This window comes from Convolutriloba macropyga, chromosome 15, assembly GCF_964194025.1.
Source record: "Convolutriloba macropyga chromosome 15, txConMacr16.3, whole genome shotgun sequence".
Taxonomy (NCBI): domain Eukaryota; kingdom Metazoa; phylum Xenacoelomorpha; order Acoela; family Convolutidae; genus Convolutriloba; species Convolutriloba macropyga.
The window spans coordinates 10,827,491-10,960,070 of NC_134482.1; the positions used below are offsets into that span (position 1 = coordinate 10,827,491).

Consider the following 132,580-nt stretch of genomic DNA (forward strand, 5'->3'; position numbering starts at 1 on the left):
GTGAAAAAAGAAAAATTGTTGAATTAACCCCATTATTTGATTTCATTAGCTTCAACAACCTAAATGGTGTCTAGAAAACACAAAACCCACGCCCAAAATGTTGTTCAATTGCGGAAAACACCACTCAGCCATAAAATTTGAGAAAAGATTTGTTTTTCCGCATTCATTATTGAAGAACAGTTCTAAAGAACATTTCGAATGACTGTGACTAGCCATTCCTGAGAAGCACGTCTTAACAGCAACAGATTATGCCAATATTCACTCATTTTGGTCAAAAATTGAATGAGAAATTTGAAAAACAAAAAAAAACAAAACATTAAATTCCTTTCTCAATGTGATAGTTTCACAAGTTCTTTCCTCCAACTTTTTGATCAGGCCGATTTGGGAAACCAACCAAAAACTGCAAGCAAGAAGGGTTCAGTGCTAACAAAATGCGACCACTTCCCTTTCATTTGGTCCAGTACTTTAGAAGATATTAACAAAATACTGTTCTGTACCCCATTTTTTGGGGATAAAATCGAAGCCCATGATTTCCAGAACCGACGTAAAACAACGTGAAACAGCGTTCCCGGCGTATTTGTGGGTGTAATTCTGGTTCACTTTGACGCTCTGGGCCACTGCAAACCTTCATGGTGAGGTGGGAAAAAATGTCCCACCTCACCATGAAGTTTATGATTATTCGTGTGTTTTGACATAAAACAACAGCCAAAGAAATTTGATGAAGTCGTGAAAAAGAAAAATTGTAGAATTAAAACCTTTATTTGATTTCATTAGCTTCAACAACTCAAATGGTGTCTAGAAAACACAAAACACACGCCCAAAATGTTGTTCAATTGCGGAAAGCACCACTCAGCCATAAAATTTGAGAAAAGATTTGTTTTTCCGCATTCATTATTGAATAACAGTTCTAAAGAACATTTCGAGTGACTGTGACTAGCCATTCCTGAGAAGCACGTCTTAACAGCAACAGATTATGCTAATATTCACTCATTTTGGTCAAAAATTGAATGAGAAGTTTGAAAAAAACAAAACATTAAATTCCTTTCTCAATGTGATAGTTTCACAAATTCTTTCCTCCAACTTTTTGATTAGGGCGACTTGAGAAACCAATGAACACTGCCAGCCAGGAGGGATTAGGGCCACAAAAAACGCGAGCATTCCCGTCCAATTTAGTATGGCAGTTTTGGAGAAATCATTGATGACATGAAGCGTACCCCGATTTTTGGGCTATGGTGAGAGCCCAATTTCTCGCAAAATCGCGCAAAACGACTAAAAATGGCGCCACGTAGATAATTCTGAACGTAATTCAGGTCCACTCCGTAAATACTGAACACCCAAAACCTCTATTGCGAGTTGGGTAAAAATTCCCACCTTGCCCTAAAGGCCAGGGTGTTTTGTGTGTTTTGATTAAAAAAAAGAACTCAAACAAGAATTTCATGAATTCGCAAAAAGTTAAAAACACTTTTATAGAAAAAACTTCATTCCACACAACGAGGAGCTCCCTTCGACTAAACTCCTCCCCTATCGAGGAGTAGCTCGCATAGCGACTCGCCTGTTTTGTTGTATCAGAAAATTGATGTCCACGAATATGACAAAATTCAGTACTCTTTTCAAGTTTGAACATCTTTAAGTTTTTGCCCCGTTAGATTTTGGGAAACAACTACCTAGAGCAGTCAAGAAAAATTCAATATCAACAAATTAGGACTATATTTGTTCTGTCTGGTAGATTAGTTTAAGAGAAATCAACAAACATACGAACTGTACTCCTATTTTTGGGATATCAAAAGAAACAATTTTCTCACAAAGTTGAAAGCAGCTAGACCCGACTCCTTAAACGTAAATCTGGAGGCATTTACGGTCAACTAATTTACTTAGCTTTTGAACACCAAAACCCATTATCGCTATGTTGAAAAAAATCCCAGCTTGCCATGAAGGCTTTTTGGGTTTTTTATTAAAAAAACAACAGGAGCAAGAAATTCCTGTAAAGCCTACAATTGAAAAACTGAAAAAAAAGCGAATTGCACCCAATTTTAGGTTTAAATAGCGTCATGCGCACTCTGGGAGACCAAATAGCACGATATATTTGTAACATTAACATCCAAAATAGTTAAACTTTTAAGGTAATGCATTAAATCGGCGGGATTTTCATTTTTTTTGATATTTTAGAAAAAAATATCATTTAATGAGCCCAATAAATAGAAGAACTCATTTGCTCAAGCTTGTGCAGCTATTTCAATAGGGAAGAGAACCCTGAATTTGCCCTTTGGGTTCTCGTTAGTTGCATGGGAATAAGTAGAACTCTCAAAATAAATCCAAATTTTTTTTCGAGTGGACAGCCAACTTTCGCAAATTCATGTAAAACAGTTTTATAGAAGAAACTTTATTCCACTAACTGCGAAACTTCCTTCCACTAAACTCCACACCTTTCTAGGAGTAGCTCGCATAGCGACTCGCCTGCTTTGTTTTACCAGAAAATTGATATCCACGAATATGACAAAATTCAGTACTCTTTTCAAGTTTGAACATCTTTAACTTTTTGCCCCGACATATATTGGGAAACAACTACCTAGAGCAGTCAAGACTAATTCAATATCAACAACTTAGGACTATGTTTGTTCTGTCTGGTAGACTGGTTTAAGAGAAATCAACAAACATACGAACTGTGCTCCTATTTTTGGGATATTAAGAGAAACAATTTTCTCACAGAGTTGAATACAGCTACACACGACTCCTTAAACGTAAACCTGGAAACATTTACGGTCAACTTTTTTATTTAGCTTTTGAACACCAAAACCCACTATCGTTATGTTGGAAAAAATCCCAGCTCGCCATGAATGTTTGTTGGGTTTTTTTATTAAAAAACAACAGGAGCAACTCAAAAACTCATCGTTTGGTTGACTCTCGTGTGTTTTTTACTAAAAGAGCGCTGTACTTGTTACAACTGGAGTCGTTAACTCATTTAAAAATAAATTTTTTTTCTTTTATGAAACTTGTATGATTACCGGGAAATCATACAAATCATATATGACCTTGTATGATTACCGGGAAAAATGCAACTCAAAAACTCATCATTTTGCTGACTCTCGTGTGTTTTTTACTAAAAGAGCGTTGTACTTGTTACGACTGGAGTCGTTAACTCATTTAAAAATAAATTTTTTTTCTTTTATGAAACTTGTATGATTACCGGGAAATCATACAAATCATATATGACCTTGTATGATTACCGGGAAAAATGCAACTCAAAAACTCACCATTTTGTTGACTCTCGAGTGTTTTTTTACTAAAAAAGCGTTGTACTTGTTACGACTGGAGTCGTTAACTCATTTACAATTAAAGTTTTTTTCTTTTATGAAACTTGTATGATTACCGGGAAATCATACAAATCATATATGACCTTGTATGATTACCGGGAAAAATGAATATCAAAAACTCATCGCTGGGTTAGTCTGGTGTATTTCTTACCGAATGAGCGCTATAGCTGTTACGATTAGAGTGGTTTAACACTATTTTTGTTTTTTGTATGAAACTTGTATGATTACCGGGAAATCATACAAATCATATATGACCTTGTATGATTACCGGGGATCATATATGACCTTGTATGAAATCAAGGAAAGTTGTATGATGGGCAACCCGGGTGCAGGCTAGATTTTTTTTACAATTTTTGTTGAAGCAAAGCTTGTTCGCTGTTTTAAAGAAATTTATTTCGCTCGTTGTAGCCATTTTTTCTTGATCTTCGTTGAGAAGTCCCAAAAGTTACTGTAATGCTTAGTAATTGCTCTCGAATGAAGTTCGAAGAAATTATTGTAAACGTGTGCGTTTCTTATACAAAAATTATGCGTAACCGTTTAGAATTTTTTCTATTTCTGTTCTCAAGTGACTTCACGCTTCAATTTTTGATCTTTAGAAATTAATTCTGTTGTTGAAATAAAACTGATTGTGAGAGAAGAACGTGTAAGTCTGTGTACCTCAGGAGTTAATGTTCGCAAATCTCACCCGGGAATTCGCGGGTTCGACCCCCTCCCTTGTCAGAAAATTTGCTATAAAAGTTTCTCTAGTCTATCTTACCCTATAAATTGTTTGCCTCGACAGTCGTTCGAGCGCAATCCGTTCGACGTGAAATTTTTTATGTTCAAGATTGATGTCTCATTGTTAAGTGACGGGCTTTGCTTCAATTGGGCTGCGCCCCATTTCAAATAGACCTTGTTTTTTAACGTTTTCGCACAGGCAGAATGATTTTTCTATCTGTAACTTTAACCGATCACAAGTTCCAATGTTGTATAATTTACTAACATCATAATATCTAACATAGATTCCATATAGATATGCTATCTGAAGATAGTAATCAAGAGTTTTGTAATCTTAATACGAAGAGACGTCGAGAAGCTACCGCGGGTAGTGGAGACAATTGGAATTACTTTCAATGAAAGAGTAGCTCATTTAAATCATCATAACTAAATTCTCTAATAGTTTTTTTTAATTGGGTGAGTTTTAATTGTTCTAATTGCATTTTATTATTTGGAGATGGAAAGGTATGCTGAAAGAGTTGAATTGTTCGCTTAATATTTTGATTACTGACGATTGAAAGTTGTTTCAATGTTGGCATTTTTGAGCTTAAGTTTAGTGTTCGGTTTTTTTGTGCTTAATATTGATCGTGTGTTTTTTAACGTTCGTTGAATTATTTCCACGCTGTAATTTAAATGAAATTTGGTTCAAAAACACGAATTAGTACGCGTGAAGCAAAAATTCCATATCAGATCTTAACTGGAGGTAGATTAGGAAATCACTTTTGTGGTCTTTGGAAAGCAATTTTTACAGCCAGTTTTACTTAGTTTTTTTCAATTTTTTGTCGTTTTTCAACAATGTTTTGCTTATGTTTAGGTGTTTCGAGGTCGTGTTTTGGTGTTTGTGAATAAGTGTTTGAATTATTGTAAATCAGGATTTCTCGTGTTATGCTTTGTTTCGTCGTCAAAATTTCGTTACGATCTGTGAGGTCGTCTTTCACATTTATTCGGTGAGCTTTCTGCTCATTCTGTGGAATATTTATTTGGTCACACATGACTTCCCTGACTCTCAAAATGAGATTGGTCATTTGTGAACTGAGGATAACTCAATCTTGTTGGGGGTTTTCTCGAGGCAGATTTTAGAAACAATGCATAAGTTGGACAAATTCCTTTAAATCAAATAAGGAAATATCAGGAAATGATAAACAGAAATTATGTGTTTGTTAGAGCTTTTAAGCTGTCGTAAAAATTTTTGGTCAAGGTGAATAAAACCCTTGAGAAAAACCTTCAGTAGGTATCTGTTTTTGCAAGGCCGTACCTTTTAACAAAATTTAGTTCTAATTTTTGTGACTCAACATCAGTTGTGTACTTCATCATTGGTCCAGCCGAGTTTCATCGACGATAGAAATCATTACCATTTTTAAGAGGACTTAAATTGGTTGGTCCTTAACAGCTCTTTCGTTATCGATGGTTTTAATCATCTGCGAATTTCTATTGTGGACAGCTTTGCTCATTTAAGTTAATTAGCATTAAACTTGGTCCAGTAAGCAGCTGCTTTTTAGACATTGTTTATAAATCAAAATAAATACAAATTACATCTAAATTATACGCATGTACCGCTATCGTTACTATGTTCTTCGTTCTTTTAGTCTGTGTTAGCTGCTTTTTTATAAGGAGTGACAGATCTTACAAAAGCTGTATTGTTATATCTGGCTATTAACTTAAATAATTACTTAGAAATTTAACTAAGCTACAATTGGCTGCATTTAATCCCAAAAGTTATTAGCAAATATTAAGTTAAATATCGAAGAAAGGAATAAATTTCTATTGTTAAATGAATTCTATTGTTTTTGATCAAAGAAATCGGTAATCGAGGTAATTTAATCTTGGCCGAGTTTGTTTTCCGAGAACAAGAAATGTGTCATAGATAAAGAGCCCGGCTGCCAAAAATGGGCTTTGATGTATGATGTTGTAATCACAGATTGCAAAGACTATGGCTAACTTGTGTTTACAATAATCTCCTTACTAATTTCAGTTGTGTTGTTTGATAACAATTCTAACCGCCACCACTTAATTTGCCACCCCTCTCCCTCTGTTGAGTTGTCACACGCACGAGCAGTCATCAAACACCTGTACACAAAGGATTGCCGCTTACTCACAACGTCTCGCTTTCAAATCTACACAACACATACGGCTTAATTGTCGCAGTCAATCTGTTCTCGTTCAGTTGGTCTTTATGGACCGGAGTGTTGAGTTCTTAACTTGCTAAGTTATTGTGGCCATTATTAAACAAGTGCGTGTTAAATGTATATACAAAGTGATCAAGACTTCCAGTATTTCTCCCTGCAACAGCTGACGAGACACAGTATCTCAGGTCAACAACACAACGACCTACAAAACAGGAATAGTTCGCATGATACATCACAACATAGCTCCTCATCACTCAGCAGCAGACCCAAGAAAAGTAAGCTGAAGAACTTCCTGTTTGGGGGGTCGGGGAGTTCGAGTACGGGTTATGGTTCCCATGGAGATATCAACTCCTCCCGAAACATGAATCGCGGATTCCCGGGTTCTCCCAGCAGATCGAAACGACCCCTAAAATGCCCGATTCTTCAGGCCCCGGATTACCTCCTAGACCCGCATATATTTATCGAAAGCTATGTTGAAGTGGAATCGCAATACCTGGGAATCCTGAAAGACGTTCAAAGGAATTTTCCAATGAGTTCGCGGCAAACAGTGCTTACGACAATCGACAGAGCTAAACAGCGTGGTCAGTTACCGTACACGTACCAACCCTGTGATGACGTCATCATAAGCTTGTCAATTCATAATATCAAAATTCTCAGACGCGACTCAGAAACGTTGCTATTGAGAGTATTTTTGCATGAAATTGACTCAATAGGCATGGCTTCAGATTGTGCGGTTACGTATGTTCTCCTGAAAGTTATTCCATCAACACATGCTGCTAAGCGATCTTCGGACTGTCGTTTAGTCGTGCTTAAGTTCGTCAGTTCGGCTCAAGCTGACGAAACTTGTGCTTTGTTCAAACAGCTTTTCGCCACACTTTTCAGTGAATCAGCGGTTCGAGCACTCACACCTCCGATGAAATCTCCTCAATTCCTGAACGGCTCCTCAAACCAAAACACGCCAATGGAAAACTCGCCAGCTTTCCAAATGTTAGCGCCAGATTCCTCCAGAAATTCCTCAATTGCACTGGAAACCTCGGTTGCAAGTGGCCCAGAAATTGCCCGATTTTCACGCCCAACTAGTATCCTAATGCCAGACATACCCAAAAGTAGCTCCTTGTTCTACGACTCGCCACCCCAGTTTTCGCATTACTCACCCGTCCCGAGACCAGACTATTTCAGTCCTCAGTTAAGGGTAGCGTACATGAATCGAAACTCGCCCAACATATTCTCATCACCTCAACAATATCACCATCAACGGGCATTTTCGGACGCCCCGCATCGTGACAATGCTTTGCAATCTAGACTAAATGCCTCATCAACCCCAAGACGTGAAAGTAGTTTCATAATGAACCAAAACGGAACGTCGTCCGTCCAATCAGATCGCAAATTTCTAGAAGACATTCACAAAATTCTGACCCCAGACGAAGTCAAACAGTTTAATTCGATTATTTACGCGTATTTATTTGACAACGGTTCGATCGACTTGTTTATCCAGAATTTAGGAGCCTTGTTGGGTGCTGAACGGATGCACATTATGAGCCAGTTAGGGAAGTTTCTGCCGGTGCTGAAGGAATCTAATCAGCTGCATGCCTTGTTAAGCGAACAGGTTTGTACGGGAATTCCTAGCTTTCATAGATCTTAATTAGTCTTTCAGTTTAATAATCGATTTCATAGAGTACAAATATTTGTACATACATTGAGACTGTAATGGCAGGATCAACAACATGATCAAGAATGACATGCAGAAGCCCTCCAACGCTTGTGTGATGCTGCCCTCTATAAATTTTAAAGATTTTTGAGCAAGTACTGAACTTCTGAGTCAGTTATTCAGACTCAACTGAATTTACACAAAAAGCAACAGAAATTGTATCTAGAATTTTCGGGGTAGTATTTACAGTACTAATTCTGCCCCCACCCCACCCCCTCTTCGGTTATTGGCTAGTCCCAATTTTTGTTAGCCTATGAAAGCCATTATCAGTGCAAAACAGACAAGCATTGGTTCCGTCACATATGGTAATGAAAACTTTTGTTCTTTTTGGGAGTTTCGAATTTTTTGTTCCGACCCCTCTTGAGGGGGGGGGGGGGGAGGAACTATATACTCAACTGGGTTTTTTTTGTTCAGTCAATTTTGGCCGATCGATATATTCATCGTAGAGAGTTGAGACTGGTATCATTAGAGAGCTTGTCCAGCGTAGAATATGGAATTAAAAAGATTTTTTTGATTTTCGTTTTTAACAGGGAGATATCGAGGTTTAAACTTTCGAGAAAATAGAGTGAATTCCGTTGATTTCATTCATCTTTTTTTGGAATTTTTGACGAAAATTTCGCCAATTTTGATAAAATTTAATAAAATTTTTCATGAAAATGTTGTTGATTTTACGTTTAAACACAAATTACATTGTCGGCTATTTTCATTGATTTTTTTGTCACAAATTCCGGCTAAAAATTTCACAAAATTCAGACTTTTTCATCAAAAACAGCACGAAATAATTTTCTTTAGTCCACTCTGATTAAATTTGCAGGAAGTGCACACCCAAACAGCACTAACACAATCTTTGTAGACTGAAAAGGGGGCTAATTCCACTTCAACTTCCGTTGAGAGTCCTCTGTAAATAAAACTTTGCCGTTTTTTGCTAACTTTATTCGTTGATTATCAAAAACGCAGCATTTACTTTTGATTTTTTAACAACAAAATATCTAAGTCAATGACATTCCAAAAATCTAAATATTCCTCATGTACAATCAACATTAGCAGGACTAGTTCTGTACCATTCTTGGACCGTTACCAGCCAAAAATAATAGATTGTCAACAGTCGGTTTTTTATTAAAAAAATTCGATCTTTTTTATATTGATTAAATAACATAACATTTCAAATCAGAGCTAACTAGTGATAGTTCCTATTGGCTTCCTAATTAGCTTGCACATAATTTATCTAGTTGATTGCTTGAAAGCTTATAGTCGTTTTGACTTTCAAAATATTTGATTTTTAAATAAAAATTGGCTTATTGAACTTTGCCTTCATTTTCCTCTTACTTTGGTCAAGTTGTAGCTTAGTGTCAGCAATCAAAGAGTGCTGCTTCTTTCTTCTGAGTTCAAATTTAGTCTTTATTGCGGTTTTGCGCCTTAAGTTATGGTGTTCTGGCTGTGATACCACTAGATTTCACAAGTTTTTTTTTTAGATTTTTAGGTATTTGCACATTTTTCATGTTTTCTAATTTTGTCAAATTATCACGTTGTTGTCAATTCATATATCACATTTTTCGCGTTGAAAATAAAACACAATTGATAACTTTTAGATCTTTAAAGATATAGATTGTGGTTCTTTACCGCTTCGACAATACTTTTTTGAAGAATTTAATTGAATTTTTTAATTTTGTTTTTAACTGTCGTTTTTACTTTGTCTTTTTAGTCGTATTCAATTTCCTGTACAATGACCCGGTTTGATTGGTTTTTCCGGGATGAGTAGATGGGCCGATGTTCTAAAATTAGAAGATAGATAATGGCTTTCATGACAATTGTTTTCCAAAATGAAAAAAAAAAACATTTCAACTTCGCAATTTTGTTCCTTTTATTATCTGTTTGTTACCTGGTCTCGTTAATTACAGGTTAACGACGACATTATTGTTTCAAGGGAAGGTGTCAAAAGGGATCAGTGTCACAAACTCTAGTGTTTTTGAAGAAGTCGATATGAATTTACTGTCTTCGACACGGGTTTTTCACACAAAAAAGTAAATTAATTTTTGATTTTTGTCATATTTGACGTTCTTTTTGTAGACGTAAGACATGTTCTGGATAATTTCAGGTCTTGAGGGCTTCCTTTGGAAGAATAAACTAACCTATTAAATTTTGTAATGAATGGCTTTCATGTCTTTGGAAATAAATTTTTTTCGATAAAAACAAGTTTTACATAATCTTGCATTTTGTCTTTTTGGTCTAATTGTTGCCTAGTTTCATTAATGAGATGTCAAACAATACATTTCAAGGGAAAGTGTCAAACGGTATGGGATTGGTGTCACAAAACCTATTGTTTTAAGAGAATTCGTTATGACTTTACTGGCTTCCACACGGGTTTTTCACAAAAAAAGAAGGATTTTTTTATTTTTGTCATATTTGACGTTCTTTTTGTAGACGTAAGAAATATTCTGGATACCTGCAGGTCTCAAGCGCTTCCTTTGGAAGAATGGACGAACCTATTCAACCTTTTCATTTTGTATTTAATGGTTTTCATGTCTTTGGAAATAATTTTTTTTTTCGAAAAAAAACAAGTAATACATAATTTTGCTTTTTTTTCTGTCTAATTGTTGCTTATTTTCGTTAATGAGCGGCCACATAATACATTATCGGTGTTAAACGAAGATGCAATCGAACATTTTTTGGGGGCAAAAGTATGGCTCTACGGCTTCCAAAGCATTTTCTGGCAAGTTTTCGTTGATTTTTTGTTTGTTGTCTGTTTGTTTTTTTTGTAACTGCATAAAAAATTGAAGAAGCATTGGTAATTGCAAACCTATGGGATATTATAGTTGATTCCTAATGGTTTTCATTACTTTGAAATTAATTTTTTTTTTAAAAAAATTCGGCGAATTTTCTAACTTTAAAGTTTGTTCTTTTTTGTCTCATTGTTACCAAGCTTTATTATGAACTGGTGAATAACCATTTTTTTTCTGGTGAATTACCAGCTGATTGTTTATTTTCAGTTTTATCTGACGCTATTTTGACTTTGTTATTAAGTTTTGTTTTTTAAAATGGGAATAAATTTTTTGAATGTTTGTTGCTGTTGTTTGATTTTGCCGTTCGTCTTCGCTCGCTTTCTTAATATCGGCATATCTCATCAATCTTATGCATCATTTTTTACTCCACTGAGTTATTTGCTCTGGAGGCTATCTTTTCGTTCATACACCAGTTTTTTGTTTGAAAAATACTTGAAATTTTTGTGTTTTTCTGTCTGTTCCTCATTTGGTAGACAATAATGCCAAAATTGGGGATGAGCGGGGTCGGAACTTTATGTGCGATCGCACATTACCGAGCCGCCTTGTTTACTTCTATATTTAGAAATCGATTTTGGGAAAAGGTTATGTCCCTATATATAGATCTATTCTACTTTGTTTCCCAGCTTTACATAGTAACGTGACTTACAATAACTCAAAGTTTGTAAATAAGAGTCATAAATCGAAGGAGGAGGAGGAGGAGGAGGGGGGGGGGGGGGGTCACATTTTAGTAAACTTGATAGTATCACAGCTCAAATTATTGAACACTGCAGGTGTCGAACATGGAGGGGGATGTTTCCCCGAGGGAAGGAGGAAGAGGGGATGGGAGAGGCACTGACGGTGAGGTCAGAAGTGGAAATGAGAGTTCGTCTTTGTCATCTCACAGTCTCAATCTAAATGAACAGACGCCTAGTGGTCAGGTGCGTATGTAAATATCAAACATTTCAGACCTCATATATAAAATAAAAGTGGGGAAATAGGCATTTGTTAATTGATACGATAAAAAAATTAGGGTTGTTCCGTAATTTGATCCCTCGAACTAGCTGGTAGTCCACTACTAGTAACTTTAATTCTTACGGTCCCGGCTGAGACTTTTTGCAATTTTTTTACTTTTTAGCTTTCTATAACAAAACTTTGAAAAGCAAAGTGTAAGGTAAAAACCATGTATAAGATATAAATAGAATTATTTGTAATGGACACGCCAGTCGTCTGAGAGTTATTTGTCCGAGAGCTATTGATACTTGGTTATGTTCTATAATATTGTACAATTTGTCGGCTCTAATAAAAGAAAATTTTGATTTGCATTTTTAGATAATTTTGCAGCTACTTGGCAATCAGAAGGCGCTCGAAAGAAGTTTTAAGTAATTACTGTAGTCGTGTACGCCTTTCATATAAATTTTTTCGCTTGACCGATTTGACTTTTCGAGTGAGCATTTTAAGCTTGGCTTGCATTATGCGTGATCTCAAATGCCTCACATAAAGAAGTTTTAGCAGCTTAACTTAATTAGTGGACGTTTCTACTAAAAGTGCTCCTGAAACTGCAAAAACTTTTCATTTTCCACTCTAAATCATCATCAAAATAAGCTGCAATAACATCATTTAAAGCCCTTGGTGATTTAATCGAGCCTCATATCGCCCAGCTGAAGCAGGCCACAATTAAATTGAGACGAAGTCTGTCATATCAAATTAATTCGTCGGAGTGTAGTTGGTTTATGTTAAGAAGGCGCGTTCACGTGGAAAAGAAAACTTGAATGAAAGAAAAACATTCCATAGAAAAGCAGTCTCAAAAATTGAACCAAAAAAGTGCAAAAATGCATTGCTCTTTTTTGGTGTTTTAATTCTTCAGAAACCTTGGGTAACTTAAAAAGTAGTTAGTAGAAAAAAGTGGCATAAAAAGGCTGTTAATTTTAGGTAGGATGGCTTTTTCTAGCCTAAAGGAAACGGTTCTACCTCTTCTTTCATTTCTTTGAACCCCCTATGATTTAACCCCGTATATAATTACCCCTCAGTCATTTAACACCGCAGTTTATTCACCTTCAAAATCGGTTTAACACCGAAATCTTACGTAGGACTTAAATAACACAAAAACAGACCTTCAAAAGTGAACAGCTAAAGTTTGTTTGAGATCGAAGAATAATGACGAGACGGCTTTAAAGCGCAATACCGTTGATCGAAAAAGAAAACTTGACACGTCTGACCTCTTTTATGTTGCACTTTGATTTCAATCAAAAAAGTTCAAAAACTGTCCTAGACTAGATGACGGAAGAACCCGTACTTTTTAAATGGAAAGATGCAAGCTATATTTTAAACCCTTCTTTCTGGGCAGTCATAAATGAGCAAATCAAAACAAAATTTAACCGTATTTTTAACAGATTTTTCAATAAGATCCAGGTTGATTTTTTTTGTAGCAGCTATGCTGTGCAAGTTTTATATCTAAGAGTGGTAAAGCTGTACCAATTAAGCGTCCCATCGTAGGGTTAGTGCCCGTAATTCCATAATGCTTCGAAGTAACTCCGTGAGGAGGCAAGGAGGGAGCCAACTCAAAAGGATTCAGATGGATTGCAAATTTAAATTAACACGAAAACACATTAAACACCAAAGCATTTCAAATACAAATGGCAATAGCTCTAAAAAATGATTGTCAGTTTTATCCCGCTAAATCTCCGTCAAGTTCTGCGCCTTTGCTTTCAAGCTCTCGTACTTGTTCTTCTTTAAGTAATTTTGTCCGGATGAGGTATTCAGAATGTTTAACTTTTGCACCGCAGAGTCTGTTTGCAAATTAGCCGACAGTTGCCAATTTCCCGGGTGGTATCCGCTGAACAAGGCTTGTATCCCATAATGCCTGCTCTTAACTGCATTAGTTGTTCATTCAGTTCCCTCTATGGCTAAGTATCTTTCAGTCCAGATTTACGGGGAATATAGGAGGACGGTTCAATAGTGAAAACTTGATATAATTTGATTGGAAATAAAATCAAAGCTCGTCTAGTTTTTCCATAACAAAGCTATCTAAGTGCTGTTGATCCAACACATTAGTTATTTCCTCGACAATCAATTCAGAAGATTTTTTCTATTTCCTCAGTTGTTGAGAAAGCTGGAGCAGGGATAATTTTAAGTGCCAGGGCAACTTCATGGTTTTCTGACACTAGCCTTTTTAATTCAAGTTCTCCAATTTTCCTAACAAAATTTTGGGTTAAATGGAAATGGCAGCCAGATAGCATTGAAGCTGGATTGTGGTTTCGGAAGGCATTATTTTGGGAAAGTTCCAGATCTAGCAGAACCTCATCGGGCTCACAATCGGGGGCAGAAGTTTCTAAAGCATCCAATAATTGGCTGCACGTTCTTCCCGTTTTGTTTGGAAGGATGGCATAGAGGCAAGCTGGAGCAATACAGAGATTATATATCTTCTAACACTATTAATTCTATCCTTTTTCTATTTCAGATGCTGGTTCTGAGCAGATTCCCTCAAATTCAAAACAATTGTTTGCAACTTTATTCTATTCTTCTAACTCTTCCAACTCCTTCATGCAACTCCTTCTTCAATTATTTTAGTAAGTCAATCTAATAAGCCAATCACAAGCCCTTTCTACAATCTAAATTTTCATTTTACCAATTCATAATTTCAACCAATACAAAAGTGTAATTCATATTAAATCTGGATTAGGAATTTGTATATGACAATATACATGATGGGTATAAAATTGGTAGAAGTTTCTAGGAGATAATTTAAACGTTCCATCCGCAAACCAAAACTTAGAACCTTTGAGAACCGATATCATATAGGGATAACCAAAAATTAAAATACGCTCGAGGTCAACTTTTCTCCTGTTATACTGCAAATAATCTTCAAAAGTATCGAGTATATCAAAAGGCCGGTCCGAAGGTTCTTGAATTAGCACGGTTTGCATATTCTTTCTTAAATGCTGCGATGTTTGTATTGAGTTGGTTTTGACTTAAGGCATACTGTGTCGAGAGAACGTCGGTTACTAGTAAAATTGCGGAAGCTACGGCTTCTACGGGCGTTAAGTTTTCATTCAGGGCTTTGATCTTTTTTTATAACTTTTCGTGTTGCCGGCTTTGCAATGGAAACATTATGATCCTGATCTCCGTTTACGCGAATAAATAAATAAATCTTGTTTAAACGCGGCACTTGTAGCTTTGATATTTCGAGCGATTACAGGTAGTGGTAAATTTAGTTCTTCTTTTAACATAAAACTCATGGCGTACTAAAAACAGTATTTCTTTGTTTTTGGAAGAAATGGTAAACTCAAAGTCGACAGTTATCATGCTGATTTCGAAATGCTATGAAACAAAAAATGTTCTCGGGTGCCATTCATTTTTCCATTGCTTACTTTATTGCCTTCGCCCCATTAGGTACTAGATGAGGTAACTAATTCGCTTATTGTTATAGCTTTGCCTCTAACTGTTGATTCGTTAGCTTTATCTCCCGGACAATTTTGAGCCATGAATTTAGAGATTAAAATTAAACCGCCCCTTTTTCACCCCGATTTTAATCCCTATTAATTAGACTAAATATAATTGATTGATACCTAATTATCATCAATTATAGGCAGCTTAGAATCGGGGTGAAACAAAAGAGGGCTCATATTATGAGTAGTTAAATGATGCAGGGGTGAAAAAATCTGTGTTGAAATATAGACGGGAAAAATAGGACACCAAAGGAAACATGTAAGATAAAAATTGATAAACAATTCGGAGAAGACAGACAAACTGAAAACTATGCGAAAGCAGTTTGCGAAAGAGTTGCCCAGATAGTCACTACAGCAATTGTTCCAAACAAGTTTACATTATAGCACTTGTTTCTTTTAACTCAAAAGCTAAACGAGAGAATCAAAACAAATTTTATTGAACAAGGACTAATGTCATTGCCTTCTCAATCTAATCAATTTTTTTTTATTATATTAATAAATTTTAAATAAATTTATTTCCTACCGTTTTTCTTTTTGTCATACGAAAGATTCTGGACAATCAATAATCTTAATTGCATCTATTAATATTTAATTGAATCTATTATCTGATTTCCGTCTATAGCCAACGGGATTTAATGACTCATTTAATTGTTTTTTTTTTGGGAAATGTTTTTGAACTTCCCGATTTTCGTTCTCCTTGTCGTCAACAAGTAACTTAGCCGCCTTATTGACAGATCAACATCCTGCTCCCAATATTTTTTGTCGTGTTATGAGCTCTATCTGATGTATTAAGAGCTTAAAAATGTGTTTCCATTAGATTTTTGTTAGTTTTCGATACTGTTCAAAATTTGTTTCTGTTTGTTTTCTTTTTCACAAAAGCCTTTCCAAAAGAAGACCAATTCAAAATCAAAGGAGACTAAAGCAAAGTTTCAAAACTTTTGTCAAATTAAATTTTTTAATGATTTTCAGTGTCTTATAGTTTTAATGGCTTCAACTCTGTGATTTCGATAAATTTTTTGTTAAATTTCGAGATCTGCCCTTATTCGTTGTTTTTTGTCGTCTTATGATTGATTCTCATTAATAACAAACACAAATGGCTTCATGAGCGTCTGCAAGGTAATCTGTTTTTGTTTTAAGTTGAAAGATTATGGTTGCAACTCTTCCAACTCCTTCATGCAACTCCTTCTTCAATTATTTTAAGTCAATCTAATAAGCCAATCACAAGCCTTTTCTACAATCTAAATATTCATTTTACCAATTCATAATTTCAACCAATACAAAAGTGTAATTCATATCAAATCTGGATTAGGAATTTGTATATGACAATATACATGATGGGTATAAAATTGGTAGAAGTTTCTAGGAGATAATTTAAACGTTCCATCCGCAAACCAAAACTTAGAACCTTTGAGAACCGATATCATATAGGGATAACCAAAAATTAAAATACGCTCGAGGTCAACTTTTCTCCTGTTATACTGCAAATAATCTTCAAAAGTATCGAGTATATCAAAAGGCCGGTCCGAAGGTTCTTGAATTAGCACGGTTTGCATATTCTTTCTTAAATGCTGCGATGTTTGTATTGAGTTGGTTTTGACTTAAGGCATACTGTGTCGAGAGAACGTCGGTTACTAGTAAAATTGCGGAAGCTACGGCTTCTACGGGCGTTAAGTTTTCATTCAGGGCTTTGATCTTTTTTTATAACTTTTCGTGTTGCCGGCTTTGCAATGGAAACATTATGATCCTGATCTCCGTTTACGCGAATAAATAAATAAATCTTGTTTAAACGCGGCACTTGTAGCTTTGATATTTCGAGCGATTACAGGTAGTGGTAAATTTAGTTCTTCTTTTAACATAAAACTCATGGCGTACTAAAAACAGTATTTCTTTGTTTTTGGAAGAAATGGTAAACTCAAAGTCGACAGTTATCATGCTGATTTCGAAATGCTATGAAACAAAAAATGTTCTCGGGTGCCATTCATTTTTCAATTGCTTACTTTATTGCCTTCGCCCCATTAGGTACTAGATGAGGTAACTAATTCGCTTATTGTTATAGCTTTGCCTCTAACTGTTGATTCGTTAGCTTTATCTCCCGGACAATTTTGAGCCATGAATTTAGAGATTAAAATTAAACCGCCCCTTTTTCACCCCGATTTTAATCCCTATTAATTAGACTAAATATAATTGATTGATACCTAATTATCATCAATTATAGGCAGCTTAGAATCGGGGTGAAACAAAAGAGGGCTCATATTATGAGTAGTTAAATGATGCAGGGGTGAAAAAATCTGTGTTGAAATATAGACGGGAAAAAATAGGACACCAAAGGAAACATGTAAGATAAAAATTGATAAACAATTCGGAGAACACAGACAAACTGAAAACTATGCGAAAGCAGTTTGCGAAAGAGTTGCCCAGATAGTCACTACAGCAATTGTTCCAAACAAGTTTACATTATAGCACTTGTTTCTTTTAACTCAAAAGCTAAACGAGAGAATCAAAACAAATTTTATTGAACAAGGACTAATGTCATTGCCTTCTCAATCTAATCAATTTTTTTTTGATTATATTAATAAATTTTAAATAAATTTATTTCCTACCGTTTTTCTTTTTCTCATACGAAAGATTCTGGACAACCAATAATCTTAATTGCATCTATTAATATTTAATTGAATCTATTATCTGATTTCCGTCTATAGCCAACGGGATTTAATGACTCATTTAATTGTTTTTTTTGGGAAATGTTTTTGAACTTCCCGATTTTCGTTCTCCTTGTCGTCAACAAGTAACTTAGCCGCCTTATTGACAGATCAACATCCTGCTCCCAATAATTTTTGTCGTGTTATGAGCTCTATCTGATGTATTAAGAGCTTAAAAATGTGTTTCCATTAGATTTTTGTTAGTTTTCGATACTGTTCAAAATTTGTTTCTGTTTGTTTTCTTTTTCACAAAAGCCTTTCCAAAAGAAGACCAATTCAAAATCAAAGGAGACTAAAGCAAAGTTTCAAAACTTTTGTCAAATTAAATTTTTTAATGATTTTCAGTGTCTTATAGTTTTAATGGCTTCAACTCTGTGATTTCGATAAATTTTTTGTTAAATTTCGAGATCTGCCCTTATTCGTTGTTTTTTGTCGTCTTATGATTGATTCTCATTAATAACAAACACAAATGGCTTCATGAGCGTCTGCAAGGTAATCTGTTTTTGTTTTAAGTTGAAAGATTATCGTTGCAACTCTTCCAACTCCTTCATGCAACTCCTTCTTCAATTATTTTAGTAAGTCAATCTAATAAGCCAATCACAAGCCCTTTCTACAATCTAAATTTTCATTTTACCAATTCATAATTTCAACCAATACAAAAGTGTAATTCATATTAAATCTGGATTAGGAATTTGTATATGACAATATACATGATGGGTATAAAATTGGTAGAAGTTTCTAGGAGATAATTTAAACGTTCCATCCGCAAACCAAAACTTAGAACCTTTGAGAACCGATATCATATAGGGATAACCAAAAATTAAAATACGCTCGAGGTCAACTTTTCTCCTGTTATACTGCAAATAATCTTCAAAAGTATCGAGTATATCAAAAGGCCGGTCCGAAGGTTCTTGAATTAGCACGGTTTGCATATTCTTTCTTAAATGCTGCGATGTTTGTATTGAGTTGGTTTTGACTTAAGGCATACTGTGTCGAGAGAACGTCGGTTACTAGTAAAATTGCGGAAGCTACGGCTTCTACGGGCGTTAAGTTTTCATTCAGGGCTTTGATCTTTTTTTATAACTTTTCGTGTTGCCGGCTTTGCAATGGAAACATTATGATCCTGATCTCTGTTTACGCGAATAAATAAATAAATCTTGTTTAAACGCGGCACTTGTAGCTTTGATATTTCGAGCGATTACAGGTAGTGGTAAATTTATTTCTTCTTTTAACATAAAACTCATGGCCTACTAAAAACAGTATTTCTTTGTTTTTGGAAGAAATGGTAAACTCAAAGTCGGCAGTTATCATGCTGATTTCGAAATGCTATGAAACAAAAAATGTTCTCGGGTGCCATTCATTTTTCAATTGCTTACTTTATTGCCTTCGCCCCATTAGGTACTAGATGAGGTAACTAATTCGCTTATTGTTTTAGCTTTGCCTCTAACTGTTGATTCGTTAGCTTTATCTCCCGGACAATTTTGAGCCGTGAATTTAGAGATTAAAATTAAACCGCCCCTTTTTCACCCCGATTTTAATCTCTATTAATTAGACTAAATATAATTGATTGATACCTAATTATCATATTATCATCAATTATAGGCAGCTTAGAATCGGGGTGAAACAAAAGAGGGCTCATATTATGAGTAGTTAAATGATGCAGGGGTGAAAAAATCTGTGTTGAAATATAGACGGGAAAAAACAGGACACCAAAGGAAACATGTAAGATAAAAATTGATAAACAATTCGGAGAACACAGACAAACTGAAAACTATGCGAAAGCAGTTTGCGAAAGAGTTGCCCAGATAGTCACTACAGCAATTGTTCCAAACAAGTTTACATTATAGCACTTGTTTCTTTTAACTCAAAAGCTAAACGAGAGAATCAAAACAAATTTTATTGAACAAGGACTAATGTCATTGCCTTCTCAATCTAATCAATTTTTTTTATTATATTAATAAATTTTAAATAAATTTATTTCCTACCGTTTTTCTTTTTGTCATACGAAAGATTCTGGACAATCAATAATCTTAATTGCATCTATTAATATTTAATTGAATCTATTATCTGATTTCCGTCTATAGCCAACGGGATTTAATGACTCATTTAATTGTTTTTTTTTGGGAAATGTTTTTGAACTTCCCGATTTTCGTTCTCCTTGTCGTCAACAAGTAACTTAGCCGCCTTATTGACACATCAACATCCTGCTCCCAATAATTTTTGTCGTGTTACGAGCTCTATCTGATGTATTAAGAGCTTAAAAATGTGTTTCCATTAGATTTTTGTTAGTTTTCGATACTGTTCAAAATTTGTTTCTTTTCGTTTTCTTTTTCACAAAAGCCTTTCCAAAAGAAGACCAATTCAAAATCAAAGGAGACTAAAGCAAAGTTTCAAAACTTTTTTGTCAAATTAAATTTTTTAATGATTTTCAGTGTCTTATAGTTTTAATGGCTTCAACTCTGTGATTTCGATAAATTTTTTGTTAAATTTCGAGATCTGCCCTTATTCGTTGTTTTTTGTCGTCTTATGATTGATTCTCATTAATAACAAACACAAATGGCTTCATGAGCGTCTGCAAGGTTATCTGTTTTTGTTTTAAGTTGAAAGATTATGGTTTGCAAAAATTTTTGAAAATGTTTGCTGCAAAATAAGCGGATTTTTCAGATTTGTCACTTATGTCATTTTTGTTGTTTGGTCTCTGTATTAACAGGTCGCATTTTTTTCTAGTCAGTCAAGATCGCATCGTTTTTCTCGTTATCCAGGTTTTTAAATAATTATTTCATCTAGTAGTCTCTGGATTTGGTTCTATGCATTTTCATGTGTGATTTTTGGGACTGCCCATTTTTGAGTCTTGTTTCCGTAACAAATTATTAAGATATTGTAGCGGCCCAATGAATGTTATAAAATGCGCAATTGACGAAGTTGAATGCTCTTCATGAATAGCCAATTGTTTTAAATGTTGCGGCAACGCCTTCCTGTTAATTTGAATTGATCTTTTTTTTTTCATTTTTGACGTATTTTTTGTAGTCAGCTGACATATTATGCATAATGACAGGTTTTAATTGCTTCCTCTGAAGTATAAGTTAATTTTAATGAGCAGAGTTGATACGTATTTAATTTAATCAATTTGTAATTGGTTCTTTTTAACAAGAGAATCGTATATTTGAACTTTGCCCATTTTTCTCTTATCTGTCGACCTGTTACCGAGTTTCTTTATTGACAGGTCTCATATCTTATCTAATAAAGTACAAGTTAGTTTGTTGAATTCAGGTTTTATCTTTTTCTATATTCCTTTTGTGGTTAAGTGATTTTTAAATATAAACGACAAATTTTGGTCGTAATTAATGTTTGCTATTATTTGACTTTTGTTTGTCTTGGCTACTTCTTTCATTAATGGCAAGGCTCATCGGCCCTCTAGTCCAGCATTATTTTTTTCACTTGGTTGTTTGTCGAACGATTTTTGATTGTTTGGATGTATTCTATCTCTTCCTCATTTGGTAGACAAATTAAATAAAAACGTGGATGAGCGGGGTTGGAACATTGTGCGAACGCACATTAACGAGCCTGCCTCCTTGTTGGATACTAAAGCTATTGGAGGATTATTGCTCACGTTTTCGACAAAAATGATTTCAGTTTGTCTATTTCCTTTTTTTGCTCTTTCTTATCATGGACTGTGTTTGAATTAGCTAAGGTTGACCATACCATAGCAAAGAAAATCTTAATAATTGTGAAAATGGGCTGGAATTTACCTGCGGTGATCTTTAATCCGTCATGTTAATCACGTGGAAAAATATGCAATCATATTTTGTGTAATTTTAGCTTTGATCTTGTATTCAATGATAAGAAGAATTTTTCACGATTATTTGACGGTTGAATATTGACCAAGATCTTCTCAGTTCACTGGAATTGTTAAAAACAAAAGGTTTTGTCAGCATCGGAAAGACAAATTAATCAAGAGAACCAAATATTTCTTAATTTTCCAATTGAGCGATCGTTTTGTTTTGCTGCTCCATTTTGTCTATCTCAATTTGGTTGGTCGTGTGACTTTTTCGGATCTTTTCCGTTTGTGCCCCAAGCTTAGTAGGTGCATTTTTTGGACCCGCCAGACACAAGCGCCATATTTTAACATATGATTTTCTGTGTACTCTGTAACTGGGGGCGCATAACGTACTGTGGGTGCACCAACGGATAAGATCCCATTTTTCTATTATTACTCATATTTATGCGTTCTTCGTTTTAGCGAAATGGTCATAATAAAATGCCTACGAGCTCAGCCGAATCTCAGCATAGAGGTGGTGCGAGAAGCAAAGAGCCATCGAACAGGCAAAAGGACATTTCGGGAGTGATAGAGAACAGAAAGAATGTAATGTCGTATTGTTCATCTTCATCATCTTCGTGCTCATTTTCTGCCTCAAATGAAACCCAACAGCAACTGCCCGGATCCAATGAGAGATCAAGAGGAAAATCCAAGGTGCATAAACCCACTGAGCCAAGTGGAAAGTATTATCCAAATAGTGTCGCAAATGCTGACAGGAAAACGTCAGCTGGAGGAATTACCCTGAATGAAAATGGACGAGTGAAGGTCAGTTTTAGATTTTAAATATCCTCAATTTTACTTTTGGATATGAAGCAGATTTATCACGTTTCTAGGGAAATTTTAATGAAGTACTGGTTTATTTAATTTTGAAAGAAGGTTAACTACCCATCGCTCTCTAACTATCATTTGACGTCTTAATGCTAATGGCTAATGTTTACTTAAATTCAATGGCCGATCAAGTTAACAAGAGGCTTTTAGTTGCTTTTGAATTTTTTAGAAAAATGTTAATTGTATGGGTTGAAAATGAGAGTACCTTCTGATTCTTCATTGGCCAATTTTTTTTACTGTTGATGGCCACAGTTATAATAACTAAGTTAAGTGTCAATTCAAATCCTCTCTTCAAAATAAAAGGAAATGACAATTTTTAGCCCAAGAAGCGAGCAGTTGAATCAACCGAAGACAATCAAAATGAGACTGAAACTAATAACGACCAGATGGTGATTCCAAAAGAACTGCTGGAACTGGACTCGATGCTGGCTCAGATGGCAATGTCCTCACCCCCGACCACATTGGGGGGTAGTAACGGCCTGGTCAAGGAGAGAACCGCTAAATCTGAAGCAAACTCAAGCGATTGTGAAAACGAAAACAAAACTTTAGAAGCTCCTACAAACACAAATTCGGCGTTAAGTAGTAACCAAAACAGCTCTTATACTCTCAATTCCAGTACCTACATTAAGTCTTCAGGAAGCGAGAAAAGTGCGAAGAAACCGAATAAAGTCGAACCCTCGAGACCAAATAACCAAACAAAACCCCATGAGATGAAAAATTCGCCACCGCGTCATTTGAAGCAAATGTTTGAACCCCCTGGCAACGATTTGTAATGAGTTATTACAGTTTTCACCTTCGGAGAATGAAATAATATTGGTATTTGCTGAATTATGAATTTTCGAATTGACTTAAAATATTGTATCATAATTTGAAATCATTGAATAATTTAACAGATATTTATTGAAGTAGTTTTACTATTGGTATTTCCGAGTGCGGCTTGTTAACATGAAATAAAAGTTAGATTCTGTTCTTTTTCTGTATTTGATATGCTGATCGGTAATGCTATAATGAACCAGTAATCATTAACCTGAATTTATTAATTCACCGACCTATGGCAAGAGTTCAGTGTCAGCAGACAAAATAGTCCCAAATAATTAAATTTAACTTATCAATTATCAAACACAATCGGTCAGTGCTCTGTGTAAGCGATTTCAAGTGATTATGAGGAGGCTCGAGATTGTGCGTTTGGCATAACGTTCCGACCATACGAAAACATGTGCTCATTGTTTTTGTGCACTAAGAAAAGAGAAGGTTTTGAGCTGAAAATCAGTTCAGGCCTCAAGTTGCTTCTCCGAATATAAGAAAGAAACAGCAGTGGAACTTTTTACATGTTACCTGAGAATAGAAGAAAGTAACCCCCAAAACCTAATTCCAAAAATTTCGCTTAAAATGTTAAATGATCTATGAATCTTCTTGAGTCTGAGAAAACCCAGGCGAAAAAGAAAAGCGTGTAAAATCACGTCGGTTTTGAAATGCTCTCGACGAAGTTTGAAGCAATTATTGCAAATGTGTTGGTCTTTTTAATGCAAAATTTTGCTTGAAAGTTTTGACTTCGGATGACTTTTTCGCCCGACTTTTTCGTTCTGCGTTATCTAAATTTCTCTCAATCACAGGTGTCAGTAGCTAAACTCAAGTGGCGCCAGTTCACTAGTAACAGTCAAATGAAAAGTGCGCCAAAATTGATCTACAATAACCTCTAGGGCTATAATAACCTTTGATGACGTCATTTGAAGCAGCTTAAGTGAATTTAGTTACTCCTCCCTCCCACGACTGAAGCAGACTGCGTTAGATTTGAGATTCCACTAGTCGTTCCAGAGTTATTCTTCCGACTTCAAGGAAGGACGTTAGGTCTTGATAACCGAAAAATCTGAACAGGATCTCCAAACGCATTTATTTTAACATTTCAAGCGCATTTACTGTAATAAATGTTAATGGCTTCTCATTTTAAAGAGTTTGTGATAACTAATGCCACATGGAAAAACGTGGAAGAAATGGCTGCAATGGCTTGCCGCCCCTTTGTTGATCATTGAAGGTGATGACCATAGCGTATGAATGAATGATTTTGATTTTTCTGAGTTTATTTTTGACCAAAATGTTGTATAATTAAACCAAATTGGATTAAGTTATTCTAATGTTCAAAAAACCTTAAACTTATTGCAAAATCCCTCTGAATAAAATGATCTATGCTTGGTGGGTTTTCCAATGATACCATTCATTACTTCTAAGCGACATATATCGATCGGTCAAAATTAACTAAAGAAAGAAACAGTTGGGAATATAGCTCCTTCCCACACAAGCAAGGTCGGAATAATTTACCAAATTATGTTTCTTAAACCTTTCCTCTGAAGTGCAACTAATTTAATTTCGGAGAAATTATATGGAGTGAGTAATTCTTAATCATGAAATATTAAGTAACATAAGATGTTTTTGTCCGGTTGCTGTGTGACAATTCTGTCTGGTTTCTTTTGCTGGGTTTTTTTCTGGGACTTCTTTCTGGGTCTGTTTTGCTATTTGAGTTTTTTTGAAATGTTTTAACCGCACTGTGTGATGCAACATTTGTAAAAGTTGCAATCACTTTCAGGGAATAGAACAGTTAACCAAAAAAGCTTGAGGTTTAAAGTGTGCCAATATTCGATAGTGTGTGATATTTCTACAATAGTCTTACTTGGCTTGGAACAAGTAAGTCTATTATATAATCTTTGGCGTGATAGGCTAATTTATCATTGGCTGAAGTGAACATTTGTTGTGAATGTCTTGTATGGTCTTGATAGATTAAGCATCATGTTGCTACTATCCTGTTAGACAAAGCACATATCTTGTTGATCTGTTTCGCCTCAATTTTTTATCATAAATAATTCTGAAAAGCACGCCAGTGGGTTTTTGAATTGCATGTTTTTGATAATGGACATGAGTTTGATGCAGAGATTAAAAAATAAGACAATTGATTGACCAAAAATTGAATGCAATTGCGTAAAATGTTGAGTTGAATGATTATAGGTAATCAGAAGCAGGCGCATTCACTGCAAATAGCGCGTTCGTTATGGTTCTGAAAATATGCGTTACTCTTTGAAAACCGTCAATTCTTGACTGTCAACTGATTCGACTGATAAACACTAGTACGAAACAGTAGTATGAAAAAGATGCTTGAAAATGTTTCGACGCAACGTTTCTTATTAGTGATGGATATATGATACACACCAACTTCAACGTGTAATTGAAGCCTTAATACAAACTACAATAAAGTTGAATGAAACATGGGATTTTAATACAGGGAGCAGGGATTTCGAGAAGTTTTTTTATTACAGGTTTCATTTTTGCAGCTCTGAATGAAAATTGATTACAAAAATTTTATGAAGTTTGTCCTGTAACAATTTGAGATTCGTCAGCCTTTTTTTTCAAATAAGCTGCGCTAATTTCTAAGTAAATTTTTCATTATTTTGTCTTTCTAAATTTGATATTTTGGAACCCTGAAAGAAATGGGTGTCTCAGAAGCCAAATTTAACCAATGGGTATAATTAGAGGAGTGATATATATGTGTCGCCGTAAAAAGCCCTGGAAAGACTGAATCGGTTATTGGAAGGAAATGCTGGTATTCAAATGTCTATAACATTTTTATTTTTATCGACTTTTCGCATTCAAATTTGCTTAGATCAGATGCTTAAATATCTGGATTAAATATATTAGTCACTCTCTCTGATAGATGCAATAAATTAAATCTTAGCAAGTAGAAATAAAATTAGATAGAGAAATTATTAAATTTTAAGTAATGACAAAAAGGAGCGGAAAATGTTGAAAAATATCTTTAATATAAACAACCAAAAATATGATCTTTGCGATATGTTCATGTTCCAACTGATCGTGGCGTGTATTATGTTTAAAATTCTTAAGGTTGTTAAAAAACGTTTAATTGTAATTATTATACATTCCTATAGGGACTATATTATATTATTGTTTAAGCAAAGAAAAATTTATTCCGATAACTCGTTCAAATAATCTTGTCAAAATTGTGTTGCGAGTAAGGTTTTTTAAAAAAACCGTTTAAAATGAAGTCAGTTACCACAGAACGTCTTTTCTGTCTAAGACGTCTAAGAACGTCTAAGAATTCCGGAAAAGGGTGAAATATCTGACTTTTGGGTAGGAGTTTTGATGGTTTTACTGGTGAAAAATCTAGTAGGTTGCCATGACCTCTTGTTCTTTTTGAGCTGCACAAAGAGGATCCCCAAACGTTTCTACCTTTTCTATTGTATTTTTGCTATTGTATTTTTAATAGCCGCGAAGCGATAGCTGAGGTCATTTTTGGGTTTTGAGGTTTTTTTTCGTCTTCAAGATTTTTTACCACCATATGACGTCACAATCATTTCAAATCTACTTTTTGATCGTTCGTTCATGCAATTTCAACTGAATTGCGTGCTTGACGTAATTTTTGAAGTCAATTTCTATTAGTGCTTTTGGTCACGCCGAAACAGGCAGTGGAACGAAAAAGCGAGTGGTTTTGCGGCGTGAAATTTTTTCACTCTAATTTTAAAGCAGGGTGAGAAAACTGTTTGAACAAAAATTCGTTTTCTGGCTAGTGGTTTTTTGTTCACATGCGGAAATTTCACTTTGATTTTTAATGTTTCGTCGATTTTTTGGATCGGTTTTTTTTTTTCTAAATGGTTTTTCCAATCCATTCGTAGTCCGTTCTAGGTCCAGTTTTCTGTTTAGTCAATGAAAATTTGTTAAATTGTACGTCAGGACTTGTCCTGCTATGTTTTTTTTTTTCATTTGCGTGATTAAGTTTTTGGTCACACGTGACTTACCGCACTCAAATATGACTTCTTCACTCTAAAATTGACCTCTCTTTACTTTAATTCAAAGAGATAAGGTCAAGTGAGTGTATATCACTCTAATTGGATGGTATTTAAGAGCAGCTAATAGAACCAGCAATAAGTTATACAGATTCTTAATCAAAATTTAACATCTAAGCCCTTAATGAAGACTTATTTTTTAAAAATTTTTAGTCTGTCTTTTTTTAATCTTCTTGAGACTGCAAATCTACGAAACTATTGTGGCTATTTTTGGGCAATCTGCCAGCTATGTTTTTTATTGTTTCGTCTGAAAGTAGGCTAGACTTTCAGAGGGGTTTTTAGATATAAGTAAGTCCAATTGAGGACAAGAGGGCTCAGGCGCGAGAGCAATTTATTTAAAAAATACGGAGAAAAGACATCGTTTCTCGGTCTCGTTTGGTGCTTTCTCAACGACTCTTTCCCACGTCCATGTTGGCCATGGCGTCGGTCTTTGAGAGCTGATCATTCATTTTTGTCCATTTTGATTTCTGCTGATGGTGGGCAGATAATCTTTTAACTGAGGTATCCAAAAGTGGGTCATCGGCTTTTCAGTATTTCTCCAAAACAGATGCTTACCTCAAAAACTCGTCAAATGGTTAGGCTTAGGAGTCACATTTCGAGTTGGCTATTCTCTTAATCATCAAAAGTTTAGAGGTTGCGTTAACATCACCACAAACAAAAAAGTCATTTGCAAGTTTTGGCCCTATACTTCCATTTAAAATAATTAGTAGATTATATGAAAATTATTTACAGATGTGAGTTTTCCTTATGACCTAATTTTAATTTGAATTCATTGGGTATCATTTGAGAGTAACTGACAACTCAGTAGATTGTTTTAAGTTGCATATTCATGTTCTTTCTTTTCAGATAACGTGCTTTCGCTCCTAAAAGCGACTTTGCGTGCATGCGTTGGCTTGTTAGGAATGCAATAGCAAGGCGCACACTGACTGAAACACAGAAACTAGAAACAGTCACGCAATTTGCTTTCCCAGATGGATTTGAAATCGGTGGAAGAGGAGGCAGCAGGCAATGTAGACAAGCACAAACCAAGCACCTCGGCCTGCCAGGGTTACGCAGGGTCACCTGTCCAGGGAAACCCTGAGAAGACCAACACTCTGTTTGTGTCCACGCATGCCAAAGCACAAAGACTCAACTCCAATGGAAGTGTCATCCCCGGAACTCCGGGAACGTCGCGTGCAGCATCTGCAGCAGCGGCAGGTACGCAACCTATCTTTGTTGTTAACTCTTAAATTTTCAGATTTTTGATTTCCGATTTCTATTCCGCATCAACTTTTTTGCTCCCTTTCTGGCGCTTTTTCAAAGCTAACCATAGCTAAATTAGTTTTTCTTTGTTTTGACCACGTTAAGTTAATTAGTTGAAATCATTTTCTGATGTTTTTCTCTTATTTTCGTGCTATTATAAGTTTAAAGATCGGAAATGCACATTGAATTTACCTCAAGTTTTCAAAATTGACTAATCTGCTCAGAATTGTTGTGCATTCCACATTTAAAAATATTAGTTTACTCTTGTTCTGAAGTACTCAAAATAAACTGCACTGTACTCAAAAGTTTTGTATTATTAGGTGGAAACGTCTCGGGTGGATCAGGGACTTCTTCAGGAACGATAGTGGCTGGCGGATTGGGAGCTGGAAGTGAGTTGGATGTGTATGCTGTACGTGGAGGTGGAGTGGCGGCATTTACTCCTGGTGGACAAGCAAACTACATCAAATTCCAGTTGCAACAGGGACTTGTGAGAGAGGCAGTTGAAGTTGACCTCACTCAGCTGTCCTCTCTGGTCGATTTGAAGAGCTTCGCTATCCAGTTCATGGACACTAAAGTGAGTAAGATGGGTTTCGAGAATATTGGGGTTTTAGTTTGAGAAAAGTGCTGGTTTTTCAATTCTAAATATTGCAAAAATGTTCCCACGAATAATGGTACTTGGTTGGAAGTAGCCACCAGCCGGCTGTTTTCGTTGTAAACAATCTGTATGAATTTATTTTGCGTAATTGATTTAGGGTTAGGTGGGATAGATTTTGGGTTAAAACTCCATATTCAATTAAAAGCAAAATGTAGGGTCCAGTACATGACGCTGACGTTGAATGTGTTATTAAGCTGCAGAGCAGAAATTTAGTCAAAAACTTTTTTAAAAAAAGGTTACGAAGATCGATGTTTGCAGTTCTAAATCAATTCAAATCTCGGTCAACTAACATTGTATGGGATTTTAAAGCATGAAATTTTAGACACATGGCAATGCAAAAAAAACGGATCTCAACGTTTTACAAATATTGAGCAAAAGACTACAGATATCTCAGGGAATGACAAGTTTTGCATTTCTGTGTTTTATTGAATTCCTGCAACTCTGTTTAAAAGGACTGCAACTCTGTTTTCAAGAAGATAAGACTGTACATTTTGCAAAACCGTGGATTACAATGCAGATGATTTAGAGCGCTTCGAGTTAGAGTTTACAATTAACAGTAGTAATAAAAGAAAATCAAAAAATGCAAGCGAAAACAGAGGAGACCTTGTGAAACCTAAGTTTTTATCTTTTGAACTTTCAGGTAAGATTGTCGCGTTGTTGCGGCTGGTGTTCCTGTATTGTTGGCGTACTTATATGGAGACTCTATTTTAATTGTTTTCAGTCTATTGAACTTGTGTAGTTTTGAAAGCTCTAATTGAATTTGACTGGGTGTTGGTTAAAAATCACAATTCAAAGTTTGAAATATGCAAAAACCACATGCTTATGGTAGCAGAAGTCAGGCTTCATAATCATAAACGAAATCAAAGATCTCGCGTCATTGAGGTTTTTCCGAATGTCTTTGCTAGAAACCATTGACACAATCAGTTTATATTTTGCATGATCTCATTTTAAACTCAAAAAAGCTTTAATCTTATGTCAAATTGAGGAAAATTTCAACTAAATTGAGAAATGGAAAATGGCATCTTCTTTAAGTTTCGTTAGATCACTAAGTTTTTACAGAGAATTAATTGAAACGGATTTTGACGTAAACTACTTGAAAAGGAAATCTTGCCTTCATGTATAATTTATTATCTTGCGACTGAAGTACTTCTTGATGGTAGCTAACGTGACCTACTTGCCAGTTTTCTCTATAAGGACCCAGTTAACTATTGCTTGCTTTGAATGAAATTTTGCTAAAAAAAACTGGTTGCCTCTTGAACAAAGGATCCATCTCAAATTGATCGTACTCATATTTCTAGTTGAGAGATCGATGGCTCCTATCTATATTAGTAATTTATTTCAGTGGAATACAACCTCTGCTCGACCCTTACGTCATAAACTGTTTAGAATCCCGAATTGCTTGTCAGTTGCCATTAGAAAAATTTTCAGTTTTCAAGGCGCTAAGAGATTTCTTTACCTGACTACATACGAAACGCATAGACCTTTGAAGAGTTCAAGAAGCTGCTGAAAACACACTTATTCTGTCAAGCCTTTAAATTTTCGACAACAACTTTTGGGTCTGGAAAGAGTGGCTAAACCTCGGTCATCATCATTATCATCATTCAATAATCAGTTTGATAAGTTTCAAGAAAATTTTCAGTTTTTCGCTTTGTTCTTTTTTCGTCTCTCGAACTTCAAAAAACCATTAGTACTTGTCGGATAATTCAAAGCACGACAATTATCAAGCAATTTGAAGCACGAAAAAATCAGAAAAACAACTTGAACTTTTGAACATTATGGAACTGTACAAAAAGAAATAAAACTTTATTTCATTTGATCTATATCTTTCGTGGCGTATCGTATATACAACTCAAATTAAGATCGTGTGTTTAGTTAAGATCTCTATGTTGGTTTTTTAATAGACACTCATAAGGGAGGAAACGGGAAAGGTTATATCGCTTTTACACATATCTTCTGCAGTGTGATATGAAAGTTAACATCACGTTTATTTAAAATTTGCCTGCGTTCTGTTGTGTTTCAAAACTTAATTGCTCCCAAAGGAAGTTTGTAGCTATTAGTCCTGTGGTCTATCATTGCAATTCTTTGCTGGAGCGATTTTACGCGTGAAGTTTTTGACTTTTCGTCCTCAGAAAGGGGATAGGCAGGTAGCACCCGGGGCATTGAGTTCTCTTAGAGCCTTTAGCTCTACAAACTCTAAGTATGCAACTCACCGAAACTGTTTTGGAGAAATAAATTGACTGTGTTCTTAGAGTATCACCCCCTAACTAAGCATTTACTTTGTGTTAATTTTGCTCTCGAACGATAGTTGAAGCAATTATTGTAAATGTTTTTTTTTTTGCTTGATAGTATTCCTTCTTTCGATATAACTGCTGGAGTAATTTTTCGTACATAACGCGTGTAGCTTAGTAGTTAATGTCAACGACTATTAACCAGGTCGTCGCTGGTTTGAAACTCCCTAGTCAGACGTTTTTGCAACATAAAAGTTTCCTAGCCTATGCGGCCTTCTAAATTGTTTGCCTCGCCAGTCGAGAGGAGTTCTTCAGGCCTTAGTCGGTTTCTAATTGTATTTGATTTTTTGAAGTATTCTAAGAATTGAAAGAAAAAAATAAACGAAGTTGGAAAGATTGAGCTACGGGACTGTGAATAATTTTAAAACTGACTATTCTACCTTACTGAAAATTTCACTAGTTTTGCTGAGACGCAACAGCTGTTATTTCTTCAGAGTTCAAATTTAAATGTATTTGAACAGAGCTCAAATACAGCAAAAGGATAAGCATCTAGGATAAAGTTTTTCATTGTTATACATGGTTTGTCATTGGACGGGATCTAAAACTAATTGTTCGTAACATGAGCTGGAGATCAGAACTCTACTTGTTCAAATTGTAACTTGGCTAGAGAGATGAAGCTTTAAGGAACAAGAGAGAGCGGGGTATTAGAGATGCCGCAAACTTCAGATCAGTTGGTGTAATGGGTAGCACGCCAGGCTTGAAAGTAAGATATACTGGTTCATATACAGTGCTGATCCATTTTCCCAGTGGTTGAGCCCCTTACATGTGTTAACGGCTTTGATGCTTTATGTAGAGCATACATGTTTGAAATCTCTACAATATTGATTATCTCGTTTATCAAGTTATGAATTTTTGTTTGTGTAGTTTCCAGAGCATGGCTTCTACCAGATGGCGGACAAGATCCTCCTGTTCAAACACGATTGGAGTGATGTCAACATCCTCAAACTGGTCAGCCAGGCCAGCGAGATTGTGGAGGACGACCTAATCGAAATTGTGCTCTCTGGTTAGTCAAAAGAACAAATGAAAACAAGAATTTTGGTTGACTATTGTTACCAAAATAGCGAAGGAAATGTAGTCGAACTTACATGCCTATCTTGTAAGCTGTTGCAAAAATCTTGCAGAAAAAAATACTTGTTTTGTTAGATCGTACATATCTTGCATATCTTCTTTTTGTTAGATTTAACGTTTCTTGTATGAGATATATTTGTTCCAACTCAACCTTAATTATAGGCTCTGCTGGTTTTAATTTTTCGTTTAGTCAAATTTGGATAGTCGATTTATTCATCTTAGAAGGTTGTTTTTCAGTACCTAACAATGCGTTTCAAGAGTACTGGCACATATTTCTTTTGTAATTAATAGCGGCTATTATTGGGAACCTCGTGGTTTTTACAATTCAAAGAATTTGATTTGTATTGGGGCGCTGTCTTTTTTACGACTCGAAGAGGAGTATTGGAGAAGTCCTTTTTAATTGCTCTTGAACGTAGTTCATAGCAATTATTGTAAACATGTGTGACTTTTATGCAAAATTTTCGCTTGACAATTTTGACTTTTCGATTGACTTTTACGCCCTTGACTTTTTGCGTTTCGCGTAATCTAAAATTCTCTCTCAATCACAATTTCAAGCGGCTGAACTCAATTGGCGGCAGTTTAATACTAAAAGTCAAATGAAAAGTGCGCCATTCATCTATGGTGTCATTTTTTACTTTAAATCTTAATAGTGGTATATGTTAACCTCTAATGTGGTTATTTGAAGCCCACTATTGAACTTCTTAGTCCAATTCCCCTTCACTTCGATTGAAGCAGGCTGCAATTGATTAGAGCTCCCACTAGTCGTTCGAGAGCAATTCCGACGTTTAGTCGGTTATGTTTTTCAAATCAATTTTATTGGAGTGATTTTTGAAGCGGGAAATGAAACGAGTGGAAAAATTTGGAGTGATTTCGGTGCTGAACAAAAGTGAAGAGCGGAGCAAAAAGAGAGTGGTTTTTGTTCATACCGCTGTTTTGGAGAGCGAGAAATTGATGTGTGAAAAAATTTTCTCCAAGTAAGCGAATTTTTTTTTGTTCACGTGCGGCTTTTAAAAGCAGTTTTTTGGAACTTTTGAGCGTTATGAGGTTTGATTATGATATTGGATTTTTTTAGGCTGGTTTAGATAGGAATCGAAGGTTTCAAGTAGTTAATTTGAGTTAATGCTAATTTGGAAGTCCTTTGATCAGTTTTGCTGATTTTCGGACAAGATTTTTTGCCTGTTTTTTTTTGTTTTAATGCTTCAAGTGGGATTTGAATAGAAGCTCCTTATTTAAAGAATAATCATATACCAATTGACTAAAGTTCTCGTGGTATAAATATTTTTTTTTCTTAGGAAAATTGACAGAAAAATTGAGAAATTATCAACCATTTTTCTTTTTTTCTGCAGTTTTTTTTTAATCTTAGGCAAGTTTCTGCCTATTATTATTATTATTATGCCTATTATGCCTTGCCCATTGTTTTGCGAGCTGTTCATTGCTCTAGTTGCAAAGGAATTTTATGCGACTTTATGCTTCCTTGTACTATTAAAACTTAAAAAAGTTCATTAAGTTTCTCGATTTTTTTGTTCAATTTGTTTTTGAATGCCGTTTCTATTCCTTAATTTTTTATCGCTTTTGTGGAGGTTCAGGGTTCACAATAGTTTTTCTAGTTGTTTTGTCATAAGTATGGGCAATTTTCTCTTTCGAGTCGTTTCCGGAGTTCTTCCGACTATGATTTTTTTAAAGATCTGTTGACACATTTTCATGATTTTTGAAGTCAAGTTGGAGTAGTGATTTTGGTCACGCCGAAACAGGAAACGGAGCGTGATTTTACTTTAACTTTAAGTTTTGTGAGAAAACGGTGTTTGAACAAAAATTCGCTTTCTCGCTACCGGTTTTTTGTGCACATGCCGCAATTTCACCTTGATTTTTACTGTTTTCAATTTTTTGGATCGGATTTTTTTCTAAAAAGTTTTCCAAATCCATTCATAGTTCATTCTAGGCATAGTTTTTTTTTTGTTTTAACCAAATTTCCATTTCTCGCTAGTGGTGTTCTGTTCATATACGGCATTTTGAAATTTTATTTTAAAAAAAATTTTTGATCTGATTTTTTTAGAATGGTTTTCCCAGTTCACTCATAGACCATTCTAGGTCTAATTTTTTTGTTTGTTCAATGAAATTTTTTTAAATTGTACGTCAGGACTTGTCCTGCTATGTTTTTTATTTCGTCTTCTCCATCGATTATTCTTGCGACCATTGACTTTTTCAATCTCAGTGACTTCTACTGCTTTGCAGTTAAAATTTGTATGCGTGACGTCATTGTTCTGCTTTTTGTTCAATTGCGTGACTTACCTCACTCAAAACAATGACTTCTGAACTCACTTCATGAACTTTTAATTTTAGGAACATTTATTAGTTAAAGATCAATAGTGTGCATCTAAGTAGTGCCAAACCTAAATGCCCTAATTTGAGTCTTGAGTTTTTAGTTTCGAATATTAATTTTGAAAAAGCTCTAATCGGGCTTTTTCCCTATAGAGTGTATGTCTCATAAAATTGACAGTCCGAATCTAACCAAATAAAGTCTGGTGGTCTGTTAAAGGACTGGTGGTTAATCTGTCTATCTTATTTCTTTAGTTGTTTCAATTCCATGGAAGGGCGCAAGAGTCTATCGCAGCTACTTTGCGGCACTCTGCCGGCTTTGTTTTTATTTTTTTTAATTTTCAAAATTCAGTGCATATGTCTACTTGCTTTTGATATTTCAATCACTGAACGCCTCTTTTTAACGTCAGCTATTTTTGTTTTACAAATTTTTACCCATGCTATACCGATTTTGAGTTTTTGTCCAATTTCTGTTTTTATACTTTTTTTGATACTAGAAAAACGATTTGTGCACCGTCAGTGTTTTTAATTTGATTTAATAATTGGCGTTTTGCGTTATGTTTTCGATTTTTATTGAAATTTTTTTCATAAATGCAATTTTAAAAATATTTTTAAAATTTTTCGTATTTAATTTTTGTCCTTATTTTTGGTATATAATGTGGATGGAATGCTAAATGTTGAAATGTTTTTTGTCTACTTGAAATTTTTATTTTTAAACCAAAAATTCAGAATCTAAAATCCAGAATTGGTATTTCCATATTTCCATTTTCTGCACATTGCATAATGTATTATTCTAGCATTATCTTAAGGCAAATATATAAATTCGTTCGCTGTTTTTATCAGTTGCTAAGGTAATTGAGTAATTGCATGATTTCATCTATTTAGATTTTCTTAAAATTTTTTGTTCACATTGATTTTATTATAATACAGGACAGAAAATTTGCTGGAATTTCGTTTAAAATGTTTTAGTGGCTTTTACTTCGAGCTATTTTTTGGGCCTAGATGTGGTATAAAACCATTTTTTGCCGTTGCATGTTATTCTGTTTTTTGTTTTTTCACGATTTGTTTATTTTTTGTAATAGTTTGAACTCATTTTAGTCTCCCCACAAGAGAAAATTTCCTTATTCTGGTCTGAAAAGCCAATTGTCAAAAAGTTACTGTTTTCCTGATTCCTTAAGTCCTAGTGTTCTTTTTTAAGTTTTGTTTCTAACCATATTTTTCCTTATGCTTCCGCAATCTCCTTTGGATAGCAGAGTTGATTGCGGTGTTTTACTTTTTTAAGACTGGTTTAATGAGTTTTTTTAGGACAATTTTTAGTTTTCAAGTTTTTTGAGCTTCTCATTATTTGACAATCTTAAGAATTTTTTGCTATTTTTCAACGCTAACAAATGTTTTTAGTAGTAAATTTTGCGGTATCATAATTTAGTGAGCTTTCTCTCAAAGTTAGGTCTAATGTTTTAAATGCGGCTTTTTGTGTATGGCTACTAAATGATGTCGTAATTGTTTTTGTTTTAACCTGTTTCAATGATAATAATTCTCAAATGTTTCTCGTTATGACAGCGGTGTAATTTTTATCAAATTTTTAAATCAAGTATGTTCGGGCAAAGAGCTGATGTTTCAAGACTAAAACTACTGGTTTTGGCTGCGATTACGGTTACGTTGAAATTCCGACGCCTCGAGTCGCTTCCGGAATTATTCCGGCCATGTTTTTTTTCGTCGTCAAGATTTTTGTTACGACCATATGACGTTGCAGTTTCTTGTTCCTTTGTGCTTGCAATTGCAACTGAATTGCCTGCGTGACATCATTTTCCACTCTTAGGGAAGCGAGTTTTTCGTTCCTTCTGAATTTTTGGTCACACGTGGCTTACCTCACTCTCAAGAATGACTTCCTCTCTCTGAAACTGACTTTATTGAATTCGAGAGATAGGGTCAAAAGAAATTAGAGTGTGAGTTACTCTAATTGAAGGTTATTTGAGAGCAGCTGTTAGAAGCAGCGATAAGGTAAGCAGATTTTTAATCAAATTGTAACATCTCAGCATTTAAAGTTTCTTTTTTGGTCTGTTTCTTTTATCTTTCTGAGACTGCAGATCTAAGAAGCTATTGCGGCTAATTTCTGGCAATCTGCTAGCTATGTTCAATATTTGGTACTAGAAGCAGGATTTAATTTAGAATTGAGCTCAATTGAGTGTGTCCCATTTTAGGAAAAGTACGCAGCGCCGACTTCCAAATCAAGCCGCACTCGCTCTTCGTGCACAGCTACAAGAGCCCCGCATTCTGTGACTTCTGTGGGCAGATGCTGTTTGGACTAGTTCGCCAGGGTCTCAAGTGTGAGGGATGCGGAGTCAATTGTCACAAAAGGTAGCCATAAATTACCCATCAAAGCCTGAAGAATTCAATGAAACATTCTCCAAATTCAAATAACTGCACTTGCGTTTATTTTTTCTCGTTCAAACTTTTATATTCTTGATAATAGCCAAAGGTTAAAAAATTACATGCATTTAATTTATATAAAATAAATCACAGTCATTTGGAATCACAGTTTTCGGTCACGCGTGACTTACCTCCCTCTCAAAAATGATTTTCTCACTCTGAAATTGACTTTAGTTTAATTCAAAGAGATGAGGTCAAATGGGTGTGTGTCACTCTAATTGATGGTTATTTGAGCGCAGCTTATAGAAGCAGCAATAATAAAATCTCAGCATTTAATAAATAGGAATTTCTTTTTGGTCTGTTTCTTTTATTTTTTGAGACTGCAGATCTACAAAGCTATTGCGGCTATTTTCCGGTGATCTGCCAGCTGTGTTTAATTACTGTTCTAGAGACTTAGTCTTCGAGCTTCCCAGTGTTCTATCACAAATTTCTAGTTCTTAGTTTGTAAAAATGAACTATTGCAGCACATCTCTGGCTTGTAAACTGATATATAATTTAGTTATATGGAAAAATGAAATTATAAGGTCTAAAGATCTCGTTAATTGTCCTCGATTTTGCGAAATAAATTCTTCCTTTCTTGCTTAATTTGATATTTGACTACAGGTGTGCGTACAAGATTCCAAACAATTGCACTAACAACAGACGTCGCAAATCCTCCTCCCAAGGCACAGGGTTCATTTCCAAGGATTCCTTCGGCAATGTCGTCCCCACTTTCGCACCTCAGCAAGCAGCTGTCGCTGGCAATGCAACACCTGTTATGGATCAGGTGGGCTCGGGATTCTTTATCTACTTACCTACTATCTTCTTTTTTTGTAAGATGAGTCTGTGAGCTGTCCCCAGATATCAAATACTTGAACACGCGCGTGCAGAAGTTTTAAAATTCCCGATTTCAAACTTGCAAGTTTGTTTCAAACGAGGTTACTCGACTCTTCCTAAAGTCACTTCGAAATTCTGGATTGCATCTCGAACCGCTGCGCAGTTTTCGATTGATGCCAGATTTTATCATTGATTGCATCAGTATCACATAGCCTAAATTTTAGCTGTTTAATGTTTTATGGCTATTAAGTCCTGCTGGGAAATGGACATTTCCTTTTTCACAAAAACATTGTCTTAAAGTACCAAAATTTGTAGGAAAATCCCGAAGAAAACATTTTGTTTCAGCGTGGAACTGGGTATGCTGGCTCGGTGGTTGGTGCGAACACACTCACATCCCGACTGTCAACTTCAAGCAGCAACTCGGTCCTCTCCTCACTGCCCCCGGGAACCCCCAATTTCTCCCCCATGAGTTCCATGAACAACAGTGGGCACCTGGTGCACGCATCCTCTCATCAGCATTTCTCACCCTCCTCTTCTGTAGCCACGGGCAGCACCATGCTCTCCTATGGTTCCGGAATTCCTATCGTTAGTATTAAATCTTTTCATGGCTTCTGAAAATATTGGAACGAAACATTTTTAATGACAATTTTATGGTGTGAAGGGCGGCTCTTAATCTTAATAGTTTTGCCCCCATCCCCCAGTCCATCCTCCTCCAGCTGGCGATTTGAAGCCCCTCATCCAGCCCACCCAACCCTTCCCAACCATCGTTCCACCCATCGTTTTTTTTTTGTTTTATTTATTATAAATGTAAGCTGAGCGGAGCTATATAGCAATGCTCGTTTGACGCTTTTTTCGTTTTTTATTTGTTCACACAGCAATGCTGAACTCGTCAAATTTTCTGAATTACGTCTTCCTCTCACTAACGGCGTTTGCGCGCTTGACGTCATTTCTCACTCTCTCTAGCAAGGGTTTTTAGATCATTTGCATGTTTAGATTTTGATCATACGTGACTTGCCTCATTCAGTAAAATAAGTTTTGCTTCTGAATTTTAATTTGTTTTAGTTTATGGTTCAAGGCACTAATGTGTAATAAAGGTCATTAATAAAACGGCTACTGCATGAATTTTAACAAGCTTTTTTAATTTATCACTGAATGTTTTTTACATAGCTTTTTAAGCGGCGCCAATAACTTTCAAGTTATATCTATATCTGTTTCTTTCTATAATATACAGCACGAAAATCTATTTCGCAGCTGTTCCGGCATTTTACCGGCTATATTTTTTGGTCTTTTTTAAAGGTAGTTTTATGGGCTGCGTTATTGAAAGGGGACAACTGAATGCTTGCCTGCGAAATACTTCGTAATTTTTAATGTCTTCTTTTTTGCCTTTTGTAGTGAACTGTTGTTTAGCGCGTCTAGGATGGAGTCGGTAACTATTGATTGAACTATTAATGAATCACATGTTTTTTGGGTGCAATTTTTCGGAAAGATTCGGTGTGATTTTCTAGAAAGAAAGTTCAACATTTTCTTCAATCTTTACTTCTCTCGTTCTTCTATATTGTTTTTTTTTGTTTTCTCTATTGTATGTTGAGTTATCCACTGAACAATAGTCGAATTTTAAACAAAAGTCGAATTCCAAGGTCTGCTGAAACTAATTCATTTGGGGTCTCAACGTGTGGAAACTTATCAAAAAGTTGTGAGTTTGATTTTTGTTCATTTAACTTTTCGCTTCATTTCATATACTTCGCCTCTTTTTGAGTTGAATATTATGGAAAGATAAATGGGCGATTCATTTGAGTAATTGACTGAAGGCTAATTCACGTTATACTTGAGTCGGTTCCTGAGTGTCACGACCATGTGTAATTGAAGTATGTAGCAATTATGTTACTCCTGTTCTCTTTTTGTGCTATTTTTCGTCAGCCTTTTTGGCTTTTTGTGCTCAAGGAAATAAACAGGTAACGACTGGAGGGCACTAAGTTCTCCTAGAGCTTTTTGGCTTTCTATACTCTAAGTATGCGATTCTCTGAAAAGGTGTGGAAAAATAAATGGTGTGAAGGGCGGGTCTTAGAGTTTGAATCCCCTCCCCCACTTCATGCCCTACCCCCAAATCAGCCCTTAAAATCATAGCCTCCCTAAACTGTAGCTAGCTACAGACGAAGACAACCGCTGGCCAGTCGTTTAAGAGCAATTCGCCCGACTTCCCTCGCGCAAAAGGGCTGATATAATCATGAATATTTTGGGCCTATATAAGCACTATTAACGTCATTTGAAGCTCCTTTGTGAACCCAGTTTCAAAGTTGCGCCGTGTTTGCTTGAACAGCTCTTTACCACATTTTTATAGTAGGCTGCAGTTCTCTGCTGTATCAAAGGGGGAACATATCAATTCAAAGATAAACATGCTCTGTGGTTAAAGTAGTTTTTAGTCCATAACCTAATAGTCAAAAACTACATTTTGATCATATCAAGAAGTCAGCGATCCTTGTCAGCATCCTTAAAATCAAGTTTCAGTTTTCAGTGTTTATTCGGCGATATGACTTCGGGAACCTTCGATTCAGAACAAACATAAGTTTACTGAGTTCATAACATGCTCCTCGTTTTAGGTGAGTCATGGTCCGGGCGTGGCTGCAGTGGCTACTCTGTCTTCTGGAATGGTCCAGAATGTAGCGAGTCTGTCACAGTCATTTAATGCCCCAGCTCTGTCTGGAACTACGTCAAACGCGGCTGTGGTGGCTGCCGCTGCTGCTGCTGGAACTGTCGTTGCTGCAGGTGACTTTGTTGTTTTCATTGAGTCAAATGGTCAGCAAGTAGAATATTTATTTACCGATTGTCATTTTGCACCTGTCTTTGCCCAAATCAAATATGGGGTTTGAAGTTAGGAAAGTCAGCGGAAGTTAACCTCAAAATTGTAAATTGGGAACAAATGTTTTGAATGGCCTTTAACTCAAAAGAACTTGTTCCTATTAGTTAATTTTTTATAGGGCATAATTTCCAAACGGGATTGTATTAACTCACAAAAAAATTCAGATATTTTTGAATGTTAGCTTTCGAATGTAACTTAGCGCGAAAACTGTACATTAAAATGATACGCATATTAAGAATTGATAAGAAGTACAAAATTTTAGTCACTTTCGATTTTCTGTTTGGAAATATTCGGATTTCCTCATTTTGGTAAACTCGAGACGTCAAGTTTGTCAGATATATCTTAGTTATACAGCTTGCTGTTTGAATTGTAGCATCAGTGCCAGACTCTTACTATTTTTTGCATTCGAGTTTGTTTTAGGTGGAGGTGGTGGAGGGGGCACGAATTCGTGGTATCAGTGCAGACCCCTTTGGATTGACAGGGCCATGCAGGACATTATCAAGGTGCCACATACATTCATCGTGCGCACTTACAAGACTCCTACCATCTGTCAGTACTGTAAGAAACTGCTCAAAGGAATCTACAAGCAAGGCTACCAATGTAAAGGTAAGTCATGTTGATTAGGGAAAAAATAGTCAGGCACAGAAGCATGGAGGTACAAATAAAAAAAGCAGATATAAATTTCTTTCATTCAGTTGCATAAATACAGGAATCATGTATTTTCAATCTATAAACTTATATAAGGCTGAGTAGCATTGTTAGTGTTTACTTAGGATTATGTCAGTGGAATATAATGTTCCAGTGTTTTGAAGCTTGAAAAGATTTTGTTTCAGACTGCAAATACAACTGTCACAAGAAGTGTGCTGCACTTGTGCCCAAAAACTGTTTGGGCGATCGAGCACTGAGTGAAGGTGAGAAATCTTTTTAAAAAATGATCTCATTCCTGAAAACTTTGACAATTCTACATTATCTGATTTTCACATTTTCTGCCGGCCACATTTTTTACAGCTTCTCAGACGGCTATTATAGCGCTCCTATTTTTACTAGTCGAAGAATTTTATACAATTCAAAGAATTTGAATTGTATTGGGGCGCTGTCTTTTTTCTAAGGTCTGTTCACACATTTTCATGATTTTTGAAGTCAAATTGGAGCAGTGATTTTGGTCACGCTGAAACAGGAATGGAGCGAAAAAGCGAGTGGTTTTGGGGCGTGATATTTTTTCGCTCTAATTTTGAAGTAGTAAGAAAACGGTTTTTGAACAAAAATTTGTTTTTTCGATGGTGGTTTTTTGTTCACATGCGGCAATTTTGGATCAATTTTTTTAAAAAATGTTTTTTTCCAATCCATTGATAGTGCATAGGCCTATTTTTTTGCTCGAAAGACATTTCCACTTCTCGCTAGTGATTTTTTTGGCATTTTGACATTAATTTTCTGTTTTGTTGATTTGATTTTTTTGGAAATTGCTTTTCCAATTCACTCATAGGTCTGTTCTAGGTCGTCTAGTTTTTGTTTAGTCAGTGAAAATTTGTTGAATTGTGCGTCAGATTTTGTCCTGCTAAGTTTTTTACTTCGTCGAAAACAATTGTTTTGCTTTACCTTAGTTCACAGCTTGTTCAACATTTTGCGTGAAATCTTTTTGACTTCTGTAGGCTAGTTTCACTCTTCTCTCAGAATTCTGCTAAAAGTGTTTTTAGACAGCAGTTGCTCAGCAAAGCGATTCAAAAATGAACAGACAGTATCAAGAATAGAAATTAGAAATAGAAACGGGATAAACCCATAAAACCCAATTTTAGATACCCGTTGCTCGAACTTTGTTCTTAGTTACCATCTCTAATGCTTTTTGGTATAAATACTAGCCCCTATGTGTTCTCACTTTGAAACAGGGGTATGTTCACCTCCAAAATGACATCAAATTGGTTTGCATTTAAAATTGGTTGTACAAAAATCATTTTTTCACTTGTTTTTTCTTCTTTCAATCCCAGTCTTGGTTATAGTAATCAGCGGCCTCCAATCCTCAGCCCTGCACATCGTTTAAGACGTGGCATCGTGGTGCAACCAAAGATTCCCTATCTTTGCCCCCCAATAATACCCCCGGCGCACCCAACCCCCCAGCCCCCCCCCCCCCCCCCCAAGCAGCGCTCACCTTACGCTCCTTCATTTAAGCTAAAGCTGGCCTCACTAAAGCGTAGCTAGGTACTGACGACGCCGACCGCCGCTTGCCAGTCGTTTCAGGGCAATTCGCCCGACGTTCGTCGGTTATGTTTTTTTCGAATAACTCCTATTAGTTACGCCTATTGCAATGTTCAGAAGACAAACAGCTAGAAAATGTTTTCTCAATACTTATAATTGCTCTCAAAGGAAGTTTGTGGCAATTAAAATAGTCCTGTAGTCTTTTTAATGCAATTTTAGCTTAAGTGAGACAAACATTTTTTAAACAAAAACCGTTTTCTCAATACCTGTAATAGCTCTCAAAGTGTAAAGCAATTGAATGTCATGTGGTCCTTTTATAATGGAATTCTTTGCTGGCAAGATTTTTTATCCGACCCTTTCAATTTTTCGTCCTCGAAAACTGGATAAACAGTTAACACCGGAGGGCATTGAGTGACTGAGCAGCTCTCTTAGAGCCTTACTAGTCTCTAAGTATGTGATTTACAGAACATTTGAGGAGACAATTTCATTGTGCGAAGAGCAGTTTTTAATCTTAAAAGTTTGACTCCCTCAGTCCCCCCCATCCGCGCCCCAGACACACACTTCACATCACCACTTTCGTCCACCTGGCGATTGGAGCCCCGCCTCCGTCTTGTCCAGCCCTCCCTCCTTTGATAGCAATTCGGCCGAATTTAGTTGATTATGTTTCAATTTTTTTTTCATAATTTTCAGAGAGTTACGACGTACAAGGTGGCTACAACACAGACCAGGACTCACTGTTGCCAGGCGGGGGAAGTGACGACAATGCACCCTCATCGCACCACCAGGCACACGGAGGCATCCTCAAGCACGACAACACACACGACTCATGCTTCGACGAATTGAAGGAACTTGAGGCTGATCAGAAACAGGTTAGAAAGCACAATCGAAATTGCCCTGGCGTGTTAAAATTTGTCCATTTATTGCTGATTCCTTTGAACCCTATAATCGCATAAGTAAATTGCTTTTGCTAGTTCAGTTCCTTGGGTATCAGTTCTTAGGGATCAGGTTATCAGGGTAGACAAAACGTTATCAGTGCAGAACCACAAATTGATTTCCATTTCAAAAAACCAGGCAGTCCCAGACAAAATAGCCAGCGATGAATTGCAACCTTTAGGTGAGGGTTTTGGACTTTTCTCAAGTTTTTTTTTTGGGGGGGGGGCTGAATTATTTTGCGGATCTTTTCCGTTTGTGCCCCCAGTTGGAAAAGTTAAATTAATACAAATCTTTATCAAACTTTGATTCGGAATCAAAAGTTTTTGCTCATTTAAAGTTCAAATAGGGAAATGTTTGTTTTGTTGAAGAATTCTTCATTCTTTTCAATCGCTCTCTATAACATCAGTCCTGTTCTCCTTAAATTTCAGAATTCTTCTCTTTTCAATCTTCATTGAACTCTTGAAAAGTATTTATGTTCTCCCCCCTCGTTGAGTGAGACAATATTTACAACAACGAAGGTCCCCTCTCATTGGGTGACACCTCTAAAATGACTCCACTTTTCTTGTAGTTCACAATGATTGCCCAAAATAGAATTTGCCCAAAAATATTGCAAAAGTCGGGGTTGCGTGAAGGTGCCCCCAGTACGTTATGCACCCCCAGTTAAACACCACGTGCCATTACATAGTAAATATGGTGTGAAAATTTGGCACGTGCTCCTGGGGGTGCAAACAATATGCGCCCACTAGCTGGGGGCACAAACGGAAAAGATCCGATTTTTTGTTTTCTGCAGAATTTTTTTCTTCTGGTAGGTAAAATGGTTCGTTTAGTAGCTGCTATAACGTAGCGCTCTCGACTTTTTTTGGGTTTTTGTAACTTAGAGAAGCATTGAACTCTGACCTCGAAAGCTGTAAAAGTGACAGTCGATAGTTGAATTGACTTTGATTGTCATTCTCGATTTAATTTTCAAATACTGTTTATTTCACATTCTCGATGTAGCTGTTTATTTTCCGTTGTTCTTGCTTATATCAATTAAAATTCCCTAATTGATGCCACATGATATTCCTTATGAAGGTGTTTGGGTTGATTTTGAAGGTGAGTTGTCATGTTTTAAAATGATTTGAGATCTATGCACGCTCAAAACAACTTTTTCTCAGTATCACTTGAAACTGAGGTTCATCCAGGACAGCAATTTCATATAGTAGGTTAGTATATTTCAAGAATTTGTTAATAGCCACCCTCATCTCAGTGGGTTATCGTCATTGCGGCTTTACTCAAACTTCGTTAAACAAAAATTTGGGTTTCTTTACCTTGATTCACAGCTTGCTCAAATTTTGCGTGAAATCCCTTTGATCTCTCTACGCTAACTTAGCTCCTCTCTCATTCTGCTCAAAGTGCTTTTAAGCAGCAGTTGCTCGGCAAAACAAATAGAATCAACAGTGTCAGTATCGAAAAACGAAATCCAGAAACGGGTTAAACTCATGAAGACCAGTTTTAGATGCCCAGTATTTGAACTTGGTCTAATTGGTCTTAGTTATCAAGTCCAATATTAATTGGTATTGATATCAATTCCTGTTTCATTTCTTTAAGAAACTCGAAACTGGAGAAGTTCAGCTACGAAATGCAACCAAAATAGCTACAACTTTATTAAGTTTTTTGTATAACAATCAAATTTTTTCAATTTTCTGTCCTTTCAATCCCAAACTAGGCTATAGGAATCAATGGTGGCTTCAGGGCATTTTAAACTTAAAATTGTCGGGCAATCCAGAGGGTAAGCTAATTTGTTCCCAAAGTTGTTCTTCGAATTGTTGGTCGATTGATAATGGGTAATCCTTCTACTTATTGAAGGGATGTATATAAATTCCCTGTCAACTTCGAAGTTTTAATAAATTGTTTTTTTTTGGTTCCGTGTTTCTGCCTGATAGACGATCAGATAAAACGGATCTACAAAATCTATACGCTAATTAATTGCTCTCAAACGAAGTTTGTAGCAATTATATTAGTCCTGTCGGTCTTTTTTTAATGCGATTTTTCGCTTGACCGATTTTTAGTCTGACGCTTTTGACTTTTCGTCCTCAAAAACGGGATAAACAGGTAGCGCCCAGCGGGCATTAAGTGCTCTTAGAGTCTATCAGCTCTGTTTCAGCTCAAATTGTTTTCGAGACTTATACCTATGGTTTGAAAGGAGGCTGTTAGAGGTTGAGACACCCCCCCCCCCCCCACTGTTGACCCCCCACCCCCACTATTGCCTCCACCCCCACCGCGCTGTTGCCCCCCAACCAAGTGTTGCTCCCCATCAGCCCCCGGTGCACCCACGCTGGCTAGCTACTGACGAAGCCAACCGCTCGCCGATCGTTTGAGAGCAAATCCCCCGACGTTAGTCGGTTATGTTTATTCTGGCAATCTCATCTTAAAAACCGTCTTTTTAACGTGAAAACTAATTATGCTGTTTATATGATAGTTAATCGTAATATAAATTAAAATTTTGCAAGATGTTTATGCGTAGATGCCTGTGGTAGTTTTTATTCTGCAATAACTGCGGCTATTACTGGTCTGATTGATAATTTTACAATCCAATAATTGGATTATATCGGATGTAATGAGTTTATTGAGCATCTGCGTTCTTCTCAATTTAGAGCGTCCTCCCATATTTTTTAACGTTTTTACTTTTGTATCTGAAACATGAAACGTGCTTAAATTTAGTTAACTTTATGTAATAAGTATTTAATTTTAGTTTGATGCCAGCTTATATCTATTGTTTTCAATTGCCTAACCCGCTTTTTTGTTTTTTTGAAGATTCAGAGGCTGCATTCACTGGTGTGGCATAGCTCTGATGGTATGAATTTTTTTGCTAGTGATTGTGACTGCCTAAATAGCACTATTTTTAATTGCTCTCAAACGAAGTTTGTGGCTATTATATTAGTCCTGTCGATCTTTTTAATGCGATTTTTCGATTGACCAATTTTTCGTTTTTACCATTTGACATTTCGTCCTCAAAAACGGTGTAAACAGGTAGCGCCCAGCGGGCATTAAGTGCTCTTAGAGCCTTTAGCTCACTAGTCTCCAATTATGCCATTCACAGGAACTGTTTTGGAGACTTATACTTATGGTGTGAAAGGCGGTTCTTAGAGGTTGAAGAACTCCCCACTCCACTGTTGTCCCCACCCCACACCCCGCTGTTGCCCCCACCGGCCCCCCGGTGGACCGCTGCCCCCTCCCCCCCCCCCCCCCCTCATGTGGATAGCTACTAACGAAGCCAACCGCTCGCCGGTCGTTTAGGAGTAATTCGCCCGACGTTAGTCGGTTTTGTTTAATATAATTAATTGTTATTTTTAATAGCCGCGAAACGCTAGCGGCTATTATTGGGGACATCGTGGTTTTATTTTGATTCGTCTTCATTCTCAGGACAATTATTCTTACGACCTGACTTCTTGGAGTTGATTTTTTCAATGACTTCAGTGACTTCTACTGCTTTGCCATTAAAGTTTGTGTGCGTGACGTCATTTCTGCTTGACTTTCCTCACTCAAAAAACGACTTCTGAACTCTTTTATGGATCTTTAAATTTTATGAAGATTTACTAGTTAAAGATCAAAAGTGTGCATCTAAGTAGTGCCAAACTTATATGCCCTAATTCGTGAGTATGTCTTGAGTTTTTGATTTCGAGGGCTTTTAGGGCTTTTTCCTTATAGACTGTATGTTTCATAAAATTGACAGTCAGAATATAACCCAAAAAGTCTAGTGGTCTAATATAGGACTGGTGGTCGATCTGTCTATCTTATTTTTTTTAATTGTTTCAATTCGTGGAAGGCCACAATCGTCTATCGCGGCTATTTTCCGGCAATCTGCCGGCTATGTTTGAATTTTTAGCAGCTCTCAACTTTTATTAGGAGAGGTGATTTGGTGATTTTTAATGATTCTGATTTTTAATTGCTCTCAAACCGATTATTGGAACGTGCGTGTCCTTTTTAATCTTTTTTTTTGCTGGAGCCCTTTTGAGTGTCTGTTCTAGAACGTTCTTTGACATATCAAGTGATCTTTTCCTTGTCTTCTTCACTTTGCAGTGGTCTGAATTGCTCTGACTCTGAAGTATTGTTTGTTGCTAGAAGACAAGCGAAATTAGCAAACAAAATACAAGGGCGCCATAGCTGATTGGCTAATGCTTCTGTTGGCAATTTGCCCGACGCTGATTGGTTTTTTGTTTCTGGAATTGAAGTTGTATTTAAAAGGTTTAAAAAAAGTTTAATAAACCCAGGGAACTATTTTATTTTTTTTTGAAATGCAATGAAAGCACAGTTTTTCCTTTTTCTCCATTATTTGTGGATGATTGTTTGTTCTTGCTCTCCATTATCCTTTGATATTGCAAGATGTAGGAAACTTTTATCGTAGGCAAAATTTTAGATGAACAGTTGAACAGTTTATACGAGTTGAACAATATTCTCTGCCATTATGAAGATGTGACGTTGACCTCAGAGGAGAACCGATGAATTAGAGCGAACACGTTTTAATAACGTTTGAGATCAATCATCGTTAGCTCCAATTTCAACAGCCTTTAATATAAAATTTTCTTGAAGAAGAGTCATTGGTGCATCAAAAGAAAGAATGTTAATCTCCTGAAATACACATAAGAGTAAAATGCAAATTCCGAAGAAGTAATGTACGGGTAAGACTATATCATTATGTAAAATTTAAAAAACATTTATTCGATTAATTAAAGAATTACTTTAGTAGAAGCGAGCAGAAAATTTTTTGCACAATTTTTATGTACAGAGTCGAGATCTACCATCTAAATAATAGCTAAAATCGAATGTTCTCAACAACTGCTTGCCTATCCATAATTTTGGATCCTTCAAAAATTCTTTCCAAAATTGTTCTTCCTATTCTTTTTCAAGGACACTCGAAGTGGTTTTAAGTCTGATATTAAAAGGCAAACTATTATAAATTCGAATGGCTTGTGCATTAAAAAGAGTCGGCTAAAAACATTATTGTGTCCTATATCAAACATAACTTTTTTGGCCTGTCATGTTGTTTTGTTCTCATTTTAAAGGGAAATTTATGTTTATATGCTAGAAGATCGTTGCTGAGTAAGCGAAAAATCTTTTGCTCAATGATACTTTAAGCGGAGAAAACTGGTAAAATTGTGTCAAGAATTCTGAGATCTGTGGACGGATATTACTTTTTTTTATTAAAAAAGTTTTTCTTTTTTAATAAGAAAAAAAATTGAATTGTTTTTCCGAAGTTGAGATTCATTTTTTTTTTCATGCAACCCTACCATATCTAAAGCTGAATAATGTTACGTATTACAATTACCCTGAGTAATATACTTTTTGTTTTCTCCAGCGAGCTTTTACTTAGTGTACTCAGAACGTTTATTCCACCATCCATTCTGTGAATTATCTTTTTCAATTCATCAAATTTTAAGTTTGCTATCAATAACTACGCCCAGATACTTCACTCCTGTTGATTCTGCCAATTTTTCGTTGTCGATATTTAAAACTGTATTTGCCAACCCCTGCCGGGCGCTGAATACTATATACTCTGTCTTTTGCTTGTTCACTGGGACTTCGTAAAAAACACGTGGATTTAAAAAGAAAAGTCGTCTGCATACTGGATGGCCTACAATCTTGCTAAATCTTTCACGTAAATGTTAAATAACAGAGAAACTTAAATAGTACCTTGTGGAACTCTTCTTTTGATATTGTATTGTATTATATTCTTGATGTGGAAGTCTGTGGGAAATCAACACTCGAGGGCTTGGTGTCTTTTAGCCTGGAATGATCCAGGAAGTTGGGTACAGACAATACGATGAGAACAATGTGGAAGTGACTCTGGAGGTACCAGAACCCAATGAGGGAGTCATGAAGGCCATGGGATGCAAAGGCGTGGGCGTCGCTGGGGAGGTCTACGATGGGGATAGCAGCGGGTTGCTGGGAGCCAGTCAGACCAGTGAGCAGGGCGGTGGCCAGAGAGATGATCAGAAAGAAGGCAGTGATGAACTACTGGGATCCGCAAGTGGGGAAACCATCCGGTAAGATAGTCTTCTTTCTACTGTTCTAACTCACTCGGTTATCAGTTCGCTTTCTTTACAACCGTTTCCTTTCCTCTTGGCCTAAGAAAAACCTTTTCATTCTAAAAGATCGAAATACGAAAAGATCCAAATGATAAGTTAAGGTTTAGTGCTGAAACGTGAGCTTGTATTGTATGAAAATTCATTAAACTCAGATGAGCAAGTGATTCAACTACTTGTAATTCCTTACTTATTAGTCATCAGCAGTCTTATCATGATCGTCTTATCATTGTTCGGCATTCTTATCTTAGCCGCGGATTGGTAGCTAATCGTATTTTGAATAGCCATTGTTTTTGTATTTTTATTGAAAAAAACTTGAGCTAGTTTAAAGTAATTCCGGAAGATTAAATTTTCTATTGGAAAGGAAACAGCTGTAGTTGATTTGTCTTGTTTTTAAGCAATTCTTTTTTTTAACCTGTTCTATTTTGATAAATTTAGTTGATATAGCACCTAAGGTGTCAACGTTTCCTAATTTAACCTCGATTCTGAGCTAAGCTTGATTTAGTTCGTGTTATGTTACTGCTCACGTTTATTTTCTAAAATCACGATTGTGAAAATTATTTTGGAACTGTTTCTTTCCTCTGACAGGAAATATAGAGCATGTTTGTCGAAATTTTGAGCCTGCTCTTGCCAACAGAAGAATGCTTAATTTTGTGCACACCATTTAAATATAAGTTCGAAGATGTGTGTAAAGAAACAGTTCCGAACATTTTCGCTGGTTGTCTACAGATGATTAGAAACACCCTAACAGCACATTTTGGTTTTTTGACGTGGTTGTGTGTGTACTCTGCATATTTTAGATATCGCTCAGCAATATATCAAAGTATGCCTGAAATGTAAGTGAAAAACGCGACAAATTACTTCGACTGATTTTCCTTTTCTTAAATCTCTCTCTATCTTGCTATCATTTTCTCTTCAGTCTTAAGTCTCCAATCCTTTTCAACCGATTCCCGTGTAACTTTCAATTACTTCTCTTTGTTGGTGTTAAAACTTCTCTCTTTCTGTTAACTTGCTCAAATAAAATTTTTTAGCGGCTATTTGAGTCATTTTACCTGAAAATTTTTCAGGTCTATTTACAATTGATTCGGGATATTATCGGCTACTTTGTTTTCACCCGAGATTATTTTCTCTTTGAATAGTTTGCAGTGTTTTTGTGCTCGAACCAACTTGGGAAATTAAATCTTAGAATGAACTTAACATAGGCAGGCGGAAATATTATATTTGCCCGATATTTTTTTAATAAACAGGAAGTGAAATGCGTGAAAACAAAGTGTTTAGGTCAATTTGCTGAAGAGCAGAGAGAATAGGGGAGTGCTTTTTCTGTCCATGTAGTTATTTGAGATAGAGTGACAAAAATTTTTTAATAGCTGCCCTCATCTTCTCAGCCGGCTATTATAGCGCTCCTATTTTTTTTTACTTCGTAGAAAAAAAATGTTTCGCTGTACCTCATTTTGCCGCTTTTTCAACATTTTGCGTGAAATGTTTTGGACTTCTCTAGGCTAGTTTCTCTCTTCTCTCATTCTGCTAAAAGTGATTGTGAACATCAGTTGCTCGACAAAATGAACAGAGTCAGTATAAAAAATTGAAGTCAGAAATACAGAAATAGAATCGGGATAAGCCCACAAAGCCCAATTTTAGATGCCCGATATTTGAACGTCGTTCCTATAAGTCTTAGTTACCATCTCTAATGCTTATTGGTATTGATAGTAGCCCCTGTAGCCTCTCTCTGAGAAACAGAAGTATGTTCAACTATGAATTGCCATCAATATAAATCGGACTTAAAAAATGTTTTTGTGCAAAAATCTTTTTTCAATATCTTCTATATCTTCTATTCATTCAATCCCAATCATGCCTATTGGAATCAACGGCGGCTATTTTCCGGGAATCTGCCGGGTATGTTTAAGTATGGCATTTTCAAAGAAGCAGTTTTTCAGTTTAAACTCCATTTCTTCTCATTTAAAGGTTTTTGTATCTTTCATTTAAACTAGCAATTTTACATCTGGAACCGTTTTTGAACATCTGGAGCGAATAAATAACTTTTAGATTCAATTTTGAGTTGTTTTTATGGTTTTGGCTTTTGTTGAAGCTGTTTTTGTATACTCCTTCAATTTTAACAGCAATTGGGGAGTTTTGTGGTTAAAATTAGTTCTTCTAGACGTTTTGGTTGTATTTCAGTTTGATTGTTTTTAATTGATCTCGTAGAGAAGCAGTTATTGTAAACGTGTGTGTCTTTTTTATGCAAAATTTTCGCTTGATTGGTTTGACTTTTCGAGTTTTACGCACTTGACTTTTTGCGTTTTGCGTGATCTAAAATTCTTTCTCAATCACAATTTCAAGCAGCTGAACTCAATTGGCGGCACTTTAATACTAAAAGTCGAACGAAAAGTGCGCCGAAAATGGTGCCATATTTCATTTTAAATCTTGATAGTGGTATATGTTAACCTATGTGGTATATGTTAACCTCTGGGTTAACCTTCTTAGTCCCATTTAGCCTCCCCCGACTGAAGCGGGCTGTAATTGATTATAGCTCCCACTAGTGGGTCGAGAGCCATTCTTCCGACGTTTAGCCGGTTATGTTTAGTTTTGAGTTGTTTTTGCTAAAGGAAATTAAATAAATTTGAGCATTTTTTTCCTTTTTATTGCCTGGTTATTCTAACTGAATGTTTCTTGTTGTACTTTTTCTAGTTCATTTTAACTTGTGCTTTTCTTCTAGAATAATCGTTGATTTGTCAAGTAACTTTTTCACGCAGTTCTTCTTGAACTTTTAGTTATTTCATTTGCTCTCACTCCGAAATAAATTTGTTGTTCAAACAGAACAGATAGTTAGAGAGACGATGACAAGGCCTTGATAGCCGAGTTAACGCCTTTGTCGAGGCTACCGAATCGGACTCAGGAGGTTGGGGCTCGAACCCGACTTTCATGTGATGTTTTTGCACCCATTAAGAAAAAATTATCTAGGCTGCATCCCCTGAATGAAATTGCCCCGCCTGTCATTCGAGAGCAATTTTTCGGACATTCGTCTTTGTTTTGAGAGCTATTCATATGTGTTGTTACTGTGAATTTACACTTGAAAAGTAAGACTTGACACTTCTCAAGTAATTTTCACATTTCTATTTTCATTTTAACACATTTCTATTTTCATGTTTTTTGTTCTTTGCTTTCCTTATTGTTATGTAATATTTCTCTGCCGATTAATGGATAGATGATTGATATAACAAGAATTGCAATTAAAATTATTTGCGAATAATATTTGGGACCACTTGATAGCCATACTGGGGACTTGTCATTAAAATTGTATGAATTGATTTTTTTTAATTGCTCTCAAACGAAGTCTGTAGCAATTATATTAGTCCTGTCGTTTTTTCTTGCATTTTTTCGCTTGACCGATTTTTCATCTGAACCATTTGACTTTTCGTCCTCAAAAACAGGTAGCCGTCAGCGGGCATTAAGTGCTCTTAGAGCTTTTGAGCTAATTAGTCTCCAAGTATGGGATTCACAGAAACTATTTTGGAGACTGGTGTGAAGGGCGCTTCTTAAAAGTTGAATCCCCCGTACACCCCTTCCAGATCAACCCCCTCTCACTTCACCCCTCCAATCCCCATTGCTGCACATTGTTCAGGCTGTAAGGGGCCGTGCCAAAAAAAACCTTCCCATCGTTGCCCCCTGCCCTACTGCCCCCCATAAGCCTTCCCACCACTGCGCTCACCTCACGCACCTTCAATTAAACTAAAGCTGGCCTCACTAAATCAGGGCTAGCTACTGACAAAGCCAACCGCTCGCCGGTCGTTTGAGAGTAATTCGCCCGACGATAGTTGGTTTTTTAATCAATTTTCCCCCATTTTTATCTGTTTTTAAGCTTTTTATGTCTAGAGTTTTATGCTTTCTGCTATTATTTTCCTTTTTCATTATTCAATCTGAAGCTATTTTAAGGCAATATTACTATGAAGTGGCAGTTCAAGGTTATACAGGCAGTTTTCACTGGAATAAATGATACACATTTGTATTTTTCTAGGTTTTTTCTTTGTCAATTGTTGTTTATTGTCTCTGAAAATAATCGGGTAGATCACTGATTGAGCAGAAGAGTGTCCAAACAACTTTGTCTGGACAAAATTTGCGAATTACAGTGTTAGTTTTATGAAGCGATTAAGTTTGGTTTTATCAATCAGTTAGTAGTCAGGTAACGGATGAAAATCAGTTGTTTTGCACGTGTTTTGCAATTAGGTATTTTGGAGGCGCAACTTGTGACGTCTGTCTTTCGGATATTTTAACAATTTTTGTCGGATTTAGCTTTTATATAGTTAATTCTACTGTTATTGTCGCAAAATGATTACTTTAACAAAGTAAGCGTTTTATATTTTGATTAATTGGCTCGGGCCTAAATGAGTATCTACTTCGAGACCGCGCCGGAGTCTTCCGGTAATGTGTTTTTAAGATGTGATTAAAAGTTTTATAATTTTTGAAGCCCAATTGAAGTTATTGAAGAAACAGGAAGTGGAGCGAAAAGCCAAGTTGTTTTTGAAGCGTGAAAGTTTTTTCACTCTTATTTTCAAGTAGACTTTCTGGCGAGTAGTTTTTTGTTGAATTCGCTTTAATTTTTGATCACGTTTTGTTTTTCGGAAGTAAAGTTTGACTCCTGACTTTTACTCCACTCCCTGTTTCAACTGATTGGATTTTCAATTATTTCACTCATTGACTTAGAAACCGGTAAAGTGCGGTCCTTAACTCATAGTGCATTAGGTTACCAAAGTTCATTTGTGCGGTTGCTCGCTGGCATTAGTATTACGCTTACTAGCCTTCATTTTAGAAGCTGAATTAATTAGAATTAAGAATCTAACTGAATCTGCAGAACAATTTAGAACTTTTTGACAGTACACAATTTTTGTCAGTTTCTATGTCCTTTTTCTTTTTAAAAGACGCCTCAGCTTCTCAGCCGGCTATTATAGCGCTCCTATTTTTTTACTTTGTCGAAGCTTATTGGTATTGATACCAGCCCCTGTGTCGTCTCACCACGAAACAGAAGTATGTTCAGCTCCAAAATAACATCAAAATAGTTTGCACTTTAAAATTGTTTGTGTACAAAAATCTTTTTTTTCGTTAGTTTTCTCTCTTCCTTCAATCCTTATCTTGCTTATGGGAATCAACAGCAGCTATTTTCCGCCAATCTACGGGGCATGTTTCTTTTTCAATCCAAATGTGCATCGAGGGCAGCAGTTGGTCGGCTGTCTTCTTGAAGTTTCCCAAACATGTCGCGACTGTTTTGATGCTTCTGTTCCTTTATGCAGTTTAAAGGGATGCGAAACAAAGTGGCGTGGCACTCTTATTGGCGACATGGCACTGTTTGTCATCATAACTTCCCTATTTTCTTCGTTATATAAGCTAGTTGGACCATTATTTTTAGTGGTTATGTTGTACCTTATGATACCAAAATCGCAGCTGTGAAAGTTGACCAACTTTTCCTGCCTTTTTGTAACTTCGCACCAATTTTCTTAAAAGTGCATTACAATTCAAAACCCAACGTGTGGTGATCCCAATTTTAAAAGGAAGAATTTTGAAATTACGTTTGTTGGAGCGGGAAAATTAGGGGGTCACCGTTCTGCTTCTCAGAAGACGAGAAACAAAGTCAAGTAAATGGAAGACCTTTTGGCAAAATTGCATTTTTTCATCAAAATTATTTTGAAAAGTTTGCCCATTTTCAAAGTTAGCACAAAAAAGTTTTTGCTCATTCGATAGGGTATTGGATAACAGAAAATATAAGTTTTGAAAATCCCTCAGCTTGTCGCGCCTTGTTGACCATTTTTAAAAAGGAAAATGTTTTGCTACCGTAATTATATGAGTGAGAAACAAAAATTTAATAGTTTTTGCAACCAACTAGTTAAGAAATACGCAGAATTATTAGCAACATATAACAATACATTGGTGCCCTGAAAAAATCAAATTTGTTTTTTAATTAATTTTCCAATTACAGCAATCTTGAAACCACGATTGCATTTTTTACCGGGCCCTTAAATAATGAGATCGAAGCAAAAGGGTGGTAGAAAAAGTCATCCCGCCAAATCGTGTACAGATCATTTGTTTTAAGTTTTCTCAAAACCCAACGGCTTCGCATGGCCACCAAATTTTGCGATTTTTTTGAGAAACGGTATTAACTGGTAATGCCAGAGAACTATGCGTAATTTGCTGAGTTGTTCCCGAAAAAGCTGTTTTATTCTAAGTATAAGATTGATTGATTGAGATTCTTGAGGAGACTTGATTTCATGGTCTGAAGGAAACTTATTAGGCCTTTTCTTGTTAAAAACCACATAGAGACCAATAACGCTCAAGTTTTCGAATCAAAAACTGAAGCTTTGCTCCCAAATGATGTTTTTAGTGGTTTTTGGCCTTTGGGGAGCCAAAAAAGCGATCTGTTTGGATGTTATTTTTCATATTTTGTAGAAAAATTTTAAATTATTTACTGAACTCTTTCAATCACTAGCAGAACTCTTTTCTCAAACAACAATTGAAAAGTTTTGAGCTCTAAATTGAAACTATTTGGATAATCTTAAGGATTCCGTATTTTCTTCACTATTTTTGCTTCATAATTGATTGCTGCCTGGTGAAAGCTGCCTTTGCTGTCAGTTGAGAATGTAATGAGGCATTTCCCTAATTTAGTCTGTGTTTTTCGAGCTGTTTATTCGACAAAAGTCCTTGAAAGAAATCTAAATATATTTTTCATATATTTTGAGACATCTAGAAAAAAATGGGGGGGGGGGGGGGAATCTCTCCAGCACACCCATGCGTTCACCCGATTTGCACTTTTTGTTTTGTCATTGTCTCTTTATGTGGTTTTGGGTTCCATCAATAACTGACCAATCAGAACTTATGATTGATAACCAATTTGAATTTGAAAAAGAAAAGTTGTTTGGTTATTGATACCCTCCGACCCTTGCACTTAAATGTGAAATTTGCAGAAGGTCAATTTAACATTCTTGTTGGATGGTATGAAGTCTATCATTCAAATCCTTTATTTGAATTCTGGCATACTATGAACAAAGTCAATAAAGTGACAGTTATTTCAATAATCGAAATTTCATTAGAACAAAATGTGAGCATCAATATCCGTGTGGTTTTTTTCATACCTAGTTAGAGCGTGGATTCGTTTAATCGGCCCGCCGTCTTGATTAGCTGATTTGCGCTCAAATTTGACAATACTAAGCAAATGTTCCTTTGTTTAAAGATTTGTTATCGAGAGACAATGTATAATCATGTTTTACGTCATTCATGTGTTGTTATATTACATAACACGTCTAAATGTCGCGACTTCTCAGTTTGTTCAAACTATCATCATTTTGGACCCATTTTGTCGGACTGATTACGAGATCTGTATGTTTAAATGTCTAAATTACTAGTATGAATTTGTAAGTGATCACAAGATTTAGAGGTCTTAATGAGCGTTTCTATCATTTTGTAGTTTGATACAGCCCATCATGCCAAATTGGATTGGCGGGACTGGAATGAAGTACAAAAGATATCAAGCGTAGGGATTTCATGTTCTCTCAACCTAATTTGGCTCTTTATTGATTAATAGCCGCGAAGCGATAGCGGCTATTATTGGGGACATCGTGGTTTTTTACAATTGAAAGAGTTTGAATTGTATTGTGGCGCAGTCTTTTTTTAAAGATCTGTTCACACATTTTCATGATTTTCGAAGTCAAATTGGAGTAGTGATTTTGGTCACGCCGAAACAGGAAGTGGAGCGAAAAAGCGAGTGGTTTTGCGGCGTGAAATTTTTTCGCTGTAAATTTAAAGGAGTGAGAAAACGGTGTTTGAACAAAGATACCATTTCTCGCTAGTGGTTTTTGTTCACATGCGGCCATTTCACTTTGATATTTACTGTTTTTAATAGCCGCCCTCATCTTCTCAGCCGGCTATTATTGCGCTCCTATTTTTTTTTTTTACTTCGTCAAACTTTTTTTTCGCTTTACCATTTTTCCGCTTTTCCGACATTTTGCGTGAAATTTTTTTGACTTCTGTAGGCTAGTTTCTCTCTTCTCTCATTCTGCAAAAAGTGAATTTGAACATCAGTTGCTCAGCAAAGCAATTCAAAATGAACAGAGTCAGAATAAAAAATTGAAGTCAGAAATAGAAACGGGATAAACCCATGAAGGCCAATTTTAGATGCCCGCTATTTGAACGTCGTTCCTAAAATTCTTAGTTACCATCTCTTATGCTTATTTGTGTTGATAGTAGCCCCTGTAGCCTCTCTCTAAGAAACAGAAGTATGTTCAACTACGAAATGCCATCAAAATAAATCGGACTTAAAAATTTTTATTGTACAAAAATCTTTTTTTGTTCAATATCTATTCGTTCAATCCCAATCGTGCTTATTGGAATCAACGGCGGCTATTTTCTGGCAATCTGCCGGGTATGTTTACAATTTTTTGGATAGGATTTTTTTAAATGGTTTTCCCAATCCATTCATAATCCGTTGTTGGTCCAGTTTTCTGACTAATCAATGAAAATTCTTTGAATTGTACGTCAGGACTTGTCCTGCTTTGTTTTTTGTTTTTTTTTACAATTTTAAGAATTTGAGTTGTATTGGGGCGCTGTCTATATTTTAAGGATCTTATCACACATTTTCATGATTTTTGAAGTCAAATTGGAGTAGTGATTTTGGTCACGCCGAAACAGGAAGTGGAGCGAAAAAGCGAGTGGTTCTGCGGCGTGGGTTTTTTTCGCCCTAGTTTTAAAGCAGAGTGAGAAAACGGTGTTTGAACAAAAATTTGCTTTCTCGCTAGTGGGGTTTGTTCACATGCGGCAATTTCATTTTGATTTTTACTGTTTCTTTGATATTTTCGATTGGACTTTTCGCCAAATGGTTTTTCCGTTCTAGGTCCAGTTTTCTATTTAGTCAATGAAATGGAGCTAGTGATTTTTGCTCTAATTTTGAATCGTTAGTTAATAGCGGCTATTTTTGGCCTTCTCTTGGTTTTTTACAATTCAAAGAATTTGAATTGTATTGGGGCGCAGTCTTTTTTTAAAGATCTGTTCACACATTTTCATGATTTTCGAAGTCAAATTGGAGTAGTGATTTTGGTCACGCCGAAACAGGAAGTGGAGCGAAAAAGCGAGTGGTTTTGCGGCGTGAAATTTTTTCGCTGTAAATTTAAAGGAGTGAGAAAACGTTGTTTGAACAAAATTTCGTTAGTGGTTTTGTTCACAAGCGGCAATTTCACTTTGATTTCTACTGTTTTTTCGATTTTTTTCCATCTGATTTTTTTTAGAAATGTCTTTCCCAATTCGCTCATGGTCCGTTCTAGGTCTACCTTTTTTGTTTAGTCAATGAAATTTCTTTGAATTGTACGTCAGGACTTGTCCTGCTATGTTTTTTACAATTCAAAAAATTTGAATTGTATTGGTGCGCTGTTTTTTTTAAGATGTGTTCACACATTTTTCAATGACTTTGATCTTTCAAAACGGGATAAATAGGTAAAGCCGAGCGGGAATTACGGCCCAATGTGGGCTTCAGTAGTACCTCAAATGCTTTTAGTAGTGCAGGTCCTGAGATGGCCTTAATTTAAGGTTGAAAGGTCATTTTCAGGAGTTTTTGGGCTCGAAATGGTGTAATTTTTCAGGTTGTTTGATTTTTTTCAGTTTTTTGTTTGATTTTTCTTAGGATGAAGTTTTTAAAAGTTGATGAAGGCATTTTGCGAGACAAATTTACTGGTTATGACCAATTAGTGAGTTATATACTTTGGTACTACAAACATAAACACGCAAAATGATACAAATTTTTGCAATTTTTTTCAGGTTTTTTGAAAATTTTGTCATTTTTTGAGTTTTTAGCCCTAGGTGTCAAGAAACCTCCTCTAGGGTTTGCTAAGGGGTTTGATGATAGATTACCGCATAGTTTCTAGTGGTAATGGAATGGTTTTTTTGCCATCAGGAATTTTAGCATTTTTCACAAAACAATTTTTTCATATTTTTGACATTTATTGTCATTATTCAAGTTGTTCGAGTCCCAGGGGGCGGAAAACCTCATCAGGGGTCCGATAATAGTTACTGAACAATTTTGAGTTGCCATAAAATAGTTTTCAACTTTTGAATATCACAAATTTTTTGCATTTTTTTTGACAAAATTTGCATTTTCAGGTTTTTGAAAATTTTTGTCGTTTTTTTCAGTTTTTCCAGCTTCAGGGACCAGGCAATCTCCTTTAGGGTTTGTTAATAGTGCACTACATAGTTTCTATTAACAATGGAATGGTTTTTAACATATTAATGTCTCGATTTTTAGCATGTTTTTGATAAAATCTTTAATTTTTTTTAATGCTTCCTAAAGTTTTTGTCAGTTTTTGATAATCGTCCATTCTTAAGTGTGAGAAAATATATTCCACTATTTGATAAAAAGTTACTGCATGATTTTTAGTTTCAATGGATTTGTTTTCAACAATTTAACCTTTCGCCTTTTAGAAGTGTTTTGACTAATTTTGCAATTTTTTTCACGTTTTTTAAAAAGTTTCGTATTTTATTTATTTTTTCTTGCTTCAGTAGCCAGGTAACCTCATCCAGGGTTTGATAGTATGTTTTTAAATAGTTTCCTGGGGGCAACTGAATGGCGTTCGACATTTTAATGAAACAAATTTCTATTTTCTGAAGTTTGAAATTTTAAAATTTTTGCCTATCGATCTATGAGCCAATGAGTTTTTGAAAGCTTGGAATTGAGTTACTAGATAGCCTGTAGAGACACAGAAATGATTTTGAAGATATTAATATCACGATTTTCAGCAACATTTCTTTATAATTTGCAATTGATTTTTTTCTAATTTTTTTGTTCTTTTCGAGTTAATCGATCTTCAAGGGCCAATGAATTTTTTTCAGGTCTTGCAGATATAATACTGGACCGATTTCAGAAGCAAAAATTGGTTTTGAACATATTTTTGAAATAGGTTTTTTAAAGGGAAAAAATATTGCCTTAGATATAAAAGCTTCAAGAGTTTTAGCAATGAGTAAATTTTTGTTTAGTTTTGATTCTTTTAGTTTCTCAATTTTTTTTAGATGATTTTGTTTTTGTTCTGGCTGCCATTGTTAAATTGATCTGCTAGTCAGTTAGAGTACGTCTGAGTTTTTCATGCAATTCTTTGAATTGTATTTCAGGACTTGTCCTGTTATGTTTTTTAATTCTTCGTCTCCATCGATGATTCTTACTACCTGACTTCTTGGAATTGACTTCTTCAATGACTTCAGTCACTTCTTCTGCTTTGCAGTTAAATTGTTTGTACGTGAGGTCATTTCTGCTTTTAGGTCAATTGCGTCGTGACTTACCTCACTCAAAAAATGACTTCTGAACTCACTTATGGAACTATAAATTTTATGAACATGTACTAGTTAAAGATCAATAGTGTGCATCTAAGTAGTGCCAAGCTTATATGCCCTATTTCTTGAGTATTAGTCTTGAGTTTTTGATTTCGAACATCATTTTTGAAAAAGCTGTTTTAGGGTTTTTTACTTATAGACCGTATGTGTTGTAAAATTGACAGTCAGATTCTAACCCAAAAAGTCTAGTGGTCTATTAAAGTACTGCTGGTCAATCTGTCTATCTTATTTTTTTAGTTGTTTCAATTCATGGAAGGCAACAAGCGTCTATCGTTGCTATTTTCCGGCAATCTGCCGTCTATGTTAAGGTAAAAGCTGCTTTTGCTGTATGAAATCGGATCGAGGTGCGGCAATACAGCCTTCATAGAATTGGGTTGAAAATTGTTACCAGGTTGCTGATTGCTCTCAAGTCCTGCTGGTCTGTTTTAATGGGACTTTTTTTTCTACCAACTTTTTGTCTGACCTTTTGACTTTGCATCCTCAAAAATGGTATGAACAAGTAACGCCCGGAGGGCATTAAGTTCTCTTAGAGCCTTTCCGCTTACTAGACTCTAAGTATGCGATAATTTAGGGGACATAAAGTCGAGGTGTGAAGGGCGGTTCTTAGAGTTTATGGCTCATCTCACAACACCCCCCTCCCCCCCCCCCCCCCCTACTTCAACCCACCCCCACTTAACCCCTCATTATACTAGATCTCATTCCACCCGTAAACCCTCACTCTCAAAATCACTCACGCCCATCCCGCCCTTTCAGTAAAGCTATAGCTAGCCGTCCTGAGCTGCAGCAAGATACTGATAAAGCCAAAATCTCAGCAGTCGTTTGAGAGCAATTCACCGGACGTTGGTCGATTTTGTTTGCGAGTATAACTTCTGGGCAGCATTGAGAAACTCTCTATTTTGGGACCTTAAGTTCTTGCAGTAATATTATTTGTCTCAAAACTCATAGGCTAAATAGACTAAATTTCGAATGAAACTCAAGGGTCGAGATGTAATTCGATGTCCTGTTTAGTTAGGGAAAAATGATATTTTCTTGATCGTTGTTAGGTTTCGTATTACATATTAAACTTGCTCAATGAACAGCTCTTCTGTGACAAATATTAAAATGGCGAAGTACTTTCGATAATGCTGAATAACAAAGCAATTTAATTGCGGAGCTTTCTAGAATAGAACATTGGTTTTGACAGAATTACATTTCGATGCTTGAATAAATCTTCCCAACAATTTTATTGCTTTAAATATTCCCAATAAATTTTTACGAACGGCATTTGCTTCTCTTTAAAAAAAAACCGGTAGAGATTTGAAAAAAATGCAAAAAAATTCGGTGGATCTACTGTAAATTTTTTTCTGTAATTTGTCTTGACTGTAAATCTTCACGGGGCATAATAGAAAGCTAATATGTGAAAAATGAGCTCGAGTGAGGCGGTCAATCCGAGAGACTCAAAATAATTGATATTGATGTATTAACTATTGTGAGTGCATATTCTTGTATGGCCTGCTCTTTCGTTCACGTCTCATAACCATTTTAGTGATGATATTAGTGAGCGGTTAATTATCACAGCCTTCCTTTAGTTGTCCTAGTAGGTTTTCCAAAATAAAGCTGGAATCGGAAGTTAATGTTCTGATAGCATTTGACCTTATAAGGTCTGTGAAAGTCAGTGACTTTTATTGCTTGTTAATACTCCGTGAGTTGTTTTCGGGTAGTTGTTTTCTCATTGTAAAAAAAACAAATGTTGTAATCGCCTTCAACGGATTTTGTAATTACGGCTTTTCTTCAAATTTAAATTCAAACGCAAAATTTGGGCAGCTTTAAACGTCATAATCAAGTCCTAAGAGGTTTATTTGGTTTTTAATTGCTCTCAAGTGAATTTTCTAGCTATTGTTTTAGCCTTGTTGCTCTTTTTATTCGGTTTTAGTCTAATCGATTTTTCCTCTGAGCACATTTCAAGGACTGCTTCAACCGTGACTTCTAGATTTTTGCGTTTTAAAGTGCTCTCTTCCAGCGGCTTAACTGTTGACTTTTGAGTTTTTTTTTGCTCAACTTACTAAATGTATAATAAAAATGTGCCGAAATTGGTTTCAATTTTTCGGTTGAAATCTGTTTTAAAATTAGGTCTAATAAAAACTCTTAAAGCCTAGTTGTGATCCTTTGGGGCTAATAAAGCAGATTTTTGTAATCACCGCTGGATTGTATGAGAGCAATTCGTCCAAAAGAGTTTGGTAATGTTAAATGACTATTAATATTTTTATATTAACTTAAACTAAAACCTTTTTATAGCTGCGAAGCTGTAAGCTGAGCGTAGCTATATTGCGGTGCTCTTGGTTTTTTTTGTTTCGTCGTCTGACGCTTCATTTTCGTTTTACATTTGTTCTAGAACATTCTGTCTCGTCACTGCTTAAATGGCTTTTTCGCGCTTGATTTCACGCTTTCTGCGTGACCTAAATTGCGGTTGTTCAGAAACAGAATCTGTTCCTAAAACAAAGTTGATTGTAAGAAAACAGATTGTATGGTCCGACAGCCGAGTGGTTAAGGCGACTGGCTGTTAATCCGGAGATCGCCTGTTCGAGACGCGACAGGGAAAATGTTTTTGCATCCAAAAACAACCTCCTTTGAAATAAACTTGTAAGTTTTATAGGCGGCGGCGATAACTATTATCAACTCACTTCTGTATCTTTTTCCATCTGTATTTTACGGCACGCAAGTCTATTTCGCATCTATTCCGGCAATCTGCCGGCTATGTTTAGTTAAATAAAAGATTCTAAATAGTAATGGTTCTTAGTGTTTGATTACAGGGCGAAGCCGCCTATTTAGGGAGTAGCGGCAGCATAGTGGTGGTATTTTGTGCAAGGCTCGCTTTTTTGCTTTTGGAACTTTTAAAAGTTCGTTCGAGATAGCTCTTAGGATAGAAGGACATTTCTCTGGATACAGCTTACTTCTCAAAAGCTATACAGCTGGCTATTCTTGCGCTTCTATTGTCAATTCAAAAAGGGATTTATTAGATGACTATTAATAGCCACCTTCAGCCTCTCAACGGCTGTTATTTAGGCGCTCTCCTTTTTTACAATTCAAAGCAATTGAATTTTATTGGGGCGCTGTCTTTTTTAAGATCAGTTCAAACATTTTGATGATTTTTGAAGTCGAATTAGAGTAGTGATTTTGGTCGCGCCGAAACAGGAAGTGGAGCGAAAAAGCGAGTGTTTTTGTGGCGTGAATTTTTTTCACTCTAATTTTAAAGTAGATTGAGAAAACGGTGCTTGAATAAAAGTTCGCTTTCTCGCTAGTTGTTTTTTGTTCATATGCGGCAATTTCACTTCGTTTTTTGCAGTTTGTTCGATGTTTTGGATCGGATTTAAATCTAAATGGTTTTCCCAATCCATTTACAGTACATTCTAGGCCTAGTTTTTTTTTGTTTTAACCAAATCTCTTTCTCGCTAGTGGTTTTTCGTTCACATGCGGAATTTTGACATTGAATTTCATTTTTTCAAAAAAAAATTTTGATGTGATTGTTTTGGAAATGTTTTTTCCAATACACTCATAGTCCTGTCTAGGTCTTATTTTTGTTTAGTCAATGAAAATGCTTTGAATTGTACGTCAGGGCTCGTCCTGCTTTTAGAATCCAACTGAAACTGCACTCCAAATTAAAACAATTTTTGGCACTGAAAAAAAAACAGAAAAATTTGGTCAATTTATCTCCTTTTCTTTCTGTTTCAATCCCGATGTGCATCAAGCGCGTCAACGGCGGCTATTTTCCGGCAATCTGTAGGTTATGTTTGATTTTGCTTGATTGATTTCAATTTTCCTATTGACACACGGTAAATTTACAAGAGGGAGATGTCTCCAAATACACCACACATCTTACTATGAGGACAAAAACAGTTTTGACCTCCTACCAAAATAATTTTGAACAATATCAAAGTCAATTATGTAATTATCCCTCAGATTATGGAAAAAAAGTTCGAGATTCAGTTGTATCATTTTATAGCAAATTTTCGAGTATTCTTGTCCTGTTCAACAAATGTATTGTATAGAATTCTGATTCTTTTATTTTTGTTGTTTCTTAAGTTAAGCCATTTCGTGTAAGCCATTTCGTTTACTCTTCGATCACTTAAAAGTGACTTTTTTCTATTTCCATTTGAGTGATGAAATATTTAAAAGTTTCACGTAGATGATTCTATTTTGTCTAAGCACTGCCTTTAAAGTTTTGATATTTTGTAAACATTTAGCTCAAAACTTTTTGATATTTTGCGCTCTTAATTTGCGACGATTTTAAGTAAATAATAATAATAAATTGTTTACTGGTGTCTTACAGCAGAATAAATAGAGCACTTACACAGTTGATCAATACAAAAAAAGAGCACCAGAAAGATCGCCATTAGACCATAAGGTCCGTTTTCAGGCGTCTCATAGTCGGAAGAGAAATTTCATGTTTTTTATTTCAAAGTTATTCAGTGTAAATCAAAATTAAAGTGATAGCGATAAAAAAAACAAGGAAGGTTGGTGTTAAAATGATTTAAATTTGGTCATACTTTTTGATGAATAAATTTTCTAATTTAAGCCATAAATCAACCTAGTGAGTTGTTCATTCAGTAAAAAATAGTTTTCTAGCTTTTCGTGAGCAAAATTATTTAACTGTGCGCCGCTCAAATTTTTCACTTTTGTTACAGAATTAGAATCCAGTTTGAGAAAAACGTTTAAGAGTTTTTTGATTTTATTTGACAGACTGTTTTCGGAAAAAGATGAATTAAGGGGGACAGCTTTAACTCGTTTTTCGCATGAGCACAGTTTTGACAGTTCATTTTGTGTAATGAAGTGATTTATGTCCATGATGCAACTTTCACGTCGTATGCATTCTGTCATCAGTTTAAAAACTTCGTACAGATGAAGCTCCTGGGCCGAAAAAACGTTGTATTTCTCTCTGATGAGAGAAACTGAGTCAAACTTTTGAACAAAAAAGATTACTCTCAGTATTCTATTAATTTTCGCATCGATTTTCTGCATTGTAGCTCTACTGGCAGTACCATAGACTAGAATCCCGTATTGAACCACTGGTTTAACATAAGTATTGAAAATCTTTATCAATTGGCTGCGATTTAAAATTTTTCTCAATTTATAGAAAAGTCCGCAAAATTGTACCAATTTATTTTCTACGCGATTCGAGTGTTCTCTAAAACAAAATTTTTTGTCAATCGTTATGCCCAAGTAACTTAAAGAATTTATATTTTCAAGGCGCTTGCCGTTCATTGTATAGACATGTTCTGTCATGCTTAGTCTTAAAGGTTATGGTTTTACTTTTATCCGTGTTTAGTGTAAGTTTGTTCTTTTTAAGCCAGTTTTCTGTTTGAGATAAGATCTGTTGATGTTCCCGACAAGCATTTGCTTTATTTGATTTTGTGTAAACTGCAGTATCATCAGCATAGAAAATGAAGTTCGAGCATGGGCTGTTGGTTTTCAAATCATTTAAGTAAACAATGAAAAGAAGTGGGCCTAATATAGACCCTTGTGGTACCCCGTTTTTAACTGCTGTCATTTGCGACTTCCTTTGTCCAGACTGTACAAATTGTTTCCTGTTTTTCAAATAAGATTCCAAAATAGTATATACAGGACCCCTTAATCCATACATTTTACACTTTTGAAGCAGAATTTTTCTGTCAATAGTGTCGAAAGCTTTACGTAAATCTAAAAATGTGCAATAAGTGTGCTCCGTATAAGAATGTTTTGATGATCGTGTCAACTCAACCAAACTGCTAACTGCGTCAACAGTTCCTCTTTTTTCCCTAAAACCGAATTATTTGCTGTTTAAAATTTCAAAGTCTTTAAAATAGTTCGAAACACGATTTAGAATAATTTTTTCAAAAATTTTACCAAGAGTTGGTAAGAGAGATTTTGGGCGAAAATTATTGGGTTCATTTTTTTCACCTTCTTTTTGTAGAGGTATTACTGATGCTATTTTCAATGAGTCCGGAAAAATGCCTTCCTGAAAACATGTGTTAATCAGTTTGGATAGGTAGCGCGCGATTGAAACTGCTACAGATTTTATAAAGATATAGTTAAGATCCATATAGTCTTCGCTGTATTTTGACTTAGAATCCTGGATAACTCTAAGCGCTTCTTTTTTGCTCGTTGGTAACAAAAACATAGATTGAACTTGATTTTTTAATGAACACTCACTTTGTCTAAACTTTTTGTTCAATTTTTCACCAATTGTTGCAAAGAAGTGATTGAAATCGTTTATTTCCTTTTGGTTGAGATTTTGTACTGTTTCTCGCTCATTTCCGCTAAGATTTCTTATTAATTGAAAAAATTTTCTGTTTGATTTTGCTGCATGCTTTTCTATTATTTTATGATAAAATTGTTTCATTTTTACTTTCACCATATGTTTAACTTTTTTACGTTGTTCTTGGTACTTTTCTTTGGCCTCTGTTGTTTTTGATTTCATACTTTCTCTGAACATCCTATTCTTTTTTGCAGTTTCTCTTTTCGATTGGTTATCAACCCAGCTGTGATGGTTTTTATTTTTTACAACCTGCTTGGGAAGATATCTGTCCAAAATTGATTTCAGTAAAATTTGAAGCTCTTCAAACTTGTTATCAATTGTCTTGTATTTCTCAAAATTTTCAAGTTTTGATATTTCATGACTCAAAACAAAATTTATTTTTTCAGTTAGGGAGATATCTTTAAGTTTTTGCCAGTTTCTTGAAGTGATGTATTCAAGTTTGTTTTCCATCTGTGTTCCTGTCTGAAAATTAAGAAATACAGAATAATGATCAGATATACAGATCATGCGGTTTGATTTTGAGCATGCAAGTTTGATTTTGAGCATGCGGTTTCTCGCGTAATTGAATTTTCATCAATTATTTTCATACAACATCCTTTTATAATTTCCTTCAACGTCTCTCGTTTCTGATTGTTCTTTAAAAAATTGATATTAAAGTCACCACAGACGATATTATAAGATTGTGGTTCTATTATCAATCTGTCAATATAACTTTCAATTTTTGAAAGGGTTTCCGTGTTAACTGAATTTGGAGGCATATACATGCAAGTTACATAGATGGCGGTCTCGACGGTTCCGGTAACTCTCATAGTGAGTGCCTGCGGTCCGTTTAAATTACACGAGTTAACAACTTTTGCTTGTAGAGATTTTATAATAAAAATTGCAACACCTCTTTTTTCTGTTGATATTAACGAGAGGTCTATAACCCTCTAGAAACATTGATTTTGTGTGATGATATTCCTTGAGCCAAGTTTCCGTCAGACAGATTGCCGACGGCTTCTCACTTAGACTTTCTAGCAACACTTGTAGATCATCAAGGTTTTTGGTTAGTGAACGATGTTTTGAAGCATGATTTGGAAACAAATTCTGGCGGATGTCAACTGACAATCTGTTCGCTATGTTTCCGTATTTTTTAAAATGTTTTTCAGTGGATTGGTCCGGAGTATAAACTCAGAAACTCTTCATTGTTTCGTGTTTATCGCAATTGAAGTCAGAGAGGTAGGGTTTTTTGATTTTTTTTGGCCATTTTGAAATTGGAAGCGTTGGCAATTTTTGGTAGCGTTTTTGAAATGATGGACATACACCCCTTCACTTATTATGACGTTGAATGCGCTGTATGTTTCGCCTTAAAGTTTGAACTACAGTTTAGGAATTGTATCTCAATGTAATGAAAACTGCAAAATGAATTTCATAACTGCTTTCAACTTTGTGGACTGCTTTCAACTTTATTGTATCGAATTAGAGTAGTGATTTTGGTCGCGCCGAAACAGGAAGTGGAGCGAAAAAGCGAGTGTTTTTGTGGCGTGAATTTTTTTCACTCTAATTTTAAAGTAGATTGAGAAAACGGTGCTTGAATAAAAGTTCGCTTTCTCGCTAGTTGTTTTTTGTTCATATGCGGCAATTTCACTTCGTTTTTTGCAGTTTGTTCGATGTTTTGGATCGGATTTAAATCTAAATGGTTTTCCCAATCCATTTACAGTACATTCTAGGCCTAGTTTTTTTTTGTTTTAACCAAATCTCTTTCTCGCTAGTGGTTTTTCGTTCACATGCGGAATTTTGACATTGAATTTCATTTTTTCAAAAAAAAATTTTGATGTGATTGTTTTGGAAATGTTTTTTCCAATACACTCATAGTCCTGTCTAGGTCTTATTTTTGTTTAGTCAATGAAAATGCTTTGAATTGTACGTCAGGGCTCGTCCTGCTTTTAGAATCCAACTGAAACTGCACTCCAAATTAAAACAATTTTTGGCACTGAAAAAAAAACAGAAAAATTTGGTCAATTTATCTCCTTTTCTTTCTGTTTCAATCCCGATGTGCATCAAGCGCGTCAACGGCGGCTATTTTCCGGCAATCTGTAGGTTATGTTTGATTTTGCTTGATTGATTTCAATTTTCCTATTGACACACGGTAAATTTACAAGAGGGAGATGTCTCCAAATACACCACACATCTTACTATGAGGACAAAAACAGTTTTGACCTCCTACCAAAATAATTTTGAACAATATCAAAGTCAATTATGTAATTATCCCTCAGATTATGGAAAAAAAGTTCGAGATTCAGTTGTATCATTTTATAGCAAATTTTCGAGTATTCTCTTGTCCTGTTCAACAAATGTAATGTATAGAATTCTGATTCTTTTATTTTTGTTGTTTCTTAAGTTAAGCCATTTCGTGTAAGCCATTTCGTTTACTCTTCGATCACTTAAAAGTGACTTTTTTCTATTTCCATTTGAGTGATGAAATATTTGAAAATTTCAAGTAGATGATTCTAGTTTGTCTAAGCACTGCCTTTAAAGTTTTGATATTTTGTAAACATTTAGCTCAAAACTTTTTGATATTTTGCGCTCTTAATTTGCGACGTTTTTAAGTAAATAATAATAATAATAATAAATTGTTTACTGGTGTCTTTACAGCAGAATAAATAGAGCACTTACACAGTTGATCAATACAAAAAAAGAGCACCAGAAAGATCGCCATTAGACCATAAGGTCCGTTTTCAGGCGTCTCATAGTCGGAAGAGAATTTCATGTTTTTTATTTCAAAGTTATTCAGTGTAAATCAAAATTAAAGTGATAGCGATAAAAAAAACAAGGAAGGTTGGTGTTAAAATGATTTAAATTTGGTCATACTTTTTGATGAATAAATTTTCTAATTTAAGCCATAAATCAACCTAGTGAGTTGTTCATTCAGTAAAAAATAGTTTTCTAGCTTTTCGTGAGCAAAATTATTTAACTGTGCGCCGCTCAAATTTTTCACTTTTGTTACAGAATTAGAATCCAGTTTGAGAAAAACGTTTAAGAGTTTTTTGATTTTATTTGACAGACTGTTTTCGGAAAAAGATGAATTAAGGGGGACAGCTTTAACTCGTTTTTCGCATGAGCACAGTTTTGACAGTTCATTTTGTGTAATGAAGTGATTTATGTCCATGATGCAACTTTCACGTCGTATGCATTCTGTCATCAGTTTAAAAACTTCGTACAGATGAAGCTCCTGGGCCGAAAAAACGTTGTATTTCTCTCTGATGAGAGAAACTGAGTCAAACTTTTGAACAAAAAAGATTACTCTCAGTATTCTATTGATTTTCGCATCGATTTTCTGCATTGTAGCTCTACTGGCAGTACCATAGACTAGAATCCCGTATTGAACCACTGGTTTAACATAAGTATTGAAAATCTTGATCAATTGGCTGCGATTTAAAATTTTTCTCAATTTATAGAAAAGTCCGCAAAATTGTACCAATTTATTTTCTACGCGATTCGAGTGTTCTCTAAAACAAAATTTTTTGTCAATCGTTATGCCCAAGTAACTTAAAGAATTTATATTTTCAAGGCGCTTGCCGTTCATTGTATAGACATGTTCTGTCATGCTTAGTCTTAAAGGTTATGGTTTTACTTTTATCCGTGTTTAGTGTAAGTTTGTTCTTTTTAAGCCAGTTTTCTGTTTGAGATAAGATCTGTTGATGTTCCCGACAAGCATTTGCTTTATTTGATTTTGTGTAAACTGCAGTATCATCAGCATAGAAAATGAAGTTCGAGCATGGGCTGTTGGTTTTCAAATCATTTAAGTAAACAATGAAAAGAAGTGGGCCTAATATAGACCCTTGTGGTACCCCGTTTTTAACTGCTGTCATTTGCGACTTCCTTTGTCCAGACTGTACAAATTGTTTCCTGTTTTTCAAATAAGATTCCAAAATAGTATATACAGGACCCCTTAATCCATACATTTTACACTTTTGAAGCAGAATTTTTCTGTCAATAGTGTCGAAAGCTTTACGTAAATCTAAAAATGTGCAATAAGTGTGCTCCGTATAAGAATGTTTTGATGATCGTGTCAACTCAACCAAACTGCTAACTGCGTCAACAGTTCCTCTTTTTTCCCTAAAACCGAATTATTTGCTGTTTAAAATTTCAAAGTCTTTAAAATAGTTCGAAACACGATTTAGAATAATTTTTTCAAAAATTTTACCAAGAGTTGGTAAGAGAGATTTTGGGCGAAAATTATTGGGTTCATTTTTTTCACCTTCTTTTTGTAGAGGTATTACTGATGCTATTTTCAATGAGTCCGGAAAAATGCCTTCCTGAAAACATGTGTTAATCAGTTTGGATAGGTAGCGCGCGATTGAAACTGCTACAGATTTTATAAAGATATAGTTAAGATCCATATAGTCTTCGCTGTATTTTGACTTAGAATCCTGGATAACTCTAAGCGCTTCTTTTTTGCTCGTTGGTAACAAAAACATAGATTGAACTTGATTTTTTAATGAACACTCACTTTGTCTAAACTTTTTGTTCAATTTTTCACCAATTGTTGCAAAGAAGTGATTGAAATCGTTTATTTCCTTTTGGTTGAGATTTTGTACTGTTTCTCGCTCATTTCCGCTAAGATTTCTTATTAATTGAAAAAATTTTCTGTTTGATTTTGCTGCATGCTTTTCTATTATTTTATGATAAAATTGTTTCATTTTTACTTTCACCATATGTTTAACTTTTTTACGTTGTTCTTGGTACTTTTCTTTGGCCTCTGTTGTTTTTGATTTCATACTTTCTCTGAACATCCTATTCTTTTTTGCAGTTTCTCTTTTCGATTGGTTATCAACCCAGCTGTGATGGTTTTTATTTTTTACAACCTGCTTGGGAAGATATCTGTCCAAAATTGATTTCAGTAAAATTTGAAGCTCTTCAAACTTGTTATCAATTGTCTTGTATTTCTCAAAATTTTCAAGTTTTGATATTTCATGACTCAAAACAAAATTTATTTTTTCAGTTAAGGAGATATCTTTAAGTTTTTGCCAGTTTCTTGAAGTGATGTATTCAAGTTTGTTTTCCATCTGTGTTCCTGTCTGAAAATTAAAAAATACAGAATAATGATCAGATATACATTTTAACTTTTAACTCTGCTGTAAAATTGCAAAAAAAAGATGTCTAAGTTTGATTTTGAGCATGCGGTTTCTCGCGTAATTGAATTTTCATCAATTATTTTCATACAACATCCTTTTATAATTTCCTTCAACGTCTCTCGTTTCTGATTGTTCTTTAAAAAATTGATATTAAAGTCACCACAGACGATATTATAAGATTGTGGTTCTATTATCAATCTGTCAATATAACTTTCAATTTTTGAAAGGGTTTCCGTGTTAACTGAATTTGGAGGCATATACATGCAAGTTACATAGATGGCGGTCTCGACGGTTCCGGTAACTCTCATAGTGAGTGCCTGCAGTCCGTTTAAATTACACGAGTTAACAACTTTTGCTTGTAGAGATTTTATAATAAAAATTGCAACACCTCTTTTTTTTCTGTTGATATTAACGAGAGGTCTATAACCCTCTAGAAACATTGATTTTGTGTGATGATATTCCTTGAGCCAAGTTTCCGTCAGACAGATTGCCGACGGTTTCTCACTTAGACTTTCTAGCAACACTTGTAGATCATCAAGGTTTTTGGTTAGTGAACGATGTTTTGAAGCATGATTTGGAAACAAATTCTGGCGGATGTCAACTGACAATCTGTTCGCTATGTTTCCGTATTTTTTAAAATGTTTTTCAGTGGATTGGTCCGGAGTATAAACTCAGAAACTCTTCATTGTTTCGTGTTTATCGCAATTGAAGTCAGAGAGGTAGGGTTTTTTGATTTTTTTGGCCATTTTGAAATTGGAATCGTTGGCAATTTTTGGTAGCGTTTTTGAAATGATGGACATACACCCCTTCACTTATTATGACGTTGAATGCGTTGTATGTTTCGCCTTAAAATTTGAACTACAGTTTAGGAATTGTATCTCAATGTAATGAAAACTGCAAATTGAATTTCATAACTGCTTTCAACTTTGTTGTGGAAAATTTTCACCGATGTGATCTGTTTTTGAGTATGATTAGTGTCAACATTCGTAAATCATTGGGTTGTATAAGATTGCATTTATGTTATAATGTAAACTATAATGAGGAATAGAGTGCAATGTGTGTTGTAGTCCGACGAGTAGCAACAACATTCCGTTGATGCGAGTTGTGCAGAGTGTGAGGCAGACGAAGAGACAGGACCAGTCCACTCTTATCAAGGAGGGCTGGCTAGTCCACTTCACAGACCAACCCAACAGCATGCGCAAGAGACACTACTGGCGACTGGACACCAAGTGTCTCACTCTATACCAGAGTGACAACACCAACAAGTACTATAAGGTGCGGAAATCTGTTACAAAGGTTGTCTACTCTTGAAAAAACATTCAGAATTCGCAAAGATTTGTTTAGTGATTTAAAAAACGTACGAAATTTAGTACGGCGCCGTATTAGGGAGTATCAAAATTTCGACAGCACCGTACCCACAGTTACAAAACTTATACGGTGCGGTAGTTCGACGTCACTAAGTTTTTCTGCTTAGAATTATCCGAGTTTGGTCATCCTGGGTAGAAAGATGAGTAATAATAATAATAGTTGTTTTGTGGCGCTATTAGCAGTACAAAGCTATTATCAGTACAATTATACTATACTAAATATCCAAGCGTCTTTTAAGCGGGAGAAAAAGTTTTTGTTTCAGTAGTTAGAACGTTTGTAGAGCAAAAATGGTCTTTACTCATTGTGATTTTAACCAAATGTTAATTGTGAGTAAGAGCTTGACATAGCTTAGAATAGATTTTAAGTGGACTATAGAGAAGAATTCATAAAATACGAAAGAAAATGGTTCCAACGGGATTCCAAAGTTTGAAAAAATTTAGCTGCTTGCTAATTTTCTAATTCGAATCCAGTGATTCTCCGTAGTTACGCCCGCGTAGACCCGTAACATCTCAAGCTATCTGAGGCTTCTATTTCACTAGGTTCAAGGCAGGTCACAAATTTGCTTATGGAGTCCTAACATGGGGAGACTAAGTTTACTCAACTTAAGCGTAATTTCTGTTCTACTTTACTGGTAAACATTTTTTGTTTTTAACTTAATACACACTCTCTTTGTCATGGGAGTTACGAAACGTTACGTTACACTGACTTTGCGATGAACGATTTAACTTTTTTTCTATGAAAGTATTGAACTGTATTTTGATTTCAGGACATTCCGCTCTCCGATATCCTCTCCGTACATTCCTCGGACACTAGCAACCTCCTGTTGCCATCATTCGACAGAGAGACAAACAGCAGTAGCAATCAAAACAACAGCCAACAACAACAACAGCCACACTCGCCACCATCCACATCTCAACACACAACTGGCCAGGCTACCACCAACGCCATAGTCAATGTTGCCAATAACTCTGCAATGCAACAGGTACTGTTCGTTTGAGATAATGGAGAGGGTCTTGAGTCTGTGTGTGGTTGCGTCCAAGCAGTTGGCAGGCTAAAATTATACGATCATTTAAGTGCGAGTTGAGTTTAACAGTGCAATGTAAACTCAAATAGGGTCATATTCAGTACGAATAATTATTTTAACTGTTTTGTTTTCAATGTGGTGTCAAACGGAGGACATCAAAAAGACAACATCAATCACTAATAATTGGTGAATTTTCACTTGAAAGTTTTCTGTGCGCATTAAAATTATATTTCACTCATTTTGAAGAAGGCATTGAAAATATCGCTATTTTACCTTCCCGTAATTACTGATCGTTCTGAAGAAAAGAGTGAGGTTATAAAAATTCTATGAATTTTATGAAACCATTTGAAGTAGTATTGGATCCATTTTTTACCCAGGTGCACGGGGACATGTCTGGGGTGGGACACAACAACCAAGTAGCAGGTCAGCCCAAGCACGCGTTTGAGATTGAGACTGTGAAACTGACCTTCTGTGTGGGTCAGATGGACTCTGTTGACGACGAAGAGTCTGGAGTGGGTACGAAGTACAGCCAGGCATGGGAGATGGCAATCAGACAGGCATTGATGCCAGTCACCCCCCAGAGCTCCTTCCCTCTCAGTGTGAGCTGTGCCAATGTCGCCACGGGAAGGTCAAACAACGATTCCAACAGTTAGTACTTTCTGGCTCGAACATATCTGAAACTCTCTACTAAATTACTAAATCAGTTCAAAAACGTTCTACTATCCTATTTTAAAAAAAAAATGCAGCCAATTGAAAAATATTTGCAACCAATGAAAAAATAATTATTTGTTTTCAGTTTGAAAGTACAAAGTTAGATGAATTTATATAATGTAACAGATGCACTTCAAACAAGAAAGCCTATTCGACTCACCGAGTGGGTGCCCTACTATGGAAGACTGAAGACCCGTCTGGCAGGTATTACTCTAAGATCGGTCACCGATATGTTTTTGAAGCCTAAAAATATTAAGCGTTAAAAGAGTGCAATCGATTTAGTTTACCATTAATAGCCGCCTCAGCTTCTCAGCTGAATATATTAGCGCTCCTATTTTTTTACAGCTCAAAGAATTTGAATTGTATTGGGGAGCTGTTTTTTTAAAGTTCTGTTCACACATTTTCATGATTTTTGGAGTCAAATTGGAGTAGTGATTCTGGTCACGCCGAAACAGGAAATGGACCGAAAAAGTGAGTGGTTTTGCGGCGTGAAATTTTTTTGCTCTAATTTTAAAGCAGAGTGAGAAAACGGTGTTTGAACAAAAATTCGCTTTCTCGCTAGTGGTTTTTGTTCACATGCGGCAATTTCACTTTGATTTTTACTCTTCGATTTGTTGGATTGGATTTTTCCTAAATAGTTTTCCCAATCCATTCATAGTCCGGTTTAGGTCCAGTTTTCTGTTTAGTCAATGAAAGTTCTTTGAATCGTCCGTCTGGACTTGTCCTGCTTTGTTTTTACAATTCGAAGAATTTGAATTGTATTGGGGCGCTTTTTTTAAGATGTGTTCAAACAGTTTTCAATGACGTTGATCTTTCAAAACAAGATAAACAGGTAAAGCCCAGCGGGCATTAAGTTTCATTAGAGGCCCAAAGTGGGCTTCAGTAGTCCTGCAAGTGCTTAGAGTGGTGCAGCTGCTGGAATGGCCCTTATTTAAGGTTAAAAGGGTCATTTTTAGGGGGTTTTTGGGCTCAAAATGGTGCAATTTCTCATAATTTTTGTCCCTTTTTTTAGTTTTTTGGTAGATTAGTCCTATGTTGAAGTTTTTAAAAATTGAAGAAGGCCTTTTTCGAGACAAAATTACTCGTTATGACTAATGTTTGAGCTATATGTTTTGGTACTACAAACAAACATGCAAAATTAATTGTTTTTAATAGCCGCACAGCGATAGCTGGGGCTATTATTGGCCTTCTCTTGGTTTTTTTAATTTCGTCGTCGCAATTTTTGTGACGACCATATGACGTCACAACCACTTCAATTCTGCTTTTTGTTCATTCGTTCATGCAATTTCAAAGAAAGTGCGTGCGTGACGTCATTTTTCGCTCTTAGTGGAGCGAGTTTTTTTCATTCGCCTGATTCAATTTTTGGTCACACTTGACTTACTTCTCTCTGAAAAATGAATTCCTCACTTTGAAATTGACTTTTATTCACTTTAATTCAAAGAGATAAGGTCAAATGGGTGCGTGTCACTCTAAATGAAGGTTATTTGAGAGCAGCTAATAGAGGCATCAAAAGTTTATACTGATTTTAATCAAAATGTTACTTATCAGTCTTCAATGAAAAGACGAATTTTGAATTTTTGGTCTGTCTTTTTTACTGTTTTTTGGGACTGCAGATCTACGAAGCAATTGGGGCTATTTTCTGGCAATCTGCCAGCTATGTTTTGCAATTTTTTGTCATTTTTTAGTTTTTCCAGCTTCAGGGGCCAGAGACTCTCCTTTAAAAGTTTGATAATAGGGCATTGTATAGTTCTAGTAATAATGGATTGGTTTTCAACTTTTAAATGATTTTTAGCATTTTTTAAATAATCTGCAATTTTTTTAAGGTTTCCTAAAGTTTGTCAAATTTTTTGATATTTGTACATTCTCAAGTGCCAGGAAACCTTTTTTTACGGCCTGAAAAGTTTGCTGCATGGTTTTTAGTTTCAATGGATTTGTTTTCAACAATTTAACCTTTCGAATTTTAATAATTTTCTGATAAAATTGCAAGTTTTTTTGGAAACCTTTCTTTTATTCAGTTTTTTCTTGCCTACATGGCATCTAGCCTCAAACAGGGTTTGATAGTATGTTATTAAATAGTTGCTAGGGGGCAATTGAATGTTTTCAACATTTTAAAAGAACAAATTTCTTTTTTTTCAAAATTTGAATTTTTTTAAAAAAATTAATACCTATCAGTCTTTGAACCAATTAATTTTTAAATGCTTGGAATTGGGTTACTGGATAGCCTCAAGAGACACAAAAATGAGCTTTAAGATATTAATATCGCAGTTTTCTGCAACATTTCATTAAAATTTGCAATTGACTTCAAAGATTCAAAGTTATAGCAATGATTATATTTTTGTTTAGTTTGTGTTTCTCAATTTTTCAGATGGTTCTGTTTGCTTTGGCTGGCATTGTTCAATTGATCTGCGGGTCAGATAAAGTAATTCTAAGTTTTTCATTCATTTCTTTGAATTGTATTTCAGGACTTGCCCTGCTATGTTTTTTTACTTCGTCGAAAAAAATTTCGCTTTAACTTAGTTCAAAGCTTGTTCAACATTTTGCGTGAAATCTTTTGGCTTCTATCGGCTAGTTCCACTCTTCTCTCATTATTTTGAAGTGTTTTTAATTGTTTTTGAAGCTTAAAATATTTTTGGACAGCAGCTGCTCAGCAAATCAATTCAAAACGAACAGAGTCAGTATCAAAAAACGAAATTATAAATAGAAACGGGATAAACCCATAAAACCCAATTTTAGATACACGTTATTCGAACTTTGTTCTTAGTTACCATCTGTAATGTTTATTGGTATTGATACTAGCCCATGTGTGGTCTCACTACCTAACAGGAGTATGTTCAGCTCCCAAATAGTTTGCATTTCAAAATTTTTTGTACAGAAATCATTTTTTTCACTAGTTTTTTTTCTCTTTTTTCAATCTCAATCTTGGTTATAGGAATCAACGGCGGCTATTTTCTGGCATTATGCCGGGTATGTTTAGGTTAAATGGAAGTTATTTTATTTGAACGTTTCGTTGTTTTGATCGCATTTTGCAAAGATTGATACGCATTTTAGAATACTCGATTCTGACTGGCTTATCTTTTTTTATAAGGATTAAATGGCTAAGAAAATGACGCAATGCTTTCTCGTTGAATAGATTTATATAGCTGCATTTTTCTAGTAACACAAACCAATCATCGACGTTTTTGAGATCTTCATCAATGTTTGCACAGCTTTTCTTTATTTGTTTACTATGTATCACGTGCAAAAAGTGCGATCTTGCTGCTTCAAACTAAGTTTGGTGAATCTTCAAGGGAGTCCAAGGCTGAGGTGCCAGACCGAAACTTGATTTGTCCAGTTAACCTCATAATGATAGTGCCTATGTTCAGACCGTCCCAGACGGAGAGAGCATATCTCCAGACAATCCCAGACGGAATTTGCATATGTCCAGACTTTCGTGCGTTCAAAAATTCAAGTGTGTTCAAAGTCGAATATGTCCAGACAATTCCAGACCAAAAGCGTATATGTCAAGACTTTCGTGTATTCTTTTCTGGACTATCGTGCGCTCCAAAAAAACATTGCGTTCCAACGCCAAAGTTTAAGTGCGTTCATGTCCAGAATTTCGTTCATTCAACAGACGGAGAACATTTTATTTGCTGTGGTGCAGAGCTAATCCTTGAAGATGAATAAGCTGGAGGGTTTTAAAAATTGCTTAATTTCAACCAATCAACGAATTGAACCACGTTTAGCGTAGATATTTTTGGTATAGCCTTTCTGGAAAAAAGTTGTTTTTCGTACGGATATTTGCGATTTATTCGATTAAGTTATCTTGAAATTTGGTATTTTTTATCGGATCTACGTAGAAAGAGAAAAGGACCAAGCATAGAACCGTGTGGTACACTTCTTGTTTATTATTAGTATATTTTGAGCAATTTTCTGTTGTGTGCAAAAAAACTCAAGTGAGAACTATTGCCTGGACTTATTCAGAAAAATGCAATTTGAAGAAAATCTTTAAACTGTTCTTTTAGCGGACATTGCTTTGTTATGGCATTGAAGTACAAAAAATTTTCTTGTGTTTCAGCCCTTTTGCCGGACCAAGCAGCCGTGAACACTGCGGCCATGAGCCAAGGGAATGCAGGGCAAGGAGGGTCGGGGGGTGACAATGCTGCAGGAGGGGGAGCGGGGTCAGATGGAAGCGGGCAAAGGACACTACAGGGCGCAACTGAAGAGGACATTAGTGTGTACTACCAGATTGTCACCGATGAGGTCAGTCAAGAGTAATTTTTTTTGAATTTCCTCCCAACAAATTAGATGGTACTTGGCACCAAAAAAATGTGACGTCGCTTGAATAAAAATGATTTTAGCAGCTCCGTTGTTAGTTTTGCTTGTATACATGGGGATCAGAAATCTCGGAGCGTCGGCTCTGCAAAGAAATATCTTATAAATGATGGAACATTTTGTCTCAAGCGATCTATACGTCATGCTAATTGACTGTAATCTAAACTGGCGTGATTTGTGGCTCTAGGTCTTGGGCTCTGGTCAGTTTGGCGTGGTGTATGCTGGAGTGCACAGGTTGTCGAGGAGGGAGGTGGCTGTCAAGGTCATCGACAAGCTGCGCTTTCCGACCAAACAGGAGGCACAGCTGAAGAACGAAGTGGCTATTCTCCGGGTAGGTGACCTATCATCGGTAAACTTTAATTCTGTCAAGCAAGAAGCGGCGGAGATCTGTTTAATTGCTTCCAAAAAATTTGCAGTACTTATTTGGGCGTTATCGGGTTATTAATTAATTGCTCTCAAACGATGTTTGTAGCAATTATATTAGTCCTGTCGGTCTTTTTTTATGCGATTTTTCGCTTGACCGATTTTTCGTCTGACGCTTTTGACTTTTCGTCCTCAAAAACGGGATAAACAAGTAGGGCCCAGCGGGAATTACGTGCTCTTAGAGCCTATCAGCTCTGTTTCAGCTCAAACTGTTTTGAAGATTTATACTTAAACATATGGTGTGAAAGGCGGTTCTTAGAGGTTGAAGACACCCCCACTGTCCACTGTTGACCCCCCACCCCCTATTGCCCCCACTCCCCCCACCACGCTGTTGCCCCCCCACATCAGTGTGCCCCCCCCACCTCAGTGTTGCCCCCCCCCAATCAGCCTCCGGTGCACCCCCCCCCCCCCCCCCCCCATGGCTAGCTACTGACGAACAGCCGCTTGCTAAAGAAGCAAATTTATACTATTTTGCAATTTTTTTCAAGCTCTTTGAAAATTTTTGACATTTTTTGTTTTTTTCAGCCCCAGGTGTCAAGGAACATCCTTTAGGGTTTGATAATAGGTTACTGCATTGTTTTTAGTGGTAATGGAATGGTTTCAACATTTTAACATCACGAATTTAAGCTATTTTTTGACAAAACGTGCAATTTTTTCATATTTTTTGACATTTTTTCCCTATTCAGGTTTTTCCAGACCCAAGGGTAAGGAAACATCCTATGGAGTTTGATTATAAGTTACTGACAAATTTTTAACGGTCATGGAATAGTTTTTCAACTTTTTAATGTCACAAATTTGAGCAATTTTTTTATAAAACTTGCGTTTTTTCAAGTTTTTTTGAAATTTTTTGTCGTTCTTCAGTTTTTTCAGCCCTAAGAGCAAAGGAACCTCCTCTAGGGTTTGAAGATAGACTACTGAATAGTTTCTAGATTAAACGGAATGTCCTGCAAAATTTTAACATCACGAATTTTAGTATAATTTTGATATTTTTTGCGATTTTCCAATTTTTTTTTTACAATTATAGTCATTTTTCAGATTTTTTGAGCCTCAAGGGTCAAAAAGCCTCCGTTGGAGTTTGATAATAAGTTTCTGGAAAATTTCTGATGGTTCTGGATTAATTTTCAACTTTTTAATATCACAAGTTTTAGCAATTTTTTTCAATAAAACTTGCAATTTTTTTTAAATTCGAAATTTTTTGTCACTTTTTGGTTTTCTCTAGCGTCAAGAACCACGGAATTTCATCTATTGTTTAATAATACGTTACTGCATATTTTGTAGATGTAATGGATTGTTCTTCAAAATTTTCATATCATGAATTAGAGCAATTTTGAAACTATTTACAGTTTTTCATGTTTTTGATTTTTTCCGGCAAAAGAGGCACTGGGGTCTCCTCCAAGGTTTGATAATAAGCTGTTGAATAATTGCTAGAATTAATGGGATTGTGATCAACTTTTTTATGACTCCAGTCTTAGTAGTATTTGGATAAAAATTAAACTTCAAATTTTTGGAAAATTTCTGTTCCAAGCGTATGGATTTTTGAGCCAGTGAAACTATTTGGGGCTTGAAAGAGGGATACTGGATAGTCTCATGAGACAAGGAAATGGTTCTTAAGATATTAATGTCTTGAATTTTAGCAAGATTTTGTTAAAATTTGCAAATTTTTAAAATTTTTTCAGTATTTGTCGTTTTATGAGTTTAACGACCATTACTGGCCAACGAAAATTTTCAAGTCTTGGAGATGGGTTACTTGACAGAACTTTCGAAACAAAAAATGGTTTTGATTTTTTTGCCAAGCTGAAAACTTTTTTAAATTTTTTCTTCAGTTTTTTTCTATATGATTTATTTATTAACAAGGTTAGAAAACTATAAGTTGCAGTGTCGAATCCAATCATGGAATATATTGCTGTCTCCTTCTCTCCATTTCGGTTGGGGTTCCTTTCCTTCTCTTTCTCGTTCACGTTTTATCTCTCTCACTCTCTCTTTTTGTTGATTCAGCACTTCAATCTAGTTCTGATTTATATAAAAATTATCAAAATTTTGAAAAGGGGCTGTTACGCACTGATTCTTCCTCGTGTCGTATTGCGCATTCCTCGTGGTGTTGTTGAGGTTACTATTCGGAGTAATTAACTTGAATAATCATCATTGTACAAGGGCTTATTTAGATGTTTCACAGTGCGATTTTTAGCAGATTTAAATTGAATAAAGTTAGCTAGTAATAGCCTTTTATTGAGCGGTTCAGATGCGTGATATATCCACTAATTGCCTTGTATTTTAAAGCTGTACTAAGCCGTTATTAAGATCTACGGAAGCCTGTTTTAACCTAGCATTTTTTAAAGATTTTCCAGTTCAATCTTTAATTATTTTAACAGAAATTATAAAGTTTTCAGAGATAGAATAAGAAGTTTCAAGATTATTGTTGTTTTATTATCAACTGGTTGTCAGTCTGGTTCTCCGTTGTTCTGGTGATTGTGGGTTCCACAGGGCTGTACCTTAAGTTGTATTGGTCATTCGCAAACATTTACTGATCTACAAGTTGGGTAATTACCGGCTTTTGTACGTCTCTTGATGTTTGTTAAGTACATTTACAATTTCCGTATTAGCACCTACTTTATCAGAATAATCACTTCACCAAGTACATGGTTTCTCATGAAGTTATTAACCAACCAAATATGCAAATTCATCGTCAGGGAACTCAAAAAGGTAAATTTTGAGGCTTTTAGGCACTTAATGTTTATCAGTAAACTGTCAATCTGCGGTTGTTTTTAGTAAACATAAACAAATTAGGGGGTTACAAGCCTAGATGGAAAATACTGGCTATATATGACCTTGAGATCTATCTGAATATGAACTAAATTATAGTACTATTTATGGATATTTATAGGAAAATCATCACGTAACTATGAGGCACGAAATGGGCGTGACAGGGGCTCTGAAATTCGAAGGAAAAGTTGAAAAAAGAAAAAAGCAATACATATCGATTTGGGTGGGGGGACAGATCGCCGTTGGTATCTAAGATAAAAGTGAAATGAATATTTGTAGTTAATTTACTTAGGTTAAATTGTATATGTTTTGTGTGGTTTACATAAGTACAAACATTTTCTTATCAGTATCAAAAAATTTTTGAGAAATCGAAGACCTAAGGCAATTTACATCTCTCAAAATAGCAAAAATCAACTTTGAAAATGTGAAATTAAAAGCAGGAAAAAAGATATTTTTTTCTAATTTTTAGGGTTGTTTTGAGTAATTGTTCTCGTTAGTTAACATCAAATCAACCAAAAACATTACGGAAATCTTTTTATAGCTACGAAGCTGTAAGCTGAGTGGAGCTATATTGCAGTGCTCTTGGTTTTTACAATTCAAAGAATTTGAAATGTTTTGGGTTGCTGTTTTTTTGTAAGATCTGTTCACACATTTTTATGATTTTTGAAGTAAAATTGGAGTAGTGATTTTGGTCACGCCGAAACAGGAGGTGGAGCGAAAAAGCGAGTGGTTTTGCGGCGTGGATTTTTTTCGTCCTATTTTTAAAGCAAAGTGAGAAAACGGTTTTTGAACAAAAATTTGCTTTCTCGCTAGTGGTTTTTGTTCACATGCGGCAATTTCACTTTGATTTTTACTGTTTCTTCGATATTTTGGATTGGACTTTTTTCCAAATGATTTTTCCAATCTATTCATAGTCCGTTCTAGGTCCAGTTTTCTATTTAGTCAATGAAAATTCTTTTTTTTTACTTCGTCGAATAAAAGTTTTTCGCTTTACCGTAGTTTACAGCTTGTTCAAAATTTTTCGTGAAATCTTTTGGCTAGTTTCACTCTTCTCTCATTATTTTGAAGTGTTTTTAAGCTTAAGGTGTATCTGGACAGCAGTTGCTGAGCAAATCAATTCAAAATGAACAGAGTCAGTATCAAAAAACGAAATTGGAATTAGAAACGGGATAAACCCATAAAACCCAATTTTAGGTACGCGTTATTCGAACTTTGTTCTTAGTTACCATCTGTAATGCTTAATGGTATTGTTACTAGCCCCTATGTGTTCGCACTACCTAACAGGAGTATGTTCAGCTCCAAAATGACATCAAAATAGCTTGTACTCCGAAATTTTTTGGACAGAAATCATTTTTTCTTTAGTTTTTTCACATCTTTTTTCAATCGCAATATTGGTTATGGAAATCAACGGCGGCTATTTTCCGGCAATCTGCCTGGTATTTTTAAGGTCTTATGAAATTTATTTTATTTGAACGTTTCGTTGTTTTGATTGCCTTTTGCAAAGATTTAGGCGCATCTTTTTTTATAAGGCTTAAAAGAAAATGACGCAATACTTTCTCTCTGAATAGTTTCATATAGTTTTATTTTTCTAGTATTACAAAAAAATCATCGGCGTTTTTGAGATCTTCATCATTGTTCGTACAGCCTTTCTTTATCTGTTCCTATGTATCACGGGCAAAAAGTGCGATCTTGCTGCTTTAAACTAAGTTTGGTAAATCTTCAACAGAGTCCAAGGCTGAGGTGCAAGATTGAAAATTTTTTGAAATGATTTAGAAATGATTTTCCCAATTCCTTTTTGAGTGGAATCGTTCGTTTTTTCTCAACTTAGATCTGTGTCTGTTTCTATCTCTATTATACGGCACGCAAGTGTATTCTTTCGTAGCTATTCTGGCATTCTGACGCCTATGTTCTTATCGTTTTTAATTGCTTTCTTTAGCTTGTGAGCATATATTTCCAGCCAATATCTGCTAGAAGAATGAAATAAACAAGAATTTGATAGTTACAGAGTTTTTGGATCGCCAGGTAGATGAATTCAATACAAATGTAATACATAATTTTTTGAAAATCATAAAATTATTTTTCATTTCTGTATTTTGAAATTGCGTTTTGATATGATCTTTTCCAGTATTTTGGGTGGTTCTGTAAATTGACAGACAAAATACGCAAAATGGGGTTTTAAATATATTCAAACTCTGAATTTTGTTTATTGGATCAAGCTGGAAACAAAAATATCTGAGATTTTTAAAGGATGTCTTGGGCCAATTGACAAAATATTTCAAAAATTTTAAAAAGTTCATTTCAAACTATAGTGCCAATTTTGCTCTTACCGATATAATGGCCTGAATAAGTGCTCTCATAAATTTGCAGAAAAAATAATCAAGACCTAAATGAATATTGACGAGCCTTCAGTAAATATCAGATGCCAAATAGAATATCTTAAAATGTTTTTTTTTGGTAATGAGGTTTGTATTTGTCCTTGTTTGTGTATGTTTTTGTGCGTGTGCGCTCTTGTGTGGGTAGTGGTATGTGTGTGCATGATTGAAATTAGTAGTATATGTGTCTAAAAGAGACAAATGAAAAGGGTAAGTCGGAGAGTCGGCTTCCTTAACTGTTTGACACAAGTTGAGATAGAGAGCAAAAAGTCTCAGAAATCTTGAAAAATTAGAAAAAGTACTTGATATTTGCCGTAAATTGTGGCTTGAATTATGTCACTGGCCAAAAATGTGTTTTTAGTTTTTTCTGATATGAGGGCTGCCAGATTTTTTTAGAATAAAAGTCAAATTTTTGGAAAAGTTCATTCCTGATTTTAATGTCAATTTACCTCTGCCGATACAATAGCCTCAGTAGGTCAATGCTTAGTGCCCTAAAAACAAACAGAGCTTAGACGAACGGCGATGAACCCTGAGTGAAGATCAGATGACAAATTATGAATTTTAAAATGTTTTTTGGTTTTTGTGTTTGTTTATATCTGTGTGTGCTTGTGTGGGGTTTATGTCTGTGTGTGCGCGTATATAATGCTTGTGATATGTGTGTCTAATAGAGAAAAAAGAGAGATTGTTTGAGAGAGTTGGTTCCTTTGAATGTTAGGTAATGTAGGCAGGGTTTCAAAGTTTGGTGTCAAACAACATTTACCGATATAATTTCTGATCAAACAGTCTACGTGTAGTTTTTTAGACAAAATGACAGTAAACCTAAATCAACAGTGACGATCCTTAAGTATTGACCTATTGCCCATTTTTTGTGTAAAATGTGTTGTGTGTGTTCGTTTGTATGATTTTTCTGTGTGTGGTTCAAAATGTACTACACTTGTCTTTGACTATGGTGAAGAGTTTTTGTCTGCCGAAAGCAGACTGCATATTTTCTGGTTCAAGCAGTTTAAGTAACTATCTCCAATGCATATAAATTGCTTTCGGATACCCACAACGATTTTTCGGACTCGCACGGAGCCGTCCTGTTTAAATATTTATTAAATTGCCTCAACTTAATTCGCCAACTTGCTTGTCAGTAGTGGCGTGATCGACTTCGAATTCCTTGGTTCATTTTTAGAAATAACAAAAAAATTGTGTTGCATATTTTTGACATAATTCATGGTGTGAAGGGCGGACCCCCAACTGGATATACTGTACAGAGGGCATTAAGTTTTAAATATAGGCCCTAATCTGTCTCAAGTAGTCCCTCAAGTGCTAAGATTTATAATCCTGCTGAAAATGCCTATATTCAAAGTGAAATGATTATTTTTGGTAGTGTATTATTTACATTTGTCACGCCCCTATTTCGTCCCTCATAGTTACGCGATGATATTCCTTAAAATATCCATAATTAAGTGCTTTATATTAATTAATATTCAGTTAGTTTCAAGGCCATATATAGCCAGTATTTCCATCTAGGCCTGTAACCCCTAATTTGTTTATGTTTATGAGAAACAACCGCAGATTGACAGTTTTACTAGCAAACACTTCAAGTGCCTAAAAGCCTCAATATTTACTTTTTTGAGTTTCTTGATGATAAATTCACATAATCAGTAAATAACTTCATGAGAGATTATGTACTTGGTGAAGTAATTATTCTGATAAAGTAGGTGCTAATACGGAACTTGTCTATGTACTTAACAAACATCAAGAGACGTACAAAAGCCGGAAATTGCCCAACTTGTAGATCAGTAAATATTTACGAAGGACCAATACAACTCAAGGCACAGCCCTGCGGAACTTACGATCACCAGAACACCGGAGAACCAGCCTGACAATCAGTTGCCTATCATCTCATAAAACTTGATAAAACTTGAGAAACTTCTTGTTAAAATTATTAAACAATTCTTGCTAAAATAATTAAAGATTGAACTGGAAATTCTCTTGTAAACCTCCAAGTTTGATAAACTAAGTTACAGATGAAATAGCGACTAACTTAACACTAAAATGCAAGGCAAACTAGTGGATATATCACGCATCTGAACCGCTCAATAAAAGGCTATTACTAGCTAATTTTATTCAAAATATATCTGCTAAAAATCGCACTGTGAAACACCAAAATAAGTCCTTGTAAAATGCCAATTATTCAAGTTAGTTACTTCTAATAAAAACCTCAATAACACCACGAGGAACACTATAAAAAATCAGTGCGTAACATGGTGACAGGAGTTATTAACTGTTTCCCAGTTTAACGGACCGAAATTCCAAATAATTCTTTGATAAATTCGACATTTTCTTTCTTCTCTTCGACATTTTCTTCTTTCGCTTTTCCTTCATTACCTTAAGAGCCTCCAATCATCCTGATCAGCATCCAGCACATCCTTTCCGAGCAAGACGATAATGCAGAAAGCAGTAACAAAGGAAAGAATGGGTGGAAACTGTGCTTGTGTCTTTGTGGACAAAAAGCAACAATAATTCAAAAGTGTTTGAGTGGACAATAACTGGAACAAACTCAACCACAGCCGCCACAACGGACAAAAACAACACAGGGTATTTGCAAACGAGGATATTGTGAGTAAATGATTTTGTAAAATTAACTTTGGTGCTTTATTTATGTCAATTTATAAAGAACAAATTCTCCCCGCTATTAATAATTGCCGAGCTTCCCGCAATTTTGTTGAACATATTGAAGGAAATAACATCAATTACACCCATAACAGCAATAAAACACAAGCTCAGATAGTAAGCGCTTTTTCCTCTTCAGCTTATAAATCCATCGTTATTTATGTGCTAGATAAAGATGACAAACGTGTTGCAATTTATTGGACAGCAAAAAGTTTAAATCAGAAATCTCGTAAATTTGGCCTTATCCGTAACAAACTTCAATCTGATAAAGAAATTAACCTTGATAACATCATCACTGATTATGAGATAACATCAGAATAAGTTAAATTACTGAAACCATCACTTAAATATTAACTAAAAGAGGGCAAAACATAAATTTAAACAAAATAAAAACAATTATATTTCCTTTCCCCACCCAGCTCCGGAGGTTAATGAATCAAACAGTGACTTCGGTCAATTATGCTGTTGCCTATCTGAGTGCAGCTTTCACAAGGCCTGTGCGGTCGTGGTCCCCACGAATTTTCCTAGACTAAGGGGCACTCTTTAGAGGTGAGACTTCGGCGGCCCATACGGCTTCAACGATATAAGTCTGACGATTCGACCGGAGCTTTAGGAATAGGCTTATAAGCAGCCCTTCTTTATTATTTTCTGAACAAATGGTTTCAGTAGTTTCTTTTCTGATATTCTTGTGCTATTCATTTAACTGTTTTCTTCTCTTAAAACCCCTAAATCTCTCCATTAAGTTAAGTTAAGTGAGCTATTTAATACTTTAGAACGAAAATAAGACTGATTGAACGAAAAGTATATAATCTAATCGGGTAAAAAGCAAAATGGCACACGCGCAGATCAATATCACGCCTTTTTCCGGATCAGAAACGGACAACTTCAACGAGTTTGAACAACTAATAACAGGTGCAATCGGAGTTGCAGCAATCGCAGCCGCGCAACAAGCGAATTTTTTGCAATTACTTTTAAAAGGAGATGCTTTACGATACTTCTTAACCTTACCAGAGGCCACCAGACTAGTCTTTGAAGACAGTATAACAGCTCTAAGGAATAGATTCACGCAGGATGACTTGAGAGAGATCAGAATTATAAAGTTAGAGAACCAAAAGTTCAATCCAAAAACACACTGTAAAAAATTTCTTAGTAAAGTTAAGAACTGAAGCCAATAAAGCATATCCAGCACCTGAAATAGTAGTAGCGCCAGCAGGAGCAGGTGACCCAGAAGCTCGTAGATTCGAAAGAGAGACAGCAGCAAGAGATTCTGCCCTTCAGATGTCAGAAAATCGAAAAAATGAGCAAATAAAGCGCTTCTTTATTAAGTCTATGCCAAATTGGCTTAAGACTAAGCTCATAGAAAGACCAGATACAGATACCATTGATCAATTATGCACCTTAGCTAGCCAACAGATTGCAATAAGGGAGATGTGTAATAGAGAAGAGTACTTTGATGACGGATTTAATGAAATAACTGAAACAAACACTGATAAAATGTTAAAAGCAATAACTACTATTTCAAATAATCAGAAACAACTTGAGCAGAAACTTGAGCAGAGATCAGCACCTAAAAATGAGCCACCAGAACAAGGCCCAGTAAACATTTTTACACCACATTACCCTCAACAAGTCTGCAGACAAAGTTATAGACAAAATTTCCGCCCCCAATATCAAAATTATCGACCAAATTACCCCCAATATCAGCCTAATTATCGTCCAGTTCAGCAAAACTATCGGCCCCAGCAACAGTATGCCCCTCGTGCTAATAATTATCGAGAGTTTAGACCGCAATTTAATGCCCCTAGACCATTCTATTATAATCAACAGCCACAAACCCGGAATTATTGGTCCGAACCTTCAGATAGCCCTCCATTTGTTCATCCAGCTTATGTTAATAGACCAATTTATCGGTTCCCTACTAAAAATACCCCTGCAAATCTTCTTCGACAGGGAATAGTTTATGATAACCCAGCGCCAGCCCAAAACCGATATGGTAGTCAACAAGCAAACCAGTTTAATTGTGCATGTACTCCTCAAAATAGAAATATGAGAGGTATGAATTACCCATTTAATCAACAAAAAAACTAATAAAGCCACCCAACTTTAAAAAACAAAATAAAAATTATAAAAACTCAGTTAATTATTATAACGAAAGCACGTCTAGTCCTAGTTTAGATAAAGCAATAGAACCAGTTTATAATAAAAGTAACAAAAAGCGTAGAAAACGCAAAAGTAATAATAATAAAAGTAAAGTGAATAATCCTGTGCAACTCCCAACACAAGTACCTCAACCCACGCCAAAGCCAACACCACATGTTCAGCAACTATTCAGCATTGTCCCACTTTTAGGTAGAACATTATCCTATGTTAAAGTTAAATTTAATGGAGAATTAGAAAGACGCGCACTAGTTGATACAGGAGCATTTGCCAACGTGATAAGTCGTGAGTTTTACAAGGAGCTTATTAATACAAATATCAATTCAATAACAGAAATAGAAAAGCCTGATCTAGATAAAGTAAAAATGGCAAACGGAAATATAGTTAAAATTGACAAAGCAATTAAAGTTACATTTAAATTGGGCACTCAAACATTTACAGAAGATTTCCTTGTTTTAATTGTCACAACTCCTGTAATATTAGGCAACCCATTCTTCGTTAAACACAAAGTTAGCATCTGCCCAGGACAAAGTTACATTAAATTCCCTGATCAAACTCTGCAAATAAATGAAATAAAGCCAGAAAAGCAACCCAGAAGAGTTGTAAAACGTAAAAAATTCGGAGTTTATACACAGAAAAAGCAAGTCTTACAGCCAAATCAACAAGCAGTATTAGAATGCAAGCTTTATGATAAACTAGAATCATTCACTGACCTCTGTGGGGTAATAATTCCAAACGAAATATTTGAAAAAGACAGTGAAGTAATATTAACATCCTCTTTAAGTAAAGTTGCTGAAAATAACATTCTGTACATCTATGTCCTGAACATTACCGATCACCCAATTACCATAAATAAAGGCGAAGAAATAGCAAAATTCTCATTCTTAACATCAGACCAAGCTGAAAAGTTGTTAGAAGTAGATCCTCAATTAATAAATGTTGCAAAAATGAGCGAAAATTACTTAACAGAAATATATCAATTAATTCAGGTTACAGACACCCCGAAAAGAAAATCTCAACCAGCGAAAACGGCCCCTGAATGTGAAAAACTATGGTTCCCAACGCCTGAAACGTGACCAGATCCGACAAATTTGTCGCCCTTGCAGAGAGATATCTATGAGCAACTGCTAAAACTGCAAGAAATGGAGAAATTAGATCCAAAGGGTAATATTCAGGATAAAATAACCTTTTTGAGCAAGTTTCCGTGGGAAAAATCAGCCCTCAATGATGAGCAAAAAGCAGTAGTTGGTGAACTACTAGTTGAATTCAGTGATATCTTTGCGAAACACAGATTTGACGTTGGATATAATACAGATTTAAAAATAAAGTTAACTCCAGAAAGAAGCATACCAATTTACGAACAAGGCCCTCCAACGCCCGTCCATTTGAGAAATGAGTTACAAGTAGAGCTCGCACTAATGCATTATTACGGACTGATAACAACTTTGTCTCAATCAAGATATAGTAGTCCTCTTTTTGCACAACGAAAGAACTCAGGAAGACTTAGACTGTTAATTGACTTGAGAAAAGTAAATCATTTGCTGAAAAATGACTACGTGAATACGAATTTCCCGATTTCGAACATGAGCGACGCAATAAACTACTTTGCGGGGAAAAAACTGTTTACGAAACTGGACTGTTCTCAAGCATATCACTGTGTGCAAATGGCAGACGATGTATCAGTGCAACTGCTAGCATTTAACTTTGCTTCGAGAACTTATGCATATAAATGTCTCGCACAAGGATTGAATAAGTCAGTAACTGGATTTAGCTCCTTCATTAGACATTATTTGGACCCATGTTTAGCATCAGGAAACTGTACCCAGTTTATGGATGATATTGGAAATGCAGTAACAAATTTTGAACAATTGGTACCCTCTTTAAGAGAAATTTTTACGTGTATACGTCAATCTGGATTAAAATTGTCACCCGAAAAGTGTGAAATAGCAACTGACACAATGAAATTCCTTGGAAATAACATCAGTGCAGAAGGAATATCACCAGAAAAATCAAAAATTACGAAATTTCTTGATAAATTTAAAATGCCGAAAACAACAAAACAAGTAAAACGATTAATCGGCTTCACGCAATTCTTCCGAAATTACATCCCTAATCTAGGTGAAAAACTAATGTCCTTTTACAAGCTCCTGAAGAAGGATGCAGTAACTGAAACCACAGAAGAACATGTAAAAGCATTAGAAGTAATAAAGAAGGATCTAATGGAAGCAACGAATGTAACATTGCGATTGCCAAAACCAGGCCTCCAGTATGTAATTCTTTGCGATGCTAGTTACCACGGTGCAGGTTTTGTACTAATGGTGGAAGACTACGTAAACGAAACAGGAAAGAAAGAAAAGAAAACATACGCTCCCGTATCGTTTGGATCGCATTTGTTTAATGCTACGCAATTAAAGTTCTCAATTTACTACAAAGAGTTCTTAGCATTGTACTACGCGCTGGACTATTTTTCACACTACATTTGGGGATCAAGCAAACAAGTAATTATACTCATTGACAACAAAAGCCTTTCACAATTCTTTCAGTCAAAAGTAATACCGCCATCTCTTTGGAATTGTTTAGACAGAATACTCGCCTTTAATATAGTAATTGCTCACATTCCTGGACGCGCTAATTACGCTGCAGATTTCCTCTCTCGAATGGAGAACGACAAAACAGCAACAATGTCTTTGAAATTAACAGATAGAATTCCAGTCAGAGAAATCGAAATTGACACTGAAGTACAAAACCCTGATATAGAAATGAATGCCTTATTTGACGAACACCAAACACTTGGAAACCAAGTTACTGATGAAACCCTTCAACAATTAAAAACCCTGGGATTATACGAAGAGTACAAAAAGAAGCACCTCAATAACGAATTAAACGAAATTCAAGGGCTATTAAAACTAAAAAGAAAACAAGAAATAAATTCAATTGAGTATCCAAATCCATTAGATGAATTCCCAGATATTACAGACAACTTAATTAGCCTTAACTTAGCAGATGAGCAGCAAAAAGATACAGACATTAGAACAGTAATAAACTGGATTCAACAAAATAATCAACAACCTGACTTAAAGTATGCTACAACAAATTTAAAAAAGTATCACAAGCACTTAAACAGATTAATTCTTGAAGGGAATGTCTTATACCGGAATTTTTATGATGATACTGGAAAAGTACTTCATAAACAATTCTGTGTACCTAAGCATTTGTGGAAAGAGACTATATATAGGCTCCATAATTCACAAACAGCAGGACATTTAGGCATTAAAGCAACAATTCAGGAATTCAGAAAGCGATTCTATTACCCAGGCTTCACCGAACATTTCATTAGTTTCATCAAAAATTGCCTCACTTGTCTTCAACTTAACAGAGTACCAAAAAGCCACATCACACCCAAGTTACAACCAGTCAGTTCTCTACAATCATACCCAGGAGATATGCTACAAATAGATTTAGTAGGCCCCCTAAAGTCATCACAATATAAGTATGTCTTGAGTGGAATAGATGTATTTACAAAGTACCTATTCGCAGTTCCGTTAACCAATGGATATGCTGATACAGTAGCCAGAGAACTAGTAAAGGTGTTCTTCCAACACAGCTACATTCCTCAAACAATACTTAGTGACTTAGGAACAAATTTTACTTCAGAATTAATGTCAGAATTAGCAAGTTTACTTGAAGTAAAGTTAAAACATGCCTCACTAAAGCACCCTCAAACCATTGGAGCAGTAGAACGATCACATGGACCATTGAAACGAATCTTGAAACTCAATACTGAGGAACAATGGAAAGACTGGCACAAATATGTCCCTCTTGCAACCTTTATTCATAATACTTCATATCATTCAGCGACAAATTGTTGTCCCTCAACTTTATTCCATGGCAGAGAACCTATAAAGCCCCTCGACATTAGGTTCTCTAGAAAAGTAATGGATGCAGTAGCAGTAAACTCGGACTTTGTAAATGAACTGCAAGATGCCATGATGCAAAAGTTTGGAGAAAACAAAGAAAAATTGACGACCGCATACCTGAAGTACAAAAAGTATTATGATCAAAAAGCTTCAGCGAAACCGATTCCGGAGAAATCATTCTGTTTACTTTTGAGTCCTAAGCTACTAGAACAGTCTACAGTAATAGCTTCCCAAGTACAGAAATGGCTACCGCTATATAAAGTGGAAAAAGTCCTTACTGATTCCAATTACATTATTCGAAAAGTAAATACGAATTACACCCAATGTGTGCATCGCATTAGACTGAAGCCCATTAAACCAAGTGAAACCCCTGAAGATCTCGAAGTCATCAACCCTGTAAACTTTCAACCAGACCCATCTAGAAGACAGCACATGGAACCAGATCTTTTTGATAAACATATCCCAGAATTAATCAATGAGATTCAGAGATACAACAATCCAAGAAAGTGAAACCAGACCCAGTCAGAGTTACCATAAATGTTCCCCTAGGTGGACCATTAGCAGGACCAGCAGCAGCAGCACCTCCAGTAGCACCACCGGCCCCACCAAGAATAGTAGCACCAGCAGTTAGACCACGAACTGCGCCAGTCCAACTTCCAGTATTTGACTCCTCAAGTTCAAATGAAGCAATTCCAAATCTATTTGATGAAAATATTAGTTCAGACGAAAACCTAGCTGACCTGAACCTAGACGCAGAACAAATCGCTAGAATACCAGTTGATCCACTAATTGCAGATGAAATTAGACAGCAAGAACCAGAAGTTCGTGTTCCTCTCGTATCATCCTCATCAGATGATGAAATGTTCCTACCAGCTCAACAGCCTCGCCCGTCAATAGTACCATTAGATGTTGAGTCACCTCCAGAAACACGAGAAGAACAATTTGCGTTAAACGACAGAAAAATAAGAGCGCGACCTTATCACCCTAAACGAAAACCAGAGAAAAGTTCATTCAAATCAACAGACTACCAACAGCGGAAAAATGTACGCGGATTTAAACGTGATAGAGAAATAATGTTGCATAAAGAAGATAGAACAAACCCTTACCTAACCAACCAAGTTAGAAGATCAGGTAGTCCTAGACCAAAAAATGCACGTGCCAGACTGGAAGAAGAAGAAAAACGCGAAGCAATAAAAGCATCAGCACAAGCAGCACAACAGTCAACTACCCCAAGTAGAGAGACAAAATTAGATCAAGTAAGAGCTAGCATAGCAAAATATTCAGGGAAAAAGCCCAGCAGTTCAGCAAACAAACCAGTAACCAGATCTCAAACAAAAAACTCTTCACCAGGCTCTTCAAATCAAAACTTAAATCACTTTAGTCAAGAAATAAATGCAACTTATCTAAGTTCACCAACGGATATCTTATACTCTCCACACTCTTTTGCACACTGTATATCAGCAGACCTTGCAATGGCAAAGGGATTAGCCCGACAAGTCAAAAGCTGGTACCCAGCAGCCCCAAGTGCAATTAGACTTAGATATCCACCTGATATTGGCTCAGTTTTAAATATACTTCGACCCCATTTCCGAACGTTATATCTTCAGTTTAGTTACAAAATTCAGATACTATCACAAACCAACTTACGAATCTGTATTAGCAAGTCTCTATGAGCTGAGAGAAATAGTAATAGATGCAGGAATATCACACTTAAGTCTTCCAAAACTCGCCAGTGGCTATGATAAATTAGATTTTAACATCATTTTTGAGCTTATATGTCAAGTCTTCGACCCTCTACCCATAACCATCTATATCCATTAGTATGTACAGATCCAGTACAGTCCAGCAGTACCCTTCATCTGCCCCAAAAGCCCAACAAGCCTGAGCAACTTAGTCCTAAAGCCCAAAAATCGCCAAAAAACCGAAAATTTTTTACCTCAAAATCCAGTTATTTTGATATATCTCCAAAACTACTTGTCCGAACCTGGATTAACCTATTGTTCTGAAAAGCCCTCATCCAGTAGAAGCGATTACAGCCATTATTGACCCCATTCGACCCGTTCTAAGTACCAAAAACTTAGTCTAAAATTGACCCTTCCGAAAATCCTAGGTTCAACTCAGAAAAACAGTCATATAATTGTGAAAAATGCCCCGATCATTCCAAATTTTTGCGCTGCAGCATTTTTCAAGCCAAGGAACCGACATGCAAATTTTGAAGCGATTTGGAGAACTTTAAAAATTGTGTGACGCTGGAGCCCTCAATTTTTGACACTTTTCGAATCCGCTCGAATTCAATGATAACTCCCACAAAAAACCTCCAATTGACCCATTTTATAGCCCTAGATTATTCTACTGCTCACGCTTGACATCACAGTACCCAAAAATCCCGTCAAAAATTAATAAAAGTTATGACAAAAATACCGAACCCTACCAAAGTGTGTTAAAATTGATTAAAATGTAGTGTAAATTATATCCCAAAAACATGCCAAAAACTGTCTCAAATGCCTCCAGCAGCTACCCCCAGCTGCCACCCACATGGTACAACCTCAAACAATCGTTAAAACCCAATATTTCCAAGTATATGTTGAAAAATGATGAAAAAACGAAAATTGCGCTTCTGCTTCAATCCTCCGCTTCAAACATTTTGTCATTTTATTCTCCACCTGACCCGATAAAAGCCACCTATACCCCCTACAGCCCTAGTGCAACCCCCAACTAGCTTTGTAGTACCATAAAAACCAGTGCCAGCTCATCCCAGTATCAACCATGAAGACTAAAACCCAAATAAGCTCTCAAAACGCCACAATTTTGTCAGGAAAAATCCAGTTATTTCCCACTAGAGTCAAAAATATTAACTTCTGACAGCAATTAACCATACCATCAGCACGCCCACATCTATAGCTCTCAGAATATGCACTCCCAGCCCCCTAGTGCCAATACAAGCTGAGAAAACACTGCCAAAATAACAAAAATCACAAAAATTTAAGTGTAATTTCCAGAAAAAGTGACCAAAAATGCATCTTAGTACTTGAATATGCCCGATTTTATTGTTAATTCAATTAGCCCTACTCATGAGCAGTCCAACCATAGCAATATCAATTATTCTGAACAAGTTTTTCATAGCCTCATAGCCAATAACCTATCCCCTATCTGAGCCTTTTCAAAAAACCCAGGTTCACTGCAGCAAAAACGTTATAACTCGCGAAAAAAATAGTTGAAACTGCCCAAATTTTTGCGCTGCAGGGTTTTTTGAGCCGACAAAGCGATTCACCAATTTTGAGCTCAATCGGAGCTTTTTAAAAATTGAGTGACGCTGGGCCCCTCAATTTTGGAGTCTTTTTGAAAATTTACGAACATGTTCATAAAATCCGAAATATTGATCGAAAATCCGATATTATTAGCTTAAAACATCCGCATGCTCAAGCTCTACACGCTCATATCAAAAATATTGAAAATTGTTAAGTAAAATGTTGAAATAATAGTACAAAACTGAAGCCTACCAAACTCTTCTCAAATTTGCGAAAATAGAGCCAGATTTAGACCAGAAAAATAGTATCAAATAGCCGAATTATGAGCCCATATCCAATATTCAGTCTCCCTAGTAGTTATCTAAGCCTAATAAATCCATAAAATCGCATAGAAATTCATAAATGTTGAAAAAAGTGAAAAAATCGAAAATTGCACATATTTCACAAAATTTGGTCCGAAATTCGAAAGTGAAAAAGTCAACATATTATAGCGAAATCATGCACCAAACTGCACCAATAGTTGCCACCAACATAGTACTCACTAGTATGACCCACAATTACTGTCAAAAATCAATTATCTTCAATCTATGTCAACTTATGCACCAAACATGACGCCTCACAAGTAAAAATTCAGTACATTTCACAGAAAAACTGGTATAAAACCTAAGTTAATCAACTCCAAACCTACCAAAATGCTACCCCTGATAGCCACAGATATCAGTAACAACAGTTAGCGCCTGATTTAGGCCACTAGAGAATCACCAGACTGACACATGTCTCGAAGAAGCTCAATTAGTGGAAAAATCATGCTTGAAAATTCGCATTTTGGACCCAAAAATCAACGTTATGACCCGATAAATAGCTTCAAACCCTATAATTCAGTAACATACATTCGTACCAAGCACAGGCAGTACCATTTTAACCATTCAATACCGATAATGTATGAACAGTGACGACTTATTCAGACCGAAATTTCATGATTCAAAAATAGCGAGGTTCAGATCACAAAAACAATCATAACTTTGCGAAAAATGCTTAAATTGCGCCAAATTTTTGCGCTGCAGGGTTTTTCAAGCCACTGAAGCGATTTGTCAATTTTGAGCCCGATCGGAGCAATTTAAAAATTGAGTGACACTGGAGCCCTCAATTTTTCGCATTTTTCGGTTTTTCAGACATCAGTAAAAAATTGTTCCTACCAGCTCAACAGCCTCGCCCGTCAATAGTACCATTAGATGTTGAGTCACCTCCAGAAACACGAGAAGAACAATTTGCGTTAAACGACAGAAAAATAAGAGCGCGACCTTATCACCCTAAACGAAAACCAGAGAAAAGTTCATTCAAATCAACAGACTACCAACAGCGGAAAAATGTACGCGGATTTAAACGTGATAGAGAAATAATGTTGCATAAAGAAGATAGAACAAACCCTTACCTAACCAACCAAGTTAGAAGATCAGGTAGTCCTAGACCAAAAAATGCACGTGCCAGACTGGAACAAGAAGAAAAACGCGAAGCAATAAAAGCATCAGCACAAGCAGCACAACAGTCAACTACCCCAAGTAGAGAGACAAAATTAGATCAAGTAAGAGCTAGCATAGCAAAATATTCAGGGAAAAAGCCCAGCAGTTCAGCAAACAAACCAGTAACCAGATCTCAAACAAAAAACTCTTCACCAGGCTCTTCAAATCAAAACTTAAATCACTTTAGTCAAGAAATAAATGCAACTTATCTAAGTTCACCAACGGATATCTTATACTCTCCACACTCTTTTGCACACTGTATATCAGCAGACCTTGCAATGGCAAAGGGATTAGCCCGACAAGTCAAAAGCTGGTACCCAGCAGCCCCAAGTGCAATTAGACTTAGATATCCACCTGATATTGGCTCAGTTTTAATCTACTTCGACCCCATTTCCGAACGTTATATCTTCAGTTTAGTTACAAAATTCATATACTATCACAAACCAACTTACGAATCTGTATTAGCAAGTCTCTATGAGCTGAGAGAAATAGTAATAGATGCAGGAATATCACACTTAAGTCTTCCAAAACTCGCCAGTGGCTATGATAAATTAGATTTTAACATCATTTTTGAGCTTATATGTCAAGTCTTCGACCCTCTACCCATAACCATCTATATCCATTAGTATGTACAGACCCAGTACAGTCCAGCAGTACCCTTCATCTGCCCCAAAAGCCCAACAAGCCTGAGCAACTTAGCCCTAAAGCCCAAAAATCGCCAAAAAACCGAAAATTTTTGACCTCAAAATCCAGTTATTTTGATATATCTCCAAAACTACTTGTCCGAACCTGGATTAATCTATTGTTCTGAAAAGCCCTCATCCAGTAGAAGCGATTCCAGCCATTATTGACCCCATTCGACCCGTTCTAAGTACCAAAAACTTAGTCTAAAATTGACCCTTCCGAAAATCCTAGGTTCAACTCAGAAAAACAGTCATATAATTGTGAAAAATGCCCCGATCATTCCAAATTTTTGCGCTGCAGCATTTTTCAAGCCAAGGAACCGACATGCAAATTTTGATGCGATTTGGAGAACTTTAAAAATTGAGTGACGCTGGAGCCCTCAATTTTTGACACTTTTCGAATCCGCTCGAATTCAATGATAACTCCCACAAAAAACCTCCAATTGACCCATTTTATAGCCCTAGATCATTCTACTGCTCACGCTTGACATCACAGTACCCAAAAATCCCGTCAAAAATCAATAAAAGTTATGACAAAAATACCGAACCCTACCAAAGTGTGTTAAAATTGATTAAAATGTAGTGTAAATTATATCCCAAAAACATGCCAAAAACTGTCTCAAATGCCTCCAGCAGCTACCCCCAGCTGCCACCCACATGGTACAACCTCAAACAATCGTTAAAACCCAATATTTCCAAGTATATGTTGAAAAATGATGAAAAAACGAAAATTGCGCTTCTGCTTCAATCCTCCGCTTCAAACATTTTGTCATTTTATTCTCCACCTGACCCGATAAAAGCCACCTATACCCCCTACAGCCCTAGTGCAACCCCCCACTAGCTTTGTAGTACCATAAAAACCAGTGCCAGCTCATCCCAGTATCAACCATGAAGACTAAAACCCAAATAAGCTCTCAAAACGCCACAATTTTGTCAGGAAAAATCCAGTTATTTCCCACTAGAGTCAAAAATATTAACTTCTGACAGCAATTAACCATACCATCAGCACGCCCACATCTATAGCTCTCAGAATATGCACTCCCAGCCCCCTAGTGCCAATACAAGCTGAGAAAACACTGCCAAAATAACAAAAATCACAAAAATTTAAGTGTAATTTCCAGAAAAAGTGACCAAAAATGCATCTTAGTACTTGAATATGCCCAATTTTATTGTTAATTCAGTTAGCCCTACTCATGAGCAGTCCAACCATAGCAATATCAATTATTCTGAACAAGTTTTTCATAGCCTCATAGCCAATAACCTATCCCCTATCTGAGCCTTTTCAAAAAACCCAGGTTCACTGCAGCAAAAACGTTATAACTCGCGAAAAAATAGTTGAAACTGCCCAAATTTTTGCGCTGCAGGGTTTTTTGAGCCGGCAAAGCGATTCACCAATTTTGAGCTCAATCGGAGCTTTTTAAAAATTGAGTGACGCTGGGCCCCTCAATTTTGGAGTCTTTTTGAAAATTTACGAACATGTTCATAAAATCCGAAATATTGATCGAAAATCCGATATTATTAGCTTAAAACATCCGCATGCTCAAGCTCTACACGCTCATATTAAAAATATTGAAAATTGTTAAGTAAAATGTTGAAATAATAGTACAAAACTGAAGCCTACCAAACTCTTCTCAAATTTGCGAAAATAGAGCCAGATTTAGACCAGAAAAATAGTATCAAATAGCCGAATTATGAGCCCATATCCAATATTCAGTCTCCCTAGTAGTTATCTAAGCCTAATAAATCCATAAAATCGCATAGAAATTCATAAATGTTGAAAAAAGTGAAAAAATCGAAAATTGCACATATTTCACAAAATTTGGTCCGAAATTCGAAAGTGAAAAAGTCAACATATTATAGCGAAATCATGCACCAAACTGCACCAATAGTTGCCACCAACATAGTACTCACTAGTATGACCCACAATTACTGTCAAAAATCAATTATCTTCAATCTATGTCAACTTATGCACCAAACATGACGCCTCACAAGTAAAAATTCAGTACATTTCACAGAAAAACTGGTATAAAACCTAAGTTAATCAACTCCAAACCTACCAAAATGCTACCCCTGATAGCCACAGATATCAGTAACAACAGTTAGCACCTGATTTAGGCCACTAGAGAATCACCAGACTGACACATGTCTCGAAGAAGCTCAATTAGTGGAAAAATCATGCTTGAAAATTCGCATTTTGGACCCAAAAATCAACGTTATGACCCGATAAATAGCTTCAAACCCTATAATTCAGTAACATACATTAGTACCAAGCACAGGCAGTACCATTTTAACCATTCAATACCGATAATGTATGAACAGTGACGACTTATTCAGACCGAAATTTCATGATTCAAAAATAGCCAGGTTCAGATCACAAAAACAATCATAACTTTGCGAAAAATGCTTAAATTGCGCCAAATTTTTGCGCTGCAGGGTTTTTCAAGCCACTGAAGCGATCTGTCAATTTTGAGCCCGATCGGAGCAATTTAAAAATTGAGTGACACTGGAGCCCTCAATTTTTCGCATTTTTCGGTTTTTCAGACATCAGTAAAAAATTTGACCAAAAAGCGTCCAAAAACCTGAATTTATAGCATAGTTATTCCCCACCGATGTCTACCGAGTGGGCCAAGCCAAAAAATTTGCCCAAAGTTCAATAAAAATTGAAAAATTCACATATTTACCACACCAGCCCTGATGCGGAAAAATCACCAAAATTGCGAAAAAATTACATGTGAAAATTAGTACCAAATACTCTTCCAAACCAGTTCAAATTACACACAAGTGCTGCTAACAACCAGATTAAGTATCTAGAACCATTAGAACCAGTCTATGATCAATAATTGACAAGTAAATTAAAGTTAATGCCCAAAAATCAAAAAGGTCGTTATGTCACCAAAATTTCACTTTCACAAATATGTCATTAATAAGTCACACACTGCAATTAAAATGTTACCACACGTTTACACACTTCACAGCTGCTAGTCCCAACAGTCAAAACCAATTAACAAAGCTACAATTGACAAATAATAAGTAAAAACTCACCTATAGATGAAACTAAACTACATGATGAATATAATTGCACCGACACTAGTCAATTCTCATCGGCGCTATCCTCAGCTACGGTACCACCACCACTAGTACACTGACCGGACTGACCCCTTGTCCTAGTAGAACGAGTCACGTACCGCTCAGCATCGTCCAACCTGTTTAAATGTCATTATAATAGACAAAAAGCCTCAATTATATGAAAAACACGATAAATATTCACAAAAACAGTTAAATACTCACTTTGGAAAGTCCACAAATGGCTCACAATGGTACCGATACTCATTGTCGATGAATTTCCCGATGCACTGGATCAGTACAGCAGGAGCGGTGGCTTTAGCATTGATAGAATGCCTGTAACACACCCAGCCGCCCCCCATTTCCTCAGTATACTGCCAATAAATATTGACGTTGCATCCCAGGAAAGAAGCCATACCGACAAACTAAACAACAAAACCTCAAAGAGTACCTACCTACACATGCACATATCAAAATTAACAGTAATTATGACAAAACTTTACCCAGAACTCGGCCAACGACCCATTATCTTCACTCTCAGCAATCTGATACTCCGACACAAAGTACCCTAACTGGTCCTTTACAAGCTCAGAGAACCCAGGCGAACGCATCTTGGCCACAATAGCCAAGCGTAGAGCGCGAACATTATGCTTGGGAACCTTATTGTTTGCAACAAACCAAACAAATGTGAATTAAAGTAATAAAACGTAGTGAAAATTGCGACAAAACACAACAAATACCTGACTTCCGACCAGTTAAAGTGTAGTACAGAGCACTGAGAGCACACAGACCACCAACTTCGGCCCTCACACCAGCCGCACCAAGCAACTTTGGAGTTTTGAATGACACTATGTCCACATGCTCAGCATAAATGTCATTGTAAAACTCGTACCCCAATTCGGCACACACATTTGCACGAAGATTTGCACGGAAAAAAGTGCAGTGCACCTCTTTGCCGAACATCTTCTTCACGAAACATGGCACACACTCACGATTAGCTCTAAACAATAAGCATACACCACTTCACAACTAGTAAAATACTACAACTACTACACAAACTAAAGAAAACAAATAAAAATATAAATAATTATTATAAATATATGCAATTACCTTTCAACAGCGGCCTGCAATCCTCCCATTGATCGTGGAAAGAAGAACCCAGCAGCTTTCAGGCGATCGACTTGTGACCTCACACGAGTAATGTGCTTTGCAGAAGCACTAAACCCAACATGAAGCGAAGCCAACTCCTGAGACACCATCTGCTGAGTTGGAATTTCCTTCTCCTGGACTTGCATCTCGCTGCCCACCTTCACTTCCACTTTGTACATCAACACCTCCCGATGTACGGCCAATTCTGATGTTCCCACGTTCTTTGTCCCCAGTACCATATGTTCCGCTTTGTCCCGATAAGCTCGTCGCTCCTCAGATGACCGAACAAATGATGGATACATCCATTCAGACTGAGACAACGACTTGCTTCGCAAGATAGTCAGAAAATCCTCATACTGGGCAACATCCATGATTCACAATAACTATCTGAAAGTTTCAAAATTGAGTCAAACTAGTTATTAAGCAAGCAGAAAGTTAACGTGTTAAGTCAAAAATGAACAATCACAGGAATGAAAACACACAAACAGAACAAATTACGCAATAATTGCCAAGGACATTTAAATACCATGCTATAATGACCGCTAATAGTTAATAACACATGCCGCAAAACACACAACAACGCTTTGAACACACAATTACACCCTTCACTAGCATTCACTTATTTACTATGCCTCTCTAATTCTTCCTTTTGTCCTCTACTTATATCCTCAACCCCCCCCCCACAAAACAAGTCTTGATATACTAATTACTATGATATTAATAAGCACCTTATTAAATATTAGTAGCACCAAGTATATTAGTCAGTATATTAGGCTATATTACACCAAACTACAACTAAACATATACAGCTAAAGTCAGTTAATAAGTTAAATAAAAAAATATGAATAACTAGTTATACTGCCGTCTCCTCCATCTCAACTCCTCCCTCATCTTCCTGATCTTCACTCTCTTCCCTCTCCCTCCTTCTTCGCACACATCTTCCTCTCCTTCTCCTTCTCCACATCCCAACAATCCCGAATAATATGAATAATAATATGAATACTATTAATAATATTGAGTCCCAGTTCCAACTACTTCCTCCGTCTTCTAAGCTAATATCTACAGTTGAACTATTATTGATATTACACCCTGGGTGCCGCAAACGAGACCAGTGAACCCGGTTCCTTGACACAAACCTGGTCCCGTTGCCGCAGCCCCCCAGAGTGATATTATTCGGCCCGGCAGTAATATTGAAACACATATTGATATCAAATAATCTGAAAAACTCGAAAAAACATGTAAAGACTGCATAATTCGACCCCCCCCAGCACTATCCCCATCATCACACACCCATCATTCAACCAAATAACCACACTTTAACATGTTTAAACACCATATTTAGTAGTAATATTAATAAACACACACATCAACACACATGATCCAAAAGTAAAGTACACCTGAAACAAATAAATATCACAGACCTAGAAGCCTGAATCCAGCAGACAAACCAACAAAAGGAACCACCATAACATGTGATAACGGCAATAGCTGGTCACAAAACCAAAAATATTGCAAAAGTTTCACAATATCGAGTTCCATTTGAGTATCTGACCACTGAGAGAAAAGTTGACTTTTAGTCAAACTTTCAGCCAAACTTTCAGAGAATGAACATATTGCTGTCAATGAACTGCACATACAGCACCACAGCTTTCCGTTCATTTTATGCTCGAAAGGCAGATAAATTGCCAAAGCTAGTGAAACACAATGAAAAGGGAAACTGAAGAGCTCGTGCACAAAGTGATGAAAATTGTTTTCTTAGATATTTTCCCTTTCTCCCCGAACAGGACCTCACGAGTCCAAGTGAAGGATAATAAAGGAAAAAGCTCTTGATCTTGCTCAGAGTGAGTAGCCTGACCTAAAACACATCATCCAGCAAAAACAGAGTGAAGTAACTACCCTGCATAGATACAATGCATAAGTCCATAAAGGCTTCACGAAAAGCCAAAAGGTGGAAGATTATTGCACGAGTAGCATGCATCACAGTTCTCCTCTCATCAACGACAGCATTCCAATGACAACCATTCGGACAATATAAACGACGACCAGAAGGGACAAACATGAGACTTCTCCGCAAGTGACATCAGTTTTGTTCATAGGGAGAGCAATCTTCAAGTTTTCCTTGAACTGTCTAACTGTCCGACAAAAAGCGCATCTTCCATTTGAAACAGAGAAACTTGATATAGAAGACGAACAAACTACCACAGAATACGAAAAGGACAACAAAGCTTTAACCCGAGAGGAAAGTATATTTTGAGTTCTTGAAAGTCTAAAATTGTTCGACAAGTATTAATCTTTTAACTGACTAAGTATCCCTTCACTCATTAAGTTCTAATCACAAGTGCTTTAAATCACCAAACCAGTGCTACATTCCTGATAATAACCAGTGCTTTAATCCATTCAATTAACCAGTATCCTTCTTATCCTCCTTCTAAAAGTTTAGAGCCATTATTCAAAGAAATAACCATGATTATCTCCAGTGCTAATTTCCGTTATTCTCTTAATCTTAACTTTAAACTTATGTCTTCACTCTTTCCTCTGAAATTAGCGCCCTTTCACATTCTGAATGTTCCCTCAAAGCCCTTAATCTTGTCTTAATCTTCCTCACTTTAATCTTTATCTCAATTTGTCTCAACTTAAACTTTGTTTCTCTTAACTTCATTAATGTCTTTAACTTAAATGCTTTCGTTCCTAAACACTTTTCTAAGAAAACATAAATTGGGTGGCTCCAACAAAAATATGTTTATCTCCTCATACTTGTGCAGATTATATGTTTTATAGAAAAATTGTAAAAACCCAGTTCCTTCTCAAAATTTTCATGGAAAATTTTCATAAAGTCGGGTAGTGTCACGCCCCTATTTCGTCCCTCATAGTTACGCGAAGATATTCCTTAAAATATCCATAATTAAGTGCTTTATATTAATTAATATTCAGTTAGTTTCAAGGCCATATATAGCCAGTATTTCCATCTAGGCCTGTAACCCCTAATTCGTTTATGTTTATCATCCATGTTTATGTTTATCATCCCTATTTGTTTATGTTTATTACCTAAAACACATCATCCAGCAAAAACAGAGTGAAGTAACTACCCTGCATAGATACAATGCATAAGTCCATAAAGGCTTCACGAAAAGCCAAAAGGTGGAAGATTATTGCACGAGTAGCATGCATCACAGTTCTCTCATCAACGACAGCATTCCAATGACAACCATTCGGACAATATAAACGACGACCAGAAGGGACAAACATGAGACTTCTCCGCAAGTGACATCAGTTTTGTTCATAGGGAGAGCAATCTTCAAGTTTTCCTTGAACTGTCTAACTGTCCAACAAAAAGCGCATCTTCCATTTGAAACAGAGAAACTTGATATAGAAGACGAACAAACTACCACAGAATACGAAAAGGACAACAAAGCTTTAACCCGAGAGGAAAGTATATTTTGAGTTCTTGAAAGTCTAAAATTGTTCGACAAGTATTAATCTTTTAACTGACTAAGTATCCCTTCACTCATTAAGTTCTAATCACAAGTGCTTTAAATCACCAAACCAGTGCTACATTCCTGATAATAACCAGTGCTTTAATCCATTCAATTAACCAGTATCCTTCTTATCCTCCTTCTAAAAGTTTAGAGCCATTATTCAAAGAAATAACCATGATTATCTCCAGTGCTAATTTCCGTTATTCTCTTAATCTTAACTTTAAACTTATGTCTTCACTCTTTCCTCTGAAATTAGCGCCCTTTCACATTCTGAATGTTCCCTCAAAGCCCTTAATCTTGTCTTAATCTTCCTCACTTTAATCTTTATCTCAATTTGTCTCAACTTAAACTTTGTTTCTCTTAACTTCATTAATTGTCTTTAACTTAAATGCTTTCGTTCCTAAACACTTTTCTAAGAAAACATAAATTGGGTGGCTCCAACAAAAATATGTTTATCTCCTCATACTTGTGCAGATTATATGTTTTATAGAAAAATTGTAAAAACCCAGTTCCTTCTCAAAATTTTCATGGAAAATTTTCATAAAGTCGGGTAGTGTCACGCCCCTATTTCGTCCCTCATAGTTACGCGAAGATATTCCTTAAAATATCCATAATTAAGTGCTTTATATTAATTAATATTCAGTTAGTTTCAAGGCCATATATAGCCAGTATTTCCATCTAGGCCTGTAACCCCTAATTTGTTTATGTTTATGAGAAACAACCTCAGATTGACAGTTTTACTAGCAAACACTTCAAGTGCCTAAAAGCCTCAATATTTACTTTTTTGAGTTTCTTGATGATAAATTCACATAATCAGTAAATAACTTCATGAGAGATTATGTACTTGGTGAAGTAATTATTCTGATAAAGTAGGTGCTAATACGGAACTTGTATATGTACTTAACAAACATCAAGAGACGTACAAAAGCCGGAAATTGCCCAACTTGTAGATCAGTAAATATTTACGAAGGACCAATAGAACTCAAGGCACAGCCCTGCGGAACTTACGATCACCAGAACACCGGAGAACCAGCCTGACAATCAGTTGCCTATCATCTCATAAAAACTTTATAAAACTTGAGAAACTTCTTGTTAAAATTATTAAACAATTCTTGCTAAAATAATTAAAGATTGAACTGGAAATTCTCTTGTAAACCTCCAAGTTTGATAAACTAAGTTACAGATGAAATAGCGACTAACTTAACACTAAAATGCAAGGCAAACTAGTGGATATTTCACGCATCTGAACCGCTCAATAAAAGGCTATTACTAGCTAATTTTATTCAAAATATATCTGCTAAAAATCGCACTGTGAAACACCAAAATAAGTCCTTGTAAAATGCCAATTATTCAAGTTAATTACTTCTAATAAAAACCTCAATAACACCACGAGGAACACTATAAAAAATCAGTGCGTAACAACATTTTTTTGCCATTTTTGGGTTTTCTGTTAGATGATATTGAATAATGTTTTTTTTTAAAGTTCATAAAGATCTTTTGCAAGCCGTAATTCATCTTTGTATGTATTGTTAATAGCTGCCCTTATATTCTCAACCGGCTATTATAGCGCTCCTATTTTTTACTTCGTCGAACTTTTTTTCGCTTTACCCATTTTGCCGCTTTTTCGACATTTTGCGTGAAATATTTTTGACTTCTCTAGGCTAGTTTCACTCTTCTGCTCAAAGTCCTTTTAAACAGCAGCTCCTCAGCAAAGCAATTCAATTGAACAGAGTCAGTATAAAAAATCAAAGTCAGAAATAGAAACGGGATAAACCAACCCATAAAGCCCATTTTTAGATGCCCGGTACTTGAACTGTGTTCTCATAAAATTTAGTTACTATCTATAATTCTTTTTAGTATTGATACTAGACCCTGTAGCCTCTCACTGAGAGATAGGGTTATGTTCAATTACAAAATGACATCAAAATAAATTGCACTTAAAAATGTTTTTATACAAAAATCATTTTTTTCTTTCAATCCTAATAGAGTTATGGGAATCAACGGCGGCTATTTTCCGGCAATCTGCCGGGTATGTTCAATCAGTTAGTAGTCAAGTAAAGGATGAGAATCAGTTGTTTTGCTATTAAGTGTTTTGGAGTCGCAACTTGTGACGACTGTTATTCGATTATTTTAACAGTTTTTGTCGGATTTAGCTTTTATTTAGTTAAATCTACTGTTGGTGTCGTAAAATGATTACTTTAATGAAGTAGTTGGTTTATATTTTAATTAGTTGGCTCGGGACTAAATGAATATCTACTTCGAGACCGCGCCGGAGTCTTCCGGTAATGTGTTTTTAAGATATGATTAAAAGTTTTATATTTTTTGAAGTCAAATTGTATTATTGAAGAAACAGAAAGTGGAGCGAAAAGCCAAGTTGTTTTTGAAGCGTGAAAGTTTTTTCACTCTAATTTTCAAGTAGAGTGAGAAAACGGTGTTTGAACACCAATTCGCTTTCTAGCGAGTAGTTTTTTGTTGATTCGCTTTACCTTTTGATCACGTTTTTGTTTTTCAGAAGTGAAGACGTTCGTTTGACTCCTTACTTTGACTCCACTCACACTGTTTCAACTGTAAGATTTTCAATTATTTCGCTCATTATTTAGAAACTGGATAAACCGGTAAAACGCGGTCATTGACTTAGGGTGCATTAGGTTACCAAAATTCATTAGTGCGGTTGCTAGCTGGCAGTAGTATTACGCTTACTAGCCTTCATTTTAGAAGCTGAATTGAGTATAATTAGGAATCTAACTGAAACTGCAGAACAATTTAGAACACTTTTTGACAGTACACAATTTCCTTCAAATTCTATCTCTTTTTTGCTTTCAATAGACGCCTCAGCTTCTCAGCCTGCTATTATAGCGCTCCTATTTTTTTTTTACTTTGTCGAATACAAATTTTTTTGCTTTACCTTAGTTGACAGCTTGTTCAACTTTTGTGAAATCTTTTTGACATGCCAAAAAGGTTTTTTGGTCAAAAAATCTTCTCTTGGGAAATAATTACTGTTAGTACTCAAAAACGGGATAAACAGCCCAGCGGTCATTAAGTGCTCTTAGAGCCTTTCAGCTCAAACTGTTTTGGAGACATACTTATGGTGTGAAGGGCGGTTGTTAAGGTTGAAGACCCCTAAGCCACCCCACACCACTGTTGCCCCACCTCCCATCAGTCCTCGGTGATACTGGCATACTTGATAGTCTCTTGAGAAAATCAAAAGGTTCTTAAGATAGTAATATCTTGAATTTTAGCAAGATTTTGTTAAAGTTTGTAATTGTTTCCAAAATTTTTCAACATTTTTTGTCCTTTTCTGAGTTTAATGACCTTTACTGGCCAACGAAGCTTTTAAAGTCTTAAAAGATGGGTCTTAAGGAGATGGGTCACTTGACAGAACGTTCGAGACAAATAATGGGTTTGAAGTTTTTTTTACCGCGATGTTTAAAACTTTTTTAATTTTGACTTTTTCAGTTTTTATATGATTTATTTATCAACAGGGCTAAAAAACTAGAAGTTGCAGAATCGAATACCATCATGGAATTTATTTCTCTCTCTCTCTCTCTGTCTCTCTCTCTCTCTCTCTTTGTTGATGCCGGACTTCAGCTGCTGTTATGTGGCGTAATGGCATCATCTCTGATCCTCATTAACAATGAGTTATGGTAGAAATGTTTTTTATCATGCTCAACTTAAAAGGCACTTTTTAGAAATCATTGTTAATTGCTCTCATTAGCAATTCTTAGCAAATATATTAATCCGGTTTGTTTTTTTAATGCAATTTTTCAGTTGGCCGATTTTTCGTCTGACACATTTGACTTTCGTCTTCAGAAACGGGATAATGAGGTAGCGCCCAGTTTGCATTAAGTTCTCTTAGGGCCGTTCAACCTACTAGTCTTCAAGCATGCGATTAACAGAAACTTTTTTGGAGACTTATACTTATGGTGAGAAGGGCGGTTGTTATAAATTGATTCTACGCCCCACCGACCCCACATCAGTCCCCCCAATCCACTTTTGCACCCCCGCTGCGATCACCCCACGCCCCTTCAATTAATCTAAAGCTAGCCTGAGTAAACCGTGGCTAGCTACTGACGAAGCCAACCGCATGAGAGCAATTCGCCCGACGTTAGTCGGTTATGTTTTTTTTTTATGTTGGCATGTTTGAAAATTCAGTAAATATTGGTTCGTATAAACCCTGCTGGGGCAAAATCTGTGTTCATCCTGCTTTTTTTGTATGTAGATATTTGTTTCATTTTTTATTGATCCAAATACGTTTCAGAGCATCTGTTCTGAATCACTTGTTCTGTGCAACTCATTTTATAGCTTTTCTGTGTTGGTATTATTGGAAGAAACAGATTTCATGCTTTAGAATATCTCGCATCCTGGAATTGTGACGTTTGAGCAGATGTTTGAGACAGTTGAGAGAGTGTTTGTGGTGATGGAGAAACTGAAGGGAGATATGTTGGAGATGATCCTCTCCTCACAGAAAGGCAGACTCTCCGAGAGAATCACCCGATTCCTAGTTGCCCAAATCCTGGCAGCACTCAAGTTCCTACACTCCATCAACACTGTCCACTGTGACCTGAAGCCAGAGAATGTTCTACTATCATCCGACGACTCATTCCCACAGGTTGGCCCACATTTTTGGAGATATGAATTCTCAAATGGGGTTGCCGCAAAAGAGTTTTGTCAGAACCATCATTTGTTAAAACTGATTCGCCTCATTAGAACAAACCCCGCTCTACTAAAGTTCGAGAAAAGGTAAAAAGAGTGGGGGAGGGAATTTTTGCACCCGGTTTAACGCTCCACCCCAATCTGAAAGATAAAGGACAGCGTAATATGCACCTTTGTAATCAAATTTTGGGTTTGATCGTTACTTAGCGGGGTGTTGATTACAGGTGAAGCTGTGTGACTTTGGGTTCGCTCGCATCATTGAGGAGAAGAGTTTCAGACGGAGTGTGGTGGGAACTCCTGCCTATCTGGCGCCTGAAGTGTTGCGCAACAAGGGCTACAACAAGTCACTCGACATGTGGTCTGTAGGAGTCATCATATACGTAAGGTGAGCAGACAAGGAAAGGATCCAATGATGGAATCTTGATTTCTAAGTCTCAGGCCACGTTCTCAAGACTGACGCTCAATAATCCTCCTACATATTATTTGTATGACATTATTAGGCACCATGTTTAGAGACAGGCGGAAGAGCTTGTTTAAGGGGCCTCTGAAGAGCATGTTTAAGAGATCTCCAGCAGCATGGTTAAGAAGACAGATCGCGAGATGTCAGTGACCAAAAAAATTTGAGCTCTTTTAAAGGGTAAATGTCCGGAAAAGCGCAGATTGAGAAAGTGTCATTGGCCGAAAGAGTCAATTTCCGAAAAATCTTGATGTCAAAAGTATCATGCGCGGAAAAAAAACAGGGATGCAAGAAAAAGTCAGTCACCGAAAAACCCAGATGCGAAATGTTTCATCAGAAAAGGACGCAAAAGATTGCCCATAAACACTATTTTTGCCTTTTTAATTTTCATTAAGTGCTGCGATAGTGATAAGGCCTACTAAGGCCTCCCATCTGAGCGGAGCTATTTTTAGCCTCCTAATTTTTTATTTCGTCAAGATTTTTGTTGCTTCCATATGAGGTTACACTCACTTCAAATCTGTTTTTATTGATTCATGCAAGTTTTGCTTACCTGCATGCGTGACTTCAGTTTTTCACTCTTTGGAGCGAGGTTTTTGTTCATTTGCGTGATTAGGTTTTTGGTCACAAGTGACTTACCTCACTCTCAAAAAGTACTTTTACTCTCAAAATTGGATTTCGCTAAATTTAATTGAAGGAAGTATTAGGTGGTAATTTAATAGAATCAGCATACAGGTTGTACATTTTCTTCGTCTATAATATCTAAGAAATTGGTTAAGCTATTGCGAAAGTTAAGAAGTCAAGAAATAATTATCTTCTTTCTCTTTTTGATATTTTTTGAGACTGTAAGTCAATAAAGCTATTCTCCTTTTTCGGCTTTTGCGGTGTGGGGAGTTTTGCTTGACGGATTAGAGTTTTCGATGCACATGTTTGCCTCTGAGTTCTCGATTTTTTGCGTGTTCTAATGTGTGCTGTGCTTCTCATTTTTAAGCACTCCAAACAGCTTTTTAGTGAGGTAATATTTTGGCCAAATTGGGCCTTCTCAAGTTATAAATGGTGAATGGGAATTTCGTATATTTTTTAAGCTTTTAAGCTCCTTAGATTTTCTTCAGACGTTAGTTGGTTGTTTCTGGCATTTGCCTTGGCTTATTTTCGTATTTTTGCGTGTTGCGATATTGTTGAATTTAAGATCGTATAAAAGTTTTCTGTTTTCTTTGAACACATTGAAATAAATTTTGGGATGCGCGTATGTTCTTATAAAAGTTTTTTGAGAGCACTTAAGATTGCCTCTACGGGCATGCTAGCTTTTTTTCTTCAGATTCGCATAGTTGTTTACTGGTACTCTATGATAAACAAGTTATAATATAATTAAGTGTAAACACCAAGATTACAAGGAACTAGATCAGATAGATCTTATTTTCCACTTTGTCCATTTGATTGTAACACAAGACATCAATAATAAAAATAATTACGGAACCGCATATCACAAATGATCATTTATATTATCTAATTATCTGAACGTTTATTTTAATTAGATATTAGATATTTAAGATATTAGATATTATTTTTATTAGATATTTAGATATTAAACGCCCTCCGAAAGGCAATATTACTTTGTGCAAGATTTTTGTATTGTTTAAAAAAATGCGAAGGGGTGCAAGGAACTATCTACTTGTGCTAATTTAAGGACGCGTTCCTTGTCAAAAGTTGACGTTCGAGTAAAATGACAATTATGAAAATAGCTTCAGCAAAATTTTTCTGGAATCTACACAACGGTATAACTTGGTGTCTATTCTGCTTAGGTTTGTTTCACAGTTTGGGCCACAACTGGTAGAGTAACCATTACATTATATTAATTTGATTATATTCGAGGATTGATTAAACGCTGTAGAGAAATGAAAATATTGAGTTCAGAACTTCCAAGAACAAAACTGTTAGCTGCTGTAACAAACTTCGCACAATAGCACGCCTCATTTGATCACTTCAAATTACAACTACGGATTTTATACGAGAGATACAAAGAAAATCAATATTATTCAAATACTGCAAAAATGTTCTTTTTAATGATAGGTCATAGCATCAGAGAGCTACGTTGCTCTGTCTTCTGCTAAGAAAAGTTCTGTTTTTAAAGCAATTTTATTGTGTGTTTGTTTGTCTATAATATGTATTAATTCCATATCATACCAGTATCTTGGTGCATTTTAAGTACTTCATCGAAGTGAATAAAATAAAATAAGCCAAAATAACTTCAGCTAAAAAATATTTCGTGGAGGGTTGGAACAATAACTGGAAGACCAACGTTGCCTTGAATTTTAAATACGGTAGTTAATACTGCTGAGTTATCTTGAATTAGAGAGAGGTTGATCATGCATACTGAGAAGGTAGTTTACTGTATCATAACAGCGACGTTTAATGCTAATGCTTAGCTTTTTTTCTACTTTTGAGAACATCTGCCACAAAACAGTACTGATGTTTTTGAGAGCCAAAGAAAACGTTATACAAGTATTTCAGCAACAAGTGTATATATAAATTGTCTGTCTCGGGAAACCATCCCGAGACATATGTATTCCTGATTTTTTATCAGCAATGATAAAATTGGGGGCGAAAAATAAGTTTTTAAAAGAGATGAGTACATAATGTTTTGTTGCAGCTTAAGCGGGACCTTTCCCTTCAATGAGGACGAGGATATTAATGACCAGATCCAGAATGCAGCATTCATGTACCCAGCCAATCCCTGGAGGGAGATATCGAGGGAAGCAATCGACCTCATCAACAACCTGCTCCAGGTCAAGATCAGGAAGCGGTTCACTGTTGACAAAAGCCTCGCTCATGTCTGGATGCAGGTATATCATCCTATTACAAACAAATTTTGTAGCATAAGTTTTCGTCCGGTGTTAACCTGCAAGTGATAAACAATAAGGACATTATGCTGAACTAGATGTGAATTTCTCTCATTCACAAATTATACCACCTATGTACAAGCTTTAGCTTTACTCTAACAAAACAGTACATAGCTCTAATGGTACTCTGCTGGCTTTGCCGTCCTATAAGATTACTCTAATAAAAATACAAAAAACGATAATTCTTACATCAATACGTGGTTATTTGATTAAAGCGATAAATTCTTGACTGTGAACATCGACATTTCAATGGGAGAAATGGTCATTTTCCGATATTTTTTCGTATGAAGTCTGCTTCAAATCCTTAATCTCGGGGAAACTCAAGAGAAGATCTGCATAATTCTCTTATATTGAATTTTTCCATCAATTTTTTCTACTTTAATTTTCATGCAAAAAAAAGCATTCAAGAAGTTTTTCACGTAGCTTTGTGTTTTTGACATAGCACACTGTTGTATTACATAACAACTGGATCTCTTCTTTTTAATAGCCGCCCTCATCGTCTCAGCCGGCTATTATAGCGCTCCTATTTTTTTTTATTTTTACTGCGTCGAATAAAAAATGTTTCGCTTTACCTCATTTTGCCGATTTTTCAACATTTTGCGTGATATCTTTTTGACTTCTCTAGGCTAGTTTCTCTCTTCTCTCATTCTGCTAAAAGTGATTTTGAACATCAGTTGCTCAGCAAAGCAATTCAAAATGAACAGAATCAGTATAAAAAATTGAAGTCAGGAATAGAAACGGGATAAACCCATAAAGCCCAGTTTTAGATGCCCGCTATTTGAACTTCGTTCCTATAAGTCTTAGTTACCATCTCTAATGCTTATTGGTATTGATAGTAGCCCCTGTAGCCTCTCTATAAGAAACAGAAGTATGTTCAACGACGAAATTCCATCAAAATAAATCGGACTGAAAAAAATGTTTTTGTTCAAAAATCTTTTTTTTTTCAATATCTTCTGTTCTTTCAATCCCAATCATGCTTATTGGAATCAACGGCGGCTATTTTCCGGCAATCTGCCGGGTATGTTTTTATGAATCATTCAAGTTAATTTTTGGAAGAATTATTATACTTTCGGTAATAATTTGAGATTCCTATGATATTTTAATGAAGCAGTTTTGTACTATTGTAAATATTAAGTCTTTGACATTCTTTTGCATTGATTGTTCGTTTCTCTTCTTCGGTCTCTCTCCTCTCGTACAAATATAGACTTTGCTATTAAATAATAGCCGCCGTCAGTCTCTCAAACGGCTATTGTTTAGGCGCTCTCCTTTTTTAAATTCGCTTTACTTTTTGATCGTTTTTCGCATTACATACGTTTTTCACGTTTGACTTCTGACTTACTTCACTCACTGTTTCAACTGAATGGATTTCAAATTCTTTCATGCATTGAACTACGCAATATAGTGAATACGGTCAAAGTCAAAAGAGCAAAATCAAAAGAGACGGGATTAACCGATAAAGCCCGGTCATTAAGTCATTGATAATAGGTTATCAAAGTTCATCAGAGTGTTTGCTAGCTGATATCGGTAATGAGTTTATTAGCTTTCAGTTTAAAAGCCGAATTAAGTATAGTTTTAGAATCTAACTGAAACTGCACGCCAAATTAGAACACTTTTTGTCACTGAAGAAAAAAAATTCAGTCAATTTGTCTCCTTTTTTGTTTTTCGGTTTCAATCCCGATGTGCATCAAGCGCATCAACGGCGGATATTTTCCGGCCATCTTCCGTCTATGTTTTTGCGTTTCATCAAACATGCTATGTTTAATGATCTCTTGAGATTCTGCTTCAGAATTTTTTCTTTAGCAGAGGACTTTTTCAACTGTTTTCCTTTGAAGTTCCATAAACAACCAATGTTTGTTTGAAAAGTGCCTTCGTTTTGTGTAGTCAAAAGAATAGAAGAACTTCTCTCAATAACACATTGAACCCGGGCGTTGTTTAAAAGTGCACCGAATCTGTTTTTTTAATAGACTCCCTCGGTTTCTTAGCCAGCTATTGTAGCGCTCTTATTTTTACAACCCAAAGAATTTGGACTGTATTGGTACTCTTTCTTCTTTTGCAAGCTTTTTCACACTTTTTCAGTGACTTTGAGTTTTTCGAACAGGATAAACAGGTAAAGTTCGGCGCGCATTAAGTTCCAGAAGAGGCGATTAGCTGGCTTTACTATTGTTTAAGGTGCCTAATGTTCTGAAGTTGCTGGTAGCGTCTAATTATAATGTAAAAAAGTCAGTTTTGGTGTTTTGAGCTCTAAATGAAGGAATTTTTACTTCTTTTGTCAATTTTCATAAATGGTTAAGAAGCCTTTATGCGAGAACTCTGCAATTTGAGGTTGATTGTGAAAAAAATTATGCGCCAAGTTTTCGCATTTGTGCTAATAAAATGTTCTTTTTAGGATATTTTGACGTGGTGCGACCTGCGCAAACTGGAACAGAAAGTAGGCCAGAGGTACTTGACGCATGAGAGTGACGACAAACGCTGGACTGAGATTGCGAGAGATCGAAGCATGGATATCTCGGGTCTGCTTCAGTTCGGATCTCACCACGCTACGCGGGCAGGTTCCGAAAGCAGTTCGGCATCATTAGGGTCTCAGTGAACCTTTTCGTCGGATGAATCGTGAAAAAATTACTATTCTTACTCTATGCGATTAGATCGTGTTTTTATATGCCACGAAATACTTCATCATTTTTTTATTCAAATTTGAAAACGTCTGGCGAACGAGACCGCATATTATCCAATCAGAACTCTTTAAATCTTCCTAGCTGGTTGCTATCATACTGATAACGTGAAACGTGTCAAAGCGCATAATTTTGAAATGCGTGATCGTTTTTATTTCAATCCGTCACTTTATAAAAATTGTCAAACCAATTTGAGGACTTTTGATGCGAACTTAAAGTCCTGAATTGAATTATCATTTTATCTCCTAATACGACATTATAGGCGCTACAATATTACAACTAGATTTTACAATCTTTCAAAATTTATGGAGGACCATTGTACTTGGTCTTTGCTTTCGCTCTGATGAACCTAATTTCGCTCATTTATCAACGACCTAGGGTCCGTTGGTTTCCTACTTAACTAAACTAGCCATGTTTTTGTTGACCTCCTGAATTCCCCCTCGTTTCGCCATGGTCCAAAAATGGACACAAACCAAAACCTGGACATGAATATCTTATCTATTCCAATCTTTCACTGCTCTCAAGACTTTTTAAATCTCAGTTCTTCTCTTTTTTTGTCTATGTTCTTCTCCGTAACTTTCACATCACTGTTAAAAATGACTGTCTCCAATTTTTGAACAGAATTCAATGATGTTTGTCGCTGTTTACGTAGCATTTAGATTGAGCGATTTGATTAAATCTTATGACTATCCGATCGACAGAATTCGAAATCAGATTTAACTTCATCAACCATTCTAAACTTACGGATTCTTATGTCATTTTATCGCAATGTCAAAATGAAAATCCAATTTGCCAAATTATCAAAAAAACTGTGGATTTTATGACACCCAAAGAAATGGTTATGTGCTATGGAAATGTTATGGCGCGATTTAGTGTGGGATTGCTTGTGAAAATTGTTCCGAGACGAAGGAAATGTGCGAAAAAAGGAAGAAAAGAAATTGTCACTGTTTTCAGTCGCCAGCGAGAAACTTGCCAATTTTTATCATATTTCACTTCCGCTAATACAAAACATACGTAAAGCACTCTTAAAGCAGTTAGGAGAACGGAACGAAGTTAAAACATGCCAGAATACTGAAATTGTTGATCATTGGATTATTTAGATGTAAAACGCGCTATCCGATCCACAAAAACGTGCTCATAGTAATTTAAGTTGAAAATTTTTATTTCCGAGATATTTGTTAAACTGAAAACTCTTCCCGCAATTTACTTGTAGATAATAATATCGATAATGTAATACAGCATTTGAAATGCAATATTAATAATTATCTTCGTGCAATTTATCAAATGTTTCTTTAACCTCGATCGGACCAGCTAGCTAGCAGCAGTTATTTGATCATTTCCATGGTTGAACCCCCCCCCCACCCCGCCGTGAAGATTAAAGCTATAAGGCAGCGCTTGACATCATCGCGTCTCTTCGGCTGGTTGTTCTTGTTGGGGATTTTGAAATTGGTCCGATATGTTTGAAATTCATCTACCCCCCCCCCCCCCCCCCACATTCCCTCAACTTGGGCTGGTTAAAATTGGTCCGACTGAGCTCTTTGTTTTCGTGTGTCCACTGTTAAGATTTTGTAGAGAGAGTATGGAGTAGTATGTACTGCGTGTAATTCAGAGTCTCTTCATTGCCAATTTTCGATTTATAATCGATAGAGCAAACTTGCTATTAAATTAAACCAATTACAACTCACCCTTGTATTACTAATGTTGCTGTTTTTCGTATTTTCACCTGACCCTATTTTTCTGTCTTTATGTCTGTGTAAAAATACTATCTTATAGACATCCAAAGCCAGTTATATACTTTGACTATTAGTGCTTCAACTTTCGACAAATATTCATTCAACTTGTTGTAAATGTGTAGCCAAAATCAAAACCCAATTTTTAGGCAAAATCAAAAAATCAGCCCGCTGTTTGTCTAAACTGTTCACGCAACCCCACGTCTCTTGTTCAACCCTTGATTTTTTCAATTGCACTGGGTTGCGGGTTGTATACGATATATGCATAGTAAGATGGACTGTTGGATAACAATGGGGAAAATTCTGAAACCGTCCTGTCTTGACTTAAAAATGCTTGAACAGATTGACTAAAAGAGATCAAAAAACAATTCTAAAAATTCTAATTTTGACCCGCGTAAAGGTTTCTATCAGTGATTCAAAGATAGTAAAGTTTTGTTGTGCAATATGTCCGATTTCTGCAATATGTCCGGTTATCAATCAAGTTCTTGTCTGTTTAATAAGAGATCAAATTTCTACGGGGTGGTCAAATCTTTCAAAATTTTACTAATAGATTAGTAATCTAAACACAATTTTTCAGACAATTTCTAAAAAAAATTTCCGATGAGGTCTAGCTGATGGCGTTTGACGCTCACCATTGAGTAAAGATTTTGGGCTCAAAAGATTTTTTGAATGTTTTTTTAAGGTGTCCTCGCATCTTAGTTATACACTAATCGAGTGATTGCCTTTGGAAAACGAATTTGAGTTAAATATAAGACAAGCATTTGATCGGCTCTCTAATTTACTGGAAAAAAAAACATTACCATTTGGAATCAAATTACCGTGCAATATGGTGCAATTATATACATACATAATACATGCAAACTCTAGACACCTTTTTTGTTTGTCTAATTTATCAGTTGCTATTAATTTAATATAGTTGTTCATTTATGGTATTTATTGCCAAATCCTCCTCCTAATTTTATTTGAACATGTTTTGTAAATATAGCGGAATAATCATTCTACACAAACAAACAAACAGACAAAACTGCTTGCTAATTTCAGTGGAGCAAAATAACCACTTTTCAGAGCAATAGAAAAAGAAAGAGCCCATTTCTTAACTTATGTGCAGTAAAAGTAAGTACAACTATTTTAGATGTAGATATATGTGTGCTTTTAGCCAAATAAGTCAATTCAGAATGTCAATTTATTATTAAGAAAAATCTGTTTTGAGACAACGCTAGAATTAGGTTTTGTTATACAACTTGTTGTAGAACCGAGCGCATATGTTTGTTGTAAGCTGCGCGTAGCTGTGCGGTTTTCAGCGCTTAAACGACTCTAAGAGGAGTATTGGTTTTCTTGAGGTTTTTTTTCACCGGAAGTACTATTTGATCAAAGGGCGAAGTTGAGTTAAATTGTCATGAGCTAAATTTTTTGGGAGAGAAATGTTTTATCAGTCTCTGCGTTCATGTAATCGATCTCTTGAGTGGTTGAGACTTCTTGAATGTTTTTGAGAGAATGGGAGATATAGATTAAGGTTTTTAGCAGTTTTTTCGTCCATTTTGTTCATTTTTTGATCGTTATTTGCTTTTTTGTAGTTATTTGCTTTTTTTGACAGTTTTCAACAGCCTTAAAATGTATTGTTTTCCTCGTAATCTACAGTGTATCATTCTAGCATTCTTTTAAGACAAATAGTTATATCCCCTCTGCTATACCTATTTGTTAAAGAATTTTAATGTTTAAAAAGCTTTAAAAATTTGAATGTTTTAAAATATTTTTTATATTAATTTTCTTAAATTGTTTTAGAAATTTTTTGCTTGTTTGAAACCGATTTAATATAGTCTGACCCTCAAAATATGCTGCAATTAATTTTAAACACTTTCACTACCTTCCACATCCTGCTTTGAGGCAAAAGAAAGAATGAGTTCTTAACTCTAATATTTTATTTTTTAATTCATTTCAGTTTCCGAGAATTATATCTGTCTTATTCTTTTTCAAAGTGTCTTTTGAGCCGAACAGTTATTTGCGGATTACTAAGTTTGTAACATCATTATCATTTTTTTCACAGAATTTTTAATCTGGGCAATTTTGTGATATATCAGTATTTGTCAATAATAAGAATTATGGTCCTTTTTCAACGTCTCCAGGTATGTCTAATTATTTTCCGGAAAATGGCGGAATTAACCAGACAGATCACCTCACTAACTAAGAACAACCATGCACCACCGCCCATTTAATCGTGAAAGATTCAATCTGAATATCCTTAAGATGTCTGGACAGTTTAAAGATAAAAATCTGTGCGGCTCCTTTATAATTTTTGAACGATGGGGTAATTGTTTTAACGTTAGCTTGTTTCATTGCTCTTGTCACATTTTAATCAAATCTGGCTAGGTAAAGAATAAATGTCTGTCGAGACAAAAGATAACGGTTTCGGATCCAGTTACGTTGCATTTCCGACTCTTTTTCGAGAATTACTGTTTGTTCAAACGGCTTTTTGACCTGAAACCGAAAGTGACCGTGAAGATCTTTATGGACCGGTATAAGTTTTTTTTGTTCATGCAATGCGTTCAGAGAATGACTTCTCGACGTTGAAATGTTTTTGAGAGAATGGTGCCTAAAAGTAACCATTTTTAGCCGTTTTTTCTGTCCTTTTCGCTGTTTTTTTAAACTTGTTTCTATAGTTTTTAATCGATTCGGTTTTACTGAAGATGTTAACATTTGTAAAGGTTTCAGCTTTTTTAACAATAGCTTTACAGTTTTTGCAGAAATTTTTATTGTTTCGAATCTTGTATCTCTTTATTTTTTCATTTAGAAAGAACTATTGGCAGTAATTCATCCATAAAAGCTAAATGATGAAATACCTCCGTTTTTGTTTTCATTATCAATTTGATTTTTAACTTTCAAAAATTTGAAAATAGTGTTTTTGCTTCCGTTATTATTCAAAGTGTCCGAATTCTTCACATTCTAGTCCGAATTCTCAATAACATTCTTGATTTACCTATAATTTCTGGTTCGTTTTTAGCTGTTAAAAAATTGTAATGACGCAGCTTTTAATTTTTGCTGGAGTTACTTCTCAAATTTTTTGAGTGATATCCATTTTCTGCGAATATGCCTTGTGCTAGATTTTTTTCAATAAACAGATTTTTTGTTTACTATTTTTCATTATTTATGTTTTGCGATAATTTGAATTGTTTTTGTCTTTTACTTCTCCAGCAAGAGAAGTATATTAAGTTTTGTCTTAATTGTAAAACTAAGAAATGTATCTGAGTTTTGTAACACAGTGAAAACACAGCTATAAGTAACATTTAAGTAACATAGCTAAAGTTTTTTATTCAAAAATCCAACAAAATTTCTCTTTCAATGAAAAATAACTTTCCTTCAAATGAAAATAACGGGAGGTACTGGAGTGGCCAGCAAATAGTTTTTTTCTCAATTCAAGTGAAAAACTTTGGGAAATTTCTAATCAACGATTACGAAAACACAGTTCTTTCGGAAGATTTGGATGGATCCATCACTGCAAAAAAACTGATTCAATTGTTAATAGAAATTTGTATCAAAAGCTACGCGAGCCGTCTGCTAGATTTTAAACGAAGTTACATAGGTGGTGACCCTTTAGTAGAGGGAGGACTCATTTGATCGCAAAAAAATCATTGATGTTAGTAGTGCTTTTTAAAAATGCTATGAGCATACGTAGGGTAACTTTTTAGAGCCATAGAGTATATCCTTTTAACGTGATGAGCTACAGCCACCAAAAACATAAATATATCCTAATTTTGCTTTTAATCAAATTTTTGAATAATTTGAAAAATTAAAGAATAAATTATTTGCAACATTTAATTTCCATTCAAACATTCCATTTGTCTTAAGGACGTCAAAATATGATCAAAAATATCTCAACTCTCACCCAAATGGCACCAATTATCTTTATAAGTGCTCACTTCAATTCAGGAAATTGAAAACTTCTAAAATCCGACATCCTTTGGTAAGTGCTCTTCTGTATGCATTAGATGAAAAACTATCTCTATCAACTTCAATGATTATATATCTTCAAGTTAGTATTCAAAGAGAGGTGAAGGCAAAAACACGCAGCAAACATTCTGTGCCAGTGTTGGGCGACACACAATGCACTACACTCATTTAATCCATAATACCAAAAAATTGTACCAAAAGAACAAAATATTACAGTATAAGTGGGGTGAATAATTTTTAAGGGTCGCCTAAAGTACAAAAAACCACGCACAACAAAATCTTCAGAGACAGTTTAAAAAACCCTCAAGCAACGACTAAAAGAAAAACAGGCAAAGGGATGCGACCGAAGATCGCTTAGAGCGACAGATTAATGAAGAGTGCGAAGCTCCCTGAAAGCAGAGTTGAATAAGATATGCGGAAAACTCATGAAACTTTGCCTAACAAAAGAAGACTTGACAACGCTATTTGAAGACTCAACTAACAAAATGAGCACTCTCAATACTCTGAAAATTACACTAAAGAAGTCCCAATAACAATCACATAAGAGCCATATTGAAACAAATGCAATTATTGAATAAGCATAAGAGAGTAGTGTGTCTGACTTTTCTGTTCAAGATCCGATCAAGATTGTCGGGAGCCAATCAAAATCGTTCCTGCATCTTTCCGTCGAGTTGAGCGGAACAGTGAATATGACAGCATGATGCAACCGAAAACGCAAAAAGGGTCAACTCTTTACAGAAGCAATACAGTCCGCACCCACGATCAAGAACCAATGAGCAAACCTTTAGGAAAGCCAATTTGCGCCACTTGATTGCTCACCCAATGTACTCCATCAACCGACTAGGAACATACGACGATATGCAAAATGACTGCACCACTAATTTATGTGTATGCCAACAAGGTTTCAGTTTCTTCAGAGCTATCATACTTGACGACAGAGACTTGACGCACTGCAATAAACATATATGCAGTATCTTGCGACATCAGAAGCAAGGGACTGCCTCAGAAGATATTGCTACGATTGGGACTACTACTATCGGGCAGTGAAATTAAAGAATGTTTGGGACTCCCGAGGGTATGTCTTGGCAAACTCAAATCAATTAGGGGGTTTGAATGGAATTCGAACTTAGGAATTGTCTAACTCTCAGCTTTGCTGGAGGGGTCGGGTTGATTGTGTAACTTTGAAAAAGATGTTATCTCCTCAGCATTCCTGAGCAGAGCACGTGATATGTTGAGCTCGACCAGATTAATCAATTGGTGGAATCAGCATACGTTGAGCAAGGGTCTAGCAGAACGCAACCACTCTTATTTTGCAGATTGGGTTGATAACTACGCAGATCAATGCGACAATTCTTTTGCACTACATACTCTGAGAAAAAATAGGGAAAGTAGCATAAAGAGGACAACGCAACGCCCTGCGAATTGGACTCCCAGATCCACACTCTCGGGGAGTGCCTCAAGCTAATATTGACGTATGCGGAGTCTCGACCTCTGCGATTAATGTTTGAGATCCTGTTTGAAACACCTTTCAGAAGATTTGAATCAAACGGATCCAGGCAATGGAGTTTTAACCCCTGCAGATGCTCAAGAAATATCAGTCAATCGGGCAAGGTTTTTGAAGCAACTTCAAGTCACAAAAGAGAAGCTGAATTTTCGTCGTAATGAGTAGCCGATGTCTCTATTTTGACTTAGTTGTTAATCACCGATGGATATTGTTCAGATATATGCGCCTACTGGGGATTAGAAAAAGCGACGCTTTTCCACCATCTGTTTCAATTTAAAAAGGTTTTAACGAAAACAAAAACAGCTCCAGAAGTTATTTCATCAAGATGTCTCAAAAATTTTTCTTGCTTGTTTTTGTGGAGAGAAAATCGTGGAGAAAAGGCAGAACATCGTGACATTCTCCTTGCTTCTACGCTGCTTCTAAAAGTGTCTGGACGACAAAGAGGAGAAACTTTCTCCTAGTGATCAGTTTATTCCAAAACTTTGCACATCAGGAGGACCAGCTGTATATGATTCCTCATTTGTTGATTATTTTATTTGCTATTATTATTTTGCGGGCTGTGTAACGGAACCATTTCTTTGAAATTGCATTTTGTCTACATACATGATTTCACATAAATCATTCGAAAGTCACTAAATCCCAATCCAATAACGGCCCCAAAATTTTTCTTAACCAATGTTCCGTTCCTAATCTCAACTCATCTGATAATGGTCTGAATGTATCACCATAAACATCTTGTAACACCTCATTTTCAAGTGGCGCCATTACATCATTTTAAACATAACAGACTGACGTCGGGCGAATTGCTCTCAAACGACCGGCGAGCGGTTGGCTTCGTCAGTAGCTACCCACGGTTTAGTGAAGCTAGCTTTAGCTTGTTTCGACTCTACAACCTTTAGTTTTCTAGCCTTGTTAGTGAACAAATAAAATATAAAACTTATATTTTAAAAATTTGCAAAAGAATGCTAAAATTTGTGGTGTTGAAATCTTGAAAAACATTCCATTACATTTAGAAACTACACAGTAACCTATTGCCGAACCCTAGAGAGGTTCTTTGGCTCTTGAGGCTGGAGAAACCTGAAAACCGACAAAAATTTTCCAAAAACTTTAAAAAAAATTGCAAGTTTTATTAAAAAAAAAGCGTTAAAATTTGTCATATTAAAAAATTGAAAACTACTCCATGGCATATAAAATTTTTCAGTAACTTATTCAGTAACTTATTATCCAGTAACTTATTCAGTAACCTTAAGGACGTTTTCTGGCCCCTGCGTCTGGAAAGACGAAAATAATGAAAAATAAATGTCAAAAAAATTGAAAAAATTTGCACGTTTTGTAAAAAAAATGCAAAAATTCGCAATGTTAAAATAATGAAACCATTCCACTAACACTACAAACTATGCAGTAACCTATTATAAAACCCTAGAGGAGGTTCCTTGACACCTGGGCTGATGGAACTCAAAAAGTTACAAAATTTTTCAAAAGGCTTAAAAATAATTGTGAAAATTAGTGTAAAATTGCGAGTTTTTAGCCACGGGGGAGGGAGGGGCCAATAGTGGGGGAGGGGGGTCAACAGTGGGGGTGTCTTCAGCCTCTAAGAACCACCCTTCACACCATAAGTATAGGTCTCCAAAACAGTTTGAGCTGAAAAAGAGCTGAAAGGCTCTAAGAGCACTTAATTCCCGCTGGGCGCTACCTGTTTATCCCTTTTTTGAGGACGAAAAGTCAAAAGCGTCAGACGAAAAATCGGTCAAGCGAAAAATCGCGTTAAAAAGACCAACATGACTAATATAATTTCTACAAACTTCGTTTGAGAGCAATTAATAAGTACTGATTTGAAATCAATTCGGGAAACTCAGAAATTTTAAATGCCTAATCAAATTCTCGTGGCATGCAAAACCAAAGAATAAGAGCCTAAACAAAATCTTGCAGCTAGCTTGGCGCTCGCTTGGAATTAGAATATCGAAACAATTGTCGTGGAAACAAATGATGATTTGGGCAATTATACTGGCGCAGTATCCTGCTTTTCAACCAATTGTGGTTTCGTTCCTCTAGGTGTTTTTGCTTCTAGAGCAAAAGTTAGGAAAGTTATATTTTTTTAATTTTCTGTAAACGCTTTTATCTGAGAAGCTCAGAAATATAAATTACATATATTAGACGCCGCGTATCATATGTCATTTTTCAAATTTTCAAACATGCTTTCCATTTCATTTTGTTCTGCTGCAAAGTTTGGTTATATAGGAAATCGGAACAATGTAGCAACGCACATTACAGATCATTCTTGTTTTTGTAAACACTTTGCGACTATCGAAAACTTTGTTTGACCCAATTTTGAACGAATGTTTAATATTAAGCATGAGACAATTATACCTGACCTATAAGCATAGTTATGCTAAGTGTTGCACTTTCATTACTTCGTCGGATCGTAATTTATTTCCAGGTTATTCTAAACAACGCTTTCGAACTTCGATCAGTACTATTTAATTATGAATTCTGTGGAAATTTGTAAACCTTTCATCATCTCAGTGGGTTGCCGAAAAACAAATTTATTATTAAACTGCCATTTCAAACTTTAATGCTACAATTACACTTTCCAGTTCAATTAATAAGTTGGTCGAAAGTGAAATATTTGCTAACATTTGCTCACTAAATACAAAAATAGACGGATAATCATTTGATATAACATAAAATAGCTTGAAAGAATTTTCAAAGCCATCCTAAATAGAAAGCAATGTTATTATGATTGTCCTTTGTTGAACAAAATTACAGCACGTGAAATTGAACACTGGCATTTTTTTTGCTTTAGTTATGTACAAGTTTTAAAAATTAAGAAACGATAAATTAAGGGTTCTAGACTATTTTATGGAACACGTAAAATGTAAACAAAGCGAATAACGGGCATTTGGTCTTTGGTGACTAACCATAGATAAGCAAAGGCAGTAATTTTTGGGGATTTTTTGAAAGGTTCACTTTTCGAATAAAAGCATGCAGCAATTTAGCAGGAAGATTAAAGCGTCTTACAAGACGAATAATTTACCAATTCAATATCATTACACCGCCAAATTTAATTTAAATATTTGTCAATTTTAAATTTAATTGGTGTCCTTTCGAATTAGGCCCAGACGTATTAGACTCGGTGTCCCGTTTTCACCCCTATTTATTTAACCCCCTATCGTTTAACCCCGATTTTTTCACCCCTCCATCATTTAACCCCTCTATCATTTAACCCCTCTATCTAAAAAAATCCTTTCGTCATTCAAAGTGTAAATCAGGCTTAACCATTCACAATTCGGCGGTGTAATGAACATCGAAAACTAACACAAACGAACGGACATTATATCAATCGTATCTGATAATTCTACTCAGTTCCGATCGTTTCTTGTGCCCAGAGCAGTAAACTGTAGTTGTCGCTTCATTATTATTCCTGTCTAAGCTGACAGACCTCGAGGGCCGCTTGGTCTGGATCATGATGCGCATTTTTGGGCTGCCAAAAAGGGAGGGTAAAGAGAGGGTTCTGACGTCAGAGAGGTTTGAGGCCGGGGTTGAATTGTCGTCGTCACATTTGAAGAGCACTACTTGGGGTTCCAAATTGAAAGAGACGTTTTTGCTGCGCCTGGGTGATCTGAAGCAAGCTTTAAATTAAAATATTTGTGAAAAAAATATAAACAAGAGGTTAAAATTTTTATTAAAAAACCACGTTTTTTAAATATAAATAGTTGAGTTTTTTATTATAGTCAGCTTCGTTATTGTGTTAAGTAGCCTATACTAGTTGGTCACAATTGAATGGTCCGATTCCGTGGAAAATATTTGCAGATATTTTGATTTTTTTTATATTTTTCAAACATTTAATTTATTTTGAAATTTTGTCCAAGTACGAACAAAAAACTCTAAAACGAAGGTTCTATTTTTCATAGTCTGCTATCACAATTAAAGGAAAGTCATTGCTCATTTCGAATTGCAAAATTAGAACCAATAAATTGCATCGAAGTCTAAGATTCTTTGTAAAAAAAATTATGCGTTTAACCCTGAATAAATTTCCAAGTCTACAGTATGAATTAGGGTTGCACTTTCATTACTTCGCTGGATTGTGATTATCCTCCAGGTTGATCTAAACAATGCATTCGAACTTCGATCAGTACTATCTAGTCATAAAATCAGTTGAAATTTGGAAACCTTTCTTCTCAGTAGAATTTTGAGAAACAAGTTTATTATTAAATTGCCATTTCAAACATTATTGCATTAATTACACTTTTCGGTTCAATTAACAGTGAAATAACTGCAGAATTTTTTTTTTCATAGTGTGCTATGGCAATAAAAGGGCAACCTTTTTTCATTTCCAACTGAAAACTTCTGACACATTAACTTAATCCAATTATAGGATTTTTTGTAGACAAAAATTATAGGTTTAACTGAGAATAAATTCCAAGTCTACAATAGGCGTTCCCATTTCTTCCATCTTATATTCATCAAGTTTTACCTCGCTAAACTATTAAATTTAATAGAACATAACAATTTTATAGAAACAAAACAGACAATTGATCCCGGAGTAAAACAACAGTTCTTGAAATCGGTAGCTAAAGGCTTTGTTGGCTAGCTAGCATTTTTTTAATTTAAAAATTACGTCGTGGGTATTTTTTTGCAAAAAAACATAGCCGGCAGATGGACGGACAATAGCCTCAGCTGACGCGCTAGACGCACATCGGGATTGAAACAGAAAAAGAAAAAAAAAGAGATTGAAATTGATAAAATTTTCCTAAGTTTCAAAAACTGTTATAATTCAGTGTGCAGTTTCAGTTAGATTCTCTACATATGCTTACTTCACCTTCTAAACTGAAGGGTATTAAGTTTAATTCTAATATCAGCTAGCACTTGCTCTAATGAACTTTGATAACCTAATGCAATATGACTTAATGACCGGGCTTTATCGGTTTATCCCGTTTCTTTTAACTTTGCTCTTTTGACATTGATCGTATTCTCTACACTGCGCAATTCAATGCGTGAAAGTATTTAGAATCTATTCAATTGAAACAGACAGTGAGTGAGGTAACTCAGAAGTCAAACGTGAAATTTGTGACACATCTAAAATGAAAAACGTGATCAAAAGGTAAAGTGAAATAAAACAAAATAGCAGGACAAGTGCTGACGTGCAGTTCAAAGAATTTTGATTGACTAAAACAACGAGACCTATAACAGACTATGAGTGAATTGGAAAAACCATTTCCAAAAAAAGTCAGATAAAAAAACAGAAAATCAATGTCAAAATGCCGCATGTGAACAAAAAACCACTACCGAGAAAGTGAATTTTTGTTCAAACACCGTTTTCTCACTCTACTTTAAAATTAGAGCGAAAAAATTTCACGCCGCAAAACCACTCGCTTTTTCGCTCTGCTTCTTGTTTCGGCGTGACCAAAATCGCTATTCCAGTTTGACTTCAGAAATCATGAAAATGTTCTTTGAATTGTAAAAAGGAGAGCGCTTAAATAATAGCTGTTTGAGAGACTGACAGCGGCTATTAAACTTTTGGCGTGTGGCTAAAAAAATGATTTTGAGAGATCTGTCAAGGTTTCCTACAGCAAACAATTTCATTAACTGCATGCTAAAAAGCCGTTTTTTTTTCAAAAAGTTTAGTCAAAAAGTTTTCAAAAAGTTTAGAAATTAAGTTTTCGAAAAATTAGTCAAAAAAATAGTGGCAGTTAAAAAGTGACGCTTGTGTTTTTTTTGGCAAAAACATGTTGTCATTAGTACTTTTTTTTACTAAATCAATTTGGTTTTTCAAGAACGTCAGGCCCACTATAAATAATAATTTGGATTGAAAAATCAAAGTCGCAACGATAGTTTCAATTTCACGTCCATTACGTCCATTTTTCGAGTTAACCTTTTCAAAGAAGACAAAATGCTACTTGTTCTCTTCGCAGATCCAACCATCTGGAATTGAAATACCGTATCGCACCGGTTTTCATTCTCCACGCTCCACAGATCAATGTCTTTCGATAGGAATTTTAAGTTGCTTGTTCTCTCAAAATTGGGTGACAAGATTTATATTGATCTTCATCTGACTTATTAGTTATATAAGCGTTTCGAATGAACTGACCATTTGATTACGCAACCTAAGCTGAAAATGTTTCGGCAAGGTAACTAAATTTTCCTAAAATGTTTCGGCAAGATAACTAAATTTTCCTACGGTACCGTATCGCACCGGTTTTCATTCTCCACGCTCCACAGATCAAAGTCTTTCGATAGGAATTTTAAGTTGCTTGTTCTCTCAAAATTGGGTGACAAGATTTATATTGATCTTCATCTGACTTATTAGTTATATAAGCGTTTCGAATGAACTGACCATTTGATTACGCAACCTAAGCTGAAAATGTTTCGGCAAGATAACTAAATTTTCCTACGCGATCAATTGGATTGCTTCCCAAGGATGATCAGTCGTTCATATATTATACGCGACACGTGAATCAACTGTACTATAATGTTTTTTTTCTTTCCATTCTACTTTAAAATGCCTTTTGTAAACTGACGGCTGAATATTTTTAAGGCCTCTTGTTGTCCCGGCTCTTCTTCAATAAAAGATTTTTTCTTCATAGCTATTTTGTCAACTTTTGCAAATTTTTCCTCAAAATATTTTTTTTGAGTACTAAGTTTGTTCTGATTAGCCACATAATTTAAGAAGGCTTTCTTCAGTCTCTTTGTTAATTTGAAGTAATGTATCATTTGACTGCAGGTTATAAATTGATCCCCAAAATTTCCACATTTTTTCTGAATTCAGTTTCTATCTGTTTTTCACTGAAGAGTGGCGAGCAGTGTAATATAGCGATAGTTTTATTTCAGTTTTTGAAAGCTAGTATTGGTAAAAATTTTACACTTTTACACTTTTATATCAAAAGTGTAAAAGTTTTACCAAAAGTTTACATTTTTGTGTTTTTTCTGGAGGTGTGCGGGTCGGTTGTTTGGTTTTACAGAATTTTTTTTCGATATTTTTTTGTCAACGATCA

At 35.7% G+C, this 132,580-nt stretch overlaps 3 protein-coding genes across 4 annotated transcripts in view; 2 read left to right on the plus strand and 1 right to left on the minus strand.

The window, feature by feature from the left end:
- Positions 1-5,633: 5,633 nt before the first annotated feature.
- LOC142354616 (uncharacterized) lies at positions 5,634-23,416 on the plus strand. The gene is made up of 4 exons (XM_075406953.1): positions 5,634-7,799; positions 11,452-11,598; positions 22,045-22,386; positions 22,770-23,416. Exons 1-4 carry the CDS (start codon positions 6,309-6,311, stop codon positions 23,220-23,222), a joined length of 2,433 nt encoding a protein of 810 aa, XP_075263068.1. The 5' UTR covers positions 5,634-6,308; the 3' UTR covers positions 23,223-23,416.
- Positions 23,417-28,146: 4,730 nt separating this feature from the next.
- Positions 28,147-119,771, plus strand: LOC142354264 (serine/threonine-protein kinase D3-like). 2 transcript variants are annotated; one of them, XM_075406522.1, is made up of 21 exons: positions 28,147-28,493; positions 28,859-29,112; positions 32,346-32,484; positions 37,067-37,223; positions 37,899-38,061; positions 38,457-38,696; positions 40,709-40,874; positions 41,389-41,574; positions 41,802-41,879; positions 43,849-44,027; positions 49,855-50,114; positions 50,954-50,989; positions 73,958-74,165; positions 75,025-75,240; positions 75,660-75,930; positions 80,048-80,232; positions 80,492-80,635; positions 112,082-112,342; positions 112,611-112,771; positions 115,491-115,683; positions 118,127-119,771. In XM_075406522.1, the coding sequence occupies exons 1-21, from the start codon at positions 28,268-28,270 to the stop codon at positions 118,325-118,327; spliced, it is 3,924 nt and encodes a 1,307-aa protein (XP_075262637.1). In that variant the 5' UTR covers positions 28,147-28,267; the 3' UTR covers positions 118,328-119,771. The 2 variants fall into 2 exon arrangements, with proteins under 2 accessions (XP_075262637.1, XP_075262638.1); XM_075406523.1 differs by lacking the exon at positions 50,954-50,989 and having other exon boundaries at positions 118,127-119,770.
- A 9,069-nt stretch (positions 119,772-128,840) lies between these two features.
- Positions 128,841-132,580, minus strand: part of LOC142354683 (uncharacterized) — an 11,682-nt gene continuing 7,942 nt past the window's right edge. Inside the window, exon 3 of the mRNA XM_075407044.1 lies at positions 128,841-129,207. Within this exon, the coding sequence (XP_075263159.1) occupies positions 128,925-129,207 (283 nt within the window). The 3' untranslated portion in view covers positions 128,841-128,924. The remainder of the gene's footprint in view (positions 129,208-132,580) is intronic.

Coding starts and splice junctions, on each gene's coding strand:
- LOC142354616 (XM_075406953.1), top strand. CDS start 6,309: ATGTATATACAAAGTGATCAAGACTTCCAGTATTTCTCCCTGCAACAG. Junction 7,800..11,451: donor ATGCCTTGTTAAGCGAACAG/GTTTGTACGGGA, acceptor TGAACACTGCAG/GTGTCGAACATGGAGGGGGA. Junction 11,599..22,044: donor AACAGACGCCTAGTGGTCAG/GTGCGTATGTAA, acceptor TCTTCGTTTTAG/CGAAATGGTCATAATAAAAT.
- LOC142354264 (XM_075406522.1), top strand. CDS start 28,268: ATGGATTTGAAATCGGTGGAAGAGGAGGCAGCAGGCAATGTAGACAAG. Junction 112,343..112,610: donor CCGACGACTCATTCCCACAG/GTTGGCCCACAT, acceptor TGTTGATTACAG/GTGAAGCTGTGTGACTTTGG. Junction 112,772..115,490: donor GGAGTCATCATATACGTAAG/GTGAGCAGACAA, acceptor GTTTTGTTGCAG/CTTAAGCGGGACCTTTCCCT.